This window comes from Lagenorhynchus albirostris, chromosome 5, assembly GCF_949774975.1.
Source record: "Lagenorhynchus albirostris chromosome 5, mLagAlb1.1, whole genome shotgun sequence".
Taxonomy (NCBI): Eukaryota; Metazoa; Chordata; class Mammalia; order Artiodactyla; family Delphinidae; genus Lagenorhynchus; species Lagenorhynchus albirostris.
In genome coordinates, this window is record NC_083099.1 from 32,457,146 (window position 1) to 32,601,324 (window position 144,179).

The 144,179-nt window shown below is 45.9% G+C and overlaps 2 protein-coding genes across 2 annotated transcripts; both read right to left on the reverse strand.

Annotated features, from left to right (window-relative positions):
* Window positions 1-19,034: 19,034 nt before the first annotated feature.
* BFSP2 (beaded filament structural protein 2) lies at window positions 19,035-88,363 on the reverse strand. Its single transcript, XM_060149185.1, has 7 exons — window positions 87,875-88,363; window positions 49,200-49,282; window positions 43,116-43,272; window positions 41,977-42,138; window positions 27,968-28,099; window positions 21,257-21,477; window positions 19,035-19,296 (listed from the first exon to the last, which is right to left on the reverse strand). Exons 1-7 carry the CDS (start codon window positions 88,361-88,363, stop codon window positions 19,293-19,295), a joined length of 1,248 nt encoding a protein of 415 aa, XP_060005168.1. The 3' UTR covers window positions 19,035-19,292.
* A 4,006-nt stretch (window positions 88,364-92,369) lies between these two features.
* Window positions 92,370-109,561, reverse strand: TMEM108 (transmembrane protein 108). The gene is made up of 4 exons (XM_060149007.1): window positions 109,435-109,561; window positions 106,451-107,884; window positions 97,480-97,634; window positions 92,370-92,602 (listed from the first exon to the last, which is right to left on the reverse strand). The coding sequence occupies exons 1-4, from the start codon at window positions 109,559-109,561 to the stop codon at window positions 92,480-92,482; spliced, it is 1,839 nt and encodes a 612-aa protein (XP_060004990.1). The 3' UTR covers window positions 92,370-92,479.
* Between the last annotated feature and the right edge of the window lie 34,618 nt (window positions 109,562-144,179).

Below are 144,179 nucleotides of genomic sequence, written 5' to 3' on the forward strand. Positions count from 1 at the left end.
TATTGTCCAATAGACTCATACAGAGGTGGCTTTATTCTTTTCCAACTTTTTGAAAATGTAGTTATATAGTTTGTAATTAAGTTTATAAAGAAAAGTTTGTTATGACAACAAACTGAATTCCTATTTGTAAGGTTGAAGTCCATAAATTTAATCACAACAATTTTATCCTCAGGCTACAGAAAAGTAGATTAAAATCAACATGGATAATTTAATCTGAAGCCCTGAAGGGAATTCAAACTGGTTCCAGAGAACAGGAAAACAAATGTCAAGGTAAATTCAATCTCACTTTATTAGAGAAATGAAAGATCTGGGTAGCACAGCCCAGGTTAACTATCAGTAAAATGGCAAAAAATGATATAGTTATTATGTAAACATATCATAGCAAACCCAAATACACAGACACACTCTATGTACACACACAAACACATCCACACAACAAAAGTACCATGAAAGCAAGAAATTTTTCTGTTTTGTGATACTGCCAGAGACCAAAACCCTGTCTTGCAGTAGTAGGTACTCAAATCTATGTTGAATAAATGATTCAAATATAAACAACATAGAAAGATACCAGCATGGAAGAAAATATCACCCTTAACCTGGGGCATATTCTCCATAAGTGCTTTGCACTAAAAGAACATGTAGATTCTTAATTTAATATGATAATATCTATGAGATAATCAGCAAGACAGCAGAATGGGTTGAAGAGGATATTGCAAAGCTAAATAAAAGTTAATACTATTAATATGTAATAAATAAACCCAATACAGTTATGAATAGATGTAGCTGAAAGTCAAATTTTGGTGAGGAGTCTTGAGATAATCAGAATGAATGCAGAGAAAAGGAGAAAAAATTATTTTAAATTAGACAGGAGATGATAGACATGAAGAGGGCAAAGATGACCCTTTGATGGCTTTGAAGTAGAAACTCTCACAGATGGAACAGAAAAAATATTCAGAGATGTAATACAAAAAAGTTGCCTTGAAATGAAAGAAGAATAAAATTTTTAGGCCGAAAGGGCATATCACATACTTGGAAAAACTGATCAAGAATGATGGTGATTAAAGCAGATCTACATTCTGATTTATTTAAGAACTTGAAAAAATGGAGGAAAATTATTTAGGTGTACAGGAAGAAGAGGTAGGAGTTAGACTGGCCTTAGCCTTTAAAAGTCCAAGCCAAAGGCTATGAAGTAAAGTCAGCCAAGTTCTGAGGGAAACAAAGTGTGACCCAGAAACACTGTACCTAGTCAATTCTTACCCAAATGTAACAGAATCAGTCAGACATGTTCAAACATGAAGTAAGTCAGGAAGTCAAGTTCCCATCAGCCATCAACACTTTGGAAAATTCATTAAAGATAAATCTATCTAACCAAGAGATGAAACACAATAAAGAATCCAAGAATGACAAAGCTGTGGTTAAAGTAATCATAGTTCATTTAAATATAGACAGACCAAGGCTGGACAACAAAAGGAATTATAGTTTCAGAAAAGAATGTGAATACTATAAACCTTGATTAAGTAAAAATGACATGAGCCAAAAAAAAAAAAAAAAAAAAACTAAGAGGGAAAGAGAAAGAAAAAGAGAAAGGGTGTAGCTGTGCTAACAATTGCATGTTTTCTAGTATAGAGAATTGATACTATATAAAACCAAAACATGTATTATAAAGTAATACATAATATTCCAACCAAATGAGTTGAAAACTTATGTCCACACAGAGTCTGTACACAGATGTCTGTAGCAGCTTTATTCATAATTGCCCCAAATTGAAAGCAACCAAGATTTCCTTCAATAGATGAATGCATAAACAAATTAGTGTGCCATATTTCATCCATAGAGTGGAAATAGTATTCAGTAATGAAAAGAAATGAGCTATCAAGCCATGAAAAAACAGGCAGGAACTTTAAATTCATAGTGCTAAGTGAAAGAAAGCAATCTGAAAAGGCTACATGCTGTATGATTCCTACTATATGACATTCAGGAAAAAGCAAAACTATAGGGACAGTAAAAAGATCAGTAGTTGCCAGGGGTGCCAGGAGGGGGAAAGGATGAATAGGTAGAGCACAGAGGATCTTTAGCGAAGTGACACTATTCTGTATGATACTGTTATGGTGGATACATTTATCAAAACCCAAAGAATGTACAACACAAAGAGCAAACTCTAATGTAAATTATGGACTTTAGTTAATAATAATGTATTAATATTGGTTTACCAATTGTAACAAAGGTACCACACTAATGCAAGATGTTAATAATAGAGAACACTCTGTGTGGGAGAGAGAGTAAACAGGAAGTCTCTGTACAATCTGCTCAATTTTTCTGTAAACCTAAAACCGTTATAAAAAATAGTCTACTAATTAGAAATTATTACCTAATTTTATAAATTTTAAATAATAAATCCCAAATTTAAAGTTTTTGTCTCAATGTTTGCCAGTCAAAATTTCTAGAGCTAGATAAGTATACAAGAAATTTTAATACTTTAACTTTAAAATAATTTTTTGTAAGTTTGTAGCATATATATGTCTGAAGTTCATAAAGCTTAATACTGCATTAAGAATTTTGGGATGGTTATCTATCTATCTTTCTATCTATCTATATCTATCAATCTATCTATCTATCCATCTATCTATCCATCAATCATCTATCTGTCATCATCTATCTAGAATGTTAATATTTGTGGAATCTGAGTGAAGCGTATACAGGAATTCTTTGAAATTTATTCTTTCAACTCTTCTGTGTTTGAAATTATGTCAAAATAATAAGCAAAAGAAAAAACCCTTCAAATCCCAAACGTTGTAGCCTTATGGGTGGGTTACTGAGTTTAGTTTACAGACAAATACACTTTGTGTTGCTTCTGGAAATCTAGCTTTGCGCCCCTTTCCTGGTGGTGGCTGGTGTGTAAAGTACAGCGTGTGTCTCACTTTAGAAGGTCTATCCCAACAACCGCAGACCACTAGACCCTCAGAGGCTTCACCCATGTTCATAGGGTTTATCTCCCCCATCTGGCATGAAGGTACCTTACTGAGGCACCTAGATGCTAGCTCCTTGGGCCCACCAAGTCCAATTAGCATCATGAAAACATGTAATGTATCAGCTTGGTGTTCTTGGGTCCTTTTAGAATACATTATGACCAAGTGCAGGGGAGCAGACATGGCCGGAGGCAAGACAGGAAATGTATACCTTTGTCCCTGCCAGGAGGGACAGGAGAGGGTGGGGATAAAAGCATTTTCCGGGTCAATAGAGGCACACCAGGTGCCAGGGCTATGTGGATTTGCTCCAGTGAAAATACCACCCCTGCAATCTTGCTGTGATCCCCCTCACCATTTGCTTACTCTGTGATCATTCTCCCTGACCCACCTGACTGTGCACTGACCACCCAGGTGAGTTAGTTGGGCATAAGGTAGGAACCACCACCCTGCATCTTCAAGTCTTTGGTGGTGGCACTAAACTCTCATGGGGGGAAGAGAAAAGCATTATAAGAAGGCTGGCACACTGAAGAAGCTTGATAAATGGTAGCCATCATCATCATCATCGTCATCGTTGTTGCTGTTATTGTTTAAGCCAAACCAGGGCCAAAATTTATATTACCACTTTCCTTTATAAATACCATATTTCATTGGTCCTAAGAAGCACATTGTTTCACACTTTAACATCTCTGAAATCAATATATGATAACAGTGATGATGTGTTACTGCTTTCCAATTGGATTGAAATTGAATTCATTCACAGAGGATTTCTATTTGCTTCTATCAGTCCCTTGGGGGCAGAAACAGATCTACCTGAAGCCAATGAAACTAAAACTTCAAGGCCCCTCACTTGTGCTGCTTTTCCAAGGCCCTGCAAGGGGCCTGAGTCACAGCTTCATATGTTCATCTGTTTTTGTAAAATTTGCAAGAAAAAGATATTCTTTATTCCTTTCCTAAAGATGGTTCCAAATCGTGTAAGCTTCAGGGTCTGGCTGAACCTTCTCTTGCTGTCCTACTCTGCTTGTCTTTTTCTTGCTATCTCTTTTTTTTTTTTTTACATCTTTATTGGAGTATAATTGCTTTACAATGGTGTGTTAGTTTCTGCTTTATAACAAAGTGAATCAGTTATACATATACATATGTTCCCATATCTCTTCCCTCTTGCGTCTCCCTCCCTCCCACACTCTCTACCCAACCCTCTAGGTGGTCACAAAGCACCGAGGGGATCTCGCTGTGCTTTGCGGCTGCTTCCCACTAGCTATCTATTTTACGTTTGGTAGTGCATATATGTCCATGCCACCCTCTCACTTTGTCACAGCTTACACTTCCCCTTCCCCATATCCTCAAGTCCATTCTCTAGTAGATCTGTGTCTTTACTCCTGTCTTAACCCTAGGTTCTTCATGACATTTTTTTCTCTTAAATTCCATATATATGTGTTAGCATACGGTATTTGTCTTTCTCTTTCTGACTTACTTCACTCTGTATGACAGACTCTAGGTCCATCCACCTCATTACAAATAGCTCAATTTCGTTTCTTTTTATGGCTGAGTAACATTCCATTGTATATATGTGCCACATCTTCTTTATCCATTCATGTGATGATGGACACTTAGGTTGTTTCCATTTCCAGGCTATTGTAAATAGAGCTGCAATGAACATTTTGGTACATGCCTCTTTTTGAATTATGGTTTTCTCAGGGTATATGCCCAGTAGTGGGATTGCTGGGTCATATGGTAGTTCTATTTGTAGTTTTTTAAGGAATCTCCATAGTGTTCTCCACAGTGGCTGAACCAATTCACATTCCCACCAGCAGTGCAAGAGTGTTCCCTTTTCTCCACACCCTCTCCAGCATTTATTGTTTCTAGATTTTTTGATGATGGCCATTCTGACTGGTGTGAGATGATATCTCATTGTAGTTTTGATTTGCATTTCTCTAATGATTAGTGATGTTGAGCATTCTTTCATGTGTTTGTTGGCAGTCTCTATATCTTCTTTGGAGAAATGTCTATTTATGTCTTCTGCCCATTTTTGGATTGGGTTGTCTGTTTTTTTGTTATTGAGCTGCATGAGCTGCTTGTAAACTTTGGAGATTAATCCTTTGTCAGTTGCTTCATTTGCAAATATTTTCTCCCATTCTGAGGGTTGTCTTTTGGTCTTGTTTATGGTTTCCTTTGCTGTGCAAAAGCTTTGAAGTTTCATTAGGTCCCATTTGTTTATTTTTGTTTTTATTTCCATTTCTCTAGGAGGTGGGTCAAAAAGGATCTTGCTGTGATTTATGTCATAGAGTGTTCTGCCTATGTTTTCCTCTAAGAGTTTGATAGTTTCTGGCCTTACATTTAGGTCTTTAATCCATTTTGAGGTTATTTTTATGTATGGTGTTAGGGAGTGATCTAATCTCATACTTTTACATGTAGCTGTCCAGTTTTCCCAGCACTACTTATTGAAGAGGCTGTCCTTTCTCCACTGTACATTCCTGCCTCCTTTATCAAAGATAAGGTGACCACATGTGCGTGGGTTTATCTCTGGGCTTTCTATCCTGTTCCATTGATCTATATTTCTGTTTTTGTGCCAGTACCATACTGTCTTGATTACTATAGCTTTGTAGTATAGTCTGAAGTCAGGAAGCCTGATTCCTCCAGCTCCATTTCTCGTTCTAAAGATTGCTCTGGCTATTCGGGGTCTTTTGTGTTTCCATACAAATTGTGAAATTTTCTTTTCTAGTTCTGTGAAAAATGCCAGTGGTAGTTTGATAGGGATTGCATTGAATCTGTAGATTGCTTTGGGTAGTAGAGTCATTTTCACAATATTGATTCTTCCAATCCAAGAACATGGTATATCCCTCCATCTATTTGTAGCATCTTTAATTTCTTTCATCAGTGTCCTATAATTTTCTGCATACAGGTCTTTTGTCTCTTTAGGTAGGTTTATTCCTAGATATTTTATTCTTTTTGTTGCAATGGTGAATGGGAGTGTTTTCTTGATTTCACTTTCAGAATTTTCATCATTACTGTATAGGAATGCTAGAGATTTCTGTGCTTTAATTTTATATCCTGCTACTTTACCAATTTCATTGATTAACTCTAATAGTTTTCTGGTAGCATCTTTAGGATTCTCTATGTATAGTATCATGTCATCTGCAAACAGTGACAGCTTTACTTCTTCTTTTCCGATTTGGATTCCTTTTCTTCTCTGATTGCTGTGGCTAAAACTTCCAAAACTATATTGAATAAGAGTGGTGAGAGTGGGCAACCTTGTCTTGTTCCTGATCTTAGTGGAAATGCTTTCAGTTTTTCACCATTGAGGACGATGTTGGCTGTGGGTTTGTCATATATGGCCTTTATTATGTTGAGGAAAGTTCCCTCTATTCCTACTTTCTGCAGGGCTTTTATCATAAATGGGTGTTGAATTTTGTCAAAAGCTTTCTCTGCATCTATTGAGATGACCATATGGCTATTCTCTTTCAATTTGTTAATATGGTGTATCACATTGATTGATTTGTGTATATTGAAGAATCCTTGCATTCCTGGAATAAACCCCACTTAATCATGGTGTATGATCCTCTTAATGTGCTGTTGGATTCTGTGTGCTAGTATTTTGTTGAGGATTTTTGCATCTATGTTCATCAGTGATATTGGCCTGTAGTTTTCTTTCTTTGTGACATCCTTGTCTGGTTTTGGTATCAGGGTGATAGTGGCCTCGTAGAATGAATTTGGGAGTGTTCCTCCCTCTGCTATATTTTGGAAGAGTTTGAGAAGGATAGGTGTTAGCTCTTCTCTAAATGTTTGATAGAATTCGCCTGTGAAGCCATCTGGTCCTGGGCTTTTCTTTGTTGGAAGATTTTTAATCACAGTTTCAATTTTAGTGCTTGTGATTGGTCTGTTCATATTTTCTATTTCTTCCTGATTCAGTCTTGGCAGGTTGTGCATTTCTAAGAATTTGTGCATTTGATTGGCATAGAGTTGCTTGTAGTAATCTCTCAAGATCTTTTGTATTTCTGCAGTGTCAGTTGTCACTTCTCCTTTTTCATTTCTAATTCTATTGATTTGAGTCTTCTCCCTGTTTTTCTTGATGGGTTTGGCTAATGGTTTATCAATTTTGCTTATCTTCTCAAAGAACCAGCTTTTAGTTTTACTGATCTTTGCTATTGTTTCCTTCATTTCTTTTTCTTTTATTTCTGATCTGATCTTCATGATTTCTTTCCTTCTGCTAATTTTGGGGGTTTTTTTGTTCTTCTTTCTCTAACTGCTTTAGGTGCAAGTTTAGGTTGTTTATTCGAGATGTTTCCTGTTTCTTAAGGTAGGATTGTATTGCTATAAACTTCCCTCTTAGAATTGCTTTTGTTGCATCCCATAGGTTTTGGGTCGTCGTGTCTCCACTGTCATTTGTTTCTAGGTATTTTTTGATTTCCTTTTGGTTTCTTCAGTGATCACTTCGTTATTAACTAGTGTGTATTGTTTAGCCTCCATGTGTTTGTATTTTTTACAGATCTTTTCCTGTAATTGATATTTAGTCTCATAGTGTTGTGTTCAGAAAAGTTACTTGATAAAATTTCAATTTTCTAAAATTTACCAAGGCTTGATTTGTGACCCAAGATATGATCTATACTGGAGAATGTTCCATGAGCACTTGAGAAGAATGTGTATTCTGTTGTTTTTGGATGGAATGTCCTATAAATATCAATTAAGTCCATCTTGTTTAATGTATCATTTAAAACTTGTGTTTCCTCATTTACTTTCATTTTGGATGATCTGTCCATTGCCTTATGTATTGAGGTGCTCCTATGTTGGGTGCATAAATATTTACAATTGTTATATCTTCTTCTTGGATCGATCCTTGATCATTATGTAGTGTCCTTCTTTGTCTCTTCTAATAGTCTTTATTTTAAAGTCTATTTTGTCTGATATGAGAATAGCTACTCCAGCTTTCTTTTGGTTTCCATTTGCATGGAATACCTTTTTCCATACCCTCACTTTCAGTCTGTATGTGTCTCTAGGTCTGAAGTGGGTCTCTTGTAGACAGCATATATATGGGTCTTGTTTTTGTATCCATTCAGCCAGTCTGTGTCTTTTGGTGGGAGCATTTAATCCATTTACATTTAAGGTAATTATCGATATGTATTTTCTTGTTCCCATTTTCTTAATTGTTTGGGGTTTGTTATTATAGGTCTTTTCCTTCTCTTGTGTTTCTTGCCTAGACAAGTTCCTTTAGCATTTGTTGTAAAGCTGGTTTGGTGGTGCTGAACTCTCTCAGCTTTTGCTTGTCTGTAAAGGTTTTAATTTCTCCATCAAATCTGAATGAGATCCTCACTGGGCTGAGTAATCTTGGTTGTAGGTTTTTCTCCTTCATCACTTTAACTATGTCCTGCCAGTCCTTTCTGGCTTGAAGAGTTTCTGCTGAAAGATCAGCTGTTAACCTTATGGGGATTCCCTTGTGTGTTATTTGTTGTTTATCCCTTGCTGCTTTTAATATGTTTTCTTTGTATTTAATTTTTGGCAGTTTGATTAATATGTGTCTTGGCTGTTTCTCCTTGAATTTATCCTGTATGGGGCTCTCTGTGCTTGGTGGACTTGATTAACTATTTCTTTTCCCACATTAGGGAAGTTTTCAACTATACTCTCTTCAAATATTTTCTCAGTCCCTTTCTTTTTCTCTTCTTCTTCTGGAACCCCTATAATTCGAATGTTGGTGCATTTAATGTTGTCCCAGCGGTCTCTGAGATTTTCCTCAGTTCTTTTCATTCTTTTTTCTTTATTCTGCTCTGCAGTAGTTATTTCCACTATTTTATTTTCTATCTTCCAGGTCACTTATCCGTTCTTCTGCCTCAGTTATTCTGCTATTGATCCCTTCTAGAGTATTTTTAATTTCATTTATTGTGTTGTTCATCATTGCTTGTTTCATCTTTAGTTCTTCTAGGTCCTTGTTAAATGTTTCTTGCATTTTGTCTATTCTATTTCCAAGATTCTGGATCATCTTTACTATCATTATTCTGAATTCTTTTTCAGGTAGACTGCCTATTTCCTCTTCAGTTGTTAGGTCTGGTGGGTTTTTATCTTGCTCCTTCATCTGCTGTGTGTTTTTCTGTCTTCTCATTTTACTTATGTTACTGTGTTTGGGGCCTCCTATTTGCAGGCTGCAGGTTCATAGTTCCCGTTGTTTTTGGTGTCTGTCCCCAGTGGCTAAAGTTGGTTCAGTGGGTTGTGTAGGCTTCCTGGTGGAGGGCACTAGTGCCTGTGTTCTGGTGGATGAGGCTGGATCTTGTCTTTCTGGTGGGCAGGTCCACGTCTGGTGGTGTGTTTTGGGGTGTCTGTGGACTTATTATGATTTTAGGCAACCTCTCAGCTAATGGGTGGGGTTGTGTTCCTGTGTTGCTAGTTGTTTGGCATAGGGTGTGCAGCACTGTAGCTTGCTGGTCAAGTGAAGCTTGGTGTTGGTGTTGAGATGGAGATCTCTGGGAGATTTTCGCCGTTTGATGTTACATTGAGCTGGGAGGTCTCTTGTGGACCAGTGTCCTGAAGTTGGCTCTCCCAGCTCAGAGGCACAGCACTGACTGCTGGCTGCACCACCAAGAGCCTTTCATCCACACGGCTCAGAATAAAAGGAGAAAAAGTAGAAAGAAAGAGGATAAAAGAAAATAAAATAAAGCTATTAAAATAAAACAATAATTATTAAGAAAAAAATATTATTAAAAGTAAAAAAAAAAAAAAAGGACGGATGGAACCCTAGGACAAATGGTGAAAGCAAAGCTATACAGACAAAATCTCACACAGAAGCATACACATACACACTCACACAAAGAGGAAACGGGGAAAAAATAATAAATCTTGCTCTCAAAGTCTACCTCCTCAATTTGGGATGATTCATTCTCTATTCAGGTATTCCACAGATGCAGGGTACATCAAGTTGATTGTGGAGATTTAATCCGCTGCTCCTGAGGCTGCTGGGAGAGATTTCCCTTTCTCTTCTTTGTTAGCACAGCTCCCGGGGTACAGCTTTGGATCTTGCCCCGCCTCTGCGTGTAGGTCGCCGGAGGGCGTCTGTTCTTCGCTCAGACAGGACGGGGTTAAAGGAGCCGCTGATTTGGGGGCTCTGGCTCACTCAGGCCGGGGCGAGGGAGGGGTATGGAGTGCAGGGCAAGCTGCGGCGGCAGAGGCCGGCGTGACGTTGCACCAGCCTGAGGCGCGCCGTGTGTTCTCCCGTGGAAGTTGTCCCTGGATCCCAGGACCCTGGCAGTGGCGGGCTGCACAGGCTCCCCAGAAGGGAGGTGTGGATAGTGACCTGTGCTCGCACACAGGCTTCTTGGTGGCCGCAGCAGCAGCCTTAGCGTCTCATGCCCGTCTCTGGGGTCCGTGCTTTTAGCCGCGGCTCGCGTCCGTCTCTGGAGCTCCTTTAAGCAGCGTTCTTAATCCCCTCTCCTCGCGCACCAGGAAACAAAGAGGGAAGAAAAAGTCTCTTGCCTCTTCGGCAGCTCCAGACTTTTCCCCAGACTCCCTCCCGGCTAGCCGTGGCGCACTAACCCCTGCAGGCTGTGTTCACGCCGCCAACCCCGGTCCTCTCCCTGCGCTCCGACTGAAACCCGAGCCTCAGGTCCCAGCCCCGCCCACACCGGCGGGTGAGCAGACAAGCCTCTCAGGCTGGTGAGTGTCGGTCGGCCCCGATCCTCTGTGCGGGAATCTCTCCGCTTTGGTCTCCGCACCCCTGTTGCTGTGCTCTGCTCCGCGGCGCCGAAGCTCTCCCCTGCTCCGCCTCCCGCAGTCTCCGCGCACGCGAAGGGGCTTCCTAGTGTGTGGAAACCTTTCCTCCTTCACAGCTCCCTCCCACTGGTGCAGGTCCCGTCCCTATCCTTTTATCTCTGTTTATTCTTTTTTCTTTTGCCGTACCCAGGTACGTGGGGAGTTTCTTGCCTTTTGGGAGGTCTGAGATCTTCTGCCAGCATTCAGTAGGTGTTCTGTAGGAGTTGTTCCACGTGTAGGTGTATTTCTGATGTATCTGTGGGGAGGAAGGTGATCTCCGCGTCTTACTCTTCCACCATCTTCCCCCTCTCCGCATTGCTATCTCTTTTCTGTATATTCTCATTTACCCATAAACTGAGGCCTTTAGTGTCTCAGCTTTATCAGGGGTGTCCTAGTAGACTTCCATTAGGGGTGGTTTTATTTCTTAGGGTTACATCCAGTAATGGTGCATTTTATAATCAATGATGCCTTAACTCCTATGAACATAGTATGTATTAGGGCACTCAGGCTGGGTCCAGCTGAGACCCTGTGGAGTTGGACTGCCCTGTTCCCTAGAGGTCCCTTTTGTGCTCTGGGGAGATTAGCCCCCCTAACTAAAATGGACAGTTCAGGAGTTTCTTAAAACTTAGGAAATATCTGGGGACATTGAAACAGATGCCTGGTCACATACCCTGATTTGCACAGGGCCGAGAAAAGAATATGAATTCAGCCCAGATGTGGGGTTCACATCTTTCTGAGGAACCAAAGTGGTTGGTGGTAAGTCCTGATGTAGCTAGACTGAGGGAGAGGCTGTGGGACCTTGGAGAGAAAGTCGCCATGAGGGAGAGGGAACTGGCAGAATGGTTCAGCTGAGCAAGTGGGAGCTAGATGTGAGGTCATGTGAGCCTCTCTTGATTCATTACCCCTTCCAAGAGGTCAAAGAAAGGAGAGGGATGCACATAAAATGAAAGACCTATGTCACAGGAGGCCAAGCGCTCTGCTAGGGGAACTCCTTCCAAAAGAGCTGCTTATGAGAAGCAGTGCAGTGGAATAGAAGGATTACCTGGAGGAAGGCTGCAAAACTGTTGGAATGGCAGCCACGCAATTTGTACTCACTTAGGATACTATGGGATATCCTCCTGCCAGGCACTTCAGACATAATTGGGGAAGTGAAAGCAGGGCTTCTCACATAAGCTTGCAAGTATGACCTCAGTTGTTTTCATGGTTAAGTCCATTGTACATCCCACCCACCTCTACTCAGCTTTAATCTTCACTGTCCAATATGGTAGCCACCATCCATGTGTGGCTATTGAGCTCTTGAAATATGGCTAGTGTGGCTGAAAAACTGAAATTAAAAAAAAATTTTTTTTTAAATTGGGATATAGTTGTTTTACAGTGTTGTGTTTGTTTTTACTGTACAGCGAAGTGGAGTTCCCTGTGCTATATATACAGCAGGTTCTCATTAGTTATCTGTTTTATACATATTAGTGTATATATGTCAATCCCAATCTCCCAGTTCATCCCACCCCCCCTTCCCCCTTGATGTCCATCAGATGTCCATCTTGTTCTTTACATCTGTGTCTCTATTTCTGCCTTGCAAACTAAAATGTTGTTTAATTTTAATTAAAATTTTAATTTAAAAATTGAAACAGTATAGAATATTTGTCCTGTAAAACTTACAAGAAAAATTTGAAACATGTTTCATTTTTGATATTTATAGATTTAGAATTGATTTTGTAATTTATGTAATACCTCCTTAAACATGATATTAATAATTGGACACAAGAGTGAGTGGATTTACTTAACTTGGGCAGGTGTGGTTTTGAAATTAACATGCTTTTGCTTCAAAGTTACATGAACTCTTCTGAAAAAGGTGAATATAGGTGGTCAATATAGTTGTAAACATCAAAGGAAAACAATTTTTTGGTCCTCAATTCACTTACTGGAAAACGTTTAAGTATGTTTGGAACAACTTGGATTTGTAAATCTACTTTTTCAACTATAAATTTTATGAGAGCTAAATACAGATCAAGTACTTCTGATGAAAATTTAGTATCCAAATTGAGATGGACTAGAGGGCTAAAATATAAGCCAGATTAGAAGATTTAGTACCCCAAAAGAATGCAAAATTTCTAATTAATAAATTGCATGCTGAAATGATAGGATTTTGGATATAATGAGATTAAGTAAAATGTTATCAAAATTAGTTTGACATATATACACCTGTCCCCCACTCCCTTTTAAAAATGTGACTATTAAAGTTTTAAATGACATATGTGGCTTGCATTCTGTTTCTGTTGGACAGTGCTAATCTAGGTTATTTGAAGGCAGGTTCACATTTTGTACATCTCTGTATCCTTGGCACCTACCATGGTGACATGTAACAGGGCTGCATAAATGGTTATTGAGGAAGAGGATTTAATCTTGGAGTGAGTTTTCCACTACTGAGCATGATGGTTGCTCAGGTAAACTGCTAAGACTGAATTCCCAAAATAATGTGTAAAACCACTCTTTAACTTTCCCAGGACAGTGTATGACCCTATATGTTTCTCTTACCTCTTTTCTCTTGGTCACCAGTAGCTAAATGATGAGGTGCTGAACCTACCACTAGTCTATTGATTCCTGCCACCCGCCCCCCACCACCCCCGTCCTGTGATTCCCTCTTAAAGCACCCAGAGCACCACTGGTTAGCAACAACTTGTACGCTTTTTTGCCAAGTATGCTTTTTAGTTTAAAATTGTGAACCTTTGGTAGTGTATATATGTCCATACCTCTTTATCGCTTTGTCACCGTTTACCCTACCAAACGTAAGGTAGATAGCTAGTGGGAAGCAGCCGCATAGCACAGGGAGATCAGCTCGGTGCTTTGTGACCGCCTGGAGGGGTGGGATAGGGAGGGTGGGAGGGAGGGAGACGCAAGCGGGAAGAGATATGGGAACATATGTATATATATAACTGATTCATTTTGTTGTGAAGCTGAAACTAACATACCATTGTAAAGCAATTATACTCCAATAAAGATGTTAAAAAAAATTGTGAACCTTGTTTATACATTTTTCCTGTTCAGGCCTTCAATAAGAAATTTCGCTGCACAAAACAAAACAACAAGCCAACAAAGTATCTATGACTTGTCCAAAGAAATTATGTAGTTTGTTGCTCACCCACTTTGCAAAACGCCTTCCCCTAAAATGCAACATGGGTTTTGTGTCCAATCCTAGAACTACACTGAAAGCTTGACTCCCTGGGGTGTGAATTACTTTCCACTCTCAGGAGGAGCTGGAGAAAATGGAGTATTTCCTCTTGTGTATGACCAGGACAATGGGGGTTTTTGTTGACTCTGCAGCACAGCACATCTATGCTGGGATCTACTCTGGTTCCTGCTCAATCTATTGTTCAAAATAACCAGTCTATATGATCTAATTAAGCCAGTCGCTTCCGCGGAGAAAATAGTTTGCTTTATTTCATCACTCATCTAGCAGATTAATTTCTTGAACATGACTGGACCTGCCTGTGCTATTGTGTCAGAAGACGGAGTTTTCAATCAAGACTGGGCAAGGACATGGCCTGGGTCACCCCTTCCTCTTCTTGTGTGTTGGAATATCCAAGCTAGAAATGCTGGACAAAACTTCATGTATTATTTGAGGTCCAGGGATATGAAGTATGGAGTGTTTCTGTCTGATATGATTAGGGCTGCCAGATAACTTTTTAGTAGACATATGTCTCAGACAATATATGGGACATACTTCTATTAAAAATTATTCTTTATTTATCCGAAATTCAGATTCAACTGGGCACCTTGTATTTTTATTTTCTAAGTCCAGCAACCCCAGATAAGATGCTAGAATTGCCCCAAAGAGGCACCATCCTCTTTTACCATTTCTCAAAACAAAAAGATTATGTGTTTATGAAAGGATATCTATAGCACGATAGCATCAAAAACAATAAAATACTTAGGAATACATTTAACCAGGGAGGTGAAAGATCTCTACAGTGAAAACTATAAGATACTGATGAGAGAAATCAAAGAAGACACAAAGAAATGGAAAGGCATTCTGTGTTCATGGATTAGAAGAATTAATATTGTTAAAATGTCTAGACTACTCAAAGCCATTTAGAAATTCAATGCAATTCCTATCAATATTCCAATGGCATTTTTTACAGAAGTAGAAAAAACACTTCTAAAATTTACATGGAACCACAAAAATCCTGAATAGTGAAAACAATCCTGAGAAAGAAGAACAAAGTGAGAGGCATCACACTTCCCGATTTCAAGCTATAGTAATCAGAACAGTATGATATTGGCATAAAACAGCCACATAGACCAATGGAACAGAACTGAGAGCCCAGAAATAAACCCACACATATATGGTCAACTAGTATTTGACAAGGGAGCCAAAAATACTCAATGAAGAAAACACAGTCTCTTCAGTAACTGGCAAAACTGGATATTCACACATAAAACAATGAAACTGGATTCTTATCTTACACCACTCACACAAATTAACTCAAAATGGATTAAAGACTTAAATGCAAGATGGAAACCCATAAAAGTCCTCAAAGAAAACATAGGGAAAAAGCTCTTTGACATGGGTCTTGACAAATGATTTTTTGGATGACACCTAAAGTACAAGAAACAAAATAAAAAGTAAACAAGTGGGACTACATCAAACTGAAAAGCTTCTGTGCAGCAGAAGAAACAATCAACAAAAGAAAAGACAACCTACGGATTGGGAAAAAATATTTGCAAACTATACATCTGATAAGGGGTTAACATCCAAATTATAATAAGGAACTCACACAACTCAATAAAAAAAATAAATAAATAACCCAATTAAAAAATGGGCAAAGGGCATGCAAACATTTTTCCAAAGAAGATATATGAATGGCCAACAGGTAAGTGAAAAGATGCTCAACATCACTAATCATTAGGAAAATGTAAATCAAAATCACAATATGTCACCTCATGCCTGTTAAAATGGTTAGCATCAAAAAGACAAAAGATAGCAAATGCTGGAGAGGATGTGGAGAAAAGGGAACCCTTGTAGGATTGTAAATTGGTACCATTGCTATGGAAATCAGTGTGGAGTTTCCTCAAAAAATTAAAAATAGAACTGCCACATCATCCAGCATTTCCACTTCTGGGACTATATCCAAAGGAAATGAAAACACTATATGAAAGGGATATCTGCACCCCCATGTTCATAGCATCATTACTTACAAAAGCCAAGGTATGGAAACAACCTAAGTGTCCATTGATGGATAATGGATAAAGAAGTTGTGAGATTACACACACACATACATACACACACACACATGCACACACACACACACACACACAGTGAATATTATTCAGCCATTAGAAAGAACGAAATCTTACCATTTGTGATAACATGGATGGAATTCGAATGCGTTATACTAAGTGAAGTAAGTCAGACACGGAAAGACAAATACTGTATGATCTCACTTATATGTGAGACCTTAAAAAAAAAAAACAACTCATGGAAAAAGAGATCAGATTTGTGGTTACCAGAGGTAGGGGGTAGGGGGAGGGGAAATTGGATGAAGGTGGTCAAAAGGTATAAACTTCTAGTATATGGTAAATAAGTACTAGGGACGTAACATACATGACGTTATAGTTAGCATGATGACTATAGTTAACACTGCTGTATAGTATAGATGAAAGTTATTAAGAGAATGAATCCTGGGCTTCCCTGGTGGCGCAGTGGTTGAGAGTCCGCCTGCCGATGCAGGGGACGCGGGTTCGTGCCCCTGTCCAGGAAGATCCCACATGCCGTGGAGCGGCTGGGCCCATGAGCCATGGCCGCTGAGCCTGCGCGTCCGGAGCCTGTGCTCCGCAACGGGAGAGGCCACAGCAGTGAGAGGCCCGCGTACCGCAAAAAAAAAAAAAAAAAAGAGAGAGTGAATCCTAAGGGTTCTCATCACAAGGAAGAAAAATATTTTTGCTCTCTATTTAAGATAATGGATGTTAACTTATTGTGGTAGTCATTTCACAATATATCAAATCATCATTCTGTATACCTTAAACTTATACAGTGTTGTATGTCAATTTTATCTTAATAAATCTGGAAAAAATATTTGTGTGCTATTTGGAGATAATCAGAGACCAGCATGGTGCTTGATGATTCCTGTTGAATCATCTTACCGAAATCAACAGAGATCAGATCTGAATGTCTATGTTCATGTTTCCTACGATAAACTGAATTTTATGTGAAGGGGTTGTGCAAAGTGTAATGTGCTGCTCTGCCTGCTTTGCTTTGTTTCTCCTTTTATGTGCACATGTGAACTCCTCAAAGAGATTGTAAACCCACCAGCACAGAAACTGTCTCTTCTTTTTACTGGGATCCCCAAAGTCCAACAAAATGTCTGGGCACCAGCAGGTGCTTGGAAGTGTCATAGATGATAATGAAGGTGAGACTTAAGGACTTTGGTCTGAAATCCAGTGGATGTTCTAGCAATCTCAGTGGGAGTTTACACTGTGCTCCAGGAGCCAGGCCAGAGGCCAGTGGAATTCGTTACCTCGTCTGGAGATAGAGCCTGTCTGCGCTTTCAGAGGAGTCCGTCGGGAGCCCTTCTCTGGTCTGCCCCAGAACAAACACTCTGTCCTTGAGACCAGCACAAGCAGCATCCTCCCTGCCACCTGTCAGTGAACTGCCGCCAGAGTGTAATTGTACTGGATGTTGTAAGAGGGAGTCTGAGTTAAATGAGGCCCCGGAGGAGTCAGGGGGTCAACAGTGCCTTTTCTTACCTGTTAATGAAGCCTCATTAGAAACAGCAAGAAACTGTGCTGAGAACTGGAAGCACCAGTCTGCTGGGCTCTCCCTGCCAAAGGATGATTATTTTAATGGTTTAAGGCAGCTGCTCTTTGAGATTACGGAGCCAAGGAGACCGAGTGTGTGCGGCCCGGCACAGCGTGCGTCTGGTGGAAACTCAGGAGGGTGTGCAAATCCATTCTCCCCTTCCTCCCGTGGCTGAGACAGCTTCCAGGTTCTGGAAAATGCACAGCCATTCAGACACAGAAGTACCTCCTTCTGAGGCCCTCCATCTGTGTTTAGGTTAGGGATTCAGGTCTTGGCTGGGGGGCAAAAATTCACTGTAACAAGCAAGAAAGAAAAGAAACAGACCTCAGTGAATGGGCATTTGATATAGCCAGGCGCACACTCTCTCTTCTGGGGAGGCCCTGGTGCCCAGTGTTTCAGTCGTGGGCACCCCTGGGTGTGCAGCCGCAGAGGGGATTGGTGCTTTGCTGAAATGCAGCTTTGTTGAAATGCAGCATTAGGTGGTGTCTTGATGATTTCTGTGCCTCAGACAACAGAGGGAATTGTGCGAAGGTACCATACAAACTGTAAATAGCTGTCCTGCCCACGGGACTTATTATTACAATTTCTTTGATCCTGGAAGCCAAAAAGGGAAAGCAGCTGGAGCAATTTCAACCGGGAGACCTAATGTCTTGCCTTGCTTCTCTTTCCAGCTTTCTTAAGGGTAAATAAGATTTCATTTGTTTATGTCGGCCTTAGCTATTCGGAAGCCCAGGTACTGAGGGAGGGTGTCTTCCAATGTGCCCATATTGGACACATCGTTCTGTCTGGATTAGCAGCTTACATGAGGACAGAGACTCAGCTTGGATATTTTGGTCTGCAATTCTGTGTGACAGGTGGACTGACAGAAGCTTGGGGGAAGAATTGAGAAATTAAGTCTGGGCTGCGTGTGTGTGGTTTTGGAGGCATGCGAGACTGCGCTAGGACACAGGTGGTGGTTTCAGTTTTAATCAGAAGGCCGGGGAGTCTTGGCTGGGTATGTGGCGGATTCATGAACTATATTTGGCTGGCCTGGGCCCTGAGAGGGCTGGGGAAGGACCCTTGAAGTATATTCTGAGGCTGCAAGTGTAGGCAACCACAGCCTAATTCATCCCCCACAGATTTAAACTGAAGCTCCATTTAAGCTGATTGAGAAGTGCTCTGACAACAGCACTGAAGTGGATGTGTCTGTGCATTACTACCCACGAAGAGCACGTTAAAGACACCCAAATACTTTGTGATGCCTGTGGTTATGATACACACAGACCCCCTCTGTAGCAAGAACGTTGTTTTTGCCTCCAGTGGTGGCAATCTTGCCTGCCATGAGCACAACTCTTGCCCAAGAGGCACATTTATGTCGATAAACCCAAGGGCAGCTGACCCTTGAACAACAAGGAAGATGGCGTCACGCTCAGGGACCCTTCCAGAAGCCTTTAAGAATGGCCCCATGAGGAAAGGCCAGGCAGGTAAAGTGATATCCATCTCCATCCGACAGTGGATTGAACAAGGTGGGCAGACTGGAAGCCACACACGAAGCATTTATTTGGAGAGGGGCAAGGGAGGTTGCTCAAGCTACAGACTATTTGAATTCAGGCAGCAGGACACTCTCCACTTCCAGGAAGCTTTTCAGCTCAAGCTGAGCCAGCTGGGGAATCCAGCAGGGAATCCAGCTTGGGATGGGGGTGGGGAGGGTGAGGGAAGATGCGGGTTGTGGGGTGTGAGGGGGTGGGGACTCCTCAAGGAACTTCGCTGGTCACTCAGTGAGGAAGGTAGCATTTTCTTCATGAAAAGAGAGTGTTTCTCCATTAGCTGAAACAAACAAACAAAACCCAAAAAACACATTTGAGTGAGACAAGCAATGGATGATGAAAATTAGTAAAGAAATCACAACAGAATTATACGAAAGGCAGGTGTCTCACGGAAAGAATTTGGCCTTTGGAACAAGACAGTTTGGCTTTCAAATCCCACCTCCATGGTAATTAGCTGTGTGACCTTGGGCAAATGATTGAAGCTCTCTGAGGTTTTGTTTCCTGGCTGTAAAGTGGGGATAATGATGTAGTTCTGGCAGGGTTTTGTGGAGAAATGACGATAACATAGAGCTTAAGACTGTGCTGGCTCATAGCAGGCACTCACTGGATGGAGTCCTTATATTTTTGAAGTAAATTCAGTCTATCTTGTTACTTTTTGGATTTGTTTAATATGATTTTGTGTAGTCAGATATTCATAGGCATCTGAAAAAATTCGCTTTGTTACAAACATCTAGCTTTTATAATCAACAGAAATCAGTCTAATAAAAAGACAGCTGGAAAGGAGCTGGATGACATGTTTTTGTTTGAAAGAGCAAGGGTTAGGTTGCTTCCATGTGGCCCTCTTGCATTCTGAGAAAGGGATGGTACAGAGCACACTGGAGACCCAGGAGACCTAGGCTCTGGTCCAGCTCTGCCTCTTCCTCCTATTTTGATCACTGGCAAATCCTTTTCTGCTCTGGCCTTCTTATTCTCTCTGGAATCAGGAGGGGTTGTACTACGTAATTGATAAGTTGTCTCTTAGAGCTGCTATTCTACTATGTATTCTCTTCCTCATTCAACGTATGCCACAGAAGGGACCTTGGAGGGCAATATGACGATACAGAATTGTGATAAAGGCTTCAATTTCCTTAAAAAGCTGGCAAGGAAGCTAAGCCCCAAGACTCATGCATATGCCACAGGAAACCTTACCCATTAAAAAAAGACTACATATGTATGTGTATACACATAAATGTGTATACATATATGTATATATACCACATACACACATATATATACATAGACGTATACATGCCATTCCCAACCTGTTGCCTCTCTCCAGTATGGAGGCTGGAAAAGCTAAATAGTTGCTTTCCCAGCATCCCTTGCAGGTAGGTCTGGTCATGTGAGATAGAAGGAAAAGTCTGTTGGAGCCTCCCCGAAACATTTTTCCTTCACTGAAAAAAGGAGTGAGCCATGCAGGGAAAAGCCTTTCTGCTGTTTCCTCTTGCCTCCCCTTTTCTGGCCATGCATGATGTCTGGTTATGATGTCTGGAGCTGTGGTAGGCATTTGGCAATTGGGGGTGACAAAGATGAAGACAGGGATGGTGTATCAGAGGGATGAAACGAGCTTGGGACCTGACTGACATCACGGAGCAGCCTGGCCTACCTCATTTCTGGAACTCTTAGGTAAACATGGTTTATGCCCTTGCTGCTCAAAGTGTGGTCTGTGGACCATCAGTATAGACATCACCTGAGAGTTTTGTCAGAAATGCAGAGTTTCAGGCCCCACCTCAGACCTTCGGAAATAGAATCTGCATTTTAAAAAGGTGCCCAGGCTTGGCATGTTTTGAGTGCATATTAAAGTTTCAGGAGCATTAGTTTATAGCTACACTAATTAGGTTTTATTACAGGCAGCTGAAAGCATTCCTAACTGCTACCATGTATGGTAGGAAGTATGCATGATCACATATAGGTATGTCTGTGGTGTGTGGCTGTATGTCTGCATCTATGAATGCATACAAACATCCACACATATACGTATACATACATAAGTACATAATGTATTTAGTCTATATATTTGCATATATATGAATAGAAAAATCCTGGAAGGACACAGGCTGTGGGAGTGGGGCTGGGTGTTGGGAAGTTTGGGAGGTGATTTCTCCTTTTTACACTAATTACTTCTATAGTGTTTGAAAAAGTGTCTAGTTTAAACCCAAGAGTATCTACTCCTTTCCCAACAAAGCCGAGCAGAGACGCACCTGCTCTCCTCGCGGTCCAGCAGCGCATGGTAGGACGCCACGTCCCGCTGCATCTGGCACTTGTGTGCCAGCAGGTGCTCGCGGGCCTGCAGCTGCTGCTCCGCCTCTGTGCGCATCTCCCTGAGCTCCGCCTCCAGCCTGCTGACCACGGCGCCCAGGTTCTGCAGCTCGATGTCGTGCCAGTGCTTGGCATCGTGCAAGGTGTTCTCCAGGCCTCGTTTCTACAAGAGAGGGAATACGGTCCAGACCCAAGGCCGATGGGCAGGGCCTTGGAAGAGGGAGATGGGCAGAGCAGTGGGAGGGGCTGGCATCGGCCTGGTCTTTCTGTTTCTCCCAGGACGATGACCTTGACAGGCTGACGTGGCTCAGTGGGGAAGTAATGAATCCTCCTGGGGAGGCCAGAGTCTTGCTTAGTCTGATTCACTGATCCTTCCAACAGGGGTGGAGGTGGGGAGGGAGAAGAGGAAGAAGGAGGGGGAGAGAGACAGGAACCGGAGAGCCGGATGAGAGAGAATGATGAGAGAAGAGGCAGATGAGTGAGAGAGAGAACGAGAGAGGACAAGTGAGAGAGAGAGAGAGAGAGAGATTCTCACACACACACACACACACACACACACACACACACACACACACACACGAGGCAGTTTGCAGGTGTTTTTTCTTGGTGAACCGCCACCCACCGTCCAGCTGGAACCCAGTCTCCTCCTGCATTCCTCCCAGATTCCCACAGTCAGAACGAATGTCTCTGGCCTCTACACACTCACTGTGGTTTTTTAGTGTTTTAGTAGCACATCTTGCTAGTTCCTCTGCCCCTTGCTGCCCATTCGCCCCCTCCTCTCCCTGAGCTGTGCTGTGCAGGTTGGTCTCTACTCCACTCGCAGCTTGGTCATCTCTGTGGATGACTCCTGTGTTGATGCGTCCAGCACAGATCTCTGCCCCAAGCAGACTCGGTACTGAGGTTCTTACTGGAAATATATGCAGGCCATGGGCCCTATTCAAATCAAGGTGTCCAAAATGGAGCCATCGGCTTCCTTTGGAACCTGCTGGCCCCTCCTCTCCTGTGCTCCCGCTAGTGAACCCACATGAGCTAGAAACCGGGGAAAGATATGGCCCTGATCCTGCTTCCCTCCCAAATTCAGTCATTACTGAGTCCTACCTCTTGTACATTCGGAAACATTTTCCCATACGTGCCCCCTCTTGTCCAGCCACCAATGCCCCAGATCGATTCTTATCACCTCTCACCTGGGGTAACCTCCATGGCCTCCTAGCTCATCTCCCTCCCTGTGGTTCCTCTCCCTCTGTATCCCCCCACAGCAGCCACAGTGTGCTGTCTAAAGTCCAAATCTGGGCTTGTATCTCCCCTTCTCCTCACCTGGCTGACTCCTATTCACCCCACGTCCAAGCTCAGGGGTTACATCTCCTAGGAAGACTTCCTTGATGCCCTCTTGCCTCTGCCACCACCAGGCTGGGTTAGGGTGTCCCTCCTCTGGGTTTCACAGCTACCCAAGCACATGCATGCCCTTGAACTTATCATAGAGGGCTGAGCTTCTTAGGGGCATGTCTGCTCTAGCAGATGCTGAGCTCTTTGAGAGCAGGAACCTAGTCTCTGTAACCCCAGCGACAGGACAGGGCCTGGCACAGAATAGGTGTATGTGTGTGTGTGTTGCCCAAGTGACAGCACTTTTACTATGGTGCAATTATTGCCCTATCTCTCTCCCCACTAGACTGAAACTTTCTTCTCATCTTTCCATATACCAAGCCCTGCAAACTGTAGGGTTGACCAATAAAAAAATGGTATGCCCCTCTCTTTAACATCTTTTAGTAGTAGTAATTATGTAGTTCTATAATTTAGCATCTGGCTTTTTATTTTACATAACACATAAGAAACAAATAAATATCTTTCTAAATTGCACTGAGTCAAGTCTTGATGAAACAAGTTTCTATACCCTTTTTTGACCACTGTGGCTGAAATAGAAGACTCTTGGTCATGATGTCATCTTGAATCATGGCTGCTGTTAAGCAGAGGCCACCATATTATCTTATTTAAATCTTCCCAATTCCATAGGATATGAGGAAGTTGAGTCAGATTCCCATCCTAGGTATGTCTACAGGTGGCAAAATGTGATTAGTGGAAATAAATCTAGATCAGTGTCTGGTCTGGTTATTATTTTGCTGGTGAGATCTGAAAACCCCTCCATGGCAGTGAGGATGCAGAAATGGTCACCTGGACTTTGAGAATCATTCGTTCCAACCTCTCTGGGTTTTCTCCCTTTGTTTATCAGGGAACTGCTTGGTTTGTGAGTGGTGGTTGTTGACACTGGACCTGTAACATCTGTGATTTGGAAAAACCTTTCATGGAATCAGGTTTGGATCACCTGTCTATAGTTTTTGCCCTGTGTACGTGGTGACTTTTCCATGTGGCTTGGGGTTTTTCGCTGAAGACTTAGGACCCACTGCCCAAGGTGGGTTCATGGGAACACCTATCAGAGGTGCCACGTCTTTTCCATTCCACCCTTAGAGTCCAAGTCAAGCTTCTGCACTATGTCCCTGACATCTTGACCTGGTTCTCACAGAGATGCCTGTGCTTGAGTCTCTATGATCAGCCATACTGTGGGTCTCCTGCCCCGGCCCACTCACGACACAGCACCAGCAAGCAAACTGAGATCACAAAAGCATGCTTACTCTTGTCTCTAGAGATCTGAAGGGACTTCCTTAAATTGCTAAGCCCTCCGGAAAGTAAAATAGTGACCTTCTGTGATTTCTGGACTGAATTCCATTCCTGGTCTGAGTTGACTGAACACAGAGCTCAGGGGCCCTCAGACACCATTATTGATGGCTGGCTGCCGCTATAAACAGTGCCTTGTTGGCAAAGGAGCTGAAAATGTCCCCAGCTCGGCTGTCTGAGGCTTACATAGCTTTGAGGGCCTGTGTGTGCACAGGTTGCTGTGACTGAGGGTAGCAGGATGGCTGGATGAACTCTGCCATGTTGGAAAGCCATACACGTGAGTGCTACCTGTTCTGGCTCATCTGTGTTCCTGACCTTGCCTGCAAGGCCCAGCGACCAGAACTCTGATCTACTAGAGCCACAGGGAACAGAGGCAGCCCATCCTGGGTTCCGAGCCCAGCCAGCACGTCACTGCTCCATCTTCTGGTTGGGGGGTGAGTTCTTGTCCTATTTGTTCCAATAGTCAGAACCATGGGGTTTAGGTGTGGTGATCAGGTGATGCCAACTTGGGGCTACTATACTAGAGGTTATAATAATAATTTTATAATGATAATTAATAACAGATACCACTTATTGACTCTGTGCCGGGCATGGTGCTAAGGGCTTGACCTGCATTATCTAGTTAATCATGCTCATGCCAATGACTTTATGAGGAAAATTCTATGATGGTTCAGTGGTTGATCACGTTTCCAAAGGCAGCTGCAACAATGATCTCCATCCCACCTGCACTTTCTCTCCGTGATTTTGCCACTGTCTCATCAAGAGGCAGATTCCTGTGGAATCTGGGCTGGTCTATGACTGCTTTGACCAACAGAATGCTGCAAAAATGATATTCGGGGACTTTCAAGCCCAGGTGTTAAGAGGCCTGGTACTTTCTGTGCGCACCCTCTGAGGGAAGCCAGATGCCATGTCCAACAATGTAAGACTGCCACGATATGAGGAAGTCAAAGCCAGGTATGTGCAGAGGCCACGTGGAGAGAGAAAAAGAGATGCAGAGCTGAGGCATTGGGGATGTGAGCTGAAGCAGCCATTCTTGGACATTCCAGCCCCAGCAGATGCCACATGGGATGGAGAAAAGCCATCTCTGCCGAGTGCTCCCTAAATTGCTGAATAAATGAACAAATGATTTCCTGTTGTCCTAAGCCACTAACACAGCAGATGGATGTGATAACCAAAATAGATCCTCACTGTACAAGGGAGAAAACGGCATCTTCGGGAGGTCACACAGCTAGTGAGTAGAGGAGCCAGGATTCAAGACTCCAGGGTCTGAGTGCCCGTCCCGAACTCCACAGGACAGCCACCGTCTAGTGCATGATAGAGCCAGAGAGCTCTGCCTCTCTACTTATGACTCGTGTTAGTGGGCAAATCCCTGAACCACAGTTTTCTCTTCGGCAAAATGGGATGCAGTCACAGTCTACCCTACTTAATGTTTCCATGAAGCTCTGATGAGAGATTGCAGGTGAGCATGCTCTTATTACTGTTTCTATCACTTTGAAGAAATTGTGTTTTGGGCACTGTACCAAGTGCTTTGGGGACATAAAACTAATTAGACGTGGACCCTGCCCTCCAGGAGTTAATGTGAGTTCAGTGCATGAGCTGATATAACCACATGAACCAGGGACTCTGAGTGTGAGTGGGTGGCAGGTGGGAGGGATCACCCCGGCTCTGGAGTCAGGGTCTAGGCTTCACGGTGGGTGTGGCACTTTGGTGAGCTCCACCTCACCTGTGCCCAGGGTGTGGATGACAGGAGCAGGTAGAGGAGGCAGAGTCGGGGGAGGAGTCTCCTTCTAGACATGGGAGAACATATCCAAGGGCTCAAGTGTAGGAAAGCAAAGGATGAGTTCTGGGCATTAAAATGAAGCCCGAGTTGGGTGGTATTGGAAGGTCTGGCAAAGGAAGACTTTCTATTTTACCCACAGGCAATTCCAGGGGGTGGGGACACTGATAAAGCAGGAGGGAGGGGACAGTAGATAGAGGAATGGCCCAGATGGTGCAACAGGGGACAGGTGGAGTCTATCGAAGGGAGGAGAGGGTGGATAAAGCTCCAGAGATATTTTGAGGTGGGAAATGGAAGCCGGAGACCTCAAGTTGGAGGACATTCATCTTCTCTGCAGAAGAGTGCTGGTGACAGCATCTGCCAAGGGGCAGAGGTAAGGGCAGGCTGGGGGCGTGTGAGGATGGAGACTGCTGGAGCATCCACTCTGGGGAACACAGGAAGTACCCCTGCTTTGTTCTGTCATTTGTGTACTGGTTTTCTTTTACCAATCAGGTGATGAGCGTTTAGAAGACAGGAAACATATAATTCTTGATGGCCTCTCCCAAGTCTAAGGGAGGGCTCAGCACGTAGTAGGCTCCCAATACATGTGTGTGCAATACGAGCTGGGTGATGTGCACCAGCTACTTAGGCTGCAATTTCTCCAGGCTTTGTTTTTGATGATGTGGCTTGAGGATACATCCCTCACCTTTTGCCTGGAACTTTCTATCACCAGAAGAGTGGCAATTTTGGCAGCCACAAGGACATCTGGGGGAGAAATGGCAACCTCTTAACTGTGTCTAAAGCAACTGCATTCCCAACATTAGGACGTTTATCAAGGGTTATGGCAGGTGAATAAAACTGATTAGCATAAAATCCACATAACACTGAACAACGCAATCTCTTTCAGACAACTTTTTAGTTAAAGTAGCAGTGATTTAGGCTGTAGTTTCCTGATCTTTCTCACCTCAGATCCTTTCCTCACACCCCCTTGCACTGACCCAGATCCCATCAGAGTCTGACTTGGAGAAAAGTGGAGCAATGAGACGTGTGTCGTGTTGTAGCAAGACTGAGCATCTTCCCTGAGCTGACTGGGCACCATGTGACCTTGTTGCCGAGGACAACGGACCAAGTGAACTGAAGACCTTTGAAGGACGGGAACTGGGGGTGATGGGATGATCTTGGCAGTAGACAGAGGAAAACTTGTTTCTGAGGGGAACCAACTAGAGCAAATACTTGAGCTAACTTGGTGGCAGGCTGTGGCTAAAGCAGGAGGTGGGGCTGGTGGTTTGTGATGGAGCTGTCATGGGTGGCAATACTGAGATGAGGTGTAAGGGGGGAGTGGAAGAATGGGTACCCAAATAGCCCAGGACTTGAGGCTGTTGGGAGAGAGGGGCTTCTTGGGCCTCAATGACGTCCAGACTACCTCAGCTGCACAGGGATTATACAACCCAACCCCTTCGTGCACTCTGGTGTGTACGAACACTTGTGGTTTGATTCAGTACACATGGCCCCCTGGAGGCATCCAGGAGGAGCCGTGCTTGACCCTAACAGAACTTCAGTCCATCCCAGAGATCAGAGGGTGGATTACTGTATTATTAATAATCATTTTAACTAATAATAATAATTAATAATGCAAGAGATCCGTCCACAAACCACAGTGAGTCTGAAGAGCTAACTAGCTTACTAGTTTTGCTTGGGTTCCCCAGAAGCAGAGCCAGACACAGGGATCCTGGTACATGCCAATAATTAAGGAGTTCCTTTCAGGGAAAGGGGGAGAAGGAAAGCAGTTCAGGGCAATGTAAAGTGTTAAGCCAGGAGGTGGTCTTGGCTGGACTGTGGCTACAGCCTGATCCCTTGGAGAGCTCTGGAGTGTGGATTACAACACAGAGCAGAGTCCACTTTGAAGCAAGTGGACTGGGCTTTTAAACCCCACTGTCAGTCAGTCATTGGCCAATGGCTGAGGACTGGGGGGGCACGCCTACCATCCTAGGCCAGGTCTTCTTTTTGGCAGAGGACAAGTCTCTGGGCATCTGTGGCGTCAGCAGCCTGGTGAAGGGGATTTCACTGGGGCACTAACTGTGTCGACTACATTTGTCATTTGGTATCGGTTGATCCTTTGCAGGCCTCAAAACTCATGTGCTGTGAGATGGGAAACCCATATGACTACAGTTAGACAGTTGAGAGTAAAACTTCATGCAGGAAAGGCCAAGGCTCTTCCTGGTCCACTCACCAGGGCCCGTAAGGATTCCGTCTCAGCCTGCAGGCTCTGGATTTGGCAGGAAGTGTTGTGCACCTCCACCCTGAGGGCAGCAGCCAGCTTCTCTTCCTGGGTCTGGGCCCTGCGGGCCACCTCCGTCTGTTGCTGTGGAGAGGCAGGGGTGAGCAGGGGGAACCAGGGCCTGAACCCGTCCTTCCGTCTTACCTTCTCCAGTCACCACTCCGCAGCCTCTAACTCAGAGGAAACAGCCATTTGATTTGAAAATCGCTCTTTTTCTATCGGCGCCCACACCAGCTTGTATTCCAACATTTATTTAGTTTGAACATATAATGCATACAAATGGAATAAAATTCAAAAGATTTTCTAAAGGATATATAGTAGAAAGTCTCCTTTTCTTCCTGTGCCCTACTTACTTTGTTCTCCTGTTTCTAGTTTCTCATATCTCCTTCCAGAAATATTTCATATATTTATAAATAAATGCATATGAGCATCCCTCCTTGCTTTGGTACTTAACATATTTTTAGAAATTATTCTATAGCAGTATATATAGATCACTTACATTTTTTTTAAGGGCTGCATGGTAATGCCTTGCTTGGAAGTTCTATGATTATTTGGAAGTTCCCCACTGATGGACACTTAGCTTGTTTCCAGTCTTGGCCTATTATGAACAATGATGCAGTCCCTCATTTTCCATACATGGGAGGATCTCTGAGGGGTAAATTCCTGTAGTGGAACTGCTGAATCAAAAACGTAGGCATTTGTGGACTTCCCTGGTGGCTCAGTAGTTAAGAATCCGCCTGCAATGCAGGGGACACAGATTTGAGCCCTGGTCCAGGAAGATCCCACATGCCATGGAGCAACTAAGCCTGTGAGCCACAACTACTGAGCTTGTGTGCTGCAACTACTGAAGCCCACGAGCCTAGAGCCCGTGCTCCACAACAAGAGAAGCCACCGCAGTGAGAAGCCCACGCACCGCAATGAAGAGTAGCCCCTGCTCGCCGCAACTAGAGAAAGCCTGCGTGCAGCAACGAAGACCCAATACGGCCCCCTACCAAAAAAAGTAGGCATTTGTAATTTTGATAAACATTGGGAATTTGTAACCCCTTCCAGTGCTCCAATTGCCCCACACCTTGCTCAAACAAGGAGTGAACAAATTTGACCTGATAGTCCCTGTTTCCCTGTAAAAACCTATCTGACCACACTGTGAATTTAGGGGGAAGGTCTGTGCTTTGAACCTTCTCCCCAGAGCAAGATGGACATATTCTGATTACTCCTCTTTGCTGGGGAAAAGGGAAAACATGAGAGCTCTCCCTCATTTATCTTCAGTGCAGTCTGATAAAATGTCTACAAGGCAGTGATGTAGGAGAAAATAAACTGCTTTCTCTCCTAAGTTACTGGCTTTCTGAATTTGCTATCTTTACCACATATGAATACTTATTTACAGAATTATGTGCAAATAGTCCAGCCTAACTCACTGGCTAAGAAATCCCAAGTCAAAAGGCTCACAACTCAGTAGTAGTTCTGCCAGTTCTTGCTGTTTGGGGGCTATAAAGAGCTCAACAAAAATGTCCATTAAAGGCTTGGGAGCAGCTGAAGGAGAAAATAACCCGTGGACCCTGCTCTAACTGGTTGGCCCGTGGCTGTGTGTCTCCGGGCCATCATTCCGCCCGTAGATGACATTCAGTGGGGAACGATAATCATATGATGACTGCCTCCTGGGATCACCATGAGGCTCCCATCAGGTTATGCATGTGGAGGCTTTTAGAACCTTAAAATCATGCAAATATTGGCTATATATATTTTCTATGTGTAACAAGGAATGTAGTACCCAACAAATGAGTTTGTAAAAAGCCACTATGAGTTGAATACTACTAACGATAACTAATATATATTGAGCATTTTGTGCCACTTTGTTAACTGCTTTTTATTTTTTGGGGGGGCTGTGCTATGTGGCCTGTGGGATCTTAGCTCTCCAGTGGTGAAAGAGCAGAGTCATAACCACCAGACCACCAGGGAATTCCCTTAACTGCTTTAAGTCCATATATCATTTAATCTTTACAACCCTGTGGAGCAAGTGTCATTGTTATTTCCATTTCACATGAGGAAACTGAGGCACAGAGAGATTGAGCTATTTATTCAGGATCAAATGGCCCGGACTTCCCTGGTGGCGCAGTGGTTGAGAGTCTGCCTGCCGATGCAGGGGACACGGGTTCGAGCCTTGGTCCGGGAAGATCCCACATGCCGCGGAGCAACTAAGATGGAGCACCACAGTTTCTGAGCCTGGGCAGCTAGAACCCGTGCTCTGCAACAAGAGAAGCCACCGCAGTGAGAAGCCCATGTACCGCAATGAAGAGTAGCCCCTGCTCGCCACAACTAGAGAAAGCCCGCGTGCAGCAATGAAGACCCAATATAGCCAAAAAGAAATAAATTTTAAAAAATTTAAAAAAAAGGAGCATAAGGTCCTGAGGGTCAGAGCTGGGATTCAAGCCCAGCAGCCGACCCCAGTGCTGTACTCTTAACAACCAGTACTTAATGCTGCCGATTCCACCAATGCCTCAACTTAAGACCCTCCAAATTAGAGCTGTCTCCCTCTAAAATACCCTCATGGTTCACCAAGTCCTGTGATCAGTAGCCCGGTTTTTCTTCCTCCCTCTGGGGCCGGGGCCTGGCCAGATGGGCTGTGTGGGAGAGGGGTACCCTGGCAGACAAATGGAGTCAGAGTGGCCAGGGGCAGCCGTGAGCTGAAGCTGGCTCCTAAAAGCTCACAAAAGCCAAGTGTTAAAGTTTCAAGAATTTTGTGATCTGGTGGTTATGTAGCCATCATTCAAAATTAGATTATATCAAGTTACAATCAAATAAGTTATATGAAAAAGGGTAATAAATACATCACTGGCTAATTATTTTGCATTTTATCATTAACTATGCTACTGAGGTAATTTACATCAATGGTACTTGCGTACCATTGGTACTTGCGTACCAAATAACACATAATGCTGTGCTCCTGCACATCTCTTCCCAACTTTGTCTTCATTTACATCATGTTAGTAGTTTGAAATCAACCATGGTGAGAGTATTTACACCATGGAAACTGGCAAACACTACAAATCAGGGGTTGAATTATTGTTTTGTTGATTGTCCAGATTTAAGAAAGGGATGCAGAAAATGTTAATAATGCAGATTAAACTTAAAAGTGGGTCATGTCTGTAGCTATTGTACTGGGAATGGAACAAAAATTAGAGGGACTATTCTTCCAGTATCTGAAAATTATCATGTGATTCACAAAGAAGTCACTCACAATGCTGATGAATGAACTCATCCAAATATTAACCAAAATTCATAGCAGAGCTAGCCTCATTCATCATGGATGTGAGTGACTATTTGCTTAACCAGATATTAATAATCAAGCATTTTTCTGTAATCTGACTTTGTGACACTATTGTTGATGACAGAATTATAAAAATGGCTGGTGGATTTCGCAAGAAATAGCAAGTCACACTGAAGCTATAGATGCAAATGGAAGAGCAAAGTATTTTATCTTAAAGTGTATTATTTCTAAAATTGCATAAAGAAAACATCAACAGAAACTTTCATGTTACCTTTTAGGTAGTGTTATGAATTTGACTGGCACATGAAAACATATGTTTACATTTCCTTGCAGAGAGCAGCTGGGAAACATCACCAGCACAGGATGGGTAAGAGCCAGGCATGAGGGGAAGTCCAGTCCCATGGAGGCATGTTTTAAAGCCTTGGTGGGCAGGTCTGGGGTAAAGCTGCTGGCCAAAGCCATAGCCCTGGCACTGAATGAACTGTCCCTCCTCTCGACCCAGATAATGTACTCGGTAGTTCAGTGGCACACACTGGTCTCTGGAGAGATGAATCCCCAGGTCTTAGTTTTATTGGCAAAATGCTGTACCCAAGTGTTTCCCAAATATTCTTGGACAACCAGCATGGTTTGTCATATATCTGCATACTAATTCAAACTGATTTTATTTGAACCAATTCACTTTTTCTTTGTAAATAAATGTCTTTAAAATGTAAACTACAGTTAAGTTCTCAGATTTTAAAGTGTGTCAGCATCATCTGGGGGACCTTGTGAAAATGCAGATTCTGATTCAGGAGATCCTGAGTGGGCCCCAGGAATCTGTATTTAAAACTTCCACGTGATGCCTGGTTCATGGAAGCAAAGTTCTAGATTGCTACAGAAACTGATAAAACTGTATTATTTGCCATAGATAAAAGATAACTGAAAAAAAATCAATAAAATTAAAGCAACCACTGTATTATATTCTAGCAAATGTTGCTTGCCAAGCTGCTGAGTCTCAAAGCTGGCTTTCTCTTTGTTGAAAGGCAAAATTAATAAGTATAAGAGAAGTGTTAATGATGCCCCAGCACCAAATGGAAAATTTCTTGCACCATTTTTAAATTAAGATGGAAAGAGAAAAAGAAATTAATTTGATCACTGTGGGTTTCAGTTTTGTTTTATATCACGTCCCAGACCTTCTCAAATCAGCTTGCCACAAATGATACTTGCCCTTCATCTGGGGACACTTAATTGTTTTAACTCACCTAAAAGTATTACATGTTCTTCTCCAATGGCTTTTTAGATTTATGTTTTCTCGTTATGATAATAACTCCTGTTTCCATTTCAACCCAACGCCTACAGATTTCTCCTCACAGACCAAATAGGAGGTGTGTGGTTCTAGCTCCTGAGCATGGGAAGGGAGGATTGATCTGTCGTTCAGTGCCATTGCTGGGATGTGTGCTGAGGTTCAGATATGTTGGTTCCCAGGCTTGCAAACCAACTTGAATTCTGGGCTCCACGACGCACGAGCTGAGCCACCCAGGTTTGCACTCCAGCTGTGTTTCTGGGGCAGGAAAGCATGTTGGCATTTTGAAATATGGTAAAAATTTTCAAATTAAAATTTAAAAATTGGCACAGTGTTGCCCATGAAGGATGGATGTGACAGACAAAGAGCAGCAGGCTGTTGAGTAAGTCAGAATGAAGAATTGGAGGGTCTCCAAATGGAGGGGAAAGAGGCATCTCCACACCCCACCCATTTGGCTGATTAGCTTTGCCATTCCCCAAAACACCCTTGGCGATTGGAAAAAATGGCCACTTTGTGGTGTGAGGGGAGAGTGAGAGTTTAGGGGGGGGCAAAATGTGGAGAGCAACGATGCTGGTGTGTTCTTAGCAGAACACGTGTCCAGGCTGAGCCCTCAAGGGTGGACGTGTGCAGCCTGCCTTTCCCCGAGCAGTTGCTGTGTGGGTTCCAGCAAGTCACAAGCTCTCTGTTTTTTGCAGCTGGGGGACAGCTTTATGAGAGTATTGCTCTGCTGCAGAGCACAGCTAACGGCCTTGCTCTTAAACTTCTCAGATCTCACAGGATCACACGGACCTCATTATGGTCACTTTCATGGAGAAAGGGAAAGCAGTGGGCTCCTTGGGGACAAAGGGGTTCCTGATCTTGCATGATAGAGGAAGCTTATCCACAGGGAAGGCACAGATTTGTGGTCTGGAAAGATCCTGACAGAAGTCTGGCCTAACCTTTTGGTCCCTCAAGACAAAGCCCTCCCAACCTCATACAAGATGTCACTTGTGCTCATCCTTAAAAAAGAGGATGAATCAAGGTCCGCCCACTCCATGAGGTCTGTCTGGGTCAGAGTAGCAGTTAAGAGTGTTGATTCTATAGTCAGAACATGTGGTTTGAATCCCAGCTCTGCCGTGGTCTAACTGTGTGATTTACCTAACCTCTCTGTGCCTCAGTTTCCTCCACTATAAAATGGATAAAATCACAATACCTATCTCGGGTTGGGAAGATGAAATGAGAACAGACCTGTCAAGTGCTCAGGACACTGTCGGGCGCTCTGTAAACCCTCAATAAATGCACTGCTGGCCCTGCTTTCCCAGCACAGCTCACTCTGCCTGGTGTGGTCTTTCTGTCCGTTGTCTCCCACCTGCACCCCAGCCAACCTCACACTAGACTGTGGCACCTTGTGCGCAGGAACAACTTCTTACTCACCCCTCAACACCCCCGTGCACCTAACATGGTTTTTACCCCTGGAACATGCCCAACCATGTTTATTGGAAGTCTACAACGTGTTTCAGGTGCAGGCTTGGGACTGCGGAAGAGGAAGATCTACCAGGAATGGAATTAAACCTCCTTTTCATTAGGAGGATCGGCTGTCATTATTGTAATGATTATAAGGCACTTTCCAGTCACCCAGTGTCATATAAATATTATTTAGCTGAGGATAGATTTTGACAGGCAGTACACACACACCTGAACTACCCCAGCCAGGTGTAGGATTCACTTGGGAGAAACCTGGATGCCATCCAGTCTTCACCAGAGACATGGGTCCTCCTTAGTGGGAATTAAAAAGAAGTGCATTTCTCACTCGGTGAAACATCAACACTGGCAGAAGAGCTGGCCTGGCTAGGCTGAGCCATGTCTCTCCTTAAACTTACATGAGAGCTGCTTGGCTGTTGAAGCGTATCTCTTTAGGGTGTAGGACCAATTCCCAGCCTCGGTTGAAGCTGCCAAAGGAAACACAGAGGAGCGTGTGGCTTGGCAGACTTGCTGCCCTATTGGTCGTGAGTGAGCACACCCAGCCGATGAACGAGGCAGAAGGGGCTCAGCAAGGAGGGGTATTCTGAGGAGAAAAATATATTCTTCATCTGCAAGTAATTATTGGAGTGACAGCATTTTTGTTCGGGTTCATGGAGATCATTCCATCCCTAAGAAGGCTCGCCTCTGCTCTGTCCCTGCCAGGAGACTAGGTGTTGGATATGAGCCACCTTACCTTAATTTCTCAGGGATTTGGGTTGTTTTATCTTTGCAGATCTCTTAGTTTCGAAGTAAGATCCCTACGCTTTTCCTGGGAAAGAGTTACTGTTAAGAAATATCTAAGACAGCTTTGAGAGTCAGAATCAGTGGCTGGGGATGAGCAAGAATTGAAGCCAGGGACGTTGTGTCCACAGCACCAAGCCTGGGGCCTGCAGCTTGGTTTGTGGTTGACAAATGGAGTCTGAATGAGTGAGTGAAGATTCCTTGGTGGAAGGTATGAGGATGAGGTTGCAATGGTGGATGGGTGTTGACCAGTCGTGGGGTTGAAAACACAATATAGGAGATGAGGACCTGGGCTCCCCCCGCATGTGGCTGTGCTGGGTAGTGGGGTAAAGGTCTGGCAGTGCCCCCTTGATGAGACAGTCTCTTTATTTTCCCTAGTCTGTTACCCTACCTTCCTGCCCCCAGCCACACCAGCTGGGGCACACCACTGTAGCACACAGCTATACTAACACTTCCTTACGGGCTAACAATATGTTTTGAAAGCCAGCTGGAACTACCATAAATTAAGTAAAAAGACAAGTGACAGGGAGTTCCCTGGTGTCCCAGTGGTTAGGACTCTGAGCTTCCAATGCCAGGGCCTGGGTTCAATCCCTGGTCAGGGAATTAGGATCCTGCAAACCTCATGCTGTGGCCAAAAAAAAAAAAGACAAGTGACAAGCTGGGAAGATATTTGCAACTTATATCACGGAGAGAGGACTAATTTCTCTAATTTACAAAGAGCCACTACAAACCAGTAAAAAAGAATCCCAGACCTAATAAAAATGGGCAAAAGATACGATCTGATAGTACACACAAAAGCAAATATGGATGAAATTCAGCATGTAAAAGGATGTTCCACCTTCCTCATAATATGACAAATGAAAGATAAAAGTATACTGAAAAACCATTTTTTACCTATAATATTGGCAAAGATCACAAAGTGATCACAAACTGTGAGAACTCACAGTATCAATGAAGATGCAGGGAATGGACACGCTCAAACATTTCTGATGAGAATATAAATTGTTATAACCTTTATAGAGGATAATTTGGCAATGTTTATCAAAATTACTGATGCACATAATTTTTGCCCCAGCAATTCCATGTCTATAAATTTATCCAGCAGATACATTTCTATATTGGGAAATGAGGGACATACAAAGTCAGTGACTAGTCTTATTTATAATAGCTTAATGATTGGAAGCCACCATTCATCAGCAGGGCACATGTTAAAGAAACTCTGGGATACCTGTTAGCTGGAACAAGGGTTGGCAACTTTTTCTGTAAAGGGCCAGATAGTAAATGTTTTAGGCTTAGCAGGCCATATGGTCTCTGTTGCAACTATTCAACTCTGCTGGTGTAATGCAAATGCAGCCATAGACAATATATAAATGATGGGCATGGCTATGTTCCAATAAACCTTTATTTGTGAAAAACAGGCAGCAGGTCAGACTTGGCTTGTGGGCCATAGTTTGCTGCCCCCTGTGGTACAATATTGTGTAGCTAAAAACAGTATGTTCTGAATGCTACTAACTGTGTTAAAAGAGAAAATATATACATCGTTTCTTGTAACTGCATAAAATGTCTCTGAAAGGGCACATGGGAAAAGGAAAACATTGACTGACCCTACAACAAAGACTGGGTGGCTGGGACATGGGTGGGATGACACTTTTCACTGTATATCATTTTGAATTTTGAACCAAGTGAAGGTATTAGATATTAAAATGCATAAATAAAAAAAGAAATAAAAGCAAGCTGGGGCCCTTTTGCAAAACTCGCTCTGTGACGTATTTTGAGGTTTAGAAATGCTAGGTGACTCATCTTCAGTGCTTGCTGTGAGCGCACCAGGAGGAATAAGCCAGTGCTTATTTCACAGAAGAGCCATTGAGATTATAGCCAACTCATCAGCACACAGGGACCCCTAGATTACAGATGCTCTCAGCGTTCTGTTCTCTCAAAGGAACTCTCCCAATTGGCTATCATGGCAGGACCATATTAGGCTGTCTTGGAGCCTAGAGCAAGGGACAGTTGAGTGCCAGAAATCCATTTAATCTAATTTCATATATCCTAGAAAATACTGAATCTTCTTGGTAAAAGCAAGCAAAGAAAAGCCATAGACACAGCAGCCTGTATAAAATACTTGCCCTCACAGAGCAAGTTATTGTTTGCGAATACGGATGACATGGTGACATGTTACCCAAGTCTTCTAGTCTCTCATGGGTAGATCTAGACCTATGCTGTCCAGTATGGTAGCCACTAGACACATGTAGATATTTATGTAAGAAGTCATAAACATTAAATAACATTAAGAATTCAGTTTCTCAGGTGTATCAGGCACATTTCAAGCACTCAGTAACCACACGTGGCTGAGCTGCCACACTGCACTCTGCACAGATTACAGAACAGCCCCATCACTGCAGAGATTTCCATTAGAGGGCACTGTCTGGTGCCTCCTGCAGCTCTATCAATAACCGGAAACCTCGCAATTCATTTCCACCTCTTCACCTCTCTTCATTCTTAACCATCTCCACAATCTGTCATCCTGACTGTTTGAGGCATGATGGTTATAGCTCAGATAAAGTTTCTGACCACAAATACCTTAAACTGATCTGACGCAAGTGTGACCTACTGTCAGGGCAGGGAGCATGGAGCAATCTACTTGTTGTGGAGTTCCTGGCCCCGAGGGACTCATAGGAGCTGCCACCCACCCCCCTCCAGCTCACGCTGGTGATTGAATAAGCCTTTGGTTACTGTGCACGTCACCCAGCTGCAGTGAACAAGGGACAGAGATTTGGCTTCTGGGAATTGAGGGGAGGGCCTCCAATCCCATCAAGGGAAAACTGAAGTGGGGTAGGTCAACCTTTTGAACCCTAAGCAGCCTAATTCTGAAACTTTGGGAGCCCTTAGCCTTCAGGGTGGCCCCGTTTCCAGGAGGACTGCACACTGTAAGGAAAAGGTCAGTTGGAAGAAACATGGGATTATATGTATCGTGATGGACTGACATGGACATGAAAGACTATAACTGCATAATTTTTTTTTTTTTCGGTACGCGGGCCTCTCACTGTTGTGGCCTCTCCCGTTGCGGAGCACAGGCTCTGGACGCGCAGGCTCAGCGGCCATGGCTCACGGGCCCAGCCGCTCCGCAGCATGTGGTATCCTCCCAGACCGGGGCACGTACCCGCGTCCCCTGAATCGGCAGGCGGACTCTCAACCACTGCGCCACCAGGGAAGCCCTGCATAATATTTTTGAAAGTGTCTTTTTGGCTACCTGGAACTTCATTTTCCTGTTGATGATATGATGCTTGAAATGTTTGCATTTGTGAAAGAAAAACTTAGTAGAAACAGCCTGGCTGCAGGGAAACTAGAAGCTCCTGGCTCTCTCTCCTCCTTCCTTCCCTCCCTTTCTTCCTTCCTGGTAGCAGAAAACACATCTGTGAAATGGGAATAACAAGAGTTCCTGCTTTTGAGGCTGTTGTGAGAATTGAATGAGCAGAAAGGATGTCAGAGGTCTAGCCAGCACAAATGGCCTCACATGGTTATCAGTTTTATTTTTTAATTCTAGGTCTTGTAACAATGACTGACAGATGATTTCGATGTATCCGTAAGTTCCGCAAGTTTTAGGAAAGAAGGGCACTGAGAAATCTTAATCTAGCCAACGTCAGTGTACAGAATACTTGCACTCAGGACTCTCTCTTTTGTTTGTCGCTCTACAGAGTGGAAATGTCTCAGCACATGAATCCAGGAAACAGGTGAATAATAGTGACCCTTCAGTATTCCCCAAGGTGGCCTTTTTAAGGTCTGTCAGTTGCACACTGGGAAGTGTGTTCCATGGCTAGCCAGGAGGAGGTGTGGAGGGTGGTATGGCATGCTGTTGGAGGTTCTCGAAGTATCCCCAAATACCCTGAGTTGGGTAACCACATCAAACAGAAAAGGAAGGGCCAGACTTTAAAACACTCTGGAAATTCTCTGGACCACTGTGATCCCCCAGTCACTGAATCATGCAACCTGAGAAGCTCCAAAGACTGGACCACTGAGGTTCCCGACATCTATAACACCGTGGCTGGAGAGAACCTGGTGTTATAAGCTTTTACCGATTAAGGAATAAAAAGAGTTGGCAGGAAAGTGATAGCAGATGCTGATGGCATCCACCTTGACTCCTTGGGCCACTACATGTTAGTTCTCCCCAGCTTCCTTCTCTCTGTCAGATTCCGTACCTCTCCCTGGGAGCTCTCTCTGAAGTCTTTGAAAGGTCACTCCGCTAGCAGACGGCAGATGACTGAGGGGAGAGGGTATTACTGCCCCAGCTTCCTCGCCTCTCTCCTCTCCTGTATTCTGCACTGTTCCCCAGGCCCCCATGGGGATGCTCCAGTCTCCCCCAGTGGGAGCTGGTTGGATAACAGTGTTCTTTGTTTGTTTGCTTCTCTGCTTCCCGCAACTTCCAAAGAAACCACCTACACTTCAATATTTGTCTCAGCATCAGTTTCTGGAGGAACTTAAATGAAGACAAATTAATGTCAATTAATTTTTAGCCTCTCCAAGCTGAGAGGTAATTAAATACATGTCTGTATTCTCTCTGCAGAATGTTTAGAAAGCAGTGTGTGCTAAACCGTTTCACATTTGTGCTTTGCAGCCAAGAAACCTACAAGAGATGTTCAGGCTGGACAAAAGTCAGCCCCCGAGGGCATGACGGCAATTGACAAAACTATTTATTGGAGGACTTCTGGCTGTCAGTTCTGATCTCTGTTGATGATTAGAGGAATTCACTCATTCTGCAAATATTTTCTGAGCTCCGCCTCTCTGCAAGAGGCCCAGGGAGCATCGGCCAAACTGAAACAAGTACTGTCTGTTTTCTCTGAGACATAGCTTTCAGATTACTCTATTAAAAAACACACTAATGAATCTGTTCAGAATTAATGTTTGAATGACTGTTGGGCTGGTGATGATTCTCAAGAGGGTGAGGGGTGAATAATAATGAAGTTTTTTTTTCTTTTTCACACTATGCAGGATTAATTTCTGTTAATTACCATACTCCTCCACCCTTTCCCAAAGAGATAATCACTATGGTGTGGTGTAGACCCCAGGAGGGTTGGGACGGAAACAAGTCTGCAAATTCCTGGGCCACTGTGATTTAGCTTTGGAGGCAGAGCCAACAGCCTAATGCAGAGAAAAAAAATCCCTGGATCAAGAGCCAGGAGAGCTGAACTGTGGTGTTCCAACCAGCTGTGCAAATTCAGAACATCAACTGCCCTCTCTGGGTCTCAGTTTCCTCACCTCTAAAATGAGGGAGTGGGGTTGATGGTCTCTAAGGTCATTAATTATAAATATTCATGAGTCCCCTAAGAAGCAATGGACCCAAACCATATATCTGCTTTGGTTTCACTTTCTCTTTGTGTGGTTTTGCCTCTCACTGGTTATGGGGGCTGTATTTCATGGAGTGACTAGGCACTATTTACCGTGGAAATTGTTTGTAGTGACCTGGCCCAAGGATTTGAAGGTTAGAAAGAAGAGCTTTTGAAAAGGGATAAGGGGTGGAGAATTGGGGAGTGGAAGATGTTTTCCGGGCTGGAGAACATTGGGGGATCCAGACTTGTGAAGACCCTGCGGGGAAGTTTCCTGTTGATACTTGGGGGGCAGGGGTTGAGGAGGGCTGGGAGAAGAAAGAGCAGAAAAGGTCCTCCCGGTTTTCTTTTGGGAGTTTTTATCAACTCTTGTGGTTCCCAAACTTTACTGTGTATTAGAATCATCAGTGAGCTTAAAAACCATGAAGTCCCTCTCCTCCTTCTGATTTAATTGGTCTTGGGCCTGGGTGTCTTTGAAAGTGCACCGAAATAATTTTGTTGTGCAGTCAGGATTGAGACCCACTCAATGGGCACTGAGAAGTCAGGAGCAGCCCTCTTGCCTTCTTTCAAATTCTACTTTATTTTTCCCACTTCCTTCATGCTTTCCTTCCTCTTCTGCTCTTTCAATCCTCTGCCTCAGAATTCCAGAATCATGAATGGGTGGGAGAAGGGGAAGGGAAGAACAAACCCTGTGCATTCTATTTTCTGGTTAATTCCTTTCTTATTTATGAGGTTTAATAAAAGATGCTTTCCCTCCATGAATATAATTCATACTACTTTAAAAAAAACTTAAGAAAAACTCGGAAACAAGAAAGAAAAAACATCACGACATGAAATGGGTCCCACACTTAAAGATAACCACTGCTAATGCTAATACTTTTACAGTTTAGAGTTTTCTTTCTGATGTTTTTTTTAAGGGAGACCTTTTCTTCACAGCTTTATTAAGGTATAATTGAAATACAAGAAACTGTGTTCTGACCTTTTCTTGATGCCTAGTTTCTTTGTTTGAATGCTTTACCTACTGTGTATAGCAGGGGTTGGCAACTGCAGCCCGAAGGTCAGATCCAGCCCACCTCCTGTTTCTGTAAATAAAGTTTTATTGGAACACAGCCATGCTCACTGGTTACCTTCTGTCCACAGCAGCTTTCACACCACAGTGGCAGAGCTGAGTATTGCAACAGAGACCATCTTGTCCAGGAAGCCTCAATATTTACTATCTTGTCCTTTACAGAACAAGTTTGCTGACCCCTGGTACATACCAATCTGTACTCTCTTTTTTCTCCCTATTTTACCTTATTGCCTGAGCAGTTCCCATATTGCTCTAAATGCTTCATAAATACCATTTCTAATAACTGCCTGATATTTTATTGCATGGTTAGGCTGTGGCTTAGTCTTTCTCCTGTTATTAAATATTTATCCAGTTTTCTTCCCAATTTTTTTCACCCTTATAATAATGAAGGCTTCAGTGGGTATATCTGGATGTACACTTTATCTGTATTTTCAGTTATATCTTTAGGATGGGGTCTAGATTATTCAAGTGGTAAGCAGGAGCATTTTATGATTCTTGGTACATGTCATCAAATCCCTTCCTCAAAGATGTCACATGGGTTTGTGCTCCCCAACAACTCAGGAGAGCACCCACATTTCCACATGCTTGCCAGCACTGAGTATTACCATTTTAAACTTTTTCTGCATTTAGACAGGTAAACAAAAAGCTTTGTTTTAAATTGCATTTCTTTTCTGTCTAACGAGATTGAAATTGTTGCTTTTCTTCTTTTGCATGTTGGCTGCTACTCATCTTTGCTTGGCCTCCTTCTGCAGAGGGCAGAGTGAGAATGCTGGTCCTGCCTCTTACCTTAGCTTGGAGCAAGGCTCCCGCTTCCGCCCACTTCTTTTCGACATCTCTCTCCCAGTGAATTCTGATCGTCTCAAGGATGTCATCCAGCCCAGTGCCAATGGGAACATCCAATTGTTCCAGCTCAGACCCTGCCAGCTGTTTGTATAGCATTTTCACATCCTGAAAATGACAACATATACCTCAGTGAGTTCCAGAGGAGAAAGAAAAGACACAGAATTCTAGCCAGCTGAAGCCCAGCTCTGTGGGCAATACTTTGCTTCTCATTTTGCTGCTGCCAAACGTGGAGCTTCACAAAGACAGGCAAAGTCCCTGGTCCTCTTCCCAGCATGGGCGCTATATTCTCTTTTCCCCAGGATGCATTTCTTAGGCTACTCTTCACAAACCCATGCCCACCCAAAGCAAAGATAAAAATAAATAAATAACAAAATAACAACACAGAGTAAGCAATAACAACAAGATGAAATTTATGAATTTCATAAAGTCAGAGGAGGCGGAAAGAGATTTAAAGATAACTGCAGAGTTTTTAAAGCGTTACCTTTGGAGAGTGGTGACAAACTATGGAGCTGAGGACAGGAGGAAGTGGGCTTATTGATTCCTGGTTAGCTTACAGTTGGACAAAAGAAGGAGCTTCCCAATGTGAACATGGTTAAATGGGTTTTGACTTTTTCCAACTGCAAGCACTGTTTGGATCTTGACCGGTGTGAGGTTGTTTAGAATCACTGCAGGTCTGCAGGACACTGGACGACATCACCACAGGCGATTCCCTTCAGTCCTGTCACTCAACGATCTGACCTAATTTCATTGATTGTGACTAAACCACAGCCTGGGTCTACTCTCGGAGTTATTTTGTTTGTCCAGTACAGTGTTGAAAAAAAAATCTGAACTAGAAAGCTTAGGGGATGCTCCCTCCAATTCAACACACGTTCCATCACTCACTACTGCTTGGACCTGCTGCCTCCCCATTTATGTACCGGCCTGGTCCCTGAAGCCATTTGAGTTTAAAACTCAGGGTAACCTCACCCATTACAAGAAGTTGGGAATATTTTACTGGCATTTTGCCTGCAGCCCTGGGCAAGTGACGCGGAGCGTCACCTGTGTTGTGAAGCTCAGCCCGACAGGTGAGGGCCCCCACCTACCTCTTCATAGCTCCTTGACAGAAAGCCAAGTTCTTCTTTCAGGCTTTCTATTTGACTCTCCAGATCCTTTTTTGTCGAATTCGCTTCATCAATGACTTTATACAGAGAGTTAATTTCCTCTTCCGCCGCCTTTCGAAACGGCTGCTCATTTTCATATCTGTAGGTAAAGGAACTCAATCAGCAGAGCTGGGTGACCCCAAAGAAAAATAATCAGATTATAAATGTGACCAACAGACCAATTATGGGATACTTGAGCAATGAATGTTAAAAGTCACTGTTCCAATGGGTTTGAGGACACTGTTAATGCAATTGCTGCCTGTTGATTTATTAAAATGAAAGCGATTGCAGCCAACTTCTGATAACAGGGCACAGGGATTAATTAGGTGCCATCCTCATGGGGCACTGGAAGCACAGAGCTCTAGGGAAAGCTTCTGCAAGAGGTCAGATCCAGGTAAGGGGACCAGTGTTGTCATCATTATGCTGATCTGTCATCCTTTTCACCTGGGGATCCTTTAACGAACATTACTGAGAATCTGCTAAGTCCCAGGCTGTGTGCTGGTGATCCCCAAATGAAGAACGTGCATGGTTCCTCTCCCCCAAAGTCCAGGTAAAATTTCAGGACCGTGGCTGCAAACCCAAATGCCTTCAGGGACCAAGTGGGGAATGTAGATGAGGGATGAGGGCCAGGTCTGGGCAACAGCATAGAGGTGGGGGTTGACACGCGTAGGACAGCACATGCTTCACCTAAAACGGTGCTGCTGCCCAGCCCTCCCCATCACTGCAGCGTGGGAAGGGGTATTCCCTTCTCTTGAGAAACCAGAAACCTGGATTTGCATACGAAATATGCAGAAACACACAGGCACACATATACACGCAGACACAAGTCTGAAACTGCCCCCTCTGCGTTGTTTCAATCTCTGGTTTGCACAGGGCTGTTTTTCTAACAACCACCCAACATCTTTGGCAGTTTCTCCCAGTGGCACTCCTTTCTTCCATGGCCTTCCACTCAGCCAAATTTCACACCTTACCTTCATCCATCCACAGAAGGGAGAAATCTCACACCTCTCGTTTCAGAAAGCCTCTCAAGGTCTTAGAATTTTAAAGGAATTTCTTGTTCAACTATCCAAACTCCTGCCTGATGACAATCCCTGATGGCATTTTTGATAGGTGATCATGCAGGCTCTGCTTCAATACTTCCAGCAACGGGGACCTCATCATCTCCCAAGGCCATCATACCATTTTTAGACAGCTGTAACTATTGCAGATTGCTTCCTTCAAGAGCTCTCGTCTCTATTCCTGAAAGAGTCTGAGTTCCACCCACTGGAACACACAAAGTCAGTCTAATCCTTCCACTGGCAGTCCTACAAATATTTGGAGACACTCTCTTATGTCACTCTCTTGTCCCCCATCTCCATCCCCTACACCCCTGCAAGACTTTTTGTCCTCAGGTTAAGCATTCCTACTTCCTTCCTCCATATTTCATACAAATGGGTTTTCATATTCGTCATTATCGAGGGCAGGGACTATGACCCTTTCATTTTTGTTTTTGCAGCAGCAGGTTTAAGATATATGTTTGGAATGACTTGAAATGCTCCAATTGGTCTGTGTCCTTCTTAAAATGTGATACAGAGAATGAAATGCAAAACTCCAGATGTTACCTGATTACTTCAGGGTCTTGTGGGACTGTCTGCTCCTTTGTTTAAACCCTTTAATTCTATTCATCACCGATTCTAAGATTTGTATTGTGGGGTTTGTTTGTTTGTATGTTCGTTCATTTCATTTTGATTAGCTGTATTTGCTGCTAACTAATATTGAGTCTCTGCCAAGTAGACATCCTGAACATTTTTCACAAAAGCTACTTTCAGCCCAATTTCCCTGTCCTCCTGGGTGCAACTGGTATTTGAACCCAGGAATAGGAGTTTATGTTTATCCTCTTTCAATGTCATTGGTCCATTGTTCCAATGTATTGGGATCAGAATTGTGATTCTGTCATTCTACTCTTCACCACCCCAACTGGCTTTCTATCATCTGCCATTTTGCCACGCCTGCTTTCAAGCACCTTGCAGTTAAAAATAGTAAATGAAGGGACTGAGGACAGAGTCCTCAGTGGTGGCATACCACCAGAGACTTCCCTCAGAGTTGGACCTGTACATTTGAATCAGCACTTGGGGGCTGGTTTCTGAAGCGTTTTTCTGTGCTCTATATGTGGAATTAGATTTTCTACCAAAATTTATTCTTTTTGAAGGATTGTGTTCTTATTAACATTTAGTTCTTTTGTAAACAAGTCCTATCCTTCCAGCTGAAATGGAAACCCACTCATATGACGGGGATTAGTCTCTTTTTTTTTTTTAATTTTTTTTTTTTTTTTGGCGGTACGCGGGCCTCTCACTGTTGTGGCCTCTCCCGTTGCGGAGCACAGGCTTCCGACGCGCAGGCTCAGCATACATGGCTCACGGGCCTAGCCGCTCCGCGGCATGTGGGATCTTCCCGGACTGGGGCACAAACCCGTGTCCCCTGCATCGGCAGGCGGACTCTCAACCACTGGTCTCTTATGACCCAAGCTGGAAGAATCCCCCACGTGCCTCTGGAATCCTATTTTGCTCACCTCTCCAGGGAGCCTAGTCCCTTTCAGCACATGATCCATTCAGCATGACTGGAGGTTCTGGTCTCCTACAGCCCGTTTTCTTGGCAGTCCTCTGAGGGATAACTCTGTGATATCCCCCAAGGCTGCTCTTACACTTTTAGCTTTTTTTTCACTGCCCCATTTTGAATGGTGCTTCGGTTAGAACCCCTGGGTGCTCATGACACCCAGAGCCGTCTTGCCTTGACCTGCAGGCCACTCTAACACAACATTGTCTATGGCGTCCCATCATTTCTGCTTGGCTCCTCCACCATCAGCTCTACTCAGCTTCCTCAAAACCAAACTTATTGTCAAACCCTGAATTTTAGGTAAGCGTTCCCTCCCCAATTTTCTATTTCATTCAAAGAATCACTTTCTAAATTACCCAAGTTCAAAGTCTGGAACTTACCTTTAACCTTCTCTTTTCAGGCTGTCTATGTAGATAATTTTCAAATCCAGCCGGTTAGTTCTTCAACCCACCCCTCAAGTCTGCCCATTGCTACCATCCCAGGCAGGCCCTGAACTACGCCTCCTGTTGTCTTCCCAGGCCCACAGCATTGCCCCCAGAGTGACTCTCCTTAACCACATGGAGTCACTCCTCTGCTCAGGTGCCTTAAGTGTCATCCTCAATAATCTGATCTCAACTTACTTCCCAATCCAGACCTTGCCTCTCCATCAGTCGAAACCCTTCCCTCCCATTGTTTCCTGCTCATTTGCCTGCCTGTCCTCTCCACCCTACAAAGCTTCCTTTAAAGCTAAAATCTGGTCATGATGAGCCACTGCTCGAACCCCTTCTATGGGTCTCCTCTGTTCTCAGATAATTTCAAGCCCTTTGGAATGGCTGGCGTGGTCCTCCAGGATCTGTCTCCCCTTCATTCACTCTATATGCCCCAGTTATCCTGGGGTGCTTGGGATTCCACTAATGCACCATGTCTTCTAATGTCCTCCTGCCTTTGCACACACTGTCCCCTCTGCCTGGAAAGTCATGCCTACTTTATCTGCCTGTTCAACTTCTACATGAGTTTAGGACCCAAATCAGGCATCATCTCATGTCAACACTCCCTAACCAGGCTAAATGAGCCCCCTCATCTGGGCTCATCTCAGTGATGGCACATCTGCTCAGTAATCACTGTCTGTTCACCCTCTGTCTTTGCCACTAACCTGTGGGCTCACTGAGGTCAGGAACCATGCCTGATTCACTTCACTCCCAGCACCTGGCAAGGAGCCTGGCACAAAGCGGACATTCAAACATTTGTTGAATTCATTCATTAACTCATTTGATAAATATTTTTTTAGTATCTATCTTGTGCTGGCACTCTTTTAGGTGCTGGTGATACACTGGGGCACAAAATAGACCAAGCCCCTGCTTTCGGTGAGTTTACATTCTACTCTGTTGAATGGCAGGACAAAGGTATGTATGAATGAATAAACAAATGAATGAATGAATTCATGCCAAAAGGAATAAATGAATGAATGAGTGAAAAACATTTCAGTCAGATGCTACCTTAATCACACTTAATTAAATTCTACCTTAAATTTAGTGTGAATAGTTCGATGTCTGTTGGCATCTTTTTTTTTTCTTAATATTTATTTATCTATTTGGCTGTGCCAGGTCTTAGTTGTGGCACATGGGATCTTTAGTTGCAGCATGCAAGATCTTTTTTAGTTGTGGCATGCGAGATCTTTTAGTTGCAGCATGCAGGCTCTAGTTCCCTGACCAGCGATCGAACCTGGGCCCCCTGCATTGAGAGTGTGGAGTCTTAACCACTGGACCACCAGGGAAGTCCCAGTTGGCATCTGTCTTTAATCATGCAGAGAGTTGTCAGTGGCAGGATGATGGCTGCACTTCTTTGTGCGCCTCTGACCTTGGCTACCAGTGCTGAGCAAGATGGCAACCCTGGCTGGTTGACTCCAGAGTGGCGTGAATGGAGGCCTTTTAGCGGGTGGAGAAGCTTGGTCTCAAAGAAAGGAAATGACTGGGGATCTGAGGAGATGGTGGAGATTCTCTTTTTCATCACAACACCCTTCTTATTCCTAAGAATGGCCATGGGATCATGGTCTTCCCCATAGACTCCTAACTATATGCCTTTCCTCTTCATCTTTGCTAATTTAGGGACTAACAATTCCATCATCCACACATTTGCTCAACTCCCAGGATACCTTCCCCTCAAAATATTCTCAAAATCGCTGTGTTCATCCATAAAAAAGGCATCTTCATTTTGCTTCTCCATTAGGCCAGTGTTTTGCAAACCCCACTCACCTACACGATTTTGCACTAAATGTATATCTTCTGTATCATTATTTACTTTATGTTGTTCCTTAAATTCATGTACTTAAAGAGTAAATATTAAATCAATAAACTTTAAAAGCTCTTTATATTAAATAATTTTTAAATTGCCACTATAAATGGTAGTACTGTAGTAGAAAAACAGTTTCATGGGCCATAAACAGAAGGTAACTATAAAAATAAATATATGGGGCTTCCCTGGTGGTGTAGTGGTTGAGAGTCTGCCTGCCGATGCAGGGGACACGGGTTCGATTCCCCGTCTGGGAAGATCCCACATGCCGCAGAGCAACTAAGCCCGTGCGCCACAACTACTGAGCCCTTGTGCCACAACTATTGAAGCCCGTGTGCCTAGAGCCTGTGCTCCGGAACAAGAGAAGCCACCACAATGAGAAGCCCGTGCACTGCAACAAAGAGTAGTCCCTGCTCACCACAACTAGAGAAAGCCTGTGTGCAGCAACAAAGACCCAGTGCAGCCAAAAATAAATAAATAAATAGATAAATTTATAAATAAGTAAATACATGACTATTAAAATTAAAATGTTTATCTTTATACCACTTAAAGTGATCTTCATCAGCCACATTATAGGAAACACTATTAGACTCCAAAGAGGTGGTTCTCAAGGCTGGATGGACATCAGGAAAGCCTGGTGAACTTTAAAAATACAGAGGCCAGGACCCACCGCCACTAATGTCTGTGGGGCTTGTGCACTGGCAGTTTTAAGTGCCCAGGTAATTCTCATATGCAGCCAGGATTGAGAAGCATTGCTCCAAACCAGTAGTTCTCAAAATTTGGTCCCAGTACCAGCAGGATCAGCATCATTGGGAACTGGGTAGAAATGTAAGTTTTAGGTCCCGCCTGAGGCCTATTGAATCTGAAACTCTGAGGGTGGGCACAGCAATCTGCATTTTCTATCAGTCCCTCAGGTGATTCTCATGAACACTAGGTTTTGAGACCTCTGCTCTAAGCCAAGTGACACTGGCAAAATCTCTGAGGCCTTGGGACCTACTTGTGTCTACAAGGAGGGTTTGAACCAGATATTCTTGGCTCCGGATTCTCCTGGGGATGCTGTTATCCCACCCAGCCTTCCACGAGGCTGGGGTGCATGGGGCCGCATTACCCGAGTGGCCCAGGAGTCTGGGGCACGGAGGGACTGTCCCCTCGGCTGTGGAGCGTTACCTCTCCTTAAAGTCGTCAGCGCCCGCCTGGATATTCTCCGTCTGCAGCATGAGCCGTGCGTTTTCCAGGACTGCCTCACCCACCTAGAACGACCACACACCAAAGGACAAGGTCACTGCGATGTCTTCCTACTTCAAATGGTGCCTCGCGCTGGGCACAGAGGATCTGGGACGCTGAGAGCACTTTCTCATGGCAAATATTTTTAGAATTCAAATGTCCCTCTCTAAGAAAGAGGGGGCGAGATAGACACTAAAGCATAAAATCTTGGTGTCTTCTAAGAGCTTTTAGGGTTGGATTTTTGGAGCAAAAAGATTGCTCAAGGCAGACTTGTCTGTGGCCTCTGTCACAATGATGAGCTTTCGGCTCTCCAGTGAAATTTCTGGCTCCTTAAATGAAGTTTCACTGGCTTGACTTAGTGTCTCTTAACATTTTCTGGTCATGGATGCCTTTGGGAAGCTGATGAAATCTCTGGACCACTGCTACCCAATAGAACTTTCGGTGATGATGGAACTGATCTGCACTGTGTGGTCCAGCACGGTGGCCGCACGTGGCTACTGAACACTCAAAATGTAGCAAAGGCAACTGAAGAACTGAACATTTACTTTTATTTAACCTTAACTAATTTACATTTAAATAGCCGCAGGTGGCCACAGGTGGCTCCAGAACTGGACAGCTCAGCTCTAGAATTCTGTCCACTCTCAGAACGTACATGTGAACATAAACATTGTACATACAGCTTATGTATGTACATAAATATTGTACACACAGTTCGGGGGTTTCATGGGGAAGAATGATTTTTCAAACTTGGCCCTCAGCACCCCTCAGGGTTCCCCACAGGTGGGGATTGGGAGGATAGTCATCTTCTTAACCTGAGAAACTTCTTTTTAAAATAAATATATTTTTTACATATTGGCTTTCGGATAATCTGCAGCTTGGGTTGGGGGATAAACTAACTGTTACTTTAAAATAAGGATGCAAATCTGAGGAAACTTTCTGGAGTGATAAAGATGTTCCATATCTGGATCTGGTGATTACACGGATGTATAATAGGTAACAATTTCTTAAGCTGTACCATTAAGATTTGTGTATTTTACTATATGTAAATTATGTTTAATAAAAATACATAAAACTGAAAAAAAAAGAAGGTTGCGAATCACTGTTTTAAGCTCTTATCAGTCCTTTGCTCTTGAAAGTAAATGAGTTGGAAGTCCTTCGCTGACTTGGTGGAGGACTTCCGGCACCAGAGGTCAGAGACCGGAGTAAGATGAGAAGGACCAGGGAGGGGGAGACCCCAGTTGCCTGCTCCCCAGTGTGCGTCAGGGCAGGGCTGCAGCAGAGAGAAGATGAGGTTGCTGGTGGGAAATTCAATGAAGTGGACAAACAGCACAGGATGACCCTACTGACACAGGGGAGCTCCATCCCTTCCACCCAGATCTGGGACTTGGTCCACGCCTGTGCTCCCTTGGTTTCCCCAGCAAAGCCCTCATCCCACTGTGCTGAAGTGGCCCTTCCCAGGGTCAACTCCTTGTTCATTGCTGTGTCTCCAAGCTCTGGTTGTGGTGGACATTCCATCAACACCTGTTGAGTGAATGCCTGCCATGAATGAATTGTGTGACCATGGGTGAGCCATTCCCAGTCTTCCCCTGTCCCAGGTCTGGAGATCATTTTCTGGAAGCCCCCAAGAAGGGTGTTTTAAGATGTACCCGGGATTTTGTTTTTATTCTGGTATGGAGAGGCCAACAGATCAGGAGACAACTGACATTGCAAAGATCATTTGTTACTCACAGTTCCCAAGAGGAGGGGGCAGCCATACCATGTAGGGCAATACAGAGAAGAACCAGGGTTGGTCAGGAAGCAGAAGGGGAGAGGGGAAAGCATGGGCAAAAGGCTTTATTGTGGTTTTCATGGGAAGGAATGGGCACAGCAAGTTTGAATAATTTCAATTGTCTCTGGGCTATAGGGGTGGTCCCTTGTTGTCTGATACCCAGCCCTGGGTGGTCAGAGCAGAGGAATATTGCCTCTTGGAGTGTGAGCCCCAGCAAGGGGAGGCAGGTTGGGGTATTGACTCAGGATGGGTTGGTTTGCATCTCAAAGGTACTCTCACAGGTAAGTGGTTCCTATCTCTAGGATTCACTAGCCTTACAATGGGGCGGTCTCCCCCTGTCAATGAGGCCCCAGCTGCCACAGCATCAAGAATACAGAAAATGGGGCTTCCCTGGTGGCGCAGTGGTTGAGAATCTGCCAGCCAATGCAGGGGACACGGGTTCGAGCCCTAGTCTGGGAGGATCCCACATGGCGCGGAGCAACTGAGTCCGTGAGCCACAACTACTGAGCCTGCGCGTCTGGAGCCTGTGCTCCGCGACAAGAGCGGCCGCAACAGTGAGAGGCCCGTGCACCGCGATGGAGAGTGGCCCCCGCTCGCCGCAACTAGAGAAAGTCCTCGCACAGAAACGAAGACCCAACACAGCCAAAAAAAAAAAAAAAAAAAAGAATACAGAAAATAAGAACGTAGAGTTAATATCGTTGAATATAGTTAATTCAAAGGCTCTGGCTATGTGAGGCCTCTGAGGACTGGCTTTGGCTGCTCTGACCCAGCCCTCTATTCGTCCTCCTTCACACGCTGCTGCACCCACATTTAGGAGCCCCTTTCCTTGTCTTTGGATGCTCCGTGATGCCATTTTGCAGATGATGAATTTGCAGCCCAGGGCAATTACCCTGTTCGTTTTCTCACAGTGGTGCCCATGGCAAATATTCCACCCTAGCACGGGACCTTGAGTCATAGCAGGTGTCCAGACCGTGGGCTCAAAAACCCCAGCTGCAGACATGATGGCTTCCAAAGTGCTCTAGAGTAGGTGGCCATGCAGGGCCAGATGCGGGCAGATGTGGGCTTGGAGCTTGTACAAGTTGGGAGACTGCCTTTAAGAAAAAGAATAAAAAATTACTAATACAAAGGGGGACGTACAAGTGAGGGAGCTTGAGGCTTAAACTCTTCACGTGGGTACAGCTCTGTTTTGTTTCTGCTTTGAAAACATGCAGCGGGTGGACAGAAAAAGTAGAAAACAAAACCCAACCCTGGGGCGTGGGGGGATATACGTGTACCATATTCAGAGGCACACAATTCTGGGAAAGCAGAAAGATGCCTGGGGATGCAGTCACCTATGTCCCACCGTCCAGAACAAACACACTAGCGCTTGCATGTGCTGCCTTTTGACTTGGGATTTGCTCCGCCCAGCAGCAACTGTCCCCTGTGTGTGAATCGGTGACATCTGCCCAGCGGACTACAGACTCTTCATAAGTAAGAGGCTGCCGGGAGCAATGGTGCAGGAGTCAGTAGGAGATACAGGCTGATGGGAGGCGAGGCCAGGGCTCTGTACTTGCTTCTCCTTACTTGGGGTTGAGGACAGGATGCTGCCTGGGACGCTTTGGACGCTTCCCAGCAGATGGGGAGGTTCTGTCCAATGTCTGTCCAAGGAGGCTGGGCAGCTCTGGGCTCAGGGAAGCTGGAGGTTCCTGCTTTCACTGTTGTTTAGTAACAACCAAGGGTTTATTCGACCCTCAAGTGGAGGCTAATTATAGGCCCTGACTTGCCAAAGCACAGTTTGCTGGCCGTGCTTCCCCATCTCCACAGACTGGATCCTAAAATAGACCTCCAGGCCATTGCTGAGCGTAGAGAGCCTTCCTCTGTCCTCCCGCGGCCCTCAGCCCCACAGAGGCCACGTCCTCTGGGTGTCAGGGGTGGCTCAGCACCCCCAGCCGGGAAAGGGCCAGGCGGTGGGTCCAGGGCTGGGACGTTGGCTGAGGCGTAGCACAGGCAGAGGACTGGGATGGTGGCCAAGGCCAAAAGTAAGTGTGGTGCCTGCAGTGGACAGGGACCATCTTTGTCTCTATACCTGGGAAAACCACGAAACCTTCCCTGGGACTGAGGACAGGAAAGGAAGAGGGAGAGAAGCTGGATTTACTGCCTACAGGTGTGGCCCACCCACATGCTGGAGCTGGCTTGTACTGGCTTGTACCTGCTTGCCAGGACAGACTGTTAAGTAAATATTTCAGGAGTTTCGTGAGCCGGTTGTTAAACACAGCCACCAAGAAAATTTTAATTATGTGAACTTACAATTACATAAATTATACTAAAAACAAAGGTAACAAATACTCAAAATACAAAGGTAATGACTACTCATCACTTCCTAATTGTTTTACTATGTTTGACGGCCATCTCTGCTCTTGAGGTTATTTGCTTCTATTGTATCTGTAATGATTGTGGACAGGGAACATTGCTTGCCATTCCAGTAAACAAAGAATGTTGCCCACCATTCCAGAAGGACCAGGCCATTAGCCCCTGCAGCTGCCCCCAGCCCCATGGTGCACCCAGAGAACTCAGGGTGGAGAAAAACAGGAAGTCTTCTGTGCTTTGGATACTGGCCCCAGAGAGTTAAGATGCATATTGAAGAAATAATTTCAATGAGCCCAGACTCTGCATCTTCCTTTATATAGGAAAGCACTAAAATTAACTTGAGATGTCAGTTTCTTGTGATTAGCAGTAATCTTTTGATGTTCGACCATATGTTGTTTTCCAGCAAAAACCTCCAATATATCCTGCCTCTTACCTTACCTCTTCTGAGCAGTTCCTCAGAGCTATTTGGGAAGCTGTCTCTGGGGTTATAGTCCTCAGTAAGGTTCCCTAATAAAACTTAACTCTCAACTTTTAAGCTGTGTGTTTTTCTTCAGTCGACATGTGGGAACACTATGTAACACTGTCCTACAATGCATCTCTTCCCAACTCTGCATTCATGCTGGTAGCTTGATGTCAGCTGTGGTGAGAGTAGCTACACTAGGGAAATTGGCGAACACCGTAAAGCAGAGCGTTTCATCCACGGAGAGCCAATTGTTATACAGATCCCAGCTCACTGACTGTCCCCCACCTTCCACCCAATACTCAGTATTCATGACTACACTAACTGCTCACGGCCCTCCTCTAACGCTAATATCATTTTAGGGAAGAGGATGCCTAGGCTCAGAGAGCATATGATAATTGCCCAAATCGCAAGCTGGAATGTGGTGGAGCCAGAAGGCCAAACCAGGTTAATGTGACTTGAAAGTGTGCATATCTTTGTCCTCTGTTTTGGAAACTGAAAGGCACATCAGAATCAAGAGAGACTCTGTTGTGGAGGACTGTTTTCTGTCTTTGCTGTAACATAGAACAGTCAGGCCTCCTGTTTCCTATTTGGGCTGCATCACAAAGACAAAGAGGCATCTTCCCTACTGGGTGTGAGGACGCTAACCAATCAAACCAAACCGTCTCCCACTCAAGTCCCTGAGCTTTCATTTCTGAGCCTTGTAAGCTGAGGAGAGCTGAGGCAGATCTGCGGTCCGCCTCTGAAGGCCCAGGGGGCTTCTGCGGCTGCGAACTTTGCTGTCGGGCCCAAGAGAGGAGAGGGCACTTGTGTTTAAAACTTCGAGAGATGTACATTAGCTATCTGGTCCTCTTGGATTTATGGCTGAAGTGGATGCAAATTAACCTCACTTCTCTGATCACCTTTTCTTTCCAGGGGAGAAGGTGATAAAAATACCAAATGTACAGTCCTTGACCGATGCTGTGAACACAAACATACTTACCCATGACCCTGGGACCACTCCTGCCCACTTTTCTAGTAGGAGAAAAGTATAAACTGATGTAACATTTGCACTCAAGGGCAGATTTAAGGGAGGGCAGGCTAGCAGCTTGCGCATGGTGTGCTGTGGACACCAGCAGATGACATCTTCTCCTTTCTGTCCTTCTGCCCAAACAGAGCTGGGACTCCTACCATCAAGGCTATGTAACTTAACACCAGGTCTTCTGTTGAAAAGAGGCACTGTCATGGCAGCAGCAGTGCGAATCGCTATGTGAGATTAGCCAGTTTTAAGGGATTAGGACCCATTAATTTCGCTGGAGCCACAAACAAAATTCACCTTCAAAGCCTAGAATGCTGTGGATGAGAGTAGCTGGGGTTGAACGGCAGGGGAATGGCAGTCAGAGGTCATGGGGGGCAGAGGTGTGTTCTGTGAGGGACGGTGCAGGGAGGGGCGCTGCCCACCGGCTGTGGAGGTTCAAGCTGCTCCGGGCTTGGCCGGCAGCCCCCTCATCTGACTTCCCTGGAGTTGTCTTCCTTTGCGCCTCCACGTGGACGCTTCCTTAGCACACTTTACACCAGTGGTTCTCAAAGTGTGGTTCCTGGACCGGCAGCATCAGCGCCACCTGAAACTTGTGAGAAATGCACATTCTCAGACCCTACCTCAGATGTCTGAGCCAGAATCTCTGGAGTGGGTCCTAATGATGTGTGTTTTAACATGCTTTCCAGGGGCTTACGATGCACACTCGACTTTGACAGCCTTTGCTTTGCACAGACCTGCCTCCGGTCCTGCTCAGGCCTCCCCCAGGCTGCTCCCGGACCTCCTTGCTGTCCTGACCCATGCCGTTGCCTCTGCCTAGAACACCTGGTCTTACCACCTGACACTCCCTGGCCCTGGCCACCTGAGAAACCCTTCCCCACTTTAACGCTCCTCTCGAACGTGGCTTCCTCTACGAAGCTTCTTTATTCGCTCATCCATTACTGCCTTCATGTCTTCAGCATGTGATTATTATTTCCTCTGTGCCAGGCTCTGTGCTGGTTTTGGGGAATCAGCAGCTATGGTAGGAGATGCGGTTAGAAAGGCAGGCAAAGACCAGATCCTGGGGGGAAGGCCTTGGGTAGAGTGGGAAGGAAGTGGCATTTGCTGGGATGCCAATGGAAGGATTTGAGCAGGCACAGGGGTAACCTGCGTGGTAAGTGGATACCCCTGACTCCTGTGGGACACAGGGGGCCATGCCGAGGGCCCGGCTAGGGGGTTCCTGCACTCATCCAGGGGAGGTGATGGTGGCTTTGACTAGGGCGGTTGAGGGATGGTGGGGATGGAGTAGCCATGGGGAGAGTGAGGGAGAGGAATTGAGGATGGCCCCTAGGCTTTTAGCCAGAGCTACTGGCTGCACATGGGCCCTAGCTGTCTCCCTACCTCCCTCCTTGAATCATCCTGCATCTGGGTCATGTTCCCCTCACAGCGGAGCATGTCCCCGTCTCTCCATGCAGCGTAAACAGTATGCAGGCAATGACCACATTAGCCTATTCTTGACCCCAGCTCCTCCCTCACCAATTTGGGCCAGTTATGGGATAAGTGACTCTAAGATTCAGTTTCCTCATCCGTAGAATGTGGATAATGCCCCTCCCTGCCCCCTGGGATAGTTGTGAGAAACAAATGAGCCGAAGCATGCGAAGCACTGGCTGAATGCCTGGAGTAGAGTAAGCACGAATGGTAGCCATCTTTATTGTTGTTATTCGTCTTAGGACAGAGCAGTTGTTCAGTGATTGTTGAGGGAGTCTGCTGGGTATGTGTGGTCTGGCACTGTCCCCACTCTGCTTTTTCTGGATGCACAGTTGGCTGAATGAAGACTTCTATCTAGTGGCTTCATGTTATTTTTCTTTCAGTTTTTCCATCCATAGTCATTTGCAAAGCCCTGGTCCCTGGTACTACGATGATGAGGATTTTACTCTTTCCTACTGCCATTCTCACTGCGGATGCAGTTATAAAAATAAATGGAGCTGGTGGTGGCAGGTGAGGGATTTTACTTTCATTCTGTTTCAAAAAGGCAAGGATGAGCAGCATTTTCAAAAGGGTTATCATTTGGGCCCAAGGGTATAATTAGAGCTTTGTTTGGAGTTAATGATATTGGCATCCCAGCAACCAGAGCTGCAGGTGAGGGAGGAGGTGGGTGGAGGTGGGTAAGACTGGGCCCTGGGAAATGAGACTCAGCTGGTGCACTGGCAGATGCAAGAGAACACTTTTCACATTTGTTTGACTTTCAAGTTTAGGATGAATGCTCAGCATGACTTGCTTCCAGCAATAAATGAACAAGAAATCATCATCTGTTCCTATACCCTACTCTTACTGCATCTTCACCAGGATGGTGAAGGCCAGCTTGTCACCAGCCAGCCGGATGCCTCTCTGTGCTCATCCTGACGTGCCGCTACGTTCGTCATGCGGCACACTTTCCTCTCTTGGCTTCCATGAACCACTCTCCCCTGCTCTTCCTACTTTGTTGGCCATCTTTCGGCTTCCTCCCGCATGAAGTCTGTCTCCCTTGTCTGACCTCTAAATGCTAGAGTTCTCAGGACTGGGTCCTGGGGCTTTTTTTCTTTAATCGCTGAGTTATCTGATCCATTCACATGGCTTGAAATGTATGTGCGGATGACTTCTGCATTTATATCTCTAGCTCAGAACCTTCCTTTCTACTCTAGGCTTGAGTACCATTCTCTCCTTGACATCTTCTCTACTTGGCTCAGATGTCTCAAACTTAACGTGGCCAAAATGGAATTTTTTCCCTCTAAAAGCAAATCGCCCCCCCCCCACCCCCCAGCTCCATGCCAGTAAACAGTACTAACAGAAACCAGGGAGTCTTGACATCGTGCTTTCTCTCATCTCCCACATCTAATCCAACCCCAAGGTTAGTCAATCCCCCCCCTGCCCCAATATATCTCAAATCCATCTACTTCTCACATCTCCACTGATGTCACCCTGCTGCACACCCCCATCACGCCCTCCGACCCCATGGCAACATCCTCTTAATCCTCTGTCCTCTCCTGCTTGAGTCCATTCTTCATCCTGCTTCCAGAGTGATTTTCTTCAACTCTTCACATCAGATGATGTCACTCTGATTAAATTAAATTAAAACTCTTCTGAGGTGTTTCTTGTGCTTAAGATAAAATCCAAGCTTCTGACAGCAGCCCTCAAGGCCCTGCATGTGTGTCAATCTTCCCACTGCTCACAGGCTCCACCCTGCTGGTGCCGGGTCTTTGTGGACCACGCGGGCCTCTCTCCTGTCTTGAGGCTTAAGCACGTGTGGACTCCTCTGCCTGGACTGCTCTCCCCTCTCCTGTGTTTGGGTGGCTCCCTCATCCTGATCACCCTGCCTAAGGTAGGACCTCCTTCCTCTCTGTCCCTCTCTGCCTTGTTCACTTTCTTTAAAACACTTGGCACAGCTTGTAATTATTACCAATTTTTGTTTATTGGTTTATTAGTTGTTATCTCTGTATCTGCTGCCAGAATATAAACTCCTTGAGGCCAGGCACTCCCTTTCTGTCCTGCTGTTGTTCATCCCCAGCACAGTGTCTGGTACAGGACATACAGTTGGATTAATGAGCCCAGAAATAGTGCTGCTTCTTCATGGACAACCAGGAAGGGGAGACCCTCCAGGGACACCCAGGTTCTTACCTAGCTCCAACCTGAGAATCACCTTTGGTACCTCCCTCCCCTTCACTCCCAAATCAGAACATATCAATTCCCCACACTGATGAGCTTCACTCCATTCCTGTCCCTTATCCAGCCTTCCTTCAAACCCCAATCATCTCTTTTCTGGTTCAACCTGATGCTACCTGAAGATGGAAAACACGAAGCCCACGCAGTGAGTTAAGGTTGCACCTGCAAGTGGAGTTAGGGGACGTGTCATCAGGTAGTGGAGAGGGGGCCATGTCCCAGACAGCTCCCCCCAAGCACAGTCACAGCCACTGTGGGTCCCTGGAGAATCAGGCACACTGAGGGCTAAGGTCGGGTCTTCCGGGCAAGTTCAGGATGGTGGGCACTTCTGAGTTGTACTGCATATAACCCTTGACCTCATCATCACGCTGCGCTCTGGCTGAGGGGAGAAGGTCTTAGTAGGAGAGGTCAGAGGAATATGGAGTGAGAGGTCAGAGGAGTATGGAGTGAGAGGTCAGAGGAGTATGGAGTGAGAGGTCAGAGGAGTATGGAGTGAGAGGTCAGAGGAGTATGGAGTGAGAGGCCAGAGGAGTATGGAGTGAGAGGCCAGAGCTGGTGGGTGCTGGTGTTCACAGTGCTGGGCGATCAGGAGGACCTGGTCCCTAGAGGCTGCCCTCTGTCTCGAGGGGGACAAAGTCCCCTAGGCTTCACCTTCTGCGGAGGCCTCCCTCATCCTGTTCCCACAAGTTCTGGCTCTGGGCTCACGCAGCATCCTGCCTGCAGCTACCTTGGCTGGATATAGGAGGGCTTGCTTTGGGCACTAAAGAGTTTAACTGCCACGGTACACCAGTATGTAAGCCTGGGTGTATGTGTCATGACCCGGCCCTTCAGGGCCTAATTTTCTACACATGCCCTAATAAAATCTGAGTGTTGAGCACCAGGCACATACAGTGACCCTGGGAGGCTCTGTTTGGGCAGCCAGCTGGTCTCCCCTGTGATATCTCTGTCCCTCTGTCTCTCTTTGCTTCCTAGATTTGGAGCAACTGCTTTCCAACTTCTCGTTCCCCTTTCTACTGGAATGAACTTACTAAGATGCAATTTGAATTTATTCAGGGGTGTGCTCTTGAATAAACCCTCACAACTTGGCCCTGCTCTTCACTGGCTTTATCTCTTTTTCTCTCCCCTGCTATAGGCTGAACTGTTTTTCTGAACAGACATGGGCCTCTCCAGCTTCCAGACCTTGACTCATGTTGCTACCTCTGTGTGTCATGACCTAACTAGGCCATCCAGCCTCTATGCTTTCCTTATCTGCCAGGTGAACTCCTACCCATCCTTCAAAACCCAGCTCAGGAATTAACACAACATTGTAAATCAATTATACTTCCATAAAATAAATTAAAAAAAACCAACTCAGGCTGCCCTGGTCATCCTCTGTACTTCCCATATTCCGTGTGGGTATACCTCGATCACTGTAGTTGCCATGTTAGACTTTATTCTGATATTTTTCTGTCTTTCCCCACCACTAATATGTGTGTCCCTGAGACAGGTACAGTCTCTCACCTCTGCCCTCAGAATGGGTGCATCTGTATAATTTCCATTATACAGATGGGGAAACTGAGGCCCAGAGAGTTCAGGAACTTGCCCCCAGAACTAAGTGGCCCAGCTGATTTTAATCTGTATCAGTCTGACACAGCTCATTGCTCTTTTTTTCTTTTTTCAAAAAAATTTTTATTGTGGGAAATTTCAACTCCATCAAACTACATATAAAGGTAGAGAGAGACTCACCTCCTTACTTCAACAATGACAATCTCACGGCTAATTTAAAAAAAAAATCTCTATTCCCACTGACCTCTACTCCTATCTCTGAGGTTATTACATACATATCACTTCATCTATAATTATTTCAGATGCTCTCTTTTGTACTTCTTGTATTTCAATTTAAAAATTATCAAAGCAATACATACATTGGTTTAAAAAATTAAACAATACTAAAAAGAGGTGCTTATAAAGGCTTGTAAAGAAAAGCGTTCCCTTTCCCACATTTTTCTCTCCCCACGTCCTAGTCCCCAGCTGTTCTCTTGTCCAGAGCTTGCCCCATATTTCTACAAATTTCTTGATTGTTTGAGTTGTCAGCCACAGGCATTATTTATTGACTTCCTGGCGGACAAATGAAGATTTAGCTCACTCACACTCCACCTCCCTTTTCCTTTATTTATTGGCTATCTTGGTAACTTTAAACAATAAAGCTGTATGTCTTGCTGTATAAATTATGGACAGTTTCTTCTCACACTCAGTCTTTCTCTTATAATTGCAGATGTTTTATTTTCTAAGGTCAAAAGAGAAGACTGAAAACCAGTTTAATTACTCAGCAACTCTACTGAAGCCAGTGTGAAATATAGGTCCTTTCTGCTAAGAATTGCGATGGAGGTGCCCCTGTCAGAAGCTGTGGGCAGAGAGCCAAATTATTGTTTTATTTTCCAACTGAGCATCCTCAGGCCTGCAGAACAATGTCCGCTGTTTGATTTTATGTTCATGGTGCTACCCTCTCCAGGGCATGCCTGCAATACCCACACGCAACCATCTTGCCTTACCACCATGTTTGAGCTGTGATTCTCATACTAAGTAGCTCAGTGTTTTCTCTTGTAAAAGAGGCAGCTTTATCTTGATAGTACCAGGCACACAATGATCCCTTAATAGACGTTTGTTGAATGAATAAGTGATATGTGTTTAAAGAGCCAAACGTGAAATAAGGGTGAGAAACCAGTTCACAAGTATCAGACTGGCAAACCTTTGGGAGGTGAGGATGTGAAGAAAGTGGGGATCTCACACACTGTTTCCAGGAGGGTAAATTGGTGCGGCCGCTTTGGAGAGCCATTTGACAATGCCGTATAAAAGCTGGTGATGGGCACAGCCCATTCTGCTCCTAGGTACTGACCTGGAGCCTGGGAAGAAACTCTTTTTTTTTTTTTTTTTTTTTTGGTCACGTCACGAAGCTTGTGAGATCTTAGTTCCCCAACCAGGGATTGAACCCGGGCCCTCTGCAGTGAGAGTGCAGAGCCCTAACCACTGGACAACCAAGGAATTCCCAGAAACTCTTTCTATAGTGGGCCAGGGAGGAAATGCTTTAGGTTTTGTGGTCTTTGTTGCAACTACACATCTCTGCTTGGGAGTATGAAAGCAGCCTTAGACAATTAGTACATGAACGGGTGTGACTGTGTTCCAGTCAAACTTTATTTACAAAAGCAGGCGCCTGGTTAGATTTCTGCCCATAGTTTGCCCACCTCGGACCTAGGGGGACTCTCCCATGTGTGCACGAGAAGGTTCATGCCCCTCCTGTTTGTGATAGTGAAACCGAAAGCAACCTCTATCCATCAGCAGAAAAATTCATAACCTATGGTATAAATACAATGAAATGCTCTATGTATAAACATGGATAAATCTCAAAATCAAAATGAGGAGTGAAGAAAGCAAGTTGCTGAAGGAAGTAGTGTGTGATGGTTAATTTTATGTGTTAATTTGGCTGGGCCATGGTGCCCAGAGATTTGGTCAAACATTACTCTGGATGAGATTAACATTTGAATTGGTGGCTCTGAGTAAAGTGGCTTGTCTTCCACAACGTTGGCGGGGACTCATCCAGTCAGCTGAAGGCCTGAATAGAACAAACTATTCTAAACTATTCTGAACTGAGGTCCCCAGAGCCGGCAGATGGCCTTTGGACTTGACCTGGAACAACAGCTCTTCCCTGGATCTCCAACCTGCGGGCACCTTGATTTTGGACTTCTAGCTTCGTTATAGTGTGAGCCAATTCCTTAAAATAAATCTCTCTCTCTCTAGAAACATCCTATTGGTTCTGTTTTTCTGGAGAACCCTGACTAATACACAGTGTAATACAATTGAATATAAAGTTTAAAATCATGCAAAACAATCCTATAAAGGATTTATATACATATATAGTAAAATTGAAACAACACTTTTGGGAATGATAAGTGCCAAATGTAAAGCAGTGGTGGCCTCTGGGGAGGGGAATGGAATCAGGACGGAGCAGCACAAAGGGTGTTTCAGTTGTATCTGGAATCTTTGATTTTGTGTTTTTAAAAGAGGTCTGTAGCAAATAGCATTAAGGTGGACACTTTTGGATGTTGGGCACCCCTTTATATGTGTTTGACATATTTCATGATTAAGAAGAATGAGATAACGTCACAAAACGAGGGAACGAAAATCAGTGCAGTGACTGGCATGCCCTAGGCCCCTATCATGTAGAGCAAGAGTGGCAGGTCAGCGGTGGTGGGAGACCACTAGGTGGAGCGCAGAGGGACCTCTAGAGCTCCAGAAGAGGCTTCTGGGCAGTGCGCATGAAGATGGGGCGGAGCAGCGCGGCGTGTGCTGGGGCTGGGAGGTGGCTGCAGAGGCGTGGGCCGGCCCCGTGGACATGGCCACGGTCACGTGGGCTCAGAGAGGCACTTTGTGTTTACCGGGAGGAGGCCCTGCAGAAATAGTTATCCTCGACTACCCTCTGACAAGATTTGTTTCCTGGGTGCTTGCCAACATCGGAGGAATTTGTGTTGCTCAGAAATACGCCTTGTTGAGGCTTAAACCGGATTGCGAACTCCTCTTCTCTATTTCAGGTGCGGCTGCTAGAGCAGACACTGTCAGCGCTCGGCCACATCCCCTCGGATTGTTTTTTCCACCCATTTTGCGCCTGTGGGTTCCCTGTGCTTTCACTTCCCGGGGTCCACTGTCGGGGTTTTTTTTGGAGCAGTGCCCTCCGGCCAGCAGAGCCCACTTTTCAGTTTCCTGGGCGAGTACTCTGGGAATGACTGACAGGCATGGGGTGTGAAAGCCCCCTGCTTGGGGTTGGGACAACTCTGAGGTGGAACTTCCCCTCCTGAGTTGCCCTGAAGCTGGCCCTTGGCCTGAGATGGTTTGCTTGCTCCCTCCTCCCTCACAGGCTTCCCGGGGACACCTCCATAATATGCCACCTGGTAGAGTCCTAGACTTGGGGTCTGCCTCTTGGGAATCCATCTAAGACAAGTGTACTTCTCATCCCAGAAACTCTCCAGGGTCAGGATGCTGCGAGCTGTCATCCATCTAGAGGGTTGCTGGGCACACAGGCTCTGGAATCAAACTACCCAAGCTGAAAGTCTTGTCTCTGTCATCTCCTAGCTGTGTGACCTTGCAAAAGTTATTTAACTGTTCTGTGCCTGTTTCCTCATCTTTATTTTTTTTTTAATTTTATTTTTTTATCGAAGTATAGTTGATTTACAATGTGTTAGTTTCAGGTGTACAGCACAGTTGTTCAGTTATGTGTGTATATACATATATTCTTTTTCAGATTTTTTTTCCCTTATAGGTTATTACAAAATATTGAGTAGAGTTCCCTGTGCTATACAGTAGGTCCTTGTTGGTTATCTATTTTATATATATTAGTGTGTATATGTTAATCCCAAACTCTTAATTTATCCCTCCCTCTCCCCTTCCCTTTTGGTAATCATAAATTTGTTTTCTATGTCTGTGAGTTTCCTCTTCTTTAAAAAGGGAGTCATAAAAGTATGGGCCTCATAAAGCTGATGTGAGGTCAAATGAGTTAGGATATGCAAGAACCTCAGAACAAATCCTGGCATATAGTAAGTGCTCAATAAACGTTACCTTTGTTACCCTTCACTGGAACTTAAGGGACACTTAAGGGCAATCAGGAATTAATATGCTTTACCCCTGAGCCTGTGTCTGCTAATTTAATTTAATTAACCCAGGCTAATTTAATGAAGGGGACAAATAACCTCAATTTATTTGTTATGTGGACACATAACCTCAACTTATTACGACGGTGTAGAATGGACCGGTCAGTAGATTGGCAGGGTGGGTGTGGGGCTAACAGTCTACTGAAAGAACTCTAGAAGAATCCTCACTTTTCCTTTGCCTGAGACTCCACCCCACTTCCCACGCCCGAGGCTGGTTGAAGTACAGGAAGGTGGGTTTGGACACCGTGTCCAGGAATGGGATTGGATAGGGAGACAATTAGGGAAGGGAGAGAAATGCTCACTCATTCTTGTGTGAACATCAGCAAGAAAGAGGGGACAGAACTCAAAGTATTAGACTTGGAACAGGAAACCGAGTTCCAGTCTTGGCTCTGGTTATCACTAGACATGGATTTCTCATCTCTGAGCCTCAGTTTCCACCTCTGTAAAAGGGGGTAATAACACTAGTTCTGCTACTCCACAGAGAGGCTGTGAGGATCTAGGGGGACGCAGCAGAGAACATGCAGGGTACTGTGCGCGGCTGTGCTCTGCAGTCCTACAGACGGCGCCAAAGCAAGGTGTTAGGAGAACATGGCCAGTGCATGTTCTTGGAAATTATCCTTGGAAATCCCTTAGGAGGGTGCCATCTGGGGGACCCACAGTCAATACATCCAGCACAGACGGGGTTTTTCTTCATATGAAACAGTTGACTTAAAAGAGGAGTCATGCTATCTGGAAAGCTCCTCTCTTGAAACACCTATCATGTTCAGCAAGGCATATCCCTCACACCAGGAGGGACCCGTGGGAAATGAGCCTGTCTGAAGAGGAAGCAAATTCACGCCTTCCACCTCTTGGGCACAGGGCACATTCTCACTGAGGGAGCAGAACGCCAGCACCAGTTAAATGGTGTCTCTCTCCCCCACGCTTGCTTAAGGTATAGGCCTGTAGGAGACGCAGGGCATTAGAGCAGGAAGTAGAGCGCTGAGTTGCCGGGCTGCCTTCCACGCTGGGGGTGAGGCCCTGTAGACTTCTCTGCCGTCAGCTTTCAGGAAGCCTCAACTCAGAAATACCATGACGCAGTTTTAGAATGCAAAGGGCTCTCGGAGATCATGCAAGGTGAAGAACTAAGGCACAGAGAGGCGTGACGGCCGACCCCAGGCCTCACAGCAGGCCCTTCTCTCTCTCTCTTTTTTTTTTTTTTGCGGTACTCGGGCCTCTCACTGTTGTGGCCTCTCCCGTTGTGGAGCACAGGCTCCGGACACACAGGCTCAGCAGCCATGGCTCACGGGCCCAGCTGCTCCGCGGCATGTGGGATCCTCCCGGACCGGGGCACAAACCCGTGTCCCCTGTATCGGCAGGCGGACTCTCAACCACTGCGCCACCAGGGAGGCCCAGGCCCTTCTCTCTTTAGCGACTGCAGCGAGCACTCATGGGAGAACCGTGGGCCTTGACCAGAGACACAGGGCTTCAAACCCTGTCTTGGTTAGTTGGGGAAGTGTGTGCTCTAAAAGAAGTCCCTGTTCGTAGAATAGGGATGAGGAAACTTTCTCCCCAGAGTAGCAAGACGATTAAAAGATGTGCATGTGTAGCAGAATGTTAAATTGCTTGAGCCCAGACGGGGAAGCCACTCACCCCTCTTTCAGTGCCCAAGGGTGCACCCGCCCCGGTAGCAAAGGCGGAACCCGCGACAGGCATGGCGGCCTGGGATCCGCAGAGCGGGGTCCTGGCGAGAGGGCACCTGTGGGGTGGGGGAGGCCGTGGGGCCCCAGCCGAGGAGTGGCTGGTCCGGCGGGGGAGCGGGGGTCTCAGCAGAGCTCATGAAAATGTCCCCAGGAGAAGGAATCTGGCTTGAACTACAGCCAGACCCAGACACTGGGAAGCCACCTTACAGCAGCATATCTGGAAAGGACTTTGCTGCCCTCCTTTCCACGCCTTCCTTCCTGCTGCGTTAGAAACAGCAGGGGGAGTGGGGGTGGGAGAACGCTGGTCCCCACCTTGGAGGGGAGAACGAGGGTCCACAGGTTGAATAATAGTTGACTAGCTGTGCTGTTTAGTGGATTGAGACAGTGTTTTGTGACTTAGAACGAGCACAGAATTTTTAATTACTTATAAGTGATCAGAAAAATCCTGAGACCATCCATGTTCTCAACCACGGGCAGGAGACAGTATTTATCTCACACTGAACACGTTGAAAGGGACCTTGGAAGAAATTCCTTTCAAACCAAAGCTGATTTTGTAAGTGGACCTTGTGAGTCCCTCCTGTTCAACACACAGTTGACATCCATCGCACGCCCAACGCTGTGCTTGGCATACGGCAGGCTCTCAACAATGTGTGGATTCATTTATTTACTCCTCGTCCCTCTTGGATCTCCAGGTCCTGGAGGCCAAGAATTTTGACTCTTTAATATCTGAATTCCATAGTGCCTGGTGCAGAGTCAACCCATCAATGCCTGGGGAATGAACAGAATAAAAAGGAATTCTGTGCCAGCTCCACAGCAGCCACCATGACAAAGGTTACACTGTCGAGCCTGCTGGTGAGGAAGGAGGCGGGGCCAGCTCGCACCAACATCACTAAGATCCTGTAGTTACATGTGACACTAATTACACCCACAGGCTGAGGAGCTGCAGCCTAATCTCTGACACTGACAGAGGCTTTTCCCACTCATGTTATTCTCCTTAAATTTCAAAAGAGTGGGGGCCATGATGGCAGATGTAATTGTCTCTGTCCTTTTGTAGATGCAGAAGCTGAAGGTGGAGAGATTAGGGACCCAGGCAAAGCCTTTGGTGAGCTGAGACTAGGTGAGGCTCAGGACCCCTACTCCAAACTCAAGCTCTCACCTAAAACCCAAAGCCACAGAAAATGCAACTGAAAGAGAAAAGGAGGGGGTGGTTTCTCCCACCACAAATGGCAGCAGGAGAGAATAAGACTTGCTGAATAACGTATGCAAAGTCTCAGGGTAAAGTGCAATTTTATGGTTGATGTAGAAACCTCAGGAAATTGGGAGCTGTCGTGGAAATTCTGAAATGAATGCGGGGCGGCATGAAGTGCGTGGCTGGCCTCACCGGATCAGGGTGGCTCCGGCAGGCAAGGGATGATTCTAGGCATCCAGAACTTGGTACAAACCACGTTTTGCTGCTGGGTGACTAGGGATGCAAGACAGTTCCCGGAGCAGCCAGAAGGTGGCGCCACTTGCCAAGGGAACCCAGTCAGAGGCAGCCACCTGGGGCTCCTCCACCACTCTGATTTGGCCTGAAGGCCACTCTTGGATTTCTGCCACAAGGTGAGATGCGTCCCAAACACCAAGGGTTCATCTCTGATTGCCCCTGTGCAACTGCTAATTCCTTCTCCCTGGGGTACTGCGGAGTTGGCTGAGCAGATGGTAATAATAGGAGGGCCTTGCAATCCAAGCAGTTATTATCATTTTAACCACTGCAAACAGTGATGTCAGTTACTACCACAGTTTATCTAGTGCTTGCCCGGCCAGACACTAAGCCAAGTGCTCTAAGTGAATTATTTAATTCCCATGACAATCCTGTAGAGTAAATATTATTATTCATATTTTACAGATGAGAACGTTGAAATTCATAGAGGCTAAGAAATTTGTTTTAGGTCACAAATCCAGTCAATGGCAAAGTCAGAATTTGAATGCAGTTCTTTTGGACTCTGTAGCTTGTGTCAGGAATCACTGTGATGCACTGTCTCTGTCTGTCTTCCTCCCTCCCTCCCTCCCATGCTTTCCGTGCACCTGGCATTGTGCCAGGGGTTAGATTCAGGACCTGTCGGACTATACCTCTGCTTTTGGTGATGAATGACAGCAGTGGGCCATGGGAGCATGTTGGAGAACAGGAAAGGAGGTTCACTTGTATCTGGTACCACCTTTAGGTCAGGCATGTTGCTGGGCACTGTTTAAGTCGGAAATTCCAGGTGTCTGTTGGTTACATTTAATCTGGGTTTTTGTGATCTCAGATCAGGTGTGGGCTCTGGGCTCTCTCAGTAACCCTCTGACTAACAATGTCTCCCTTCACTGACAGTTAGCAAGGCCTGAGATATATTCTGGCAGGTGTGTGTGTGGGGGGTTCAATAAAACTGCTTCATTAATGCTGGGGCACAGGCCACCACCTGACCCCTGAAAATGAAGGAGGCGGCCAACACGTACTGAACGTTCCTATCCCAGCTGGCCAACTAGCAGAGTCACGATAGATTAGGTAACTGGGCTCATGGGAAGGCAGTTTCTTCCCTTAGACATCCTCCACTGCTTGGGAATAACGAGGAACTGTGACAGAAAGGTCTAGGGTCAAGGCTTGGGAGAGCAGAGAATTCCACCCTCTCATTTTATAGGTGAGGAATCTTGGAGAGAAAGGGGTTTGCCTCAGGGCACGCAGCCAGTTAGCAGCACAAAGTGAAGACAGACATGGGAGTCAGCTGTATTTGGAATCTTCAGGCCCATGGAGAATGTGGTAAAGTGACCACCTGCTCGAAGGAGTTATGAAAGGGAATCTGGCCTATTCCCTGTGTGTCTGCAAGGAGATGTCAGTTTGACTCAATCTCTTCATTTAGCAGTTAAGGAAACTGAGGTTCAGAGAGGTGGAGTAACTTGTCCAAGATCACACAGCAATTTAGTAGCATTTACTGTTTCAACTATATGAATAGTAGTCTCTTGGGCTCTCTGTACCATGGCTGTCTGTACCATGGTTTTCCTTTCTGAACCTCAAGCTCTGTGTGGTTTCATAGGATTTGGGATCTGATTTCAAGTGCAAAAGGAAGTGAGGGTGAGGTGGATTAGGTGCAGAAATATTCGCATTTCTGGAACCTTCAAAATGGCATTTGAGGAAATAGGATAAAATGTTGGAAATCAGGACTGTAAGGTGATAAAAACAATAGCTATTGTTATGGGTGGAACTGTGTACCACCCAAAAGATATGTTAAAGTCCTAACCCCTACTGAATACCTGTAAATGCAACCTGATTTGGAAATAAGATTTTTGCAGATGTAATCAAGTGGAGATGAGGTCATTAGGGTGGACCCTAGGCCAATGTGAGTTGGTGTCCTTATAAGAGGGAAATTTGGACACTGACACACAGGGAGAAGGAAGGTGGAGACTGAAATAATACATCTACAAGCTAAGGAATGCCAAGGATGTGGCCTCCATCAGAAGGTAGAAGAGAAGCCTGGAGCAGATTCTCCCTCAGAACCCTCAGGAGGAACCAACCCTACTGACACCTAGACTTCCAAATTCCAGCCTCCAGGACTGGGAGAGAATCAAGTTCTGTTGTTTAAGCCACACAGTTTGTGATACTTTGTTTCTGTTTAAAAATTATTATTTTGGCCGCACCGCGTGGCACGTGGGATCTTAGTTCCCAACCAGGATCTTATTTCCCACACGCCCTGCAGTGGAAGTGTGGAGTCTTAACCACTGGACCACCAGGGAAGTCCCTGTGATACTTTGTTATGGCAGCCCTAGAAAACAAATATAATAGAAATAGAAAACCTCTTATTAACTAATTACTTTTCTGGGCACGTCTTTGTTGATTTAATCACTATTTGTTGTGCATCTACTATGTGCCAGGCACTGTCCAGGGCGCCAGAGAAAGATCAGGGAATAGAGAGGCCAAGTTCCTGCCCTCTGGAAGCTTACTTTCTAGTTCCCCTGCATTACCTGCCAGAATCCTCACAGCAGTTCTATGAAATAGGGATTACCCCCCTCAACTTGAAGTAAGGTCCTCCCATGGGGGAAGGACAAAGCTGGTGGCTCTGTCTGAGGGCACCATGCCGCCCTTCTCAGTCACTCTGTTCTCCTCATTTACCGCAGAGGCGTGCGACTGACTCCCAGGGAGAAGGTGACACAGGCAGGAGTGTGGGATCCAGCATTTCTGAGGTCAGAGTGGGTCCTGCTTCCCAAAGAAACAGCACCTCGGTCCCAGCCTGGAGAGCCCTGAGTAGCCACTGTGAGGCAGAGACCCTGACGCACCAGCTCTGTCCCGAGCCCTCCCTCCTGCCGCTGAGGACGGGGCTCAGGAAGCCCAGTCTGGCTGGAGGAAGCAAATCCCTGGCCCTGACAGCGGGCAGCGGTGGCTAACAGCTGGGCCACGGCACTGTCGCCTGCACACGAATGCTCACAGAGTATCAGCGACCAGCAGACAGGTACTCTGTGATCCTGGTGGGAGGGCACAGAGACAAGACCACGCCGTGACTGCATCTGAACGGAGAGGCAAGGACGCTCTGCAGCCACGCAGACTCAACACGCGCCTTCCAGCCAGCTCCGCGAGGGACTGCTGTTTACCCGTGACGGCTCTAGGCCTGCTTCACTCCTGTCCACTGGGTACAAACTGTAAGCTACCCAGTCGTCCAAGAGTCCCCGGTTCCTGACAGCATCAAATGCAGAACAAGTCCTTACTCTTAACTTCCCCCAGATTGCCCAGTACAGGCCCAAACCTCACAACAAGCCCCTTCCAATCCCTCTTCCTGAGACGTCCCAGGTTCCCCCAGAGTTTCTCTCCTGCTGCAGCAAGTGATAAACCTGACTTTGTCCCCATAGCCGTGTGCTCTTGGTGGTCTGCGTGGCTGTAACAGGTGCCTGCCTCACTCCCAGATCCAGGCCCTTGGGGGTCAGCACTGGGGGCCTCCCACTGGGTGTGGCCTCTCACCTCCCAGGAAGACCCCTCAGCTCTTCAAGGGGCTCGTGGATCTAGGTGTGGTGGGAGACGATCACCCCCGCAGGGGACCGGGGCCCCAGCCCAGCAGTCTGTGGGAACCTGTGGTGTAGATGTGCGTTTTCTGAGGGGCACTCCTACCATCCCATGCAGGCGCCCGCTGCCCATGCGGAGCTGCACCACGGGGAGTTCCTCAGCTCTGCTCAGAGAGAGAGGTTCTGCCTCCAGGGCCGACTGCTCAGCACATTTTTCTGAGAATTAAAAATCACTGAAAAAGGAAAACAGAAATCCCTAGGGGGCTGCACCATTCTTGACAGCCAAGCCATTAAACTTTCAAGTCCCAGTACCGAGTGGTGTGACAGCTGGAAGGCGCCCAGCCTCACACATCCTCGCTAAAGCCATTAGTTCCAGTTAGAGTGAGTTTGGGTAAGGATCAATCACTGTTTCTGGCAGTTTCTCCCAAATTGAAAGAGGCAGAGAAATGGAGAAAATGGAGGCTTATCTCAGAGTTTAAACTCTCAGAGAACGGTCCTGGCTGACCACGACTCTATTTTCTCAAGCAGTGGGCACTCAAGCCATCCCTGGCCCGTTTACCCTTTAGGGTCTGGGGTCTTTCAAATGAGATTAACAGGAGGCTTTTCATAAGTTTTGGGGGACAGAAAACATACTGAGTTAGTCCTGGCTGGGACACTAACTCAATGAGGAACTTAATCTCTGTGGGCCTCAGTTTCTTTGTCTATAAAATGGGTGTTATGGCCTGCAGTGTGTCCCCTATCCCAGTTAACATGTTGACTGTACCTAGTACCTCAGAATGTGACTGCATTTGGGGAGAGGGCCTTTAAAGAGGTAAGTTAAAATGAGGTCACCGTAGTCTGATATGACTGGTGTCTTTATAAGACAAGCAAATTTGGACACGGGTGTAGAGGGAAGACCACAAGAAGACACAGGAAGAAGATGGCCACCTATAAGGCAAGGAGTGAAGCCTCAAAGGGAACAATGCTGCAGACACCTTGATCTCAGACTTCCAGCCTCCAGGACTGTGAGAAAATAAGTTTCTGTAGTTTAAGCCTTGCAGTATCACCCAGTCTGTGTTACTCTGTTAGGCGGCCCTCGCAGACTGATCCAGTGGGCATTCCCCCATCTTCCTGGGTGACACAGACATTGTCGAGAGAATCCATTGCGGCAGTGAGTAAAAGTTCCTGTTAATACTTGCAGGTGTCATGCAGAAATGAGGGTCGTACCGGAGGCCAGCGGCTCATAGTGACAGTGCGCACGGCTCATCTCCATGGGTCTTATCAGAGAGCAGGATTCTGCTAGGAGACACTGGAGGGAACGGTGCAGAGCCCCAAGGGCACCTGTGCCTGCTCCAGAGGGTGGCTGGGACCTGGGTAGAGCCCCCAGGAATTGGGGGTTTGCCCTCTGCAGTGAGTGACTGGCCTGCCTAGCCCGGGGCGTGCTGGGGGCCTCCTGGCTCCCTCCCAGTCACCTGTGGGCTCTGAAATCCCACCAGGAGCAATTTGCTCTGCAGGCAGTGCTCCTCGGGGCCGGGGCCAGGAACTTTACTCCCTTGTCTCATTCATACCTCACAGCCACCGATGGGCTAAAAGCTGTTTCCACCTTCATTCTGTACATGAACCAGTGCTAGTGAGTTAAGAGACACATCCCTCCCCAAGTAACAGTCAATTCATTTATCAGATAAACTTCCTCCTCAGAGTGGTTGGGGGCAGGCTGGAGCAGCGGGCCTGAGGCAGGAGATGGATGGACCCCAGGCTGAGCCGCTGGAGTTGGTCCCCTGTGGACAGACACTCCACGATGAAGACAACAGCAGGAGGGAAGAGGAGCTAAGCCCTTCCCAGATAAGAGACAAAGAGACCACGTGTCCCTCATTCTGAGGTCCAGGAAAACTTCCTGACTACACATGCGCAGAAAGACTCCTCGGGGACCAAAAGGGGAGGGGGCATCATCCCGTAGTAGGTGATCTCAACCTACCCATAGGCCTCTTCACTAGAATCCATCTTGGCTAAGAGATGCGTCCTCACACAGGGGAGGACGCTGAGTTACACCAGATATACCAGATACGGACTCAGAGCCAGGCAAAGCAAGATGATTGGCCAGAGGAAACCCGGAAGAAATGTCCCATACAAGTGATTCAAGGGCTTCCCTGGTGGCGCAGTGGTTGAGGGTCCGCCTGCCGATGCAGGGCACATGGGTTCGTGCCCCGGCCCGGGAAAATCCCACATGCCGCGGAGTGGCTGGACCCGTGAGCCATGGCCTCTGAGCCTGCGCGTCCGGAGCCTGTGCTCCGCAACGGGAGAGGCCGCAACAGTGAGAGGCCCGCGTACCACAAAAAAAAAAAAAAAAAAAGTGATTCGAAGTACCACGAGGGCACGACTCTCACTCTGAGCCCGCCCAGGTGAGTCTATTCACACGTACTCTTTTTACTCCTGATAAACACATTACTTGTTTCACTACTTTCCGTCTCTTGATGAAAATTCATTTCTACAAGGCTGACGGGCCAGGGCCTTGTCACTGGCCACTCTCCCTGGTGGTCTAGTGGCCAGGATTCAGCGCTCTCACTGCCGAGGCCTGACTTCAATCTCTGGCTGGGAACAGAAATCCTGCTTCAAGCCACTGCAGGCCGAGGCCACCCGAGATCAGGCCCTTACCAGGAGGGGTGGGAGATGAAGAGGTGACACAATTAAAGGCTGGTGGTGAGGCCTTGTGCTCTGGGCAGCCAGGGAGGGCGAGTGAGGGCAGGGCCTTGGGTGCTCTGGGATGGGGGTGGGGGTTGGGGGTTGGGCAGGGGAGGAGGGTGAGGGTTCTTTGCCTTCAGTGTAACTTTGCCCAGAGTCTGCTGAGAGGGGGACTTTCTAACTTCATTTCTCTCTCCAGGCTGTAGTGTTTTGTTTCCCCTAAGACTTATTTAGATGGTTATTCACTGGTCCCTGAAATAAATAAATAAAAATTACCAGTTTTCTGATAGCAGGTCGGTTTTGTGATGGAGTTTTCCACTCCCTGCACACTGCTTTTCATTACTTACTGATAGTGGCTGAAATAACTTTTCATTTCTCCTGAATAATGCATTTGTGACACTCAGCTCTACCAGCTCGTTTACAGCCAGATAAATGAATCTTTATGTGCTTTTCCCCAGCCAGACAACGATAAACTAGGTTTTATTTTCCTAAATTGAGTCCTCAACTTCAGTGGATCAGCATAAACCCTCTGGGGCAACGCCGGGGGCCCTGGATTGCATTCTGCTAGGTTCAGCCATTCTTTGAATAACTCCCCGTACAGAGGCACCACGTGTGTCCTCGGCACTTGCCTGGGTTAAGTTTTAACTTAGTTCCTCTGGAGAGTACAGGCCAGGAGGAGGTCCTTCCTATTGCTCTTGTACACGGCTCTTGAACTTTGTAGGGGTTTTGTCTTGAGAGGAGGCTGTGGAGAAGACTTCCTCCTCCCACCTGGTTGTACTTCTGTGAGCCTGTGGGGACTTCAGCAGCCCTGGACCTGGCCGGAATACCCACTCCCCTCCCTGGCCCTCAGTGACAAGTCACTGGCAGGAGTTTTATTTATAACTTCATTTTCTTTTAAGATAAAACATTCTAACAGTGCAGGAGTCCAAAGTAAGCCTGCTTCTGCCTCTGTCTCCAGTCACCCAGCCCCACACTAGAAGCATCCATTGCCACCACTTTGTGTGTGCTCCAGAGAGGGTCTGCCCTCCCACCTTGCTTCCTCCCTCCTTCCCTCCCTCCCTCCCTCCCTCCCTTCCTTCCTTCCTTCCTTTTTTTATTAAACACAAACAGTGGCATAGCACACACAGGTTTTGCAGTCTGCATTTTTATTCAAAAAAATATAGATTGGTGCTAGCTACCCATCAGTACACAGCGAGCTTCCTTGTTCCTTTCTTACAACTGCAGAGGATTCTGCTGCATTATTTAGCCTATGGAGCATTCGGCCTGTTTCTAGTATTTCTCTTCAGGGTTCTGATTTGAAACCTTGAGCCTGCCTGGTTCTGTATTCAGCCCTCACTGCCCAGACCCTGTGGGCTGCCTTTTGTGCGCTGTGGTGTAACACTCTTGGAATAGAGAGCTGAGGGAGGTGGGACCGGGAGAGCTTGGCGCTTGGAGGTGAGACCTGAAAACTGCACGGCACCCTCCAGCCACACCCTCCCTCCACTAGGAGACCTGACCAGACGCTAGCATGGCTTCCATTTGCTCCAGGCCATGTCCCTAGGATGACCCCAGCCCTCTTGAAATGCCTGCCTGAGAAAGCTTAGGCTGCCAAAAGAATTTACTGTTCCAGCCAAAACCTGACAAGAGGCTCCTGACCTACCTTTTCTTAGACGATTGCTTTAGGAAACTTGGAACTGTAAATGCTTTCTCTACTCCTTCAAGATATGAATCTCCAACAACCCAGAATGTTTCCTCCAGGACCTGTGAAATGCAAATATCTGGGTTCCTGTAGGAGGGTATTATGCTAACTTTGGGGGGCACTTCCTCCAATTTGCTCGTGTCATAAAGATATTAGAAGTGTGTTTCTCCTCTGGATAAGCGCCAGGTAGCAAACACGGATGGCCGAATTACCTAGACCACCCTCCCTCAAGCTCCTTCAGTGTTCTCAGTTCTATTCTGAAGTCTCTCTCCCTACTGCTGTAGTCTGAATAAAACCTGTCTTGCTGATTTTAACAGTGTCCAGTGCAGACTTTCCCTTTGACAGCTGGGGAGTCAACCCCACATGCAAATTGCCCTGCAGACGGTCATGCCTGGTCCTGACTCCCAACTTGGTCCATGCCGAGCTTCTGGCAGGTTCGTTGGGTCTCACATTTCATCTCCATTTCCTGGGGCACCTCTGAGGGCTGGTTAGTACCCCACTCATTCTCTAAACTCCTGCAGTGTCTGTGGTTTGAACCACTGATGAATTCATGTATATAAACACAGTTGTTTATGTTGTTACCCACTCAATGTCTCTATCTTCTTGTTTATTCAATTCCACAAACTTTAACTGGGTATTGCTTATGCACCCAGCAATTTATATACATTATTTCATTTAATACCTATGGACCAATTCTAGGAGGTAGATATTCTATCTTCATTTTTATTATGAAAATTTCAAACATATAAAAAGAAAGAATGGTATAATGGACCCCCATATAACCATCACCAGCTTCAATGATTATAAATGCATGGCCTATTTTCACCAATATCCCCTCACATTTCCTTCCCACCCCAGATTATTTTATTTATTTATTTATTTTATTTAATTTAATTTATTTTTTAGTTTTATTTTTTTTGCGATACGCAGGCCTCTCACTGTTGTGGCCTCTCCTGTTGCAGAGCACAGGCTCCGGACGCGCAGGCTCAGCGGCCATGGCTCACGGGCCCAGCCGCTCCGCAGCATGTGGGATCCTCCCGGACCAGGGCACGAACCCGTGTCCCCTGCGTCGGCAGGCAGACTCTCAACCACTGTGCCACCAGGGAAGCCCCCACCCCAGATTATTTTAAACAAATCCTAGCTATCATATTATTTCTTCTTCAGATATTTCAGTATGGTATTGCTAAATTATGAAGATGCTTTAAGAAAACTACATAACTTCTACAAAGCTAAAAATAACATAGCGAGGGCTTCCCTGGTGGCGCAGTGGTTGAGAATCCGCCTGCCAATGCAGGGGACACGGGTTCGTGCCCCGGTCCGGGAAGATCCCACATGCAGCGGAGCGGCTGGGCCTGTGAGCCATGGCCGCTGAGCCTGCACGTCCGGAGCCTGTGCTCCGCAGCGGGAGAGGCCACAACAGTGAGAGGCCCGCGTACCGCAAAAAAAACAAACAAACAAACAAACAAACAAACAAACAAAATAACATAGCGCCTAAAAGTTAATAACAATTCCTCAGTATCATCAAATATCCAGTGCCTCTTTCCTCAATTATCTGACGTATTTTTTAACAGTTTCCTTGAATAGTGGTCCAAATAATGTCCATTTCAATGGGTTAATGGGTTGATATGTCAGTTTAATCTCTTTTAATTTATAGTTCCCCCCTCCTCCCACCCATCTCTCTTTTTTCCCCTCACAATTTTTGCTTGTTGAAAAAATTGGCTGTTTAGCCCTGTAGTTTCCCACAGTCAGGATTTGCCGATTTCATCCCCATGGTGTCAATTAACATGTTCATCTGACCTTTTGTATTTCCTGTAAACTAGTAGTTCTATCTTGAGGCTTAATCCCTTGCAATTTTCTTTTATTTTTTTTTTGGCAAGACTACTTCACAGGTGGTGGTGTGAACTCCACCACGAGGTGCAGGTCTGCTGGTCTCTCTTTTTGTGAGATTAGTAGCTATTTGATGATTGTTATTGCCTAGATCCATTATTTTATTATGGTTGCAAAGTGGTGACATTCAAATTCTGTTTTAAGAATTATTTTTAGTGATACACATAAATAAATTAATAATTACTTTTTTTTTTTTTTAGCTGTAATACTTCTACAAAAAGACACTTCCTCTCTTTTTTTTTTTTTCTTTAAACCATGATGTACCTACAGGTCTTATAGGAAAGACAGGAAGAATGCCTGGTTCTTTCTCATTATCTACCAGTTTCCAAAAAATGAGTTGGTTCCCCAGCAGACTCCAAGGTAACAAATTAGTGGGATTTGGCAGGGAGGGATTTAATACTGAGCTCATAGATTTAAACATATTTGATATGTCTCAGTCTATTGTAGTTAATATTCCTATTGACCCTTAGACATCTTTGATTAGTGGGAGCTTATTCAAATTGGCTCCTAAGTCTTTTAATGTGACTCTAGTAGTTCTTTATAGTTTTCTTGGGTTCTCAGACTCATCTTGTACATTTCCTGCCTCCAAACCTGGATCTAGCCATTTCTCTAAGGAGCTTCTGTTCTTGTAGTGAAAGATGGTGATAAGAGACCAAAATCTGAGGCTGAAAATGCTCAGTACTGCTGCATTGGACATTGTTTCTAGGTCTTTTCACTGACCAGAGCTAGGAAATGGGTATATATTAATTTTATGTTGACATACACCATGGTTTTATACTGATAATTCCAATTCAAATTCAGGACTAAAGAATTGTCACTAAATTTTATCAACCTTATAACTGTGTCTCCTTTCACCTACACTAAAAGTCTTAGTTCTCAATGACACAAATATATAGTTACTCTTTTGCTTCATCTCACAGTACACGCACCCACACCCCCACACCCCCCACAGGGTCACAATAATACCAACCTATCACCGACAACATGATGTCTGAAATGATTTAAGATTCTTTTAGCAGTACTCTTTTGTATCCCCCTTAGGGATGTACAGTCAAATTACTGTGATTTTAAAAGTCACTTGGAATATTTCTTCTCTGGGTAATTATACCATAAATTTGATACATTGTTGGATTCATTTGTTTCCTTTTCTTTTTGATTTTCAGGGTTTTCTTTTTTTTTTTTTTGCGGTACGTGGGCCTCTCACTGCTGTGGCCCCTCCCGCTGCGGAGCACAGGCTCTGGACGTGCAGGCTCAGCGGCCGTGGCCCACGGACCCAGCCGCTCTGCGGCACGTGGGATTCTCCCAGACTGGGGCACGAACCTGCGTCCCCTGCATCGGCAGGCGGACTCTCAACCACTGCGCCACCAGGGAAGCCCCCAGGGTTTTCTTTTTAAGACTTAATTTTGTTTTATAATTCTGTAAAATATTTGCATGGTTCCAAAGTCATCTCCACATAAAAAGATAAGTTAAAACAACTCTAGTGTCTGTTCCTTTTTCCTCCTGTAAGTGATCATTTAAAAACATTATGGTATTTTTTTCCATTATAAGCAAATACGTATGACATGAAGGGACTTATATCCCTTCCTCTTTCTTAGGTAAGTGGTAGAATGACATACATATTCTCTCCACCTTTCTTTTTAACTCAACAATATATCCTTGAAGTGATCATTCCATAATAGTTACAGAGCTATTCCTCATACCTTTTGTGGATTTATCATTGCGTATTCAACTAGTCCCCTATTGATAGGTATTTGGGTTGTTTCCAGTCTTTTGCCATTATTCGTAGGATTGAAATAAATAGTCTTATGCATACTTCTTTTTTATTTCTTTTTGCGGTACGCAGGCCTCTCACTGTTGTGGCCTCTCCCGTTGTGGAGCACAGGCTCCGGACGTGCAGACTTAGCGGCCATGGCTCACGGGCCCAGCCGCTCCGCGGCATGTGGGATCCTCCCGGACCAGGGCACGAACCTGTGTCCCCTGCATCAGCAGGCGGACTCTCAACCACTGCGCCACCAGGGAAGCCCTTATGCATACTTCTTGTTCACGTTTTTGCCAATGTGTCATTGGGAGAGATTCTTAGAAGTGGGATTGCTGGATCAAATTTAATATACATAAATGCATATAAATTTGTCTAGAAATTGCCGAATTCTTCTCTACAAGTGGTTGCAACATTTTCTATTCCCATCAGTACTGTCTGGACTTCCCTGGAGCTTCACCAACAAAATAGATTGACATATTTGTGGAGTTTTGCCAATCTGATAGGTGAAAATGGTATCTCAGGTAGGTTTTGTTTTATTTTTGTATTTCTCTATCATGAGTGAAGTTGAGCAAACTTTTGTATGGTTAAGAACCATTTTCATTTAATTTTAATTTCAAATGTCTCTTTATATCTCTAGCTTATTTAAAAATGAGAGTGTTGCTAGCTTTTTTTTTAAACCTCAAATTTTAAATGCTGTTTATAGAATAGGGATATTAACACTTTATATTCTAAGTTGCAAATACTTCTTTTTTAGTTTGCCATATATCTTTCAGTTTTGCTTATGGTGTTATATGGCAATGTAAAATTTTAAAAATTTTTGGTAATCATATTCATCAGTATTTTAAAAAATCAATAAATTGCTTTTAGATTTTGAATTGTATCAAGAACGAATGTTCCCACAGCCAAGTTATAAAGGAATTTAGCTTTGTATGGCTTCCTCTTTTTTTTTATTAATTTATTTATTTTTGGCTGCACTGGGTCTTCGCTGCTGCACGTGGACTTTCTCTAGCTGCAGTGAGCGGGGGCTACTCTTCATTGCGGTGCACAGTCTTCTCATTGCAGTGGCTTCTGTTGTTGCAGAGCATGGGCTCTAGGCGTCGGGGCTTCAGTAGTTGTGGCGCATGGGCTTAGTTGCTCCGCGGCACGTGGGATCTTCCCGGACCAGGGCTCGGACCATGTCCCCTGCATTGGCAGGCAGATTCTTAACCACTGTGCCACCAGGGAAGCCCTATTTATTTTCTTCTTTTTTTTTTGGCTGCATTGGGTCTCAGCTGTGGCGTGGGCTCCTCGTTGTGGCATGCAGACTTCTCTCTAGTTGTAGCGTGTGGGCTTTTCTCTAGTTGTTGCATGTGGGTTTTCTCTCTCTAGTTGTTGTGCAAGGGGTTCAGGGTGCGTGGGCTCTGTAGTTGTGGCATGCGGGCCCTTCAGTTGAGGCATGCGAGCTCAGTAGTTGTAGAGCGTGGGCTTAGTTGCCCCGCGGCATGTGGGATCTTAGTTCCCTGACCAGGGATCGAACCCACATCCCCTGCATTGGAAGGCGGAGTTTTTACCACTGGACCACCAGGGGAGTCCCAGACATGTCGTGTTAAGTTTATTTAAAGGTATTTCATTTTATTTTTTGCTATCATAAATGAGATTTTCTCTTCCATTATATCCTTTTTTGTTGTTTATAGATATGAGGGGCATTGATCTTTATTTCTTTTTATAACCTGCTACTTTACTAAAATCATATTATTGTTTGTTGTAAAATTGTCACATGGAACCTTTTGGACTCTCCAGAAAGACCAGCATTTTCCCTTTTTTGTTCCAGTTCTTGGTGCTTTCCGATCACTTTCTCTTCTCTGATGGCATTGACTACTACCTCTGACCAATGTTACGTAGTAGTAGAGATAGTACACATCCCTTTCTTTTTAATTTCTGCAGGAAGGGCACTAGTGTTTTCTTCTCAGAGACAATTTATGATTCAAGAAAGTCTCCAAACATCCTCATTATCCAGATGAGGTATCAAGATGCAGAGATCAAGGAAGAACTTGCCTCGAGGTCATGTGAGGCCTGAGTTTGACCTCAGGGCTCTCTGGTTTCATAATCCCCAGTCTTTGCAGCAGACCCTCTGTTTTTAATTATCTAGATTCCTCTGTCCCTTTCCTCAACACGGACCTCATATTTTAACAGATCTTAAGAGATTTAAGAGTGGCTGAGCTCCGCGTATGGGAAGGGCACAGAGGCCCCGAGTAACAGGACTCAGTCTCTCCCCTAATTTCTTTAGCAATTCTGCTCCCTCCCAGACACTCTATGCAGCAAAAACAAGAGCCCCCAGGAAACCACCTTTCTTAGAAAGCCGCTTACTGACCACCTGTATTACTCAGTCAAGAGCCTCAAGCCTCCTTCCCCTCCCCTGCTCGTCGGAGGATTTTTTCAGTCTTACTCAGCACTCTCCCTCAGAGGAATTCTCAATATATTTTTCTCTGTATGGTTACATTTCTAATGATACTTCAGTGTCCCTTATAGACTGGCTAACAGAGTAACTATCTTACTGGCCTCCTCTCACTAAAGAAATTGTATTTCTTGAGCAGTAGACTGCGTGGTTTGTCTTGGGTAAATGCATTCAAGCTTTTGCAGGCTCTAAAACTGCTCAGTTCTTTCTCCCTCCCCCTTTCAGGGACACCAGGTTGTGAATCACAACAATGACCCTGTTGCCTTTCATTTTATTCAGAGGGGAGGATTCTTCTCGTATCTTTTATTTAAAAACCTGCTAGGACCACAAGTGCTGTGGGGAGAGAAACCTGGCCCAGACCTAGATAGCCTAAGTTTCCAGCTATTTCCCCAAATGGGTAGATCCCCAGAGTATGGGGTCTCTTTCTCTGCAAGGGACAGAAAGTGGGACTGTGAGAGCAGGGAAAATATTCAGATCAGGCCCATTTAAAATTCTAATCCTCTTGCCTTTCAATAATTTTGATTTCTCCTGTACTCCAGCTGACAGCCTCTGCTGTTGGAGGTGTAAGCCACTGGTTTCTCCCATGGAGACCCCTAAATTCGATGGAGATTTAAGCCGCCACGTTCCCTTTTCTTTCCCAGGCAGCATCTCTGCGGACCTGGCCTCCGCCCGCTCCGTGTGCTTTGAGACTCTGTGGCTGCACCTCCTCTGTCCCCATTCTCCTTTTATCTACAGCTCCGAGGAAGGGAGGCTGCTAATTCCAACCTTGTGTTTGACCTGTTTGAGGATGAAAGGGCCTGATGTTGCTGTCAGAGCTTATTATCAGTATTATTCACTTGGCAAGAAAAGTCAGAGCACTCAGCAAAGCCAGAGAGGGAAAGGACCACCTTTTGCCCGAGCAGTGGGCTGGTGCCCAGGTCCTCCTTGGCCTCTGTGGCCACCACCTGGGAATTCTTCCGTTTTTACTGCTTAGTAGAAGTATCAATAGCTGAGAGGGTCTAACAGAGCCGAGTCACAGAGAGAGAGAGATTTGGACTTGAAAAGGAACTTCATATACATTTAACTCTAACTAGGACCAGCTCCATAATTTGTGGGTCTCAGTACAAAATGAAAATATAGAACTCCGTGTTCAAAAAGCAGGAGAAAGGGGGCCTTTAAAGGTACTAAAATTTTCCTTTCTTCCTGGTTTTTCTCTTGACCTATCATGGTCATTTTTGCTGTTTAATCTTGCAATCCCTTGAGCATAGGGATAGTCATGGGAAAGGTGCAACCCTCAAAGGCACCCAGGGGGCTGTGCCACATGATTTGGGGCACAGTGTGGCCCACTACTAAGGGATTACCCTTCCTGCCAGCCACTGGACTGAGGTGCCAGGCCCTGGCCAGGGATGGGGAAGTCCAGCCAGGCATCTCCCTTTCCTATAGACTGGCCACCCTAATCCATGGGGGACAGGAGACCCCCAAGAGTACTGAACCTCAGTGCTACTCTGTAGGCATCTGGATCTAGTGTAGGCCAAGAGGCTCACCCTTTCCCTGTCAGTTGCCTGCTGAGTGCACCATGGTGCTGCCAGCCCTGGATCTGCGCCCCACCCAACATGCCACCCTGACCTTTTCCGCCCCTGTGACCAGGCCTCTGCTGGGGGTGGGGCAAGGCGGGGAAGGTCAGATGAGGCCTTGGGTTTCCAGGGGTCATGGGACCTGGCTGTCCCAGGGAGACAGGGACCCTGTTTGAGCCAAGGCTCCAAGTTCCTGACACACGCTTCATCATGCCATTGGACTTCACTTACAAAATACAGATTCAAAGATACAGCTAGTGAGAGTTTCAAGATGGTGGCTACTGAGTCTTAAATCCCAACTTTGGGGGCCTTCAGAGCTCAGGTTCCATAGGGCTGTACTCGGCCCATACCCGTGAAGCTGGCCCTGACTCTGACCCTAGTTCTTCCAAGGCTCACAAACTTATACAGTGAAAGAGGATGGAGACAATTTCCTCAGGCTGCTTTCCCGACCCTGCTATGGTGTGAACCCCTGAGTCCCCGTTCTGGGCTGCTTTCCATGCTGTGGCTTTTCCCACAGTGGCAACAATCTCTTTCCCCCTCTCACCTTTGTTTTTCTGAATATGTGCCTTTGTCTCCTCATGGTTGGTGGGTGAAAGCTCTTGGTGGGGGTGGGAGAGGCCCCTTCCCAGAAAGGCTCTGGGAGCTCTCAGTTAACACTGCCCTGTCCCCTTCCAACCTTTTGTTCTCTTTTCACAAACAGCTACAGAAGTGTTGGACATAAAAGGAAATCATGCTTGTCATTTGTTCTGAACTTCCCCATGGCTCCTGCAGCCTGGTTTGAGAATGTGCTGCTGAAATGGACTTCCAGTCCAACCTGCTCTTGGGAGACAGAGGTCCCTGTTGGATTTTGTTAGGGGCCCAGGCTAAGGAGGAGGTGACGTGTCTCTCTAGGTGCCCAACCACCATTCAGCCCCTTCAGGGCTCAGTAACTGAGAGCTTGATCCCAGGCCTCAAGCACAGTGCTGGTCCTGAGGAGTCAAAGGTCAGGGAGGGCTGCACAGTAGAGGTGCCATTGAACTGGATTGAAGGGTGAGGAGTTCTGCTGGGTGCACAAGGGCGGGGAGGTGGTTGCAGATGGAGGAAAATGGGCTTCCAAGGGGCGAGGGTAAGGGAGCGTTGTGAAGGGTAAGGAATGCGGGGGCAGGTGTTTGGAAAGATGGGCAGGAAGCTCCAGGCCAAGAAGTCCAAGTGAGGGCAGAGGAACAAGAGTTTTCGGCTTCTGGATCCCAGCAACCGCCAGCACGTGTGGCTGCCTCTGAGACTCTGTGAGGAGGAGGCGACCCTTCCAGAAATAAATGGGCTGTGGAGGTGCAGGGGGCTGAGCTCTAGGCCGGGGACGGGGAGAGGGCCTGGGGGGGTGTTGGGTCCTCCCTGAGCAGGGAGGCAGTGGGGCCTGCCCCTCAGTGGGAAGGGTGTTGTTTCTCAGTGCCCAGAAGTTGGGCCTACCCTTTGGGGACAGAGAGGGCTTAGGAGGGAGCTGTCTCCCCAGGTTCTTGGGTGACGAGAGGACACTGTTGGTGGTGGGGGGGAAGGAGTCCTGCTAATAAGGCCCTGAAGGGAGCCATGGCTCCAACAGCAAGCCCTTGGCCAGAGGCCCAGCCCCCGGGGGCAAGTGCTCTGACTGAGGATGCCACACTGCACGTGCACAGCCCCTTTTCACATCTTATTTCATTTCATGCTCATAGCGGCCCATTCTACTGGTGAGGTGTTCGTCCATTTCAAAGACGGGGAAAGGGAGACATGGAGCAGATGAGTGGGCGGTCCATGTGAGTGGCAGAACCAGGATTTGAAGGGAGGTCCCGCTCATCATTGAGCATCGATCGTGTACGTGGCTCTAGGTATCTGTAGTGCCAGGAATGTATTTCTATGCTGTTAGTCACTGATTTTACTAAATACATTACATTCAGTTAACCCCCTAACAGCCCTGTGTAGCAGATAAAGTGATCCCCAAATTGCAAATGAGGAAACAAGTTCAGAGAAGTTAAGTAACTGATGCAAAGCCACCCAGCTAGTAGGTAGCAGAGCCAACAAACAGCCAAATGCAGGTTCCCCTGACCCCCAGCTTGTGCCCTTTCTATTTGTCTAAGTGATCCTGGACTGTGAGGGTCTAGACACGCAAATGACACAGGACAACATGGTAGCTGCCGCAGTGGATGTATGTGCAGGCTGCCAAGCGATCACAGAAGGAGCAGGAAAGCAGCTCAGAGGAGTAGCCAGGTCGAGGGCATGTGGTGTGTTCACGGCCTCCCAGGTGGGTAGTGTGGCTAGGATGGAGGTGGCTTCAGAAGGGCCTTGTGGACTGAGCCCCGGGCTGTGGATTGTGTCCTGTTGGTTAGGAGGAGCCCAGAGGGTTTGGGGCAGGGACATAATGCAGTCAAATTGCGCATGTCCAAACGAGCATTCTGGTGATGGGGTGGAGAATACGGGTTGGAGAGCAGGTATCAGCAAAGCCATCTTAGAGCCAAATGTGGGTCCGTTTTGCAACAGCAACAGAAAAAAAATCGTGTGTCTATCTCAGATATGTAGAATTTTCTTTTCTCTTTGATGGAACAGAGCTAAACATGGCTGGAGGACTGGGCTGTGTGATACAGAAATAACTCCACTTTATAGGTTGTTCTAACTGTATCTTCAAGTCCATGTTTTATAAAAGAGGAAAAAGAGAACTCTGTATTCATACCTAGAATCTCACTTAGAGTCACCTGAAAGGAAAATGACCCCCATTCGGGGGCTGACTGTCTTGTCTGACTTTTCTTGTCCACAGCACTGTGCCTGTACTGCTCTCACTGTGCACTTCTCTAATCTGTAGCCTACCTGCAGGCAGGACCTATGCGACTTATTTATCTCTATGGACTTGCTGGAATACCCACAGCGTTATTATACCCATTTTACAGATAAGGAAACTGAGGCTCAAAGAAGTTGGGTAAGTTGCCCAAACCTCTGGAGCCAGACCAAGTCAGTCTCTGTTGAGTATGGACTAGGTTTTGTGGTCATACTTTTTGACCTAGAAAGTGGGATGCCTGACCTCTTGTGAAAAGTCAGTGTGACATCTGAGTACAAGAAATTGTCTGGCAAATGCTGAAATATTGGAATATTCCAATATCGAAATATTGGAATAGGGGCGTTCTGGTGGTTTACAGGATACAAATATTTGGAATCAGCACTGTTGGAGAGAATCCTGGAGGAATGGCTGTCTGAGATTTGCCAGCTTTAAGGCCCCGGACTGCTCTAAGATGGTTCTCCTCACAGCATAGATGGATGCAAGCAGAACAGCAGCTCTGGGGAAAAGCCAAGAGGACAGTGTTGGGTGTCATGCGTACTGTGCTGTCAGCTAGGCACCAGCTGGTGGTGGGGGAGAAGCATCCTGGGGTGAAGTGGGAGGCAGGAGGGGCAAATGGGGAGCCCCTGAGTGTGTGTGCCCAGCATCACCCAGCCACACACGAATGAAGGTCCGTGAGCTCCCCCCGTGGGCTGCGTGCTGGGTGCCCCAGGGTGCGAAGGGTCTGAGCTGGCAGTTCCTGGCTGGGCTAGAGGCTGATTTAGCTCAGAGGGATGCCAAGGCCAGCATTTGTGGGAGCGGGGGAGGAGAGAAGCCAGCCACCCACAAAGAGACAGGTGAGCTGTGCAAAGCTGGCTGCGGCCCCAGCGTCAGAACCACAGGCTGCAGGCAGATGTGACAGATGAGCTTAGCACCCTGGAGAGCAGGTCCTGACCAAGTAAGGGACAGAGAGGAAACCTCTGTGCCCTGCCCTGGCCAATAAGGTAGCCACTGGCCACATGTGGCTATTTAAATTTAAATGAATGAAAATGAAAGAAAAATGTTAACTTCTCAGTCTCATTAGCCACAGGTCAAGTGCTCAATAGCCAGAGGTGGCTGGTGGCTACCAGACTAGACAGTGAGTATATAGGACATTTCCATCATTGCAGAAGTTCTCTTTGAATGTAAACGATCTCATTAATATTTTTATATTGATTACATGTTGAAATAACATTTAAAATATTTTGAGTTAAATAAGATATAGTAATATTAACCTCACCTGTTTTTTTTTACTTTTATTACTGTGGGTAGTAAACTTGTCAATTACCTACATGGCTCAGATTTCTACGGGACAGCCCTGTATAAACGGATACAGGAACACACCTCCATTTAGCTATTGTTTTTTTTTTTGTTTGTTTGTTTTACATCTTTATTGGAGTATAATTGCTTTGCAATGGTGTGTTAGTTTCTGCTTTATAACAAAGTGAATCAGTTATACATATACATATGTTCCCATATCTCTTCCCTCTTGGCGTCTCCCTCCCTCCCACCCTCCCTATCCCACCCCTCCAGGCGGTCACAAAGCACCGAGCTGATCTCACACCGGTCAGAATGGCCATCATCAAAAGATCTAGAAACAGTAAATGCTGGAGAGGGTGTGGAGAAAAGGGAACACTCTTGCACTGCTGGTGGGAATGTGAATTGGTACAGCCACTATGGAGATCAGTACGGAGGTTCCTTAAAAAACTACAAATAGCTATTGTTTTTAATGCCACATCCATTCAGTGGTATTCCATTTGACGATGGCTGTAAAAACCCGTTCTTAACACAAAGGTTACAGAGTCAGCCCAGGCTGATGGGACAAATGCAAGCTTTGGACCTGGAAAAATTCAGGTTCAAATCTCAGCTCCATCTCCCGACTGGCTGTGTGATTTTGGGCACATAACTTCTTTGTGCCTCAGCTTTTTCATCTAAGAACGCAATCAGTGAATGAGCCTCTGCACAGCATTGCTTTGAAGCCTAGAGGAGATAGTGCCTACACAGGGCCTGGCGTGGGCTTGGCCCCGAGTACACCTCAGTAAATTGTGGGCCCTGTTATTCTTGTTATTGTCATTAACGGTTTTAGCATGGAAGCGTAAGGGGTTAGGGTCAGTCTCTCTGGCCTCAGACCACTCACTTCCCTGCCCCCTGCCTCGGCACCCTTGCTCTCTGATAATGACCCTCCAGAGGTGCAGCAGGCAGCCGTCAGCATCCTCTCCCAGGCACTCACCTGCTGGCAGCTGCTGGTCCATGAGGCCCGGAGGGCACTGCAACTCTCTGAGCGCGTGGCCTTGCTGTCCAGGTGCATCCGCAGCTGTGCCTCCAACTCCTGGCTGATTTTCTCAAGGGCGTGCACCTTGGCCATGTATTCCACCAGGCAACCCCCCAGGTCCTCGACGGCACTGAGGTCCCTCTCCAGGCCTGGAGCGGGTGCCGTGGCCAGGCCTGAGCTCCGCAGGCCCTGCAGGAAGACGCTGCTGATGCCCAGGGCCCGGCGGGTCACGCGGGCACCCAGGCCACCTGTGCACCCACTGGGTGTCATCCCTACATAGACCCTGGGTGTTCGGGCAAGACCACCCACGGCAATAGTCCTGGAGGCTGGGAGGCTATCCAGGGAGGATGATGACTGTGCTCCCCTGAAGGGTGCCTTGTGCCGCTGAAGCGGCATGCTGGAGCTGGCCCCCGCGGGCGCCTCCACCACCACTCGCCTTGTGCTCATCGCCCCTTCTGCCTCTGCTGTGCCTGGTGGGTTTGCAGAGCCCAGTGGCTTTTGGTTTCCAGCCCCAGCGTCCCCGTGACTTGGCCTCTCTGGCAGCTTCCCTGTGCCAGGGCTGCTTTGTCTGCTGTTTTCCATGAGTTTCCACCATTCACCAAGCTGAAAGGGAAACAGCCCCCCCAGGGCTGTGTGCAGAGAGGCCCTCAGGCGTTCTCCGCAGGGTCATGTGCAGGCTGTGTACGTGTCCTCCTAGATTTTTCTGTGGGTAGTGGGGAGGCTGGATCAGTGCAGGCTGTGAAGGTGGCTCATCTGGGCTTGTGTATTTCGCTACCTGAGAGGGCAAGGCAGGCACCCAGCAGCCCCACTTCACAGATAAGTAAACTGAGGCTCAGAGACCTTAGATCACAAGTGCAGCGAGTGGCTGAGCCAGGACTGACTCCAGGTGTTCCAGGGCTGATGTCAGGGATCTCCAGCCTTATCTGTGTTGTGTGTGTGACTGTGGAGGTGTGCCTGCAGATGGCTGTGAACCAGCCTTGGTGGGAGGCAGCCCCAGGGACTCCAGAGAAACAAAGTAAGCCTGTTGCTTCCTTCACGCCCCCTCCCTCAGTCCCGGCAGCAGCTTCAGGTCCCTCGCTGGCACCTTCCTGCCCCCCTCCCCCTCCGCACTGTATTCATCAGCTGCTTGACCTTGGCCACACTGCTTCACCTCTCTGGACCTTATTTTCCATGCACTGGCCTGGGCTCTTAACTCTCTCATGCACTAGACAAGGGACCGTGGGCAAATTCAGGTCCCACACATGTCAGCCACCTACTGTGCTCCAGATGTTCACCACACCTCTGTTTCCCCAACTGCCAGAAAACTAGTAAATAAAAACAAAGAGGTTTTCTGGAAAGATCTTTAAGGGTGCTCCAAGTTAGGATTGGATGACACCCTCTAGACTTTAACTCATGCCCTCAGTATCCAGAAAGGATCTTGCAGCCCCCAGGATAACAAAATGGACTAACACCCACTGCATTTAAGTTTAACCCTAGAGAAATGAAGTATCCAAAACCCAGAGCTGGATATTTACCCTAGATCCTGCAATATGGGAATGTACCTTGAGGAGAGAAGGGGAAGGGGTCAGCTGAATCCATCCAGTGCTGGGCAGATTTCCATGCTTTACTTCACTGAGTTCTCAATTCGACCTTAGGAGGTAGGTTCAGGGTTGACATGCACTGACATTTGGGCTGTGCAGTGCACAACTCCAGAAGCATCTTCATATGTCCTATGATCACCTATTCTCCCTTGTGTGATGACAACCTGAGAGCTGCTGTGACTCACCCAAGGTCCCCTGTCCAGGAGGTGGCAGAGCTGGGATGAGAAGGCCTCTTCTGACTCCTAGTCCAGTGACTTATCTAGGACCCCCTCTGTCTCCCTAAACCCAGAAAACAGGGTACCTCCCAATGTCACACAGGCAGAGTTAAATATTCTGGAATATTCTATGTACTCCTCCCTTTTTCTTTCTTCCTTCTACTTTTTCTATTTGAAATGATATGGAAGGTACTTTATAAATATCAATGTTGGTTATATGATTATCAGATTAAGGAACCAGCTTGATTAAGTAAAGGCTGGCAGTGCCCCTTGTTTATTTAGATGTGGCTTTCTCGCTGAGAACACCACCTCTGGTGCACCCCGAAGGCCCATGGCGCCCATTAGTCTGTGTTATAATAACATCCTCTTAAAACAGGTGATGCTGGGCTTCCCTGGTGGCGCAGTGGTTGAGAGTCCGCCTGCCAGTGCGGGGGACGGGGGTTCGTGCCCCGGCCCGGGAAGATCCCACATGCCGCGGAGCGGCTGGGCCCGTGAGCCATGGCCGCTGAGCCTGAGCGTCCGGAGCCTGTGCTCTGCAAGGGGTGAGGCCGCAGCAGTGAGAGGCCCGCGTACCGCAAAAACAAAAAACAAAAAAACAAAAAACAAAAAAAAAACAGGTGATGCTGATGGGTCCCAGGAGCTGCAGGAATTCTAGGATGCATCATCCAAGGCTAAATGAAGAGCTCAAGCCACTAATTACATTGTTTACAAAGGTGCCGTGTTTAGGCACTGTGACTCTACGGAATGGTGACACTCAGTGGCGAGGTTAACTTCAGATTTCTCTGACCAAAGATATTTACAATACAGTCCTGAGCCCAGGGAAGGGGAGGAGGGTGTGTCTTGACACCAGTATCTCCAAAGACCTGAAGACAAATGACTTTTGGGAGGAGAAATCCCAAACATGTTTCTAAAGAATTTTTTATCAAATGATAAATGGCTATTAGCTCATCACTCTGATAAAAATCCAACTTACTGTTAAAACAGATTTAAAAATACAGATGGACAGGTAGTGTTGGTACTGAAGGAAGACTTAAAAGTTATTTAAAAATGAAAAGAATGCAAAATGTATTAGCAACTTAATCCTCTGGCTAATAAAATAAGTTTATTTATATATACATGGTAGCTGAATTCTGTGGATAAGGAAAAATAAGTCATACATCCCACATATGTATATATAACATATGTATCTCTGATTACATATATTATATATAAATTTTACTTTTCAAACAGATTTCTTTCTCTGTATACACACACACATTGATATTTTAAATGCAATCACTGACAGAAATATTATAAGGTTGAAAGATCAGACAGCAACACGCTGGGAAATGAATCTCAGAGCAACACATAACCTGCTTCTTTGTGGGCTGAAGAGTCTTTGAAGACAGACAATCACCAAACTCATGTTAAGTAGGTTCACAGGACATTGAGAACACACACTTTTGAAGGCCATCTTTTTTTTTTTAAAGGAAAATGTAGGAAGAAAGGAAAAAGTTATGATAAAGAGACCACAGCAATAACACGAACATATGACTCAACATTCAAGTTCAGGTCCCAATCTGACTATAAGAACATCTATATTCAAAATATACTATCAAACTATTTTTCTTTTAGAGAAAGGAAGGTCAAAGCAGTTATCTTCTCTCCCAGCCACTATACAGTAGGGATAAAATGGAGAAGCAGCCATCTCTGGAAGCCCCTCTCACATCTCTGGGGGTCCGACCCCTGTTGGCCGTGGGCCCACGGGGCAGCAGGTGACCACCGATGGAAAGAGCAGCGAGGGGAGACGTCCCCGTGACCCCCAGGCAGGCCTGCAGGGCTGAACAAGAATACAATGACATCTTCCTCCCGAGCCATCTGCTTTGGCAATCTTGTTATTTTAAGATCCTGGGAGGAAGGTTTAGAAAATTACAGCTCCACACACCAAGGTTTCTTCCACAAACACGTTCCTCAGCGGTGTGATGTGATGGTCTTTTGAGAAAACAAAGGTGAACCCCAAAACGTTGGCTCCTTGGAGAAGAGCAAGTGTTCCGAAGCTCCGGGGCTGGGATCCACATCCAAACCCTCTCCAGAGAAAGGCACGCTGTCTAATGCATTTGTGGTTGGTGGGAGGATGCAGGGATGTGCTTGGAGGGGAGCCTTCTGTCGCCCGGGAAAGCAGTCCTGCCTGGACGCTCCCTGTGTGGGCTGTCAGGGGGCGTGGCCTGAGGATGCCTCCGCGATCTCCAGCTCCTGCCTGCCTCCGAATCCCAACTGTGCCGTCGCGAGGCTCCGGGCACCCGGGAGGATGAGGTGCTCCCTCTTCCTTGTCCGCCGGTGTCCCTCTAGGTGGCGGCCCAGCTCCGTCGCTGGAGGAGGGGGTGGAAATGGGTCCCTCACATTGAATCGAGAGGAACCAGAGCTTTAAGAAGCCTCAGAGGCCGTGCACTTGGCCGTTTTAACATTAACTTGTACAAGTCGGTCTCTCCCCTCACCTGCCTGGGGCTGCTGGGACCCCCTACATGCTCAAGGACAGTTATGAAGAGAAGCAATCAATGCAACTGCTTTGCTTATAAATACCTTTATTTTATAAAGCCACGGATTGTTCTGTCAAGTTTTTTTTTTTAAACCACACTTATAAAAAAGATGTTGACAATTCTTAGGAAAAAAAAGCTGAAAATGTTTCTCATCAAGTCAGGGTTACACAAAGATTATATTTATAATATATATTTGTATATTGATAATTTAGAGCCGAAAGGTAGGGACTGGCAAAGCGAGGGCTGCTGCAGTTAGATTTCCGACACTTGATCGTTTCCCACAAACAGAGTTTCTTGGCAGAAGGGGTTAACGAGGACCATCCCGGTGTCTCTGTAGTCACCGTTGGCTGGGGAGCGGGGCTCCGAGAGCTGGTCCTGGGGGACAGAGGGAGCAGATGGCATGAGCTGGGTGGGAGTTATCAGGTGGCCATTCTTAAAGAAACATACCCACGGGGACGTTTACTTCCCCTTGGGCGTGCTTGGTAAACATTAAAAAAGTTATTGAAATATAGTCAACATAACAATATTATGTGAGTTTCAGGTGAACTACATAGTGATTTGACATTTACACACATTATGAAATGGTCACCACGATAAGTCTAATAACCGTGTGTCCTCATACAAAGTAATTACAATATTATCGACCATATTCCTCATGGTGTACGTTCCATCCCTGAGGCTTATTTATTAGATAACTGGAGGTTTGTTCCTCTTAATCCCCTTCACCTATTTCACTCCCCACCACAACCATTTTTCACCATCCTCCCTGCTGATGCTGGGGTACAGAGCCCTTTCTGCTCTTTTTTCAGACTTTTATAGCAGCTTCCAAAGAAGACTTCCTGCTTCCTGAATCACCTCCACCTCAGGCTGCCAGAGGTGACATTGCTTTCCACGCTGCCCTGGTGGGCAAAACCTGGTCCACTTGGGCCCCAGACTCTCCTTCCTGCCTCTTTCTCACAGACCTCTGGGAGGCCTCGCCACTTTTCTTTCCTGAACGTACCCTGTGCTTGCCCACCTCCTTCTTCTCCTGCCACCCACCTGTCAGAGCCTCCAAGGCTAATTCTACCCTCCCAAATCCTCCCATAGCCTGGTCAGAATTCTCGGCCCATTTCTTGTAGCACTAGATGTGCTGAGCTGAAGGGATCTGAATCTCTGTGTGACTGCACAATAGGTGGTGAGTGAAAAATTCAGTCGCCTACACAGCCTGAGGAGTGGAAAAGCCTAGAAACAGACAATCTGCTCGGGTCATCTGAATGGCTTTGGCTGCAGCTACCAAGGACTGCAATCACTTGGGGCCACAAAATGGCTGTTCTCAGACTCAGGCCCAGGTGTTAACGTAGAGAAAAAAGCCATAGTTTGTTCCAGTTCTACACAACTGAAGCCTCAGAGCCTGCAGGCTATTTCAGGGCAAAGACTCAGCAGCAGGCCTAGATGTAACCGGTTTAGGCCAGACCAGCTTAGAAATGGCTTTGTTTTAAGAAGCCACGATTAATACTCTGAAGTTTATTTTTAAACAAAACATGTTATTTTTGACAAGTACGTATTACTTTATGGGTAATAAGGAGAGACAGGAAGAAAGGTCATTTGTTGTAAATGTCTTTTCAGAAGACAAGAATTTCCTTCACTGTCTGGAATCAGCTGTGCGCCCATCCAAAGGGTGGATGTGGGACCAGCCGTCTAAGTAAGGAGAACAGGGCAGCATGTCAGGGAGGGGACAGAAATCCTCTTTCTCCACTGGGCTTTGGGGTTGAGCTGCGGACGGGAATTTTGGAGCCTGAGATCTGGCTTGCGGCTTTACAGTTCTCACAACGCAAGCATTCAAGGGTGAACCACGTGGGAGAAGTTACTCTGCGTAGAAAAGAGAAAGTTATGTAGAAAATAACTAAGGCAGGAAAGAAGAAAACAGAAGGAGGGGAGGGAAAAAGAAGAGAAAGCATGGAAAAGTTTCCAGGCGCCTCTGGGCATCACAACTCTGCCCATACAGCCCAGATTCTGTTTTGTGGCTTTCATCAGCCCAGAAGGGGAGCAGGGCACCGGGGAAACTTGCTTAGGCAAAGCACTTGGCAGCCTCCAACACTGGCAGCCCGGCAGTGAGCTCATGGTCCTGTGACTGTGGTCGCTCTGTGGGTGGGCGGCAGGGCCTCTGTACCCAGGGAGGGGACAGCTGCTGTTACTGAGAATACAGCAGAACGAGGGGAGGGGGCTGGCTGGGAGGGGAGGGTGAGAAACCCACTCTAAAGCCGGCAGAGCTTCCTGCTCCTGACCCTGGGGTCCTGACTGCGGCCTCTGCAAGCAGGGTACTTGTGACAGTACACTCACCGGCACCATCCTCTAGCTTTGGTTTTCATTTACCAATTTGTAAAGAGCATATGAGGAGTTTAGGATCCAGGGTGCATGGCCCACGCTCAAAGTGGGCCAGCCCCTTGTCCAAGTTACCTATTTTTTCACTCACTGTAACAGTTCTCAGGAACACTTCTGCCACCAAATTGCACCCTGGCCACACCAAAGGTCAATGCCGTTGTGAGGCCTGTCCCTGTTTGCCCTTCAGCTAAAGCTTCTTACTGAGCGTCCACTGTGTGTCAGGCTTTGGGCTGGGTACTGGGTAAATCGTGAGTAAAGTTCACTCATGTGACAACCATTTACAGAGTACCTACCATGTGCTGGGCACTGTTCGTGGAGCTGGGTATAGGGCAGTGAACAGAGCAAACAACCTCCTGCCCTCAGGCGGCTTATGTCGTAATAGGTGAGATGGATGCACAGCAGTCAACAGAGAGAGAAGGGTGCAATGCCAGGCAGTGAGAAGTGCTCAAAACAGGGATGGGGACAGAGCACCAGGGGTTGGAGGGTGGGGTTCTAACCTGTGTAGAGCAGTCAGGGAAGGCCTCCCTGAGGAGGTGGCATTGCAGCAGAGGCCTGGAGGAAGTGAGGGGTGGAGGCAGTCAGGAGAAGAGCATTTCAGGTGCCAGGACGAGCTCACTCTTGGGCTGGGGCATGTGCTCTCTGGCAGAGGGGGAGGAGGTGGGGCAGGGCCAGCCCGAGAAATGCCTGCTAAGAGGAATCTGGATTCTGTCCAAAGTGTGAACAGGGCCCCTGTGAAGCGTGGGAGCCGGGGCTGACGGGAGGTCCTGCCTTGGAAAGATCATCTGGCTGCTCTGTTTAGGACAGACCGTGGTGGGTAGCCAGTAGCGGGGAGAGCTGTTTGCAGAGCGATGGAAGCAATCCACGATTCGAGGGATGATGGCAGCCTGGACGAGGGGTCGCAGTGCAAGTGGTGAGCCCTGCTCACGTGGAGGAAGAACCAGCAGGGCCGCAGACAGACGCGAGGTGGGATGTGCGAGAGGAGAAGGCGGCCGCGGTGCCATCTAATAATGAGAGACAGCAGGGGGCCTTCTGGGCGTCGGGGCAGGAGGGAGAAGCCGAGAGTTCAGTCTCGGGCTGTTGGCTGGGAGATGCCTGTAGCTGGGCACACGGGTCTGGAGCTCAGGGGAGACGGCCAGGCTAGGGCAGAACTTGGTAGTCACAGTGAGGAATGGGATTTAAAGGCATGGAGCTGAGAGGAAAGAGAAGAGAAGCAGTGTGGGAGCACTGAGCGTGCGCCCTCCCGTGACTGGAGGTCGGGGCAAGACAGGGGCCAACGATGGAGACTGAGGAGGAGCTGCGGGTGGGTGGGGAGAGCAGGACGGGATGGGGCCCAGATGCCAGCGGAGAAACATTTTGAGGAGGAAACGACCGACTGTGCCGATGCTGCTGGTAGACGGAGTAGAATGAGTGCCCAGAATGGCCCTTGGCACCAGCAATGTGGGGATAACTGGTTATTCCAGTGGGGGAAGGACATTCTACCTATAATGTCAGACCAGTAGCTGCACAATGACAACCCTGATAAGTGCCACGATGGAAAAGCACAGGAGCTGAGACCATATGACAGGAGAGTGAACCCAGCCTGGAGACAGGGAAGGTCTCTCTGAGGAAGTGACGGTTGGACTGGGCCCTGAGTGGTGGGTAGGAGTCACTGAGGTGAACAGCGAAGGGGGTGCCAGGGAGGAACAGAAGACATGCCAGGAGAGGGAACAGCTCATGCACAGCCCTGGAGTGGGATGGAACTTGGTGCCGTAAGGGAATGAAAAGAAATGCAATGTGGCCAGAGCTTAGCAAACAAGAGGGAGAGGGCGTAACCTGAGGCTGGATAGTTGGGCAGGGACTGGTCCACCTGGCAGGCCCTGAACAGACTTTGAACTTTAACTTACCAGCAATGGGAAGCTACTGAAGGGTTCTGAGCACAGGAGTGATGTGAGCACATGCTTGTTTATAAATGCTCATCTGGCTGTTGGAGGGATGAGAGGGGACGGTTCCTCCAGAAGCTCTCAGCTACCCCTGCCTTTACTCAGACGTCTGCCATCCTTCTCCAGGGCCATCTCAACTGTATCCCAGGTGACCTACTTATTTTTTGTGTGTCTGTCTGTCCTCTCATCCATTCATCCATCCACTAAACTACCCTTCCTTTCCTCCTTATACCTTCACTGAGGACGTGCCCTTACCAGACCATCAGCACAATCTTTCTAAAACTAGTTCACAAAAAGCGCAAAACTTTCAATGACCCTCCGCTGCCCAAGACGAAAGCACAAACTCCATTCAACCCCACCCAAGGCCGTGCCTAATCCATCTACCTTTCCAGCCGCACCCTGGCCTCTGCCCTGTCTTCCGGTGGGAGTGGAAAGAGGTCTTCAGTCAGAGAGACCTGGGTCAAAGTGCAGCTCTCTCACTGGCCAGCCGGGGGATTCAGGCAAATACTCACCCTTCCAGCACCTGCACTGTGAAGCTTTCCTCCACTGGGTTCCACAGCTCTGTACCTCTCCCTGTAGCCCCCCTAGTTTGCTTTGAATGATGTCGGGGTTTGTACCTCACCCAAAATCTTGGATCCTGGGCCCCTTGAGAGCAAGCTTTCACCTTCACAGTCCCCAGAGAGTGCCTGCCCCCAAACGATCCTCAGTGAACAGTCGTTGACTTGTTCCCAGAAACCCCAAGTCCCAAGAACCATTCTTCTCAAACTTCAACGTGAGCAGAAGGCCCCCGGGGATTCTCGCTAATGCAGATGCCCACTTGGCAGGGCTGGGCGGGCTCACAGCCTCTGGGGCCACGCTGCTCGGAGGAGTGAGCCACTAACAGGCAGGCAGCTTCTCTGCTCTCTTTGGAGCCTGTGCTCTTCCCACAGCGGCAGCCCTCCCCGGGGCAGCCCCTGGTTTGGGGCTCGTTACCTCAGAGGTTTCAAGGGACTGGATCTCCCTGGGAAGCTCCACGGCGTGCTTGCTGAAGTAGTCCATGGTGATGGCGTTGTTCCAGTAGCTCAGGCTGTTCTCGGGGTTGGCTGGCTTCTTCTTCTTCCGCAGGCAGCACACGGTCAGCAAGACGGCTGTTGAGAGAGTCCGTGTTAGAGAGCGGGAGGGTGGCAAGCAGGGCCAGGCAGGCCATGACGGTTACACATCCAGCCACTTGCCCTGCTCGTTGATTCGTTTGTTCATCTGCTCAACAAATATCTATAAACGCTGAGCACCTGCTTTGTGCAGGGTGCTGGGGAGAGGGGGAGAGAAGAGAAAGACAAGACTGCCCTGCTTTCATAAGCTTCCCGCCTAGCATGTGGACGGAGGGGTGCACGGGGGTCAGACAATATACAAGAGAACTGTTCAAAGCAAAGAAAACGTGGCAAAGTGAGAGAGACAGCAGGGGGTAGCTGGGGGAGAGGCTCCATCGTGAAAGGCTTGCCTGAGCAGTGACCTTACAGCTGAGACTGGAATTGGGGAAGAAGCTGGCCATGGGTGGAACAGGGGCAGTGTGTCCCAGGTGGAGGGAACAGCACGTGCAAAGGGCCTGAGGTGGGGACAAGCTGCCTGTGTGTGAGGAAAGAGTCGCATGGCTGGAGTGGGGTGGGTGTGGGAGAGTGAGGTGGGAGGTGAGGCCAGAGCGATGCTCAGAGGCTGCCTCCATAGGCTCAGGGGCAAGAGGCGTGGATGCAATTTTGGATACTTCTGCATGCTGCAGTGCCACCCAGTGAGTTTGCTCCAAGGAAAGGCCTTGCTCTCTCGCTGGGAGGGCTCCCAGAGCTTGGCTGCAGGGAATGGCATGTATGCACCACGTTGCACCGTGGGACTGATAAGGAGCGTTCTCAGTCAGAGCGAGAGCACGGCAGAGAGACGGGAAGAGCCCAGGGAATTTTACAAAATGAGCCTTGACTTCCACAGAGGGCAGAGTTTCACAGAGCAAATCTCTGGGCAGAGGTCTTGGACCCTGATAAAACAGCTGCTCTGGCCTCATCATCATCGTCAAAAACAAATAGCTGCTAACAGTCTTACAGCATTTATGTGCCAGGTGGCTCCAAGCACTTTAGAAACATTAATTCATTTAATTCTCTACATAACTCCATGAGGTCCCCATTTTACAGAAAGGAAAACGGAGACTCAGAGAGGTGAAGTGACTTGCCCAAGAGCAAACCCAGACATCTGGACTCCCAAGTCCATGCTCTCAACCATCTACGATTCTGCCTCACAAAGACAAGCCAAACGCTGATGTGGAGTCCGCACTGCACAGGCGGGCCTCATGCGGCCTCCACACAGCTCGATGTGCCACACTGTCTGTTCAGTCTCGGAGACTCGGGGGCCCCGGGAGGAAGCAGCACGTTCGGATGTTGCTGATGAACCAGGTATGAACAGAGTGGCTTGGACATGCTGACAGGGAAGGCTTCCGAGGTCGGAGGGTGGGGTGGCCTGTCCAGGGTCACACAGGGGAACAGCTGATGCAATGACCAGGATGACAGGAGCCTTCTTGGGGAGAAGCCGGTAAATGAAGACTGGGCACCTCCTGCCCAGGCTCCCATCACCAGAGCCCACAGGGTGGGTGAAACTCTCGGCCAGGGCTGGGCAGGGCTGTATCCAACAACCTGGCGGTGCCCATCATCGGCATTGGGGAGTGGGGGGGGGCCCATGCTGAGCGGCCCACAAAGGCTGGTACTGTGGTGGCAATGGCCATCGGGGGGCAGTGGAGGCTATCTCTGTCTACCGCAGCCCGAAGGCTTGGCTGGCTTTGGGGGCCTGTGCACGCCAGGGTGTGGGGAAGATGCAAAAGCTGGCATCCGCACAGGCTGAGACCTCAGGGCCCAGAACCGAGAGCCCTGCGGGCTGACTGGGGAATTCTGTAGCTCTTCCCTGCTGTTGGCCTTGCTGGTATCTCAACCTGAAAAGGCTTCCAGGCAAAGTCAAGAGATTGGGCAAATTTCCATTCTAGCCAATCTGCTTTGATCAAAAAGACTTCTACTTTGGCTACCATTTTCCAGGTCCCCACAAAAAGTTTTAAAAATAGAAAGGCGATTTCTGAATATTTGAGCAAAAAGAAATTTTAGACCGGCTGGCAGAGATTCCTTCAAGCTTTGTGGGTTTCCTCCCTTCCTTCCAAAGAGCCCTTTCTTCAACTGGTTGAAGGAGGAAGGGGTGAGGAGGGAGGCTGCAGAGTCAACCTGAAAATCTGCTAGATTAGGGCTCACCTCCTTGTTCTACAGATGAGAAGACTGGTCCAAAGCAGCCAGCTGACTTGCCACAGGTCACAGCGAGTGGTGGGACTGGGGCGAGGCCCCAGGTCCCCTCTCTCCTCTTCTGGAGTCTTTATTCTTCAGGGTCACTACTTTTCACCCTGCTCCAGGACTGGGATGGTGAAGCAGCCCAGGGGGATTCAAGCTGGGCAAACCTAAGCCACAGGGAGAGGGCTAGGCTTCATGAACCCCCTTGCTAACCCAGGTGGGTGCCGGTTGTAGAATCCAGGTCCTCTGAGCCCCAGTCCAGTGCCCTTTGAGCCCACACTGCCCCTGCTCCAGGTCCTGGGCCTGTTTAGGATGCAGGACCAGCGGGAAGGGCTGGGGGTCAGAATGGGGAGTTCTGTCCCTAGCTTTCTCCCCCTCTCATGTTGTTAGTGCCCCCGGTCTGATTACACGTCTATCAGGGAGTTCCTGGTGCCTCTCAAACACCATTTCGCTTACATGCCAGAAGCCAGCCCAGCTGCAGGGAGAGCACGGGCTTGGAGTCCAAAAGACCTGGGTTCAAGTCTGACTCTGCTGTGAGTTACACTAGGTGTCACTTCATCACGCTGATCACTACGGACTCCACCAGGATGTAAGGAGAGTTAGAGATCATGAATGCAAAATGCTGAGCGCCCTGCCTGGTGCTTAATTAATAAGAGTTTCCTTCTTGTTCTCTCAGCATCATCCCTGAAGAGACAGCCTGAAAGAAAAACTGCACTGCACGACTGTTGGGTGGTTCAAGGCCAGGCCTCCAACTGTGGCTTAGCGCTTTCATTATTTTGGGGTCTGAACTTTCATCCCAGAAAGGAAAGTACAATCAGACTTATGGAGTCTCTACTCTATTCCCAGGTGCTCTACAGTCTGATTTAACCCACAAGATAGCTGCCTGAAGAAGGTGCTGGCACTCTTCCCATTCACAGAAGAGGCAACTGCAGTTCACGGAGGTTCACAGAATTGATCCTGGTTACCCAACTAATTACTGGAGCTTGAACCCAGGTCTCTGCCACCCTGACGTTGATGGTCATTGTCCTAGCTCATCCTGAGCACTGGATGGGGCGTGCCTGAGGCAGGTGGAAGCACTGCGTAAACCGCACAGCTCCGTGCACACACAGGGCGTGAGCCACCCCTCTCCCATGCCACTGAAAGCTTCAACTGCTCTGCTTCTCCAAAGGGAGCAGCTGTCAAGACTCTCAAGGAGGTCAGTGAGATCCCTATTTCCTACAGTTTTGAAACTGGAGTGAGGGTGAAGCAAGCTCTCTCGGCTTCCCAGGCATGTCAGTGGGGAATCAGCTGTAGCTTGTCAGATGCATGACGGGAAGGAGGAGGGTTGCTGATGTGAAGATGGAGCCCAGGTACTGTGTTGACGTTTCTGGGAGGGGCCTCATTTTAGGGATGGGACCTGTTGTGTGATGGGAAATGGAAATGAGAGTGTACAGGACCCTGAGGTTGCTTTTCAAATACCTGATGAAAGTGCTCTCCATGGCCTGCTGGAGAATGCGTGGCAAATCCTGACAACAAGATGAATATGATCACTTTCTGACCACTGCCCTCATCCGGCACCTCTCCGTGGCAGATGCTGTGATAGGACCTCAGATGCATCCGCTCTGCTGTACGTAGCAAGCCTTTGGGGAGGCTGCTGCAGCCCTGGGAGTGCCTGCTCAGCTTTCTTGCTGCAGGGGCACAGCCGAGGGACCGCTCCGGCCACCGGCCCCTGGACTCACCACGACGTGTGTGCCGAGGCCACGCTTCCCGGGCTGCTCCCAGCCGTGGCTGACTATGCAGGCCTGTTCCTGCAGGACAGGAGACTCCCCTAACAGCCTGAGGACTACCCTCACCTGGCAGAAACTTCCTTAGGACTGCACTGCACTGCTGGGAAGCCTCTTCCTTCCCATCCCTCTGGCCCCTTCTCCTTCCTCAGGTGCCATACCTGCACTGCGGTCTGAGGCTCTCCCTGCCTCCTCCAGCCCCTTCCTTAAGACTGCACAGGTGTTTCCCCAGTAAATCTCTTGCAGGCCTAATTCTGTTTTGGTATCTGCCTCCTGAAGGCCCTGAATTAACACAGCGGACGCTAGTCCTATTTGCACAGGTGAGAAAACACTGGCCCAAGGCTTAACCTGTCCAAGTCCCACAGGTGACGAGTGGGAGAGCTGGGGTTACGTCCAGGTGTGTCTGATTCACAAGCCGAGGCTTCCTATCACACCAGGCTCCCTCTCAAGTGATTCACATGGGTTTAAAGTTAGGAAAGTGAGAGAGGGCAGGGAGCTCTGACGTCTCAGTTTGGCCCCTCATTAGGGAGATGGGAAACCAGAGACCCTCAAGGGGGATTAGTCCAGCGGTGCCAGTCCAGCTGTGGACAGTCATTTCCCCGCTTTGGAGGTTGGGGAGGAGGCCAGGGGAGGCCTCAGGATATAGAAGGAGACCAGGCTGGACAGAGGCCATGGGACTGGGGAAAGCAGTTTTGGGGGCTCATTGACTTCCCGGCCTGGTGGGTAGGGATGTGCCTGAGGAAGCTCCAGGAGGTTCCTGCAGGGGGCGCTGGTCAGGAAGCACAGGGAACAGCTGTGAGAGCGCGGCCACGGCACTCTGGTCCAACCTCGGGGACACCCCCAGACAAGCCTGCCTTGTCCAAAGGCTTCCCCACTTCCTTCAATTGGCTCATAAGCCCCAAGGAGACAACCTCCTTGTCAAACTTCCTTCCTGTTCTAGTCTCTTCTATTCTTTTTACTGGAAAAGCACTTCGGACCCAGGTTTTTTAATATAATAACTACAAAGTCATTGGGGTCTGTGAGTAAAAGGTACACGGATACATTCAGCTTTCAGTAACGTTCACAGAACAACTGGTAATATAGCCAAGAGCCATATGGGCACAAGGATGTGTTATCCCTGAGTACTGTGCTGATGCTCCAGCGGCATTTACTGTGCATCTGGAAGGAAGCCAACCTGCTCTGGGCAAGGGGCACGTGGACGCTCACAGGTCCAGGGTCAGCGAGAGGTGCTACTCTGCTTTGGACAGCTCAACTCGGACTGATGATGAACAACATGTGTAGCTGGCCTCGCTTCCTGCTTTCACCCCATATAACCCCCATCTCTTTCAAGGAGGCTGGATGACGACATTCTCAAGAATGGATGTGGCATGTGCAGGACAGGCCAGGGAACCTGGTAGAGCCACACAACTGACCTCCTGATGAAAACCCAAAGCACTGACAGCTGAGAGCGGGGACCCCTTCCGTGCCAGGCCGAGGCTTCCAGTAGGAGGTGGTGGGCTGTGTGTCCTGATGGTGGCAGCAGAGACCAGCTCAGGAGCCACACGGCTCCCGGGACCCAGCCAAATGTGGCCTGGATCCAATCAATTTCGGTTCTCAGCACATCTGAAACTGTGTGTGGCTGTCTCCAGCGTGGCTCAGGAGACAAAGCATTTCTCAGACCTGGCACAGTATACATCCAGCCGCTGTGCGGGGCTCATGATCTGGAAGGACAGGTGGAAGTGGTGACACCCCTTCTTGGGCAGGCCTGAGGCTTGCTGTGATCACCCTCTGCTTCCACCAGAAACTGGGGACTTGCCAGCCTGCCTGGCAGCCCCGGCCTCTGAAGCCTGGCTTCTGCTGAATGCAGAAAAGCAGGACCAGGGCCAGGGCTACTCTGAAAAGCCAGATGAGGAAATCTATGCACGCACTGTGCTACCAGCACAGATCGTCTGAACTATCTGGCAAAACTAGCAAAGGAGGAGACCCTTCTTTGAGGGCTGGAGAGTTTGCTTTAAGATAAATGTAGCTTCTGGGAAGGTCTGAAATACAAGGGCCCTTAGCCCTGGAAGACGTCTGCTTGCCTGATGACTCGAGCAGCGCCAGGCTATGAAAGCAGCCTGGCTAGTTACTCATCTGTGCTTCCAAAGAGTACAGCGTTCTCAAGCTGGACAAATGTCTCCTTTCTCAATGCCCCTCTCATCAGCACCTTCACAGGGTCAATGATGGTCCCACAGGACAGGGAGCTGTCTGTGGAGGCAGCTAGGCTGGAACCTTGTGGCCTGAGGATGGTGGAAATGCAAGACAGACACCAAAGGAAGCGGGGGCTGCAGTTCCTAGGGGCAATCTTCCTTTATGAAGTAATACGCTCTATCCCCGCAGCTGAAGGCTCCTGTCAGGGCCAGAAGCATTCTCACGGTGCAGTTCCAGGCTGCGTCCTTGCTCCTGTCTTGGCTGATGTTACTATGCATGGTTTAGGCAGCCCATGGGTTTTCCACTTTGCAGTAAAACCTGATCTAATCTCAACCTCAGACATAGCAAAAGGGCTGGAGAAGTCTTTTTAGAGCTGCAAACGCAGGTGGGTGTGGCCCGTGGGGGTGCAGGCGGGGAGAGGGCTCTGGCAGCCGGGGGTGTGGGGAGCCACAGCAGCCACCTCCAGGTCCCTAGTGCTGGAACGGTGCTTGGCACACAGCGGGCGCTCAGGAAATGCTGTGCTGAATCAAACGGATTCCACCACCAGATCTGGGCTGACTCATGTGTGACTGGGACCCTGGGCAAGTCACTTCACTTGATGATTTACTCCCCACCTGTATGGTATGTTTGCTTTTTCTGTTTTGTTTTATTCCTCTGGTTAGTCTGTTTTAAGGATGAATGATTCAAAATAATGGGAACTCCCTTTGTAAACTAGAGCCTCTAGACACATGGAAAGAATGGAAAATTAGAAAGCTGTCTCTAATGTGATTACTTCTCAAATATGACCATTATTAATAATTTATTGGCTAACAGCGCTACATTTTCTCATTATCATTCTTCTGTTTTAGACGTGGGCAATTACAGTTTTATGAATACCTCTGTGCTTCCATGAGTGACAATACAGCTGCTTAATGAAAGAATGAAATATGCAACCTGCAAACATTTTCACTTTTCCTGCACTGGGGCCTTGAGCAGATGTAGGCCGCCTACCCCTGACATGGAAAGTTTGTTTTGCTTATCAACTAGAAGGAGACAGGGAGCTGGGAGAGATGTGGCTCCTGGAAAGAGTCCAGACTCCAGATTAAAGAGGATTTTGCCAGAGTACAGTGCCAAGCAGACATCAGCTTAATGTTAAAGGCACACACCTCCTGTGCTGACGTTTGATCGACCCACAACAGGAAAGGCTGGGAGACCTGGCTTAACAGCTTCCTCTGTGGAAAGCTTCTGGGGCTTCGTTCCCCTTGAGATTGGGCTGAGCCCATGGTGTGACGTGAAGCATTACAATCAACGGAGCTGACGCAGTACAGGATGCCCGGATGTGACCAAAGTGTCCAGAAGAGAGCAACTGCCACCTGCTCTCCTTTGTCACAGCAGGGCATGTGCAACGCTGTGCTCCCTCTGGGGAAGCAGGCGTAAACTGGAGGCTGTCAGAGGGGCAGATTGGGGCAGGACCAGGGCCAGGGCCAGGCGGCCCTATGAAGAGACTGGAAGGAACAGGGATAAGCAGCTTGGAAAAGGAAAACCTGCCCTTGAGAGCCATTTCACGTATCTCAGGGGTTGGTGGATGGACTTGTTTTATGTATGGTTTCAGAGGGCACAGGTTAGGACCAAAGAGTGGGAATTACAAAGAGGTGAATTTCAGGCCCCCAGGAGAGCTGGAAACAACGCAAGGGGTCACAGGAGAAGGGGCTGATGAGTGGGGAGCACAGGGGGTTTCTCACCCCTGGAAGGGCTGAGGGGGTGCCTGGATGATGGCCGTGTGGGTTGGGGAGTGGCGGGTACAGTGAGGATTCCTGTGGGGCCATCAGAGGAATGCTAAGAACTGAGGATCGAATACTCGGGGAAGATGTAAAGGAAGCCCTGGGTCCTGAGTGATTGCATCAGGTTCTTTATGGAGGCGTCAGTGGGGAATCCCCTCGACTCTTCATCAAAGGAGTGATGGGCAGCAGCAAGGAGGTGCTGGTGGCCTGGGGGAGCCCTTCCCCACATACCAGTGAGAGCAAAAGACAACGACAAGGTCCACAAAGCATCAGCTCACACCACCCGTGAACAAACCAAACACGGGGGAGGGACTGCTAAATTCACATGTAACTCTCAAGCCTCAATTTAGCTACAAGAACTCCGGCAAGATCAAAGCTTCATTTTTCCTTCTTTCTCAGGGGAAGACAGAGGAGGGGGAGGAAAAGAGGTGAGAGAGGAGAAGAACAGCAGGAAGGGCGATGGAAGGGAGGTGGGGAGGAAGGCGAGGGCTCTGCTACTCAGAGCCTGTAAGTTTGGAAGCACCAGTTTTCAACCTGCGGTGTATTGGTGCCATGTTGCTACAGGAGAGAGCAGGCAGGGTGGTGTCACGACAAGAGCCCTGGGCTGGAAGACAGGTGCTCGGAGCTCACATCCCAGCCCTGCCGCTCAGTAACTCTGGGGTCCTGGGGGAACCATGTCCCCTTCCCAGCTTGGTGTTTCTTTCTGCACGTGCAGAGTTGGATTGGACTCCACAGCTCCTGGGAGTTGTGCATTTACCATCAGTGGGCATGTGAGCCATGGCCTGACCGGCCAAGGACCAGGGGTGGGGATAATCCATGATTCTTGTTCTACTACCTCCTTTCCCAGGATTCTGGGAAGTTTGCAGCCCACTTGGTGGGGGCTGCCCACGTGTGGGGCAAGGGGATTCTAGGGATGGGCAAGCCGGTGTGGTGGGTGGGGGGGGGAGAAGGGAGAGGGTGAGGCACTTACAGCAGGAGGAGATGGGCACACTGATGGCCAGGATCACCCAGGCGATGTCCATCTTGCTCAGGCAGATGGTGGCTCTGTGCTGGGGTTTGTCCCCTTCGGCCACATGGGAGATGTTCCCTGCTGTTCCAGGCTTCCAGGTCCCAGCAGGGACCAGACGGTTGAGGAAGTTTCCTGTGGCTGTGGACACCACTGTGGAGAGAGGACTGGGCACCCTGCCAGTCATGGTGGGCGTAGGGGTGGCCGCAGCTTCCTCCTTGGCTAGGGAAACAGTGCTTTCTGAAACCCCGGGGGGGCGGGCCGGGGCCTGCGGGGCTGAGGATGTTCCCTGAGGAAGCCCCTCGGAAGGGGCTGAGACACTGGCATCGAAGGCAGCCTGAATGGGCCCCATGGTGGCCGTGAAGACCCCAGAGCTGGCAGATGGAGGTCTGCTGGTGCCAGGGGTGACAGTAAGCCAGGAGTCACTGTGGCTGGGGCCATCCTGTGGGTCACCGCGGGGGTGCTGAGAAGGCACTGGGGCAGGATGTGGACTGGCGGGGGTGCCTGAGGCTGCTGTGGTGGCCGGCTCCCCTCCTTGGCTGGTGAAGGTGGGACCACCCCCCTGGTCTGCTCTGTTAAGGCCGGGCTTGTCCTCCGCAGACACCAGGGTCGTGTTGGGTCGTACCCACGAGGTCCTGCTGGGCGCTGAGGTTGCGGCCACTATCTGGGGCTGTGGAGACAAGGAGTAACCCCAGAGCGGGTTCCTGGGGGTGACGGTGGAGGGGTCAGGCTCCACAGACCCTGTGAAGTTGCCTTTGTAAATCTGAAAGATCTTCCCCAGGGGCCGCTTCTGCCCCAGATGCGTGGAGCTCTGATTTCGTCCCCGCTGGCCTTCCTTCCTTCTGGAGTGACCGCTGGGTGCAGGCAGGACAGGGTGTGATGAACTGCTGGCTCCCTTTCGGGAGGAGCCAGGGGGCCTGGGGGGTCTGCGTGGGGTAGCCTGGGAGGGGGCTGTGAGGGGACGGCTGGTAGCATCCCTTGGCTTTGTCAGCAGGATGGTGGGCACAGCCTGGCCCGGGGGGCGGCCCTCTGAATGGGAGGACGTGGTTGCCACGGCAGCAGGAAGTGGACCTGTGGACAGGGGGCCTTCAGAATGGGGGGTGGTTGCCGTCGCCATGATGGTGGAGATGGCGTTTTTAGGAGGGTGACCGCTTGGATGGGGCGTTGTCGTTGCCATGGAAGCTGCAGCCTGTGAGGAGGGTCCGTCGGGATGAGGGGTCAGTGCCACCGTGGAAGAGGGCGCAGCCACCACGGAGGAGTGTCTGGTAGAACTGAGGGGTGCTGTCACCATGGTGTCTGGGGCGGTGCCTGAGGGGAAGACTTGAAGAGATTCCCTGGGAGATGGTTCCTGGGCAGCAAATACCAGTGCTTCAGTCAGTGCCAAGGTCAGGAGGAAGCCTTGCGAGGGAGACAGAGAGCAGAGAGGTGAAATGCCCAGGAGCAGCTTGGCCCTGAGCCTTCCTTACCCACGAAACTGAAACGCCTGGGAACTCAAGGGAAACATCGGGAGTATCCCTGAGGTCCACACCCATCAGACACAGGACCATGGGGACATGGGGAAGCTTCAGCAGGTGGGTGCCACCCAGCACCTGTCCCAGAGAGAACCCAGCCACAGGGGAAGCAGAGCTGGCTAAACCAGCCAGGCCCATCCTTTCCCAAACAGCTCTGAAATGCCATGGCCCTCCGCCCAAGGGCAGCTGCTCACAACAGGCTGGGGGTAGGGGCATGGAAGAAGCCTTGTGCCCTCTGAGTGCCTGCTGGCCCTCTGCACCAGGGAGCAGTCAAGGCCAGTGCAGCCACAAGGACACCAGCAGCTCTGTGTGGGCTGCCTTGAGCCACTGAGCGGGGCTTGGGTGGGCAGAGCATACCAGTTGCCACACCTCTTCTGACTCTTCCACTTGTGAACTAGACAAAGGCACAAATGATTCAGGCCCACCCACCAAACGATTAAGGAGGGTCTAGCCCCTCCTTGACCCTGGAGACACAAGAATGAACATGGCAGTCTCTGGCCCTGGGTGAGCTCGTACAAATCCACAAACAATCCTAAAACAAGGCAGAGACGTCTCAGTGCCATCGGAGACTGATAGGCAGGAGGGGACAGGGGTTCAGAGGGTGACCAGATCTGGTGCCTATTAAGCACTTAGCACAGAGCCTGCAGGAGAAGTGCATTCCATGAATGCCAGCTGGTTGTATGGTTGCTGTCATGTTAACTGCTTGTCCTATGTGCTCATGAGGCTGAACTCTGTGGAAAACCACTGGTGGTGCCCAGCCTTTTAGAGGAGGAGGAGCCCTTCTGAGCACTAGAAGGAAATCATGGACTTTGCGTGATGGTGAGTATGTATGCTTTTAGTTCACTGAGAAAAAATGCACAAGGACAAAAACCTATACATTTAAAAACTCTTCTAAATATGCATGGATTTTATTAATCACAACAGCATATGCCTATCTTTAAAAATAACACCTCATATCAATGTGAGACATAGGATCTATCCAGATTATAGACGGGAAGACTGACCACCCCGTATAACACACAGGCTGGGAAGAGCTGCTCCGTATTGCTGAGAAGCGCCTGACAAACCTCTAAGGCCTGATTCTGTCCTGAGCACTCGCCCTGTTCATATGAGCCCCCTGCTTGGTCACTCGCATGCCCTTCCTTCAGCCCTGCTAGCCACCCAGACAATGGTAGAGATGGGCCTCTGCCTGGTAACTCTCTTGTCGCTTCCCTCCCCCACCAGATTCCAGCAGGATGAATGGTCAAAGCAGGGGCCCTGGCAGTGATTCCTGGGAGCCTGGGGTGGTCAGCAAAGCTGACAGGAGACATCTGGGGCCCTGGTGAGTTTCTGGAAGCAGAGAGGAGGAGGAAACCTCCTGACACTCCTTTGAAACAAGGATCACCACTGAGGCCTCCTCCAACTAGGGGAGGGTGGGGTGGACCAGCGTCCCCTCACCCTGCATGTCTAACTTAGTGGGTGGGGGAGGCTGAGGGACTGCAGACTGAGCAGAGACGGTAGCACCCACATCTCCAGGACCAACACTTTGTCCTAAGCGACCTAGTTTCTCTAAACTTTCATTCATAGTCTAGCCCGTACACCAACAGTGTTTTCTCCTTCTCCGGGTCAATCCTAAAATCTGTTTAACGCTGAGCACCGGCTCTGGCCCCATCTTTCCCTCTCGATTTAACCCTCACAGCCACTTGATGGGGCAGGAAGTTGAGGCTGAGGGAGATTAAGTAACGTGTTCAAAGCCCCTCAGTAGCAGAAGGGGTATATAACACCCAGGCGTTCCTGGTCGCCCACCAGCAGTGAAGCAGGAGAAGAGGACGGAACATCGCAGCCACAGAAGGAACAACGTGCTTGTGCTCTGACCGGTTCAGGGTTATTCCAGCTCCTTCCTGGCATTTTAGCACCACAGGGACAATCTACTCCTAGAGCTGGTGGTCGTGACTACTGAGGTTTTAAGGGACATTCTCTTATAAGCCTCTGTTTGGCTCACAAGCACCCTGGTTAACTGTAAGTGTTGAACACATCCCCCTCAAATCCGTATGTTGAAGCCCTGACCCTAGCACCTCAGAATGGGACTGTACGTTAGACAGGGCCTTTGAAGAGCTGATGAAGGCAAAAAGAAGCCGTCGGAGCAGGTCCTAACCCAATCTGACTGGTATCCTTATAAGAAAAGGAGCTCAGGGCACAGAGGTGCCAGGAATGCCTGTACACAGGCAGGACACACGAAAGGTTGGCCACCTGCAACCCAAGAAGAGAGGCATCAGGGGACTCCAACCCTGCTGGCACCTGGATCTTGGGCTTCCAGTCTCCAGAACTGGAAGGAGAAAACTTTCTGTTTGTTGTTTAAGCCCCGCAGCCTGTGGGACTTTGTATGGCAGACTGACCAGACTGATATACCTGTCATACCTTAGCGATTCCTGAAAAAGGAGAGGCGGACACTGGGGCTCGTGTGCAGGTGGTTTATTTTGGGAAGTGACCGTAGTGGACAGCGGTGGGGGAATGAGATGAGTGAAACAGGGAAAGTCAATCCCAGGGCAGTTTATCAGCGTGCAACTAAGATCCACTGGGGCTCTCTGAGGAGCTGAGCAGACGCATGTCAAACTGTGAGAGGAGCGCCTCTCACCAGCAGCTCTCCTTCCCACGGCCCAGCACTGCTCCACCCCACCTCCTGCCTCCTCCTCGAGGCCCAAGTGGCCGAGTCAGAGACGCCCCGGGCGGGGGCTGTCAGCTCACACCTGTGCCTGGCTGGAGGCTGCTGGAGTTAAAATTAAGAGCCCAGAGGATTTCTGGGGTGGAGCACAGATGTGTCCCATACAATCCAAGGCCCAAGACCAAGGACACTGCCGCCTTCTGGCAGTAGCCTCAGGGGCAGCGCAAAGCTTTCAGAGAGGATCTGACGGACCCCAGGGACAGGCCGGGGGTGGGAGAGGAGCAGCTTGGCCTCCAGGAGATCTTCTGCAGCCTCTAGAGGCAGAGGGCTTAATGCATCCTGGTTTTTAAAATACTCAGGGAAAGAAATTCCCCTGACTTTCCCACCACAAGCATTTCAGGGGCTAAAATCCTCCCAGCTGGGAAGTATATGACAGGAGTGCTTCCTGCAAGACTAACAGTGGAAGTAAACATGTTTGCCCTTGCTGCGGCTCTTTTTAGTTGCCAGCATCCCCTGAAGTTATTCTTCTCTCTAGGAGGCCTGTTAGGGCAAATTACCTCCCAGCCCTTTCTTCTTTAGGCTTTAAAACTTTGGTACAATGAATGGATACTGCCATCCTGGGTGCAGAGGGCTTTCACCTGGAGGATGACATTTAGCTGTCACAGTAAGAAGGGCACTAGAGGTAACTTACTTAGTTCAATCCCCTCATTTCACAGAGGGGGCAACAGAAGGAGTGAACTGACTTGTCCAGGAACCCAGCTGATTAGAGACATAGCTTTGCTGCTACCCTCTTTCCAAGCAGCCACATTCCAAATGTTCCCCCCCATCAAGTCCTGCTGCGGACATGCCTCAGGTCACAGGGCTAAAGCACAGAGGGTTCTGCTTAGTTCTTAGAGATAGCTGAGGCCATCACCTGGTGTGTTCCAGAAATGTCTGGAGATCACTGGTTTCAGAGTTGGGCTGATGAGGTCCACGACTCCACTGGGAAATATTACTCAGAGTACAATCTCTAGAACACATGTGTGCAAGAAAACCACGCGAGATGGGCCTGAGTGCCCCAGACACACCTATGAACTCACCTCGTGTCGCAATTCTGGGAGGCTGACAGATCACAGCTTCCTAACAAAAACATGTGGCCTGGATCATGGCCATTATTTCAAAGCAACTCTTCATTTGTATCATAAAAATTGCTACAACACTGCACTGTCCAAATGCCTCCTTCAACATCCACTGTCACCTTCACTATGGAAATCGTCTCTCCTCTCTGGCACAAAAGGTTAAGGACTGAATGCAAGGGCACATACTGTCACAATAACTGTGCAAGGCCTTCAACACAGGGCTCCCCTAACAGATGCAAATTTCCACTCCAGGCCCTTTGTGCTGGCCTGCTCACTCCCCTCCCCACAATCTGGGGCTACCGCCTCTTTGCATATCATTTGCATAGATTTGCATAATAGGCTCTGGAGGCTCTAATTCCAAATATATAGGAGAGACTATAACTAAAATCTAACTTGACGTGTTTTAAATGTGGAACCTGTTTTTAATGCATGTCAGAATAAGGACAAGTGTAGGGGGTGGAAACTTGCAGATTGATGGGTGCCCTGATACCACAGGAAGGCCTCCCCCTACCTAGAATTCCAATGCATACATGATCCCAGGATCCAAGGGAAGGAAAGGCCTTCCTCCTTCTGTTTATTTGGTTGGCTGCCCATAGTCCATATTGGCATGATATTTGCATCTGGCAAAGGCAAGGAGGGATTTGGTGAAGAGAGAAATGGCTAATCTGTACTGAGTGCTTCCTGCATGCCACATGCTGCTCCAAGGCTGAGCCTGTCCTGACACATTTAATCCTCATAACAACCTGATGAGGCAGGTACTATCATTAGTTCCCCACTGCAACTGAAGAAAAGCAGCACAGAGAGGCACAGGAAGCTGCCTCCTTCCACACAGCCGGGAACGGCGAGCTGCGATTTGAACCTGGCAGCCTGGCCCCGGAGTCCACACTCTCAACTGCATTCACTCATCGCTCTGCTCTGCACATTCAAAAGCAATGGTCCACTATCTTTTGGGAATTGATTTTCTATTACTGCTCTTTTGACTTTTCTTTCCTCTTAACTGTTTTCTTCTAGCTCCATTTCAGGGCTCTATATTAACATTTTTGTTCTTTTAACAAGTTAGTCAATTAACTTTATTTTGCAAGTAACTAGGGGGATCTTGTAGTAGGACAATACAAAAGCTGGACATCCCTGCTTTAATTCTCTCCTTTTTTCCAATCCTGGCATTTCATGCACACAATTGTTTAACTAATTAAATTAATTGTATAATTTTTATCTTAAAATTGCTTACACACATGCACATTTATTACATGTATATATTTTCCCTTGCACATATAAATAGAATCCTATCTCATTTTCCTTGTGATTTAAAATATCTGCTAAGTAGAGCTTCCCTCCCAGTTAAATTAGGTTTCCACTGCCAGATATTCTTCCATTGCCTCTAAATCCTGTGACAGAACCACAGGAGTCTGAGAAGTCTTCTAAGCCATCCCCCATCACTAAGCAAGATGTCAGCATGGCTATCCCAGATGCTTGGTGTGGTGATTTAAAACTGGGTCTGCAAGTTCTCCAAAACTGCTCCCACCAAGAGGTGGAATCTGAACCTAGCTTGGCCTTTGTGACCTCCTTGATGAACAGAATGGGGAAGAAGTGACACCACGTGGTTTCTGAGGCCAGGGAAGAAAAGTCATTCAACCTCTGCAGGTTTCTCCTGGGGGCCTTCAGGCCCATGTAAAAAGTCTAGCCACCTCGAGGCCAGCATGTGGAGAGACCGTGTGAAGAGCAACTAAAAGGCCTGAGGAGCCCCAGCTGTTCCAGCCCCAGCCAGGCACTGGACATGAGAGAGGCGGAGCCCAGGAGATGAGCCTGGTCCAGCCACTACTGGACCTCGACCACACAGACCCCAAGACAGAGCCACCTATCTGAGCCCAGTCAACCCGGACATTCATGAACAAAATAAACAATTGTTACTGCCTTACTCCACGTTTGGGTGGGGTTTGTTTTGCATCAATAAGTAATCGAATACTTGGGAATTTAGCTTCTGCATCCAGTGTTTCAATGACAGAAAGAAAGAGAACCCATGCACACCAAGCCTGACCATCAGGGAGTCTGTTTTCTATGTGGGCAATAACATACCATCTTGCCAGGAAACAGGCTCTTCATTTCAAGATTATTGTCTTTTAATTGGAAGGGGCGCTAGGGTTCTCTGGTATCTAATTCACTCTACAGTGAGAAGGCTGAGCCCCAACAAAGTGGAATCCTTGCCCTGGGCCACACACTGCCCAGCCAGCCCCACTATGATGCACCAACCCACAGGGTTCTTTTTATATCACTGTGGTCCTGGTATTCTGATGCTTCAGCCTCCGTACTTCAGTGATCCCTTTTGTTTTAAAGATCAAAAACCTCCTCATTCCTAAGAGCATGGTTTCCCTCACTCAGAAATAAATATGCATCATTGACTTTAGGGTGAGCTGGGTGACTGCTCGGAAGAGGTACTCATGCCTGTGACCTTGGCCTTCTTTATGAAAGGGAGATTTTTTTCACAAAGAAAAAAAGGAGTTTTGGGTACATAGCTTTGCTGCTACCCTCTTTCCAAGCAGCCACATTCCAAATGTTCCCTCCCATCAAGTCCTGCTGCGGACATGCCTCAGGTCACAGGGCTAAAGCACAGAGGGTTCTGCTTAGTTCTTAGAGATAGCTGAGGCCATCACCTGGTGTGTTCCAGAAATGTCTGGAGATCACTGGTTTCAGAGTTGGGCTGATGAGGTCCACGACTCCACTGGGAAATATTACTCAGAGTACAATCTCTAGAACACATGTGCGCAAGAAAACCACGCGAGATGGGCCTGAGTGCCCCAGACACACCTATGAACTCACCTCGTGTCGCAATTCTGGGAGGCTGACAGATCACAGCTTCCTAACAAAAACATGTGCACGCATGTGTGAGTTCGTACACGTGTGTACTCACACACACACACACACAGAGACAAGCACTGTACAGGTCCTCTCCTGGGAGCAGGAACTTGGGAAGAATGACAAATGTGAGTCCTCCCATCATCTCCGTGCTAACATACAGTTAAGTCATTCATCTAAGGTCAGAACGGCCACCACGTAGCAGTACCAGGATTTAAACCCAGGTTTCTCTGACCCTGGCTGCTCCAGAACCTAGGTACTGAGAAAGTTCTGATCCCGGAAAATGTCCTACGTGAGCAGGAGAATGCTTTATGAAGACAGGCAATGATATAACAATAGTAACGGATGTGATGACCACAATTAAAAAACAAAAATTTCCTCCAAAGCGGAAACACTTGGTAACCACACCACCTTTTATCCTCAGCTTTTGCTTCTCTGCCTTAGTCATTCAGTTCCCTTTGGGACAAGCATTTTCCAACTAGAACTCCTCCTGGGCCTTGAAGCCATTGTTAGGAGCCCCTCCTTCTGTGCCTGTAACCACTAAGCCTACCCCTGTTCTAGACCCCATCTCTCTAAATGTCTAAATATCTGTTTCCCTGTCTGAACTCTAAGCTGCCAGAGGACAGACTGTGTCTGGATCAATGATATTTCCCCATATCTAGTCCAGCACCCTAGCCACAACAAATCTTTGCTGAAGAATAAGAAACCTTCCTAAATATCCAAAATAGAAGAACTCATACAACTCAATTAGCAACACCCCCCAAATAATCTGATTAAAAACTTGGTAGAGGTGCTGAATAGATATTTTCCCAAAGAAGACATCCAGACGGCCAACAGGTACATGAAAAGGTGCTCAATATCACTAATCATCAGAGACATGCAAATCAAAACCACAATGAGATATCACCTCACACCCATTAGAATGACTATTATCAAAAAGATAAGAGATAACAAGTGTTAGTGAGGATGTGGAGAAAAGGAAACCCTTGTGCACTGTTGGCGGAAATGTAAGTTGGTGCAGCCAATATGGAAAACAGGATGGAGGTTTCTCAAAAAATTAAAAATAGAACTAATATATTATTTAGCAATTACACTTCTGAGCACATTTCTGAAGGAAACAAAAATCACTATCTTGAAGAGATATTTGCATCCCCATGTTCACTGCAGCATTATTTACAATAGCCAAGCCATGGAAACAAGCTAAGTTTCTACTGATGGATGAATGGATAAAGAAAATGTGGTATTACACACACACACACACACACACACACACACACAGAAAAATATTACTCAGCCACAAAAAAGAAGGAAATGCTCCCATTTTCAACAACATGGATGGACCTTGAGGGCATTAATGCTAACTGAAATAAGTCAGACAGAGAAAGGCAAATACCATATGATCTCACTTATATGTGGACTCTAAAATAAAAATCAAACTCACAGAAACAGAAAACACATTGGTGGTTACCAGAGGTGGGGAATAGATGGTGGGGGAAATGGGGGTCAAAAGGTGGTCAAAATGTACAAACTTCCAGTTACAATAAATAAGCTCTGGGCATAATGCACAGCATGGTGCCTACAGTTCACAATACTTATTGTATATCTGAAAGTTGCTAAGAGAGCAGATCTTAAAAGTTTTAATCACACAAAAAATTTATACCTATGTGAGGTGACTGATGTTAACTAAACTTGTTGTGGTGATCATTTCACAATATACATACATATCAAATCATTATGATGTAATACAATGTTATATGTCAATTATATCTAAATAAAACTGGAAAAAAAACCTCTTCTAAATCAATCACTAGCCAGCTTGTATTTCCAAAAATAACCACCGTAACACACCCCAACCAGCTTACTCTTTTTCTAAATGTGGCTTCAACACTCCTACTGAAAGGTGAGGTCTGTGTTCCACCCGCTGGAATCTGGGCGGGTTTGTGACTATGGCTGAAGTGATGCTACGTGACTTCTGAGGCCAGGTCATAAAAGATGGTACAACTTCTTCCTAGTCCTTGCTCTTGGGTGTTACTCCCAGAAGTCAGCCATCATGCTGTGAGGAAGTCTGAGTTGTCCACCGAGGGGCCCCTGTGGAAAGGAGCTGAGGCCCCAGGCCTTCAGTCCCAGCTGAACTTCAGACGAAGCCAGCAGCGACCTGCTAGCCAGGGGAGTGAGCTTTCTTCAGCCCCACTCGAGCTACCCCAGCCGAGCCTGGGTGGAGCAGAGACAAGGGATCCCTTCCCGAACTAAAGATTTACGAGCAAAATGATGACTGTAGTTTTAAGTTTTGAGGTGGCTTGTTAGGCAGTAATAGTAACTTGAATATCATCTTTGTCGAAGTGAAATTAAAGTTCTTTCAGTGACCATTCTGGATTTAAACATCAGGGTTTTTAAGTGCTGGAGCTCAACCGGCTGATCTTGACCTGGGTTCCCTTACTGTCCTCTCCTGCCCAGACTCAAGGAAAGGGAAACATCTCACTTCTAGGCTCTTTCTACAGCATCATGATTTCTCTAATCTACAGCTACAAGTTCCCCTAAAGAAAGGAATGAATAAATGCATACTAGCAGTGGCATGAAGCTCCTGGCACGCATGTACTTTGTGGGCTGGGGGCACAGATGGAATAAAGGTGGAGACTAGTATAAGGTGACCACATATTGAAGACATGAGCTCAATATGCTATGTATGTGGTATATGGTGCCTACATATTGAAGACATGACCATTTCCTTCAAGGCGCTGCCATTCTAGAAGGGAAGAAAATCAGCTGTGACAGGGGAACAAACCTACACACCAAAGATGTTCTCTCAAAGACTTTCTCCAAACAACAATGAAAATCAGAATTAGATGGATGAAAAGGTCAGTTCAGCTTCTAATAAAATAACAGGATCATTTATATTCAGGTAACATCTCGCTGACATCATGCGAAAGAACACAAATGCACTAGTCCAGACTGCTTTGTACTCTCCCAAACTAAATGGAAAAGACTCATAAAAATGTTCCCTGCTTTACAGGAGAGAACCTGACAGACATTACCTCAGCCAGGTGATCAAGTCATGGTGATAGTATGCACCCTGGATATAAAGATAGCACATTACCTCTGTAGCTTTCCTTCCCCAAACCTATATCCCCAGTCTAACCATAAGAAAAACATCTGAAAAATCCCAATTGAGGGACATTCCACAAAATAGCTGACTAGTACTCCTCATCAAGGTCATCAAAAATAAGGAAAGTCTGACAAACTCACAGCCAAAAGTACCTAAGGAGACATGACAACTAAACATAATGTGGAACGCTGGCTGAGGTCCTGGAACAGAAAAAGGACATTGGGGAAAAATGAAGGAAATGTGAATAAAGTATGGACTTCAGTTAATAATAATGTATCAGTACTAGCTCATTAATTGTGACAGTGGACACTAGTAATGTAAGATGCTGATTACAGAGGGAACAGGGTGCAGGCTATATAGGAGCTCTCTGCTTTACCTTTGCAATTTTCCTGTAAGTTCAAAACTACTGTGAGATTAAAAAAAAGTTTCACGGAGGTCAGATAGCAGGGACAGTGTGAGGGTGGGTCCTGGAAGGAGGTTTGTGGGCAACTTTCCCAGCACCCTGGTGTGAGATCACGTGCCCACAGACACATTTTGGAGTCCACTTACAGAGAGGGGGATGACTATTGCTGCATCTGTTTATGTTCCCTCTGGCTCTCACCATTTAAAGTGTTCTCATTCAGAGCGTGGAGTTTGGAGGTGAAATCGTCAGGGAGACTGACAGCTTGAACACATAGTTTTTTAACCCGTTCAAATTCCAACTGAGGATTCAGTTTATGTTACATGCCACACATGTAATATAAACGCTCTTGACCAAGGAAGCAGGCTGTATGAAAATCAAAGCTTATGTATCATTACCACCGGGCTACACTGCCCCACCGTCTAAACATGAAAGGTATGAGGTGTTGGATACAGACGGATACGCAACCTATCAAAGTTCTGCCCATACCCCTTTCCTGCTGGGTGACCATGTATCCGTCTCCAAAAACCCAACCTGACTGTCACCTTGTCTTGACGAGATCATAGTTCCTCAATTCGTCCAGTTAGAAGTGGTGGCTCCCTGACCAGTGCTCCCAGGGCACTCTGCTCCCATTCATACGTGGCCCTTCTCCCCACACAGCCCTTCAGCCAAGGACGTGGTGGGAGGGCAGGGATGAACCTGGGGTCAGTGGGATTTAGGTCCATTCTGGCTCTGGAACTTCCTAGTGGTGGGACCTCAGGCAGATTAGTTCAGCTTTGTTCTCCCGACTGTACGTAAGGAAGATAATGCCTAACTTCAGGGTGCTTTCAGGGGTGGGAACAGGACACGAAGAGGCACAGAGGCCCCACACATGGGCTGGATGCAACAGGTGGAAACTGTTGCTGTAGCTTCTGCTACATTTAGGTCAGTCCCCTGGGGCCGTGAGCTTCTTCAGCATCTGGAGCCCCAGAACATAGTGCTCATACTAGAAGCACAATAATGTTTTCTGAGAAAGATGTGAGGATGAAAGAAAACTTAGAGAATTCCATGCATTTGAGGTATTTGCAGCTGAATCCTTGCCACAAAATTATAGATGTTTATTTCGAAGACAATATCAACAAAAGAATACAGTAAGCAACGTGAGTCCTGTGTGTGTGTGTGTGTGTGTGTGTGTGTGTGTGTGTGTGCATCTTGTTTTCATTTTGCTTGTTTTAATGATTAACATTAATAGGTCCAAATGAACACAAATCCCATAAGACAGGGAGGCAGGAGAAGGTTGAGGTGGATGAAACCAGCTTCCTGCAGATCCCTGCCACGACCCCTCTCACAACCACACCCGCCACTGCCAGTTCCATTCCTCATTACCTAAGCAGATCGGCCTTCACCGTCCTTCCAAAGTTCTAACGGGTTGTGTGAAAGCATTTGTCAGGATTTGGGTTTTACAGACAAGTCCCAGATTTGGCTTGCTAACTCAAGGCGTGTGCTCTCGGGAGGTTTGGATGAAACCAGAAAGGAAGCAGGACAAACAGGAGGACTTGTATTGGGCGGCTGCTGGCAGGGCAGCCCATGGAGGGCCCGGTGTGCCCTAGACAGCCATGGTGTCTCCGACAAACCCAATAAAATGACTCCCCCAGAGCCTTTAGCCCCACAGCCTGGGGTCTGGTCCAGTGGGCGCCTCAGCAACTATAACGGGATCTCTTGGATACTGAGGAAGCCCTGGGGAGTCCCAGGACCTGCCTAAAGAGGCTGAGGTACCTGCCTGAGCACATGGGCATCTTCCTATCCTCAGCTCACAATTCTCCAAAGCCAGGAGGAGAAGAAACAGTCCAGGCCTGATTACGCCTAAGAGTCACTTACCTAAAAAGGGCACTGGGGCTTTCGACCTGACATTCTCTTGGGCTTGCTAACAGTCTGAAGTATCATCTCTCAGCACGTGCCCCTCCTCACAAAAGAGTTTGTGAGGAAAGAAGAGGACAGGAGGAGAGAGGAGGCTGGCAGGGAGGTAGCAGGGATGGTGGCAAGGTGCCTGGGGGGAGGGGCAGGCAGGCTGGGGCGACTGGGGAGGGGCTGACGTCAAGAAGAGTGCCTGCTGTCTCCGGCACTGGCTCTGCTGCTCCTGAGCCCATGGCTGCTCGGTATTCTGGCCCCGGTCCTGTTGGGCAGGCTGCAGGCTGGCTGGCACTGCTCTCCTCGGTTGCCAAAGGTTCACCACCTTTTCCAGTTTGCCTGGAACAAAACGGCTCAGGCAACACAGTTGTGCATCCTTGTGAAACTGTCTAATTTCCCATTTCAAGGCAGGATGCCCATACTACAATGTATAATTTAGGTTTGGGGCACGAGTTAGATTTCACAATTGAATTCTGAAAGTCAGCCCTCCAGGCTGTGCATGCTTGGGGATGAAAGCTTTCCTCCTACCTCATCCTTCCTTCTCCCCAATACCAATACTGATACTGTCATTAATCCTAAATCTCCATTTATTGAGCACATACTATGTGCCAGGCACTCTACTAAGAAATTTTTATATGTCATCTTACTCAAACTTCACAAAACCCTATGAGATAAAAAAGAACAAATCTCAACCCATGTCCTATATAATTATAAGGGTACTTGCTACTCGCCCTCCACATCTTTATTATTCTCTTTTGGACTATAAATTTGTGAATTTAGGTAACTGAATAGTTCAGTGTGGACTTGGAGGTAGTTTTTTGGAGGAAAAAATAATAAAATCATCTTGTCCACATCAAGCCAATGAGATGAGAACACAGAACAAGTAGAGAACGGAAGGTGGGCTGTAATCCAGGGCTATGTTGGATGGAGCAAATTTTATGGGCAGCAGCTTGCAGGGAAAGCAGGGAACCCACAAAAGCTGGAGGAACCCAGGAAGGCTTCCTGGAGGAAAACCCCAAGCCTCTTACTATCATTCCACCATTCATCCATTTCTTCATTCACATGTTCAGCAAACATCTACTGAGGGCTGAGTGGGGCTTTGTGCTTCTTGGGTAAACTGGCATCCTGGTCTCAGCCATGGAGATGGCTGTCATTACCCATTCCCCACCATGGGTAATAAAATGCATCTTGGCAGAGAAAATTCTGGCAAATTCTGAAAAGGTAAGTTTATCTACAGGTGGGAACCACTTTATAGGGTGCTAATGTTCAGAATAAGAACATATATTTATTAAGCATATTATATTTGTGAGTATTTCACGCCTGCAAACTAATTTAATACTCATTAAAGTTTGCGAGGTGGGTCTCATTCTCTAAAACTGAGGTTCAGAGAGGTTAAAGGATTTATTCAAGGTCACACATTCAAGGGGGACCCATGACACACACATAATATTTCTGTTTTTCTATACCTTCCTTCTCTTTTTCTATTTTCAGTGGACACTGCCAACTGCAAAAGCCCTTTAGTGGTACCACTTGCTTACTTTTGCTCCCAGCGAGCTCACCACCTGATCAAAGGACTCCTAGCTTCAGCAGGCCTTGAAGAGGACAAGTGGGTGATTATGTTGCATTGGACTCTCAAAAGCTGTTCCACTCTGGTCCAGCTCCACTCCAGGCACACAGTTCAAACCCTGCCTCTGATCTGAACCCGAGAAAATAAGGTCAGGAACGAAACTGAGGTACATCTCTCAAAGGCTCCAATCCCCAGGTCAATACTGTGGGTGGCGTGGGGACCGCCATCAAAGCCCCACTTGGGATGTTGTCTTTTGTAGACACCCTGCTTAGTAGGAGAAAGGAAACTGCCCCTACCTCCTAGGCAGGGGGAGAAGGGGAGATAGTTTCTTGCCACTGAAATTTCCTTAGCTGTTCTCTCCCTCACTGCAGCCACTGCAGCCAACAAGCCAGGTACCCAAGGCACACAGGGAAATGCGGCCCCCAAACGTAGTCCAGATTTTAGAATCTAGAACAGACAGTGTTTGAATACTACAGATCTAGAAACAGGACACTTGGTAATAAAGGGTGTTTAAGTTCTATTCTTTACCTCTCTCCTCTTTCCTGGAGAGGTATGGAGAGAACACAGACACTGGAACCAAACAGAACTATGTGTAAACTCACTAACTGTATGGCCTTGCATCAGTTTCCCACACAAGCTGGCTATGTTGGGATTCTGTCCCATGATTTCCATTCACCATGGTGCTCTCTTGTTGGTTCTTTAGATTTTGCACTGAGTTGGTATAGTGAACACTGTGGTCCACCACCCAGATTCCTCCTCTGCCCCCCAACAAGGAGGTCTTCATTCCATCGCTGCTAGGAGTGTTAGCAGCTGAGGATACACAGCCGAGTTTCTCTTTAGGAATTGCTCTCAGGTCAAGGTGACACCTCCTTCCTGGGAAACCTGTATCCAGTGACTTGTTCATGTGGGGTTAAAAGGACTGGTCCCCTTGCCTCAATTTGGGAGGACCACCCCAGCTTGGGAGTTCTCCTTGGGGTTGGCTGAGGCCTTTGGTGTGACTACATCACAGCCCCACTTCTTTCCATGCCCTTACTCTCCTAAAGGTGTTTTTTTTTTTTTTCCATTAATTAATTTATTTTTGGCTCCACTGGGTCTTTGTTGCTGCACGTGGGTTTCCCACCGTGGTGGCTTCCCCCGCCATGGAGCATGGGTTCCAGTCGTGCGGGCCTCAGTAGTTGTGGCTCGCTGGCTTCAGTAGTTGTGGCTCATGGGCTCCAGAGCACAGGCTCAGTAGTTGTGGCACATGGGCCCAGTTGCTCCACGGCATGTGGGATTCTTCCGGACCAGGAATCGAACCCATGTCCCCTGCATTGGCAAGCAGACTCCTAACCACTGTGCCACTAGGGAAGCCCTCCAAAAGATGTTGTATGCAAATCTGCAGCTCATAGTCTGTTTCCTGGGATCTAGGTCTGCAGCAAACAGTATCCAATCAATGCTGATGACGATTCTTCCTTTTTATCATCCCTTTCCTGTGCCTTACTCCACCATACTCTTTCCATTTCACGTGACACCCCTTTAGATTCACCGATTCTGGGTAGCCTCTCTCAGTGTACCCCTTCCTGGTTTCAGTCACCCTAATCGTGAATGCCATTATAAATGACAGTAGGTAAGACCTTTATTCTTGTCATTGTGTATTTTCTCACCCCTTTCTATTAGCCTGGGAGTAACCTGAGAATAGACAATTTCAAATTTAATTTTAAAATATTCCCTCTCACTCGCTTGCATACAGTGGTGGTTAGAGGCTACTTGATCCTACTGGCTGGATGTTTGAGAAAACCTTCCTCTCTGTCTCATTTAATTCATTCAGCACACATTTACTGGGTGTCCTATCAGAGCTAAGCATGATCTGTGTTATGGGGACGCACAAAGATAATGTTTCCTCCCTACATTGTGGGTGAGCAGGAGGGCCCTGTGGAAATGTAACTGACCCTGAAGCCAGACTACCAAGCTTCAGCCCCGCTGTCCCCATTTTCTAGCTCAGTGGCCGTGGGCAAGTTACTTAAGCTCTCTGTGCCTTAGCTTCCTTACCTGTAAAATGAGATTAATAACACTGTCTACCTCTTAGGATGATTGTGAGGATTAAATGAGTTAATATATAAGGGTTTATAACCTTGTCTAGTACACAGTAATCACGCTCTAAGTCTACACTGCCCAATACGGTAGCCACTGGCTACATGTGGCTACTGAGCACCCCACGTGTGGTTAGTTCAAGTTGAAACATGCTATAAGTGTAAAATACATATGTAATTTTGAAAACTGAGTACAAAAAATGTAGACTATCCCATTAATATTTATTTTGGTATTGATTACATGCTGAAATGATAATATTTTGGATATATTTGATTAAATAAAATACACTGTTAAAATTAATTTCATCATTTTTATTAATGTAGCTAGTATAAAATTGAAAATTGTATATGTAGGTCACATTTCTACTGGACAATAGTGATCTAAGTCTTTCCTGTAAAAATAACAATGAAAGCAGAATATAACAGGTACCATGATAGAGGTATAGGTGCCGCCAGAAGAGCTACTCTAAGTATGGACCACCAGCAGCATCAGCATCACCTGGGAACTTGCTAGAAATAGAGACTCTTGGGTCTCCATTCCAGACCTACTGAATCAGAAACTCAGGGAACAGGCTAGGCAACCTGTTTTTTTTTTTTTCTTTTAACTAAAACCTCCAGGTGATTCCAATATCACCAACGTTTTTGAAAGGTACTGCCCGAAGGAGTGCAGAGGAATCAGTGGAGGAGACCATGTCGTCCACAGGATAGTAAGGGAGAAAAGATAGGTGCAGATGCCACCCAGAAAATGGTCCAGGAAGTTAGTAAATTTGAAATAAAAATGTCAGGTGAGCTACAGCAATGCTTCATTCTGCTCTGCTTGGCTCCTTCAGATGCTGCTTTTTCTGGAAACAATTCCCTCTGGCCTGGCTGGGTTCCTCGTCCTCTGTACCTTTTTTTTTTTTAAATTAATTTCATTGGAGTATAGTTGTTTTACAATGTTGTGTTAGTTACTGCTGTACAGCAAAATGAATCAATTATACATATACATATATCCCTTCTTTTTTTTTTTAACATCTTTATTGGAATATAATTGCTTTACAATGGTGTGTTAGTTTCTGCTTTATAACAAAGTGAATCAGCTATACATATATATATATCCCCATGTCCCTTCCCTCTTGCGTCTCCCTCCCTCCCACCCTCCCTATCCCACCCCTCTAGGTGGTCACAAAGCACCGAGCTGATCTCCTTGTGCTATGCAGCTTTTTAACATAAAGTGAGCCAAGAGCAAATGGAATCTGAGCTGTCTGCCAGCAGTGAAATTAATTTGCATTTGTAAAGCACAACCTCAAACGGTGGTTGTTCTTCCCTGGGTTGTGGATGTGGAGCCAACTGCGTAGCCCAGGTTCAGAAACAGACTGCAAGAGAGAAGCAGCAGCTCCAGAGTCAGCCCGTAACAAGTGGGTCAGCTTCTAAATACAGCCACTTCCCGAGAGAGCACCATAGGCCAGTGGAGGATTAGGGGTGGGTGCAGAGATCCTTTTCCATTAGGAAAATATTCTACGCTGACTTCATGATTTTACACTTTGGATTTGTGGTCTTTATTTTCTCCCGGGCTCCTACCAAATGAATGCCTTTTAATTGATGAAGTCCAAATTCTGCTATTAGTCTTCAGTGGGGTTGTACAGAGGGTTGCCAGTCCAGAGATGTCCATGATTGTGGTGTGGGTAGGACCCACTGTGAATTAAAGGACTTGCCAAGCTCATGCCACATTTCTTTCCCTAGGAGAGTGGGATGGGAGAGCTGGGAAGAAGGGGCTCCATGGGGCAGCGTCACTGTGCAGGAGGCTGCAGGTGTATAACAAACACATCTTTATATGGAAGCCTGTCTTTGCTCTCTGCCCCCCAGGTTTCATTTTATTTACAGCTTGTGTACTCACAGCCATCTCACAATGACGATACCACCTTCACTCACTGTGAATTACGATGCAGAAGTTTTGGGCCAGCAGCTGGGTTTCCATTAAACAATTTCTTGGAAATAGCTTTGGTTCTGGGGCTCTCAACCACCATGGGAAGGGCAAGCACCAGAACACCAACAGTGACAGGTACATCAGGTTTACTGGCAGTAACCTATAATATTAACAGTAAAAGTGATAGCAGTAACAGTGCTGGTGGTGGTAGTAATGCTCAGATACGTATTGTTTATTTGGTCTTACGATGTTCCAGCTACTAGGTTATGTATTTTACTACTGTGCTAGATTATATCTTCCAAACATGACTACACCAAAATATCTCACCCCACAGGTTCTTCCTACAATGTCATATTGACATTCATTTAGAGATAGCATCTATGTTCCCTCTCCCTGCATCTGGGCAGACCCGTGACACTATGAGTTCTAAGTTCCACTATGAGTTCCAAAGGTGACCTGAAATAAGTTTGGTCTGGTTTCCAGACCAGAACCCACAGCTGGCAAACAAAGAACTGGGGCAGGCAGAGTGTGTTTAATTGTCTCCATTTCTCCAGGGTTCCTGCACTATAGGACGGAGACTTATCCTGTTTACAACCACCCTGGAGGGCTAACTTGACTCTATCTTCTCATTATCAAATACTCTTTCCTCTTTCACTGCCCCCTTTGGAGTGATTCAGGGAGACATTTGTTTCTTTCTGTTTAAAATTAACTTTATTAAAGTATGATTTATATGCAATAAAACCCACACATTGTAAGTGTACAGATGGATGAGTTTTGACAAGTGTACACCCTTGTTTAGCCACTACCATAATCAAGATATAGAACATTCCCATCTCTCTAGAAAGTTCCCTCCTGTCCCTTTGCAGTCAGATCTCCCCTACACCCACTCCAGGCAACCAATGATCTGATTTCCATCACTATAGGTTTGTTTCATCTGTTCTAGATTTTCACATATGTGAATTTAGATAGAATCTTTTGTGTCCAGCTTTCACTTGGTGTAACTTCTGTGAAATGTATCCACTTGCTGCCTGTCTCAGTGGTTTTCTCCTTCTTCATTGCCGAGTAGTATTCCATCACATGGCTATGCCCCAATTTGTATCTTCATTCATCTGCTGATAAACATTTGGGTTGTTTCCAGTTTAGGACGATCATAAATAAAGATGCTATGAACACTTGTTTACAAGTCTTTGCATGGACATATGTTTTCATTTCTCTTGGGTAAATACCTAGGAGTAGAACTGCTGGGACATATGGTAAGTGTATATTTAACTTTGTTAAAAACTGCTAAACTGTTTTCCAAAGGGTTTACCATTTTACATTTTTGTTTTAAAATGTAATGATGTTCATTGACAGACTGATTGTTTAGGTAATGAAGTACACTGGCATGATCCCCAAATCAAAATGCGGATAATCAATACAGTGAAGAGTCTGCCTCCCAGTTCCAAGGCACCTCAAGCTGAATGGTGTTACCAGTTCATGACGGATCTTTCAAGAGATGATTGAAACATTTACAAGCAAACACTTAACTACATTTTCCCTTTTCACTCTTTATACTGATGGGTGGGTAATGCATACACCTTGATTTTTCATTTAATAATATACCTTGGATACTGTTAGAGAGTCATTTTCCAGCTTCCTGAGGAACTCTATACCCATTAAGTGCTCTCTAAGAAAAGGGTTCCTAAATAAACTTGGGAAAATGCTGTATACTTCAGCTACCTCTCAGAAATTCACAGTGCATGTTAGCTTATTAAAGGCTCTAAGAAGTCCTCTGATTAAAAAGCAGAGTTTCCATAATGATTTGACCTGAGAATCTTTTTCTTTCCAGCAATACTCATTTAACATTTTGCAGAAGTAGAATTCTGCAGAAAACTCTTGGGGAAGCATTTGTCTAGACCAAACTAGTAAACATTTTGGGCTTTGAGGACACCCAATCCAGCTATTGCCATGTGAAAGCAGACACAGACAAGATGTAAATGAACAGGTGTAGCTGTGATTCAATAAAACTTTATTTACAAAAAGAGGCAGAAGACTGTAGTTTGCCAACTCCTGCTCTAGAGTACGGTAGGACTTGAGATGAAAGTTTCCAGTTAACTTTTTTTTTTTTTTTGGCTGTGCTGAACGGCTTGTAGGATCTTAGTTCCCCGACCAGCAATTGAACCCAGGCCCTTGACAGTGAAAGCATGGAGTCCTAACCCCTGGACCGCCAGGGAATTCCCCCAGTTAAGTTTTTAAAGTGTTTCTTCAAGGCCTCCTGTTTGTGCTGCTTTCTCCATACACGCCCCATTCCCTTCCCCACACCAACTAATCTGCCTCCTCAAGGTTTAGAAGGAGGGCAGGAAGGAAGGAGAGGAATGGACAAAAGCAAAGAAAGAAGATGGGGGTGTAGGGAGAGGGAAAGGTGAGAGGGGAATTGTTGAGAAGGCGTCCATAGAAAACAAACCCTGTAAGCGCTGAATGAACAGCCACCCAACCTGAAACCTCATCCCTTCCCACTTCTGCCTTCTCCTCCCCTCCCTTCTAAGCCCAAAATGTCCACGTGGAGCACTGGGAAAAGGGCATGCATGCTTCACATTCTCATGGTCCACTTGATTAGATAAATGTCCAGTGACTGAATGGCGGCTTCTGGATTCTGGGCTTCAGCAGCTCCATGTGTAAGACCATAGAATCCCCAAGACTCCTTTACAGCTTACTTATTCTAGGATTCCACGAAATCTTTGTTGCTCACATTGAAACCATCTGAGGATGTGTCAGCTTATGGCCAGACGTGTGATTCTGGGAGTGAATTTTATAAGTTTTTTCATGCTAACAACCAGGCAATAGATACAATACTTATCTAAGGAAATTCTAGCTCTTCTGTTTTAAGTACCATATTTCATCAAACATAAGTAGCAACATACTATTGTTTTATGTACCAGTAAGAAAGAAAAAATACTGCCAATTACACTATAACACAATGCTTTCTTAAATTTACAATTTTTATTCTATACCATTGAGAGAGCTCCTTTAGACTTATCCAGACACTTTCATCATGCATCCCTTCACTTACATCATGCAGTACATAATTGTCAATCCTTCTGCAAGCATTTCAGCAACAAAACACAACCCAGTTTCAACTGCCCTGTGAGGGTTTTTTTTCCTTTAGTCCCATTTAGAACTTGGTTGTTGCTCTGGAATATGGAATGGAGACTATTCTTACAATGATGAACACTTGTTCCAGAAATATCAAATTTCTGCCCTGCTGTTCTGCTTTGATGCCCTCTGCACACACAGCAACCTTCTGAGTCAATGCTGAGTCACAGTGAATCTTTTTGAAGAATTTAAAATAGCAGTTAAAGATGCATAGTACCAATGATGCATGTGCCTCAAACGGAGAGATGACGAGGTGAACAACTACAGCCAACACTCGCCTGCGTGGTCTGTGATCGCTGTCTGGCTGACAGTGACCCTAAGATGCATCCCAGTCACAGAGGTGTTAAAATGAACAATATAAACCTAGAGGAAGATGTGTGCTTAAACAAAGTCCTACTTTCAAACTTTAGGAGGTAAAGAATGCCTTGAAGCAGCATGTTGTAGCATCTTCCTTCTTTGCAACCATTTCCAAATGCTGCACAGTGATATTCAGATACTTTAGCCGAATATCTGTGCCCTGGAAGTCACCTGGATGGAAACAGGTCTAACTACGGAATTCATGCCGGCGCTAACTTGAAATGACCCACAAAAACTGTATCTTCACACTTGCCCTCCTCCTGCCCTGTGAGCTCAAAAAAAATCTTCTGGTTTACATAATGAATTGTGCAAAGGAGTGTGAAGCGCTGATCATTTTAAAGGAAGAAAATCAGAATTAAACTAGCTTTTTTCCCCAACATGTGCTTAGCACATATGCCAAAGAAATGTGTAAAGGAAAAAGCCAAATTAGAAATTTATATCTGTGTAAAAAATGGTTATATGACATTTAAAGTAAGATTTGACAACTACTGCTACAGTTAAGGAGGCTGCTTGGCTCCTTTAAGCCCTTCTCCGAGCTGGGCCTGCCAGGTTCTGTTTGGTGGGGAGGGGGTGCAGGGATCTAGGGAGGCGTGGGTGCTTGCTGGTGTGGTGAGGAAAGCACATGCTGTACTGTGGGTCTCTTCTCTTGGTTATGGATCTTGTGTCTCTCTCCTGCCTGAGATTCAGACTCAGGTCTCTCTAACCCAATCTCCTATTCTTTCCACCTTATGTTGTTTCACAAATGTGCTGCTAGAATCCAATATCAAAACCCTAATATTTCTATTCTGTACAACCCAATGTAGTAAACAAGCTTCCTGGCCACTGTCCCCTGGAGATGAGGCTGAGTGACATGATGTTATGGGGACCAGCTCATCCTTCTGTGCTCCTCTAGCACGGCAGGGGTCTGTCAGATGCCTGACAGGTGTCTTGGGTGCCTCCATGAGAGTCAATCTCCAGATGTGTCCCCAGCTCAGAGCCTCACTGGCACACACCAGATGTGGTGTATGCCACACTCCTATCACAGACGTGGAAGTCTGAAATGATAAAATTTGCTTCTGGCGTATGCCTTTTACACTTTCAAAAAGGCTTCAAGGTTGTTTTCAACAGGATGGGCACAAACATAAGCCTCTGTAACATAAAAACTGAGATCAAATCTTTACAGAGGAGTAAGAAAACTAAAATGAGGCGAAACAGAGGGTGGAAACAAAGGCAACAGGGGAAGAAAGAGCCACCTGTGAAATACCATGCTGCTCGCCCTGCTTCCTGTGGTCTAATTGTTAAGCAACCTTAAAGAATACAAGCAAATCGCTGCTTCTCCCAAATGTCAAGGAACCATATCTGGGAGAAATCATGTGCCTGCTTGGTGCTTGGGAAGGAAAGATTGGGAAATGGGCTGTATGATTAAAACGGATAGTAGGCAAGACAAAACACTATTCTTTCTCTGAAAGGGAGGACCTGAACATAGCAACTGGGGAAGCAACAAGGTTCTTGGCTGGCTCTTAAGCTGCCTCCATGTGTGTAAGAGATGATTATTTCTTCCCACTGCACCACCTTTCTCCCAGTTCACATCTCACACCTAGTACTTTTCTGTCAATCTAGAAGCAGGAGGGCGGTAAGAGTTGGGGCAGACCCCACATGCCCACTCTGAGTCAGATAATCTAAGGTCCTGATTTGCCAGAGATGAGGAGACTGCACAGGGCAGAAGCAGATTCGGCAATCCTGCGCATGGGACACCTGGCTGCCGTTTCCCTGATGGATAGGATCCTTAGGATGTCTGAAGTCACACCAGATTCTTGCTATGTCACTGCTCTGGTAGGCTTGGGTTTTACATCTTCATTTTGGAAGAACTAAGACTAACAATATATGTGGTTCCATTTAAGGAATCCTTACAAAAACAGGCTCTCCTAACTCTTGAGCCACAATCAACATCAGACTGCTTCCCATAACTTTAACTTCATGGAAGTGGGTGGTGAAGGCAGAATTATCAATACCCTGGTATCCCTTGAGCAACATCTTTGTCCTCGGCCTTCTGGTATTCTGGAAAGAGGTGCTCCCCATCTCCAGCCCAGCATGTCATTCTTTTTTTTTTCTTATTGGAGTATAATTGCTTTACAATGTTGTGTCAGTTTCCGCTGTACAATGAAGTGAATCAGCTATATGTATACATATATCTCCTCCCTCCCCCTGCATTCCACCCATCTAGGTCATCAAAGAGCACCGAGCTGAGCTCCCTGTGCTATACAGCACGTTCCCACTAGCCATCCATTTTACACATGGTAGTGTATTTATGTCAAACCTAATCTCCCAATTCATCCCACCCTCTCCTTACCCTGCTGTGTCCACACGTCCATTCTCTACATCTGCCTTTCTATTCCTGCCCTGCAAATAGGTTCATCTGTACCATTTTTCTAGATTCCACATATATACGATATTTGTTTTTCTCTTTCTCACTTAACTTCACTCTGTATGACAGACTCTAGGTCCATCCACATCTCTACAAATGACCCAATTTCATTTCTTTTTATGGTTGAATAATATTCCATTATATATATGTACCACATCTTCTTCATCCATTCATCTGGGTACATATTTCCAAGACTGAACCAGGAAGAAATAGAAAATATAAACAGACCAATCACAAGTAATGAAATTGAAACTGTAATTAAAAATCTTCCAACAAACAAAAGTCCAGGACCAGATGGCTTCACAGGGAAATTCTATCAAACATTTAGAGAAGAGTTAACACCTATCCTCAAACTCTTCTAAAAAATTGCAGAGGAAGGAACACTCCCAAACTTGTTCTATGAGGCCACCATTGCCCCGATACCAAAATGAGACAAAGATGTCACAAAAAAAGAAAACTATAGACCAATATCACTGATGAACACAGACGCAAAAATCCTCAACAAAATACTAGCAAAAAGAATCCAGCAACACATTAAAAAGATCATACACCATGATCAAATGGGATTTATACCAGGTATGCAAGGATTCTTCAGTGTATGCAAAACAATCAATGTGATACACCATATTAACAAATTAAAGAATAAAAACCATATGATCATTTCCACAGATGCAGAAAAAGCTTTTGGCAAAATTCAACACCCATTTATGATAAAAACTCTCCAGAATGTGGGCATAGAGGGAACTTACCTCAACATAATAAAGGCCATATATGATAAACCCACAGCAAACATCATTCTCAATGGTGAAAAACTGATAGAATTTCCTCAAAGATCAGGAACAAGACAAGGATGTCCACTCTCGCCACTATTATTCAACATAGTATTGGAAGTCCTAGCCATGGCAATCAGAGAAGAAAAAGAAATAAAAGGAATACAAATTGGAAAAGAAGAAGTAAAACTGTCACTGTTTGCAGATGACATGACACTATACATAGAAAATCCTAAAGATGCTGCCAGAGAACTACTAGAGCTAATCAATGAATTTGGTAAGGTTGCAGGATAATCTCTTGCATTCCTATACACTAACAACGAAAGATCAGAAAGAGAAATGAAGGAAACAATCCCATTTACCATCACAACAAAAAGAATAAAATACCTAGGAATAAACCTACCTAAGGAGGCAAAAAACCTGTACTCAGAAAACTATAAAACACTGATGAAAGAAATCAAAGATGACAGAAACAGATAGAGAGATATACCATGCTCCTGGATTGGAAGAATCAATATTGTAAAAATGACTACACTACCCAAAGCAATCTTCAGGTTCAATGCAATCCCTATCAAATTACCAATGGCATTTTTCACAGAATTAGAACAAAAAATTATACAGTTTGTATGGAAACACAAAAGACCCCAAATAGCCAAAGCAATCTTGAGAAAGAAAAACAGAGCTGGAGGAATCAGGCTCCCTGACTTCAGACTATATTACAAAGCTACAGTAATCAAGACAGTATGGTACTGGCACAAAAACAGAAATATAGATCAATGGTACAGGATAGAAAGCCCAGAGATAAACCCACGCACCTATGGTCATCTAATCTATGACAAAGAAGGCAAGAATATACAATGGAGACAAGGCAGCCTCTTCAATAAATGGTTCTGGGAAAACTGGAAAACTACATGTAAAAGAATGAAGTTAGAACACTAATACCATACACAAAAATAAACTCAAAATGGATTAAAGACCTAAATGCAAGACTGGACACTATAAAACTCTTAGAGGAAAACAAAGGAAAAAAACTCTTCGACATAAATCACAGCAAGATCTTTTATGACCCACCGCCTAGAGTAATGAAAATAAAAACAAAAATAAGCGAATGGGACTTAATTAAACTTAAAAGTTTTTGCACAGCAAAGGACAACCCAGCATGTCATTCTGCTGCTCAAAAATCTAGTTGGCTTCCTTCAGATTAAGGAGAAATTTCAAGATCAAATCACATAGGTGGTAAGTGGCAGGGCTGAAACTTGAACCTAGGTTTTCTAACTCTGTTCAGAGCTATGACTCCCCACCACACATGAGGATGCACTGCAGTACCTAAAGTTTCTAAGCTTACTGAAGCTGCTGTGTTCTGTGTTTTTGTTTAGTTACCATTTCTGTTAGGTTAATATGAAAATAAAGTTGTAAATAAAATGCTCAAAATAGTCACAATTTCATCCAATGATGCAATCTCCTTAAAGCATAAGGAGGAGGTAACATTAGCTTTTAAGATAACACCAACTTTGTGTTCTAGGATATTTTTGGCATGCATCTAATAAGTAGTTCTTAACCTTGGCTTCTCACTGGAACCAATGGGATTTTAAGAAACTCCCTAGGTGAATCTAATGTGAAGCCAAGACTGAGAATCACTGATGTAATAATAGCTGCACACTAAGTCTCCTGCCTGTAGTCTCCATAGCCCACCTCACTGAATGGAGCCTGAGAGGAACTGAGCTGGCAAAAACACTGAGGTCTTTGGAATCAGACAGATCTTCACTCACATTCAGGTGGCTCAAGAAAGTGCTTTCAGCTGTGTGATCTTGGGCAATTGATCACTCTAAGCCTCATTTCCTCCATATGTAAAATGGAGACTTATGAAGTTTGGTGAGATAATATATGAAAGTGCTTCTCACAGTGTCTGGTACAGTCACTGTGGCTGCTATTATTATAATATTAACCCAGAAGGTTTCTTCTTCCTTCCTAGAGCATCATAGTCTCTAACCACCCATTGGCCTTCCCAAGGGTTCAGAACAAAGCAGTAAGTGAGAACATGGTATGTCCAGAAAAAGCCCACCATGCTGGATGTTCAGCACCTCCTATGGCTTTGACCTTCTATAACAGGCACACAAATGTGGGGTGAGGTTAGCCAGGGAAGTGCAAGTTGCTGGGGGAGGTAGGAGCCAGTGGGAGAATATTCCCTGGAGACCATGCTTTCTTACAAGCATGTTGAGTTTGAAGCAAGCAGGACCCTCTGGGTGACTGAAAATCAGCCCCTCCCCACCATACACAAATGTGAAGTAATCCTGAGGGTCCCATAGGAGCAAATAGCTCAGGCTGCAAACCAAAGCTGATATGCTCTATTTGTCAGGGCTTTGTCCGCACTGGAAGGAAAATCTATTCTCCAGATGTTCAGCCTTTCAGGCAAGGGAGGTCCCACCTGGACCACAGTGATGCTGGTGGCTTTTCCTACTGCTTTCTCTTCCCACTTACACTCCCCACCTTGATAAAACCTATTGTTATAATAGCTATTTTACATCTCTTTTTATCTGATTTGGAAAATATCACACAAAAAAGTCATTTTCAATCCTATTTTTGGACTATTTATAAATATTTTACTCCACTTGTTTTATAATTTCATCTTTTACATTTACCCATGTAGAGAATATTGTATGCCACTCAGATCTCCTCTTCAAGACTGAGGCTGTCCTCCCCCAAATAGGAGTGTTGGCTGCTCACAGCAGAATCCCTCTCCTGGAATTTCCCTGGCCAAAGGAAGGTGCCAAGGCTATATGATTCCAATTTATATACAATAACACACATTTTATTTTATTTTTTAATTGAAGTGTAGCTGATTTACAATATAAGCACTGGTTTGTTTTCTATGTGAATCTGCTTCTGTTTTGCATTCACATTCATTTGTATTATTTTTTAGATTCCACATATAAGTGATATACAGTATTTGTCTTTCTCTGACTTATTTCACTAAGCATAATATTCTCTAGGTCTACCTACTTTGCTGCAAATGGCAGAATTTCATTCTTTTTTTATGGCTGAGTAATGTTCCATTGTGTATGTTTATATATGTACATATGTATGTATGTATGTATGTGTATATATCTCTCTGTCTCTCTCTCTCCCTCTCTCACATCTTTCTTATCCATTGATCTGTTGATGGACATTTAGATTGCTTCCATATCTTGGCTATTGTAAATAATGCTGCTATGAACATTGGGGTGCATATATCTTTTCAAATTAATGTTTTTGTTTTCCTCGGATATATATCCAGGAGTGGAATTGTTGGATCATATGGTGGTTCTATTTATAGTGCTTTGAGAGACCTCCATACTGTATTCCATAGTGGCTGTACCAATTTACATATCCACCAACAGTGTAGAGGGTTCCCTTTTCTCCACATCCTCTCCACATTTGTAATTTGTGGACTTTGTGATGATAGCCATTCTGATAGGTGTGAGGTGATGTCTTGTTGTTTTGACTTACTTTTCCCTAACAATTAGCAACGTTGAGCATCTTTTCATGTGCCTGTAGCCATTTGTATGTCTTCTTCGAAAAATGTCTATTCTGTCCATTTTTTGATTGGGTTGTTTGTTCTTTTGATATTGAATAGTATGAGCTGTTTACATATTTTGGATATTAATCCCTTGTTGGTCATATCATTTGCTCCCGTTCCGTAGGTTGTCTTTTTGTTTTGCCAATGGTTTCCTTTGCTGTGCAAAACTCTTAAGTTTAATTAGGCCCCACTTGTTTATTTTTGCTTGTATTTCTTTTGCCTTAGGAGACAGAATCAAAAAATATTGCTATGATTTATGTCAAAGAGTATTCTGCCTATGTTCTCCTGTAGGAGTTTTAGGGTTTCAGGTCTTACATTGAGGTCTTTAATCCATTTTCAGTTTATTTTTGTATATGGTATGAGGTAATGTTCTAATCTCATTGTTTTACATGTAGCTGTCCAGTTTTCCGGGCACCACTTGTTGAAGAGGCTGTCTTTTCTCCGTTGTACATTCTTTTTTTTGTTTGTTTGTTTTTTGTTTTTGTTTTTGTTTTGTTTTTGTCGGTACACGGGCCTCTCACTGCCGTGGCCCCTCCTGTTGCGGAGCACAGGCTCCGGACGCGCAGACTCAGCGGCCATGGCTCACAGGCCCAGCCGCTCCACGGCACGTGGGATCCTCCCGCACCGGGGCACGAACCCGTGTCCTCTGCATCAGCAGGCAGACTCCCAACCACTGCGCCACCAGGGAAGCCCTGTTGTATATTCTTGCCTCCTTTGTTGTGGATTAACTGACCATATATGCGTGGGATTATTTCTGGGCTTTCTATTCCATTCCATTGATCTATGTGTCTGTTTTTGTGCCAGCACTATGCTATTTTGATTACTGTAGCTTTATAGTATAGTTGAAGTCTGGGTGGGTGATACCTCCAGCTTTTTTCTTTTTATTCAAGATTGCTTTGTCAATTTGGGGTCTTTTGTTGTTCCACATGAATTTTAGGATTATTTTCTAGTTCTGTGAAAAATGGCATGGGTATTTTGATAGGGACTGCATTGAATCTGTAGATTGCCTTGGGTAGTATGGTCATTTTAACAATATTAATTCTTCCAATCCAAGAGCACAGAATATCTTTCCATTTCTTTGTATCATCTTCAGTTTCCTTCATCAATGTTTTATAGTTTTCAGAGTATAGGTGTTTCACCTCCTTGGTTAAGTTTATTCCTAGGTATTTTATTTCTGTTGATGTGATTTTAAACAGATTTTTAAAAAATTTTCTCTTTCTGATAGTTCATTATTAGTGTATAGAAACACAACAGAATTCTCTATATTAATCTTGTATCCTTCTACCTTGCCGAATTCACTTATTACTTCTAATAATTCTTGTGTGGAGACTTTAGGGTTCTCTATAGAGAGTATCATGTCATCTGCAAACAGGGACAGTTTTACTTCTTCCCTACTTGGATGACTTTTATTTCTTTTTCTTGTGTGATTGCTGTGGCTAGGACTTCCAATACTATGTTAAATATCAGAGGTGGGAGTGGAGATCCTTGTCTTCTTCCTGAATTTAGAGGAAAGGCTTTTAGCTTTTCACCACTGAGTATGATGCTGGCTGTAGGTCTGTCATAAATTGCCTTTATTATGTGAAGACGTGTTCCCTCTATACTCACTTTGATGACAGTTTTTACCATGAATAGATATTGAATTTTGTGAAATGCTTTTTCTGTGTCTGAGAAGATCATGTGATTTTTATCCTTCCTTTTGTTAACGTGGTATATCACATTGATTGATTTGCAAATGTTGAGCCATCCTTGTGACCCTGGAATAAATCCCACTTGATCATGGTGTATGATCCTTTTTATATATTGCTGGATTCAGTTTGCTAATATTTTGTTGAGAATTTTTGCATTTATATTCATCAAAGATATTGGCCTATAATTTTTCTTTTTTTTTTTTTTGGTAGTGTCTTTGTCTGGTTTTGGTATCAGGGTAATGGTGGCTTCGTAGAATGAATTTGGAAGTGTCCTGTCTTCTTCAATTTTTTGGAATAGTTTGAGAAGGACAGGTATTAGTTCTTCTTTATATGTTTGGTAGAATACCCCTGTGAAGCCATCTGGTCCTTGACTTTTGTTTTCTGGAATTTTTTTTTTTAAATAACAAATTCAATTTTTCTACTAGTGATCAGTCTGTTCAAATTGTCTCTTTCTTCTTGGTTAGGTCTTGTCAGGCTGTATGTTTCTAGAAATTTGTCCACTTCTTCTAGGTTGTCCAATTTGATGGCATGTAACTGTCCATAGTATTTTCCTGTGATTCTTTTTTTGTATCTCTGTGGCATCAGTTATTATTTATCCTCTTTCACTTCTTATTTTGTTTATTTTGGTCCTCTCTCTTTTCTTCTTGGTGAGCCTGGCTAAAGGTTTATCAGTTTTGTTTATCTTTTCAAAAAAATAGCTCTTATGGGGGACTTCCCTGGTGGCACAGTGGTTAAGACTCCATGCTCCCAATGTAGGGGGCCCAGGTTCGATCCCTGGTCAGGGAACTAAATTCCACATGCATGCTGCAACTAAGAGTTCACATGCCGCAACTAAGGAACAGGTAAGCCTCAACTAAGGTGCCTGTGAGCTGCAACTAAGGAGCCCACCTGCCACAACTAAGACCTGGTGCAACCAGATAAATAAGTAAATAAATAAAAATAAATAAAATTTAAAAATAGCTCTTGGTTTCCTTGATCTTTTCTATTATTTTTTTAAATTTTAGTTTAGTATTTTAGTTTAATTTGTATTTTAGTTTAGTTCTCTCTGATCTTTATTTCCTTTCTTCTGCTGATGTTGGGCTTTGTTCATTCTTTTTCTAATTCTTTTAGGTGGTAGATTAGGTTATTTGAGATTTTTCTTATTTCTTGAGGAAGGCCTGTATTGCTATAAACTTCCCTCTTAGAACCGCTTTTGCTGCATCCCATAGATTTTGGAGTGTTGTGTTTCCATTTTCATTTGTCTTGAGTTATTTTCTGATTTCCCCTTTAATTTCTTCATTGACTCATTGGTTTTCTTCTATAATCTATTGAGCTGGTCATTCAACTACTCTCCTTAGACTTCACGGTCTACATTAATAGGTACTAATAGCAATCCATCTGTACATTCTTTGAATAACCCTCATTTGATCTTGACAGAACTTTGTTTCAGATTGTTATATCTGTATTTATGATTAATATCTGTCTGTAAGTTTGAGATGTTTAAGGCACCAGATTAGGTTTTGGTAACTGGGTTACATGAGCTGTGTAATACAAATTGAGAGGCTTTAAGTGTTTTCTGTGACATGGGCAACTTTATATAGCATGTCAAATATTTGTTCATTGACCTTTCTTTTTTCTTTTTTTTTTTTGCCTATTTGTAAAACAGTAAAAACCCCCTTTTGGACATAATTCTTTAACAACTTAACAACCTAAAACTTTGACAGTTTAAAAATACTTTCTATGCTTACAGTTCTACCTGGTTTGCTATATAATTTTGGTTACTTGTATTTTTCTAGTAAATTGTAAATTTTGTTGAAATTTTCACACTAAACACATAGCACAAGGTGTAGCCTTGTTTAAAAAGTTCCTCACCCGTTATATATTTCTTATAGTTTGTTTGTTTTCCCTTTTTTTAATAGGCTTGTCAAAGGCACACATTTTATTTTTTCAAATAATCAACTTTTGAATATATTCACAAGTGTGACTATTTTTCTAATTTACAATTTTACTTCCTTTTTATTTTTATTTTCCTCTTCATACTTTCTTTAAGTATATTTTGTTGTTTTTTAAAAAAAATTTAGCTGAACTCATAGGTAACTTATCTTCATTCTTCCTCATTAAGTGATGAAAGCTTTCAAGGCTATGGATTTGTCTGAATTGAGAATTAAGGACTTTTTTTTTTTTTTTGCTTTTGCATTCAAAATTTATTACAAACCCACCTTCCTTCAACCGTTACATATGCTTGACTATTTCCATAAAATGATATATTTTAATCACCTTTCAGCCATAAACTTTGACATACAATTTTTGTGCTCCTATTTTCTATGCAATCTATATTTGAAATATTCAATTTCTCTAATATCTAATATTATTTAGGATGTTTGCTTTAACAGCTGTGAGATTTTGGTTTAAATTTTTATTTTTAAAATTTCTAACCCTAGTTTTTGTTGCACAAGGAGAAAATTTACTTTTTTGAATTTACTGAGTTAAAAAAATTTTTGGTCCAGTGTAGAATAATTTTTTATAAATGATCCATGAATATTTGAAAAGCTTATATCATCTGTAGAGTACAAAGTTTGATACATAAACTATTATTAAGCATGTTTATATCCTATTTATTTTTGACTCCGTGATTTACTGAAAATATGGCATGGCAATTTTCCTACAATTGTGTTTCTTTCCAGTTTTTGTCTTCTAATAGCTTTTACTCTCTATATTTCTGTTCTAGTTTTAGTACATTATGCATTCATTGTGGATCACACCTTTTATAAAGCAATCCTCTTCATCCAAAACTTTACCCCCTTGTTTTATTCCAGTCAGTATCAATATTGCCACTCCTGTGTCATTCTGCCTCTTTATTTGCTTTTTTGACTTAAAATATATTTCTGCTTTATTTTTGGTTGATTTTTCTCTATCTTTATATTTACCAATCTTTTGTGTCATTTTGTTTTAGGTTAATGGAGCATATTAGCTATATTTTTTTTAGATGAAAGTCTTTGTCACCTAATAAGGGATTTTAGTTACATTTCTTCACATAAATTTTAGGCCTTATTTCTCTCACTTTGCTTTATGATTTCTGTTTTATTGTTTTGATGTTTCCTCACTTGTTTCTTTATTTTTAAAGTATATAAACTGTTACTGTCCTTCAATAATTACGTTTCTCTAATTATCCATGTCAAATATGAAACTCTGAATCTTTCCCTTACCTTTCTACCAATCCCACTTAAAACAGGAATTTATCAAGCTGAGTGGGTCTCACCCATTTCTGTTTCTAAATAATTGTACTTATTTAAACAATCTCTTCCAAAGAGCTACCAGCAAAAAATGTCAATTGTTCTTCATTATTCTACTAACTGAATTTTCTAACTAGCCCTGGTGCCAGGGACACTGTGTATCAATTATGCTTAACGTGTCATTTAAAAATAAAACTGCTTGAGGACAAATCAGAAATTAGCAGATTTAACTCTCTGCTTAATTACCACACGAGATCTTGGTCACAGTTTCCATATTTTACTTCCTTCTGCTACAGACTGAAATAAGTCAGATCTCCTCACTACATATAATTTCAGATCAGCCTCAAGGAACAGAAGAGCGACACCAAAAACTCCTTCTCTCCCAGGACCATACCTCACCCACCCCATTCACCCATCACTCCTGCTGGACAGATGCAGTCACTGTCCTGGCTGATCCCAGGTCCATGACTTTTCTCTGGCTACTTTCTTACATCCATAATGATTTTTTCCATCCAACCATTTTTTCAAAGATCAGCTCAAATCTCAGCGATTTTCCTGCCAACTTGCTTATCTGAGTGGCCAAAGAAGTGGAGGTTGTTGTTCTGCTTAAGGGATTTCATCTGTCGTCTTATAATAACTATTTCCGTGTGCCAAGTGTCCCCTCAACTTGGTTATGGGATTCTTCAGAGCAGAAATACTATCTTATATTTCAATCATGGAATTACAAGATTTCCTGGTTGTGAAGAATCTCAAAACTCAATCATAGATTGAGGACCAGGAAGACTAGGGTTACAGTGCCAGATCTGATTCTAACTCAATGACTTCACTTCTTTGGACCTGCAAAATGAGGGTGAGCTCCAAGCCACTTCAGAAGTCAACATTCTATGACTCCGTGGTAAGACCAATAGTCGTTTTACAAAGGAGGAACCAACCCACAGCCCAGAGAGAGAAAATGACTTGCTCAGGTTCACAGAGTCAATTAATGGCCAAAATATAATTAGAAGTTCAATTTCCTGATCTCTAGCCTGCTAGGAGCTATTTCAGAATGCCCTTTGACTCCCACAGCACCACTGCGAACCTCAATGAAATAATGCTCAATGAAAACATACAGATTAACTTACTAAAAAACTAAACTCTCCAGAAAGATGCAACTAACAACAAACTTTGAATATTCTTAAACACTTATTATTTATTACAAAATTGTACAATTACTTCTCCACTTCAACTCCAAGGCACCGATTCCTTTTATGCCATGCCAAAGGTTAGCTCTCTTTTTTCTCTGTTAAAAAGGTCTTATTCTTAACTTTGGAACTGTCTGCCAAGCTCTGTTGTCCCTTACTTGTTTCTGATTTTCCACTTGCTCTTATCTTTTTCACAAAGACAAGTTATAGTAGAGGCATATTAATCTCTTTGGACTTCCATTTCCTTATCTGTGACCAAAAGTTGTGGAAATGAATGTTCTCTAAAGGTCTTTCTGACTCTGAGATTATTTGATTTGTTTTCTTTTTGAATGAAGAAGCAGGAGCAGAGTAAGGAAGGTGAAAGGAGAGGGGATGTTTTAACCCTGTTTTTCCCCCCAAAGCAGGCTGAGACATGGCTTAAACATAGGTAGTTTATTGTGGAGATGATTTCAGGGAACAGGTGTAGGGGACTGGAAAGTGTGAAAAGTGAAGGAGAGAAAGAACATCCAAGCATATGTTACTGAGCTGATCACCACTGTGGACAATTGGGATGCAGTCTCACTGAGGATTCTTGGAGGAGCAAGGCAGAATGTATCTTATTGTCCTTCCAAGGCTCAGAAGAGGGAAAAATCTACCCATTGGCTCTGTCTCTCATTAGTCAAAGGGTACGTGTCTCTTGGGATGTTAACCTGCTCCCGTGGCAGGGGTGTGCATGACAGAAGGGCTGTGTGGTACTCACAGTCTTCCCACATGGCTGTGACAGAGAAGGTGGGGTCAGAATGAGAAAAAATGTGGAGTGCAGGTGCTGTCTGGTTACTTCTCTATGTGGCTGATTTCTGCAGCAACCACTAGAGTAAAAGGTGGACTGAGAGGATATGAGGCTGGTGGGCCCAGGGGAAATAGATTTGGGATTGAGGTCCTCAGACCTAACTCTGCCTGGGTGGCCCAGAAAAAAGAAGTATTAAATCAGAGTCTGGGGTGGACTGAGACACAGTGGAATTTCCCAGAAGGCTTAAAAATAGGGGGCAGAAATATCGTTCAGAGAAAGATGATTTTAAACATACGATAACAGGTTACTTCTCTCAAAACTCTCTAGGACTTCTGGTTCACTTAGAGCAAAAGCCTAAGTCTTAGCAACGCCATTGACCTTTCCTCTGACCTCATTTCTTCCCCTCCCCACCACCACTCTGGTCCAGCCACACTGGCTTCCACATTGTTCTTCCTACACACCAGGCAGGCTCATCCCTCAGGGTTTCTGAACTTGATGGAGGTTCCTCCTGCACTTGGGGTCAGTCTCTGCTGCAACGTCATCTGAGAGGCCTTCCATGACCATCCCACAAATGGTCCCTTCACCCTCACCCCTAACCCTACTTAATTCTTTTTTCCATACACTTATTCTACCTTGGTCCATATTACATGTCTTTTTTCACTCAACAACTTTTTATTAAAGTATAGCTGATTTACAATGTTGTGTTAGTTTCAGGTATAGAGCAAAGTGATTCAGTTATATCTATCTATCTATCTATCTATCTATCTATCTATCTATCTATCTATTCTTTTTCAGATTCTTTTCCATTATAGGTTATTACAAGATATTGTGTATCTTGTAATACTCAATATTGTGCCATACAATAGGTTATTGCTATCTATTTTATATATAGTGGTGTGTACCTATTAATCCCAAACTCCTAATTTATTCCCTACCACAAACCCCCCTCTCCCTTTGGTAACCATAAGTTTGTTTTCTATGTCTGTGAGACTATTTCTGTTTTGTACATAAGTTCATTTGTATCCTTTTTTCTAGATTCTACATATAAGTGATAATATATATATTTGACTTTCTCTGTCTGACTTACTTCACTTAGTATGATAATCTCTAGGTCCATCCATGTTGCTGCAAATGGCATTATTCCATTCTTTTTTATGGCTGAGTAGTATTCCATTGTATATATGTACCACATCTTCTTTATCCTTTCACATATCAATGGACAATTAAGTTGCTTCCATGTTTCGGCTATTGTAAATATTGCTGGTATGAACACTGGGGTGCATGTATCTTTTCAAATTAGAGTTTTTCTCTTTTGCATATATATGCCCAGGAATGGGAATGTTGGATCATATGGTAACTCTATTTTTAGTTTTTTAAGGAACCTCCAGAGTGGCTGAACCAATTTACATTCTCACCAACAGTGTAGGAGGGTTCATTTTTCTCCACACTCTCTCCAGCATTTTTTATTTGTAGATATTTTGGTTGTTGTTGTTTTGATAGTGTTTTTAAAATTAAAAAAATTTTTTTATACAGCAGGTTCTTATTAATCATCCATTTTATACACATCAGTGT

Bases quoted from the DNA above. Each gene is read 5' to 3' on its own strand.
- BFSP2 (XM_060149185.1), bottom strand. From the start codon at position 88,363: ATGAGCACAAGGCGAGTGGTGGTGGAGGCGCCCGCGGGGGCCAGCTCC. The intron at 42,139-43,115 runs GTAGGTGGGGGC...TGTCATTTTCAG, and splicing joins TGTCAAGGAGCTATGAAGAG to GATGTGAAAATGCTATACAA. The intron at 28,100-41,976 runs GTAAGAGGCAGG...GCCTCTCCACAG, and splicing joins GAGCCTTGCTCCAAGCTAAG to CAACAGACGGAGGTGGCCCG.
- TMEM108 (XM_060149007.1), bottom strand. From the start codon at position 109,561: ATGAATGAAAGTTTAGAGAAACTAGGTCGCTTAGGACAAAGTGTTGGT. The intron at 107,885-109,434 runs GTGAGGGGACGC...CTCCCTCGCAAG, and splicing joins CACTAAGTTAGACATGCAGG to GCTTCCTCCTGACCTTGGCA. The intron at 92,603-97,479 runs GTAACGAGCCCC...TCTGTCCCCCAG, and splicing joins AGTCCCTTGAAACCTCTGAG to GACCAGCTCTCGGAGCCCCG.